At 42.0% G+C, this 126,910-nt stretch overlaps 2 protein-coding genes across 24 annotated transcripts; one reads left to right on the top strand and one right to left on the bottom strand.

The window, feature by feature from the left end:
• The first annotated feature begins 25,789 nt into the window (after nt 1-25,789).
• LBR (lamin B receptor) lies at nt 25,790-52,522 on the top strand. 5 transcript variants are annotated; one of them, XM_063613384.1, is made up of 15 exons: nt 25,805-25,946; nt 28,766-28,845; nt 29,809-29,987; nt 31,629-31,829; nt 34,055-34,138; nt 34,392-34,581; nt 35,625-35,821; nt 38,468-38,522; nt 41,153-41,344; nt 42,670-42,773; nt 43,696-43,821; nt 47,264-47,432; nt 49,388-49,468; nt 49,563-49,685; nt 50,568-52,522. In XM_063613384.1, exons 3-15 carry the CDS (start codon nt 29,823-29,825, stop codon nt 50,726-50,728), a joined length of 1,848 nt encoding a protein of 615 aa, XP_063469454.1. In that variant the 5' UTR covers nt 25,805-25,946; nt 28,766-28,845; nt 29,809-29,822; the 3' UTR covers nt 50,729-52,522. The 5 variants fall into 5 exon arrangements, with proteins under 5 accessions (XP_055089639.1, XP_063469457.1, XP_063469454.1 ...); XM_055233664.2 differs by lacking the exon at nt 28,766-28,845 and having other exon boundaries at nt 25,790-25,946; XM_063613386.1 differs by lacking the exon at nt 49,388-49,468 and having other exon boundaries at nt 25,837-25,946.
• On the bottom strand, nt 42,859-102,258 carry DNAH14 (dynein axonemal heavy chain 14). Of its 19 annotated transcripts, none has more exons than XR_010114601.1 (11): nt 102,026-102,258; nt 71,372-71,535; nt 70,091-70,287; nt 63,162-63,274; nt 61,747-61,886; nt 59,157-59,313; nt 57,295-57,592; nt 55,539-56,190; nt 53,267-53,412; nt 45,123-45,257; nt 42,859-44,631 (listed from the first exon to the last, which is right to left on the bottom strand). XR_010114601.1 is itself a non-coding variant. In XM_063613416.1 (8 exons), exons 2-7 carry the CDS (start codon nt 71,505-71,507, stop codon nt 53,298-53,300), a joined length of 858 nt encoding a protein of 285 aa, XP_063469486.1. In that variant the 5' UTR covers nt 71,508-71,535; nt 102,026-102,258; the 3' UTR covers nt 42,859-44,631; nt 53,267-53,297. The 19 variants fall into 19 exon arrangements, 5 of the variants coding, with proteins under 5 accessions (XP_063469486.1, XP_063469485.1, XP_063469487.1 ...); XR_010114603.1 differs by having other exon boundaries at nt 57,470-57,592; XR_010114593.1 differs by lacking the exon at nt 57,295-57,592.
• Between the last annotated feature and the right edge of the window lie 24,652 nt (nt 102,259-126,910).

Raw genomic sequence — 126,910 nt, 5'->3', positions numbered from 1 at the left:
TCTCATTTTATGGATGAGGACACTGTGGCAACTAGAAGCACTCACTTGCTCAAAGTCGCACTGCTGCCAGATGAGAATCTGGGATTCTCAATCCAGGAAATATGTCTCTGATATGGTTTGGCTGTGTCCCCACCCAAATCTCACCTGGAATTGCAATAATCCCCTCGTGTCAAGGGCAGGGCCAGGTGGAGATAATTGAATCATAGGGGCAATTTCCCCCATACTGTTCTCATGGTAGTGAACAAGGCTCATGAGATCTGATGGTTTTATAAATGGCAGTTCCCCTACACAAGATCTCTCTTGCCTGCCACCACGTAAGACGTGACTTTGCTCCTCATTCGCCTTCTGCCATGATTGTGAGGCCTCCTCAGCCATGTGGAACTGTGAGTCAATTAAACCTCTTTCCTTTATAAATTATCCAGTCTCTGGTATGTCTTTATGAGCAGCATGAGAACAGATTAATACAGTCTCCAAAACTGATGCTCTTGATCATGATGCTATGCCCCTTCCTCCAAATGAATATCTAGAAGTGTCCAGCCCAGTGGATTATTCTGCAGATAAGATGCACCCAAACACATATTTTCCTAAGCACCTGAAATGAGTTTTTTTCATTTTTATTGTGGTAAATATACAAAATTTATTATTTTAACAATTTTTAAGTGTACAGTTCAGTGGCATTAAGTACATTCACACTATTGTGTAACCATCACCACCATCCCTCTCCAGAACGTTTCCTTTTTTTCTTTTTTGAGACGGAGCCTTATTCTGTCGCCCAGGCTGGAGTGAGTGGCGCGATCTCCACTCACTACAAGCTCCGCCTCCCGGGTTCAAGTGATTCTCCTGCTTCCCGAGTAGCTGGGACTACAGGCGCTCGCCGCCACGCCTGGCTATTTTTTTGTATTTTTAGTAGAGACGGGGTTTCACTGTGTTAGACAGGATGGTCTCGATCTCCTGATCTCGTGATCCGCCTGCCTCGGCCTCCCAAAGTGCTGGGATTACAGGCGTGAGCCACCGCACCCAGCTCCAGAACGTTTTCATCTTCACAAACAGAAACTCTGTATCTGTTAAATAGTAACGCCCCATTCCCTTCCCCCAGGCCCTGGCAACTCCCATTTTACTTTCTGTCGTGATGATTTTGACCAGTCTAGGAACCTCGTTTAAGTGGAATTCTACAGTATTTGTCTTTTGTGTCTGGTTTCTTTTACTTAATTAAGCTCTCAAAGTTTGTGCATGTTGTGGCAGGTGGGGGCATGGTCTTCCTTTACTGGCTGAGTGATATTCCATTGCATGTAAATACAACGTTTTGTTCATCCATTCACCCACTGAGGGACACGTGGGTGGTTCCCCCTTTTGGCTATTGTGAATAATGCTGCTGTGAACTTGGGTGTAAGAAGCATGTTCTATGCATTAATGAAGGAAATCAAGGCCTCACCCAGAATGTGTCCTGGGGCTCGAAGGGCAGTTGGGGTCCTGAGGGTGACCTGTCTGCCGGTGGCCCCCGAGCTGGTTGGGGAGAAGGCGCCATAATTTTCATGTACTCTGCCATCCTCACCCACCACCGCCCTTAGCCATAGCTACGCCGCTGCCTTTCCCACCAGACGGTGAGGCCCCAGGACAGAGACTGGGGTTTTTTTGTTGCTGCTTCACCGCCCCCGCTGCTGGCCCCTGCAAGCTCCAGTTGTTGTGGTGCAGGAGTTCCCCAGGAGAGGGGCCTCCGCACTACTGCCGAACGGAGCCCGGCACAGGTAAATAGCGCCAAGATTTGGAGACAGCACCCCGAAGTGGGGTGGGCGCGGGTGCGGGCAGCGGGCAGACACTTGCAGCCCGCTTGGCACTGGGAAGCACCCACTCCCAGGCTGCTTTAGGGGGCGCTGCTGCTCTTGGAAGCCAGAATGGCTGGACCGAGCGTCCCTAACCCAGCTGGGTGCCACTCTCAGAAGGCGCTATGGCACTGACATGCAGGAATCCAGGCAGGCCCCCGCACTGCTCCCGCAGCCTGACCCTGTTTCCTTTCCCAGTGTCTTTTTTTGTCTTCTTCCCAAACCATCTCTGACAAGTGGGGACAAAGTGAAGGGCAGTCTGAAGTTTTCTGAAGGCCTGGTTCTTAGAAACTTTTTTTTTTTAATTTAAATAAAGATTCCAGGAGACACTGTTCTGTCCTAACAAAGGAGTCTCGCAAGGTGTGTCTCTAAAAGGCCACCACGTCAATGACTCAGCCCTCCAGAGCAGGGAGCTGAACCACAGGGGCCTGCAGATGGCTACCATTGCCCACAGGGAGATGCTTCTTTACCCACATTAGCTGTTCAGAGGGTATCTTACCAAACCACAACCGCCTCTGTCCATGTGGAGGAAGGACAGCAAGCTGCCCAGGGCCAGTCTGTGGCATAGCCTATGGAGTCAACTCAGCTCTCAGCCAGTGCATGAGCACCTAGCCAGCACCTGCTAGGCCCCACAAGCATTGCTCTAGGACTGGGAATGCAGCTTCGAACAAAACAGACACAAACCCCTGTCCCGCAGGAGCTATTCTTCCAGCCCAGACAGACTGATGGGCGTACAAGGAGTGACATACGTGTGTGGTGGAAAGTGCTCTGCAGGGAAGGAAAGGGACTGGGTCTGGTAATGGGTTGCAGTTTTCAGCAGAGCGGTCAGGAAAGGCCTCACTGCAAAGGCAAGACCTGAAGAAGAGAGGGAGAGAGCCTCAGGAGTGTTGGGGAAGTGGTCCAATCATGAGGGCAGCATGTGCAAAGGCCCTGAGGTGGAATCCAACAGCCCGGAGGCCACTGTGGCTAGAGCTGAGTGAGCAGAAGGAAGAGGGTCAGAGGAGGAGGCCAGTGAGGGGGAGGAGGATTCTGAAGGGCTGTGTGCACCTCGGTAAAAGATGGTGATATGGTTTGGCTGTGTCCTCGAGCTGCTGCCGCCTGACAATGAAACCAAACTTCCAGCAGAAGTGGAGGCAAGGGCTGGGAGACTGTGGCTCCAGTGATATCATATGAGTCCCTTGGTCAAGCTGAGCCAGAAGCACCAGATCTGTCCCTAGACTTTTTGGTTATGCTCTAGGAAAGCAATTGCCTTTTTTCCCTTTTCTCTTTGCAGTTTACTTACTGTCATATACATTGCAGTTTGGAGTGTGCCCCTGCTCACAACTGTGTGAGCAGAGTGAGGGATTACATGGGCCACTGTGACCTTCCCCTTGACAGGAAGCCCCAGGGCTGCGACAGCAGGACGATGAGCTGGCAGAGCTTTGCACAGGCTGCCTGGAAACTGGCACAGCTGCATTCATCAGAAGAAACAGTTGCAGCTGACTGCGGTGGTTCATGCCTGTAATCCCAACCCTTGGGGAGGCCGAGGCGGGTGGATCACTTGAAGTCAGGAGTTTAAGATAAGCCTGGCCAACATGGTGAAACCCCATCTTTACTAAAAATACAAAAAAATTAGCCAGGTATGGTGGTGCTTGCCTGTAGTCCCAGCTACTCGGGAGGCTGAGGCAGGAGGACTGCTTGAACCTGGGAGGTGGAGGTTGCAGTGAGCCAAGATCATGCAATTGCACTCCAGCCTGGGCAACAGAGCGAGATTCTGTCTCAAAAAAAAAAATAAAGAAGAAGAAGAAAGAGTGGCTATGCTTATACATATTTTATTTATCTCACAGTGTGGTACAATGTCATAGCCCTAGATAACTGGAAAAGACACCCCTCGGAATTCTGGAGAATCATGAGAAATGTGTCAAGAGCTTGTTCTGCCTTGGAGGGGCCTGGAGGTGTGAGGCATAGGGGCCGCCCCTGGGTAACCTGGATCATCAGCTGCTGTAGAGCATGGCCTGCACCTTCCTGCCTCCCCGACTTGGCTCTCTTTGTGCCCCCTGCCAGGTCAACCTTCCCATCTTTTCTACTGTCTTCTAAAATCCTGCCCATAGTCCAAGGCCCTTCTGGAATGCCACCTCCTCCTGTCACCCTTGCTTGCTAGTCCCCGACACGTGAGCTCTGTTGCTCCTTTGCCATCAAAGCTTGGCAGTGGTCGAGGGAGGCAGTGCTGCCCAATGAGCAGAACACAGGCTTCCCTTCCAGGCGGCAGAGAGCTGGCTCTGCCACCTTCCCACTGTGCGAGTGTGGGCATGTCACCTGACCTGTTTGAATCTGATTGTCCTCATCTGTAAAATGGGAATAACACTCTCTACCTCGACATTGCAGGGTCCAGAGAGAGGCAGGGGCTGGGCAGAGGAGACCAAATCAACCGCTTGCAGGCTCCTGTGCTCTATCATGGAGGGTTCCTAGGGGCTCCTCCTCTGCCTCAGGTGCTCCTCAGGGGCCAGGAGGACAGAGCAGAGGCAGGTCTGGGCGAGAAGGGCGTGACTGCGCGCTGAGATATGCAACTGTATGGTTGGCGGTCGGCGCCTGCCTTTCCTTATTCCCAACCCACTCTAGAGTTCAGGCTCTGGGAGAGCAAGGATGGGTTCTGACTCATCCTGTAAGCTCAACGGGTGAATGCCCAGCCTAGGAGGTGGCATAGATGATACAGGTGGCCCTATGATTGAACTGAGGTAATGAAGAGTGGGAATTTTTTTTTTAAATAACAAATTGTGGCTGGGTGCGGTGGCTCATGCCTGTAATCCCAGCACTTTGGGAGGCCGAGGTGGGTGGATCACTTGAGGTCAGGAGTTTGAGACCAGCCTGACCAACATGGCGAAACCCCATCTCTACTAAAAATACAAAAATTAGCCAGTTGCGGTGGCACACGTCTGTAGTCCCGGCTACTTGAGAGGCTGAGGCAGGAGAATCACTTGAACTTGGAAGGCGGAAGTTGCGGTGAGCTGAGATGGCGCCACTGACCTTCAGCCTGGGCGACAGAGCAAGACTCCATCTCAGAAAAACAAAACAACAACAACAACAAAAACCCCCAAAATTGTGTTGAGTTAAGCTGAGATCCAAGCAATAGAGAGGCTGAAAAGAACAAAGTTATGTGGAGTTTTCCCCAAGCACAGCTCCTCAATCTCAGCTTTCCACCTTTTGCTAGGTCCTTCCCTCATTCAGCTTTTTGGGAGTCTTTATAGAATTCCTACTCTGAAGGTGGCACCTGGGTCACTGAGTAAGACACAGAATTTGCCCTTGGGGTGCAGAAATAGTGGGCACCCAAGGCAGGATGCCCCAGGCACCATGAGGACATCCAGACAGGGGGTCGGGAGCCTGGGACTCAATGAGAGCGAGGCGCTGGAACCCAGAGGCCACCCCAAAGTTCAGACCCTGAGAGGGTTAACCTTTGCGTGCCCCCACCAAGCCTTACTCTTTTCTCACCAGAGTGGACACAACCTGAAAACCAACTAGACTGAGCATCCTTCTCCTAAAATCTCAGCCAGAAGCCAGGATGGAGGGTCCTGGGAAGGGAAGAGATGTGAAGATTTCTGTGATTCTAAAACCTTGGGTCTCCCTGCAAACTTCTCTCTGATCCTAGCCGAGAGCTGTGCACACACTAGCTAGCCCTGTCGGACAATAGCCCAGTGTTCCTGCCACAGTGCCTGGGAATGAGAGGCTTTTGAGGCCACAGAGCTATGACAGGTCCCCAGGTTGAATTTACTCTGGGGGGACAAATTTCTGAGAGACTCACAGGACCCTTATCCAGGACAACCTCACAAAGATCCCTGAAACTTAGCTTCCTCTGCTTTGTGCGTAGTTTGAGGTATAAACTTTCCTTGTGTCTCGGTCAGATGAAGTGAAGGATGAATATTATCCCAGGCTAAAGTAATGAAAAGTCCAGAAGCCAGCAATGACAGAGATGTGTGTGGAAGAAGGCTGTGAGCACTCCCATCAAACCCTGTGCGTTTCGGAAGATCTTATCCCAAAGATATGTGTTTGACCAATAAAACACTGAATAAAAATCCATCATGTTTCCAGAGCCAAGTCGAATTCTGCTGGGCTGGGGTGAGGCAGAGGCAGAATCAGACCTTATAAAGATGTTTTGAATAGCGGCTGTTCTGGGATTGCAGCCCGGTGACAGTGAATGCTTTTTCTGAGTCCTCGGATGAGAAGGAACAGAGGGACAGACTGACCATAACTGGCCACTGTGGTGTGTGCTCAGTTCCAAACCAGCACCTTATTTGGGGAGGAAGAGGGTTCAAGGTCCCAGTGAGACAGTGAGTCCTGGGAGGGAAGGAACTCTGGCCAAGCTGAAGGCTGTGCAGTGGAGTGGGTTAGGAGGGGCCCTCGGGGAGGGAAGAACAAGGAGAGAGGGAAATGAGAGGAAAGGTTTCTCCTTCGTCTAAATCCCAAGTATACATCCTTCTAAGGTCTGTTCTGGCCCTTCTCTAGGGAGTGCCTTCCCCTCTACCTGCCAGGTCCCATAGATAAGGATGTCCTCCCCTGCAGGCCCCTGGCCTCCATCACAGCACGCCCGCTCTGTGCCCGCTGCAACCTCCTCTGACTCTCCCACTAGACCAGTGCCTGGGCCTGGCACACATGCTCCTGAATGCATGAACATCGGTCAGCTATGGGTCCTCAAGATAACAAAACCCCCTGCTCCTGTGTCCTCACGGGGATCTGCACCAGCATTGGGCTGAACACTCTCCCTGCAATCCCTCAGTCACGTCTTCTGTAGCATTTTCTTTCTGGCAACAACATTTGGGGTCATTAAAAGTGTCTTTGAAATGCAACCTTTTAATTACAGGAGGAATACTGCCCCTGAGAAGGGTCCTTTCCTCAAATGCTCCAGGAATTCCTTGGCCAGATACACTCCAGGGGGAACACAGCCCAAAACGGGTCTGTGGCTGTGATCAGACCCAGGCATCCTGTCAAAACAGGAGCCTGGGAAGGGGAAGTTCGGGGAAGGAAGGGGGCTCCTCTTGGGAAGAGCAGGGGTGCTGGAGGAAGAAACCCGCCCAGTCCCCTTTGGGCCTAACTTAAGATATGCTCACCGGCTTTCTAGCACGCAGTTTTCCCCAGGAGGTCCCTTGGCCATGACCCAAAGTTAGGAACTAGGGGTCTGCGGACGCCTTCTCCTCCTCCCATACCAGAATATGCTCTCCACCGCATGCATGCACCATGGCATTGTCTTCCCGGAGCTTTAGGGCCAGCAGGCCAGCAACCATCTTCCCATGTGTCTCAGGCTGACTGCACACAGCTCCTCTCATTGTTTTCAGAAGCCAAAAAGAGCCAGGCAGGCCAAAGCGGGAAAAGGCGGGGGCTTCTAGGAAACACCTGGGGTGGCTGGGCAGAGGTGAGATGTGACCCTGGCTGGCCTAAGGGCTCCCTGTGGCCTTCGATGGCCAGCGTGTGATAAAGCCCTGAGAACTCCATCTCCTGTGATTTTCCTGGGGTACTGATTTCCCCCTCCCTGGGAGTCTAGGTGTTTATTTGTAATATCCAAGAATGCTAATTGAGATCAAAGTGACTCTGAAGTTCACCCTGGGGGTGCTGCAGTCTGAAAGGTGTTTTGCAAAGACACAATCTTGGTTAGCCCTTCCCTGGCGCTAGGCTGCAGGAAGCTTCTCACAGGGAAGAGTCCACACTGTACTCTACCTCGGGCAGGTGTGCTGCTGGGAAACTCAGTTAATGATGTCTAATCTTTAAGAGCCATGGGAAACTCAGGAAGACCTAGCTGGACAGATACTACTCAGATATTTTCTCAAATAAGTGTGGCAGAGCCACTCCTCTTCTTGTTCTTCCAGTCTTAGTTACCTGCCGAGCCAGGTGTGGCAGATGTCAGGTACAGGGATCTGGGAGCTCAGAGAGCTGTAGCAGGAGCTTTAGGCTTCAGTTTTTTCTCCCACTTGATGGCCCCAGACACCTTGGTGAAGTGAAATTCTCCCTGCCTGGGGCTCCAGGATGCCTTCGATGTGACTGTCTTAAGGTTATTGTGTCTTCTTGTGGCTACGCCAGGATGTTCTGCTTCACCAAGCATTTCTATCCTCAATCGTCATGTCCCTACTGAAACTCTGTGTTCTCTCCTCAAGCAATTTTCTGGTAAAAACATTTCCCTGGCTAGCCTGTAAGCATTGCTGTCTAGCTTTTGTGTTAGCACTGATTCAGATGGCCACTACCCACTCTGTGCAGCAGACTTTCAAGACCAAGCAGACTGATAGGCAGGCAGGATGGCAGAGTTCTCTACCTGCTGGAATGCCCTGAGGCCCAGAGAAGGGATGGATAGGGCATCAGTGTCTCTCCCGCGTCTCTCTTGCCTTCAACCACTGACTCACCCATGTTGTTCCTCACTTAAGTTAAAACACACAGAGGGCCTGTTCTTAGAGAAAGTCTAACTCGGCTGGGCGTAGTGGCTCACACTTATAATCCAGCACTTTGGGAGGCCGAGGCAGGCAGGTCATCTGAGGTCAGGAGTTTGAGACCAGCCTGGCCAACATGGTGAAACCCCGTCTCTACTAAAAATACAAAAATTAGCTGGGTATGGTGGCGCACATCCGTAGTTCCAGCTATTCAGGAGGCTGAGGCAGGGAATCGCTCGAACCTGGCAGGCAGAGGTTGCAGTGAGCAGAGATCGCCATTGTACTCTAGCCTGGGTAACAAGATCGAAACTCCGTCTTAAAAAAAAAAAAAAAGTCTAACTCTACTTTTGATCAAATTGTATTCTTGCAAACAATTTTGCAAGAAATTGATTGTCTCATTTTGATGCCATGATGACATTTTGGGAAATATTTCCAAGTTGTTAGAGTTTTCTAGCTGCCAGGACCTGGGTGCTTCCTGTGGCAGACAAAGGGTGACTCCCCACATAGGGTGCCAAGAGGGAGGGCTCCACTCCGTTCTGAACTTTTACACATCAACCTCCCGCAAGATAAGCTTCCTGGTTTTCATATTACAACATGAACCAAACCGCAGAGGTTATGACTTCTCTGTGTTTTAAGCCCTGCCCACTTCCTGCTCACGTGCCTGGTGTGCAACGACCATTTATTTCAGGATGTGAAGTCAAAAGCAAAGCCCAAACAATAGTGAGCGGCTCCTGAGCCAAGCTCGCCAGCCTGCTAACCCACTCAGAACTGCCCTGTCTTCAACACGAACAAGTGCTTCTGGAACAAATACCAGCCAATTTCACACAGTCCAGGCCTTTGAAATGAAATACGGATCAACCCTACATTTATCCACGACAATGTCAATTTGTTATCTGTTGGAGTGATTGTATACCTTCGGTGGTAGAACTGAGGTTCCCAGGGGAGCTATTAAAAAAAGGCTTTTCTGGCACGGGTGCAGTGGCTCACACCTGTAATCCCAGCACTTTGGGATGCCAAGGCTGGTAGATCACCTGAGGTCAGGAGTTCGAGGCCAGCCTGGCCAACATGGTGAAACCCCATCTCTATTAAAAATACAAAAATTAGTTGGGCGTGGTGGCGCATGACTGTAATCCCAGCTACTTGGGAGGCTGAGGCAGGAGAATCGCTTGAACCTGAGAGGCAGAGGTCGCAGTGAGCCAAGATAGAGCCACTGCACTCCAGCCTGGGTGACAGAGCAAGACTCCGTCTCAAAAAAAAAAAAAAAAGAAAGAAAGAAAAAGCTTTCCTGGCTGGGTGTTGTGGCTTATGCTTGTAGTCTCAGCTACTTGGGAGGCTGAGGTGGAGGATTGCTTGAGCTGGGGGAGTTTGAGGCTGCAGTGAGCTGAGATCACACCACTGTACTCCAGCATGGGTGACAGAGCAAGACCCTGTCTCAGAGGGGAGAAAAAAAAAAAAAAAAAACAGCAAATGCTTTCCTGATAGAACTAAGAGAGTTTGGAACTAAGGTTCTATAAAGTCAGCCCTGGTGTGGGACTTCTGTTATTACAGAGAGTACAGAAAGTGTCCTAAAAGGACAGCTGGGTGGCCAGGCATGGTGGCTCACACCTGTAATCCCAGCACTTTGGGAGGCAGAGGTGGGCAGATCACCTGAGGTCAGGAGTTCAAGACCAGCCTGGCCAACATGATGAAACCCTATCTCTACTAAAAATACAAAATTAGCCTGGCATGGTGTTGCATGCCTGTAATCCCAGCTACTTGGGAGGCTGAGGCAGGAGAATCATTTGAACCCAGGAGGCGGAGGTTGCAGTGAGCTGAGATAGCACCATGGCACTCCAACCTGGCCAAAAAGAACAAAACTCCGTCTCAAAAAAAAAAAAAGACAGCTGGCCAAACAGCAATAGGCTGATCATGTGTATTTAGCGCACATGGGCACAGCCCATGGCACCAGGGGGGACATCGAGGTCACAGATGACAAGACTTGCTCTCGTAGTGCTTACAGTTTATGAGCCAACAACCACGTTAAGCAACCACCATCACTGGATATATAATTAGGGGTGGGGTAGACACTTTCTACACCAAAGACAACTCTTTGGGCTCCAGATGGGATTCCAGCTGCTCCTGACTGGTCTCTCTTAGTCCTTCATACCTCACATGCCATGGGCTCTGAGTTACACGCCCTTGGTCTCTCTTCCCAGCTCAGCCACTCACTCCCTGTGTCAGCCGGAGCAGGTCATTCAACCATTCTTTCAGTTTCTTCACCTGTGGAATGGGAATGAATGGACCTACCTCACAGGGGCATTGAAAAGATTAATAGAGCGATTGCATGCAAAATGCTGTCACCTAGTGGAGTTGTAATCAGAGTAGAAAGGCACTATCGTGTGTCTCTGTATTCCCAGATACTGGCTGGCCTGCAGCGAGCTACAGTGTTACCATGGGTGGGCCGGGGGAAGGGGCAAACATTGACCTAACTCCTCACATTTCCTTATTTTTCTCTCGCCTCTGTTATATCCTTTCTAAATAGTCATTCCAGGATATACAACTCCCTGCCCCTGAACACTTCTGTGGGGTGGCCTGGCTGAGAACCCAGATTCCAAGGAGAGCCCTGCACTCAGCCAGCTCTCTGTCACTTCTCTCTCAGGAGAGGCAGGTGGGCAGACTCTGAAACCTGACAGTCCTGAAACGCGCTGAGCATGTCCATGTTACCACAGCAGCCAGGTCACCTCTCCAGGGTGGCATCTTTTCTGCCGCCATTCTTCTCCTTCTTCCTTACCATTTTTTTTTTTTTGGCCCTCCGTGTGTGTGTGTGTGTGTGTGTGTGTGTGTGTGTTTTGAGATAGAGTCTTGCTCTGTTGCCCAGGCTGGAGTGCAGTGGCGCGATCTCAGGTCACTGCAACATCTGCCTCCCGGGTTCACATGATTCTCCTGCCTCAGCCTCCTGAGTAGCTGGGATTACAGGTGCCTGCTACCATGTCCGCCTAATTTTTCGTATTTTTAATAGAGACGGGGTTTCACTATGTTGGCTAGACGGGTCTTGAACTCCTGATCTCGTGATCTGCCCACCTCGGCCTCCCAAAGTCCTGGAATTACAGGTGTGAGCCAGCTCATGTGTTTGTTTTATGCATCCAATAAATCATGAGAAGGACAAAAAGACCACTATGGGGGGGAAATAGTGCCTGTCTTCAGTTAGCAGTGAGAGGCCAGCAGGTAGGTCACACAGACATGTGGCACCAGTTTTGAAGGGGGACATGTAACACAAGTCTTCGTTAGCCAGGATAAGTCCTTCTGCTGGCTGTGCCAGGCCTCACCTGCACTGGGAAGCCCTCACAGGGCTCTGGCATTCAGCAGGGCGCTCTGTGCAGGTGTTTTGGAGAGCATCATGGTGGAGGGCGCTCCTCCTTCTCCAGAGGAGAAGCCACTCACTCCCTGTGTCAACCGGAGCAGGTCATTCAACCATTCTTTCAGTTTCTTCACCTGCAGAATGGCGATGAATGGCTCAGAGGAACCTCAGGATAAAGTGCCTCCTGATCCTGTCATGCCTGGAGTGATTCCCGTACAAATCAGTTTTTTATTGTTGTTGTTGTTCTGTTTAGAAACTTGAAACAGAAAAAAAAAATGGCCCAGATATTGTTTTATTCTCTCTGAACTCCTTCAGGTGCAGAACAAACGGAAAGGGTTCCAGCCCCTTTGCTTTCAGTTTTATCTGCACGCAGTAATGACATTCTAGAAGGGTTCCTGAGCTGTGCACCATCTGCCCAGGCCAAGAGCAGGACACGCAACCCAGACTTCTGCCTTGGAAGTGTAAAGCCTGCCCAGGAGTGTCCACCAACTTCCAACTACTTAAAAAATCCTCCATTTTTTATGTCTTTGCCTTATCATCCCTGCTTGTGGATTATAAATTACTCTTTTCTTGAAAGAAATATAAACAGAAATACCCACTGCTGTAGCTGGCTGAGGCAGAGCCAGCAGAGGGAGCTCAGGGACGTCATCAATTATTAATTCACGGTATTCAGAGTTACTAACGTTTGCAAACATTCAAAAATGACCCAGGTCTTACCAACACGGAGCGAAATTGTCATGAAACATGCCTGAGCCAATGGCCTGACAAAGCAAGTTGATTTCAACATGGGCATGGGTGGCAATGTGACCCTCAGGAGCCATAAGTCCAATTGCTGAACGTGGATGCACCCGTGTCCCATCCCCTCGCCATCTGAGGTGAGCACTTTCTTCCCATAGCCTCAGATCCATCCTTAGTTGTTACTGACCTGTGGGTGAGGTCTTAAAGGCCCTGGTATGAATTCAGTGAGTTCTTACTGCTAAGTGTATTTAAAAGGTGGGACGGAGAGGAGGCCAGGGTGTGTACATGGAGGGGCAAACAGCATGTTCAAGTAGTCTAAGAGCCTTCCTGCCAACTGGTCCCTTGTATTTTACAATAACATGTGGCTCAAGCACTACAAATAGATTTAGGGAAAATGGTGGTTTTGGTTTTGAGCTATTTCCAAACTCTAGGAAAGACATTTTTCCAATTTAGGGATGTCAAATAACTCATCCAGCTATAACTATATACTCAGTCCATTGCTCCAGGGATCAGGCATAGGGTGGTGATTTTCCAGCCAAAGTACTAACTCAGAGAACTGGGAAATGGTCTCCTGCTGTGGGAGGCCATGTTCTGAGCAACACCCAGCTGGCTTACTGGCCTTTCCAGGCATCTAAATGTCCTACAGCCACGTAGATCCTCTTGGAAGAGGCCTTTTAAATAATTCCTCAAGGACAGTGCACTTCATTTCTTCACTCTCCCTCATTAACCTGAATGCCATTTGACAGACATAAAAATCCCGGGCACTCCTCGAATTTGTTTTAAATTTCTTCCACTGTAAGAGTTTGACATATATTTGCTCAATGAATGAATGGTTAAAGCAATGAATCAGAACGATTTATTGATTGCTTATTGTTAAATTTAAGCCCCACAGTAGCCCTGTGAAAGGCAGGTATTATTAGTTTTCTCATTTTACAGATAAGGAAACAGTCTGAAAATAAAATGTAAGTACCTTGCCTAAGATCTCAAGTGCAGGCGCAGAAGCCAGGATTCAAAGGCGGGTGTTTCTGACTCCAAAGTCCATGTGCTTTCTGTTACTCAGTTCTGCTAGTTAGGATTCCTCTAACTCTTTCAATCATGGGCTGTCATTGGAAAAAAGCCATCTTCCACCTGAGTTATTTTCCTGGCAGATGTAGCATTATACTTTTTAAAAATGCAGTCCCAGCTACTCCGGAGGCTGAGGTGGGAGCATCCCCTGAGCCCAGGAGTTCAAGGCTGCAGTGAGCTATAATTGCCACTGCACCCCAGCCTGAGTAACATAGCAAGACCCCTAAAAAGAAAAAGCTTATATGTCTTATGTGTCCAAAATACTTGCCCCGAAAAACTGTGTACAGTAAACATGGTTTGAAACTTCACTTTCCTCCTTGGAAACCCAGATCACTTAATCATAGCTTCACTGGCATTTACTAACACATTCACCATTGGAAAAAGGTTTTCTTGCTTTGCAAAGGACAATCCATGGAAGAGAAAAGATTCTGAAGCTCAATTCTCTTCCACCTTGAATTATGCTGAGATGAAAGCAACTTGAGGTAACAGCTTGCTTCTATGTTAATTAACTCCTGTTAATATTTTATGTTTAAGCCATCCTCAAACTGTATTTTCCCTAGGAAATCGGAAGCGTTCTTCATTTGCTTGCATGTTCCTTGGCCTGAAGAAATTAACAACATTTTGAACTATATTATATATGAAGCCATTTTATGTTGTACTGGAAAAAACGCATGATTCAAATACCATTTAGACTCCTAGAGCAATAATTCTTAATCTAATGGACACATGCTAAATCAAAATTTCAATGGGGTTCTACATGCTTTGGCTAAGCATACCTGATATAACTCAGTTGATTAAAAAAGTTAGAAATCATAATATTTATTTTAGTAAAAGAAGATTGGTAGTATCAAAGATAAACAAGGCTGGATACTCGGTAAAGTGGAAGGACAGACTTTAATCAGTAATATACTATTATTACTGCAATAGGGAAAAAAGTTCAGTGTGCTCCAAACTCAACTTCAATGTGTACAGAGGTGACGGCATTTTAAAGGGAGGATGGGCTGGGCGCGGTGGCTCAAACCTGTAATCCCGGCACTTTGGGAGGCTGAGGCAGGCAGATCACGAGTTCAGGAGCTCGAGACCAGCCTGGCCAACATAGTGAAACCCTGTCTCTACTAAAAATACAAAAATTAGCCGGGTATGGCGGCACGCACCTGTAGTCCCAGCTACTTGGGAGGCTGAGGCAGGAGAATCGCTTGAACCTGGGAGGCAGAGGTTGCAGTAAGCTGAGATGGCACTATTGCACCCCAGCCTGGGTGACAGAGCAAGACTCTGTCTCAGAAAAAAAAGGGACGATGAGGGAATAGGGAGTGGGTGAGCAGGGGCTCAAGAGGGTCTGTGAAAAAAATTACAAAATGCAGGAAGTGGGGGTTGGTCCATGTGCAACCCATCTGTGTTTACTTACTGGTGCTTATGGAAGTTAGGCTCCTACCCTCCCACAGAGGCAGGGAGATGGGGGCTTTGTCTTCAGGTGTTCGCTGGAACCAACAGTAAATTCCCTGGGCAGCCTTGAGTTTTCTCAGGCAGGCACTCTAAGAGGGGCTAGGGCCATCCTAGGGAAGGGTCCTTGAGCTGTTAGAAACTATGCTAGCATTTGATCAAGTCTTTTTTTTGAGACAGAGGCTCGCTCTGGCAGTTGCCGAGGCTGGAGTGCGGTGGCATGATCTCAGCTCACTACAATCTCCACCTCCCAGGTTCAAGCAATTCTCATGCCTTAGCCTCCAAGTAGCTGGGAATATAGGCACGCTCCACCACGCCTGGCTAATTTTTGTATTTTTAGTAGAGATGGGGTTTTACCATGTTGGCCAGGCTGGTCTCGAACTCCTGACCTCAGGTGATCCACCTACCTTGGCCTCCCAAAGTGCTGGAATTAGGGAGTGAGCCACCACACCCGGCTTGATCAAGTCTTTGTAGACCAAGGATAGCACTTAGTTGAGAAGAGGGCTGAGAGGAGCCTGGGTGGAGTTTCGTTAAGGAGAGAATTTTTGTAAGTAGTATTTATCGTTGGGTTGTGTAGGTATTAATGAGCAAAGTATTTTCAAAGTAACTGACAGGAATTTATGTTGTCTTTTTGAGTGTAATGAAGAAGACTAATTATTAATGGGAATCCCTAATCTGACTTTATGATTTGAAAACCTTAAGAAGGGAGCGATATCCTGTTAAATTCATGTTCAGTGCTACAGAATTTTTTCCAGAAGCTCATACGTTATCCAGCAGGCACAAGGACAGCCGAAGTGTGTTTAAGGATATGGCACTTCTTTTTAAAAATGAACACAAAGGGATCTGAGTAGCCTGCCTTGGCCAGGGAGAGGAGCCCCCTTCTGGCAGTCCTAGCAAAGGAGATGTGGGAACTGGGCATCTTTCCTTCTGGTCAGGATGGGAGTTCTGGCCTTGACTTACAGAGCAATAGGAGTTCTCTATAGGACCAGGACGATGAATACACAAAATATCGGTAAAAGTAAAATAGAAAAAAGAAGTAGAACTTTTTTTTAAAAAGGGAGGAACTACATGTTTGCAGAAATGACATTTTTGAATAACAGAATAACACAGACCAGGTAATTTATAATGAACAGCACTAAACCGGCTCACGGTTCTGGAGGCTGGGAAGTTCAATATCTAGGTGCCTGCCTCTGGTGAGGACCTTCTTGCTGTGTCACCCCATGGCCAGAAGGTGGAAGGGCCAAGAGATGAAAAGGGGCTGCCCCTGCCTTTTTATAATGGCAGTAATGCCACCCATGAGGGTGCAGCCCTCATGGCCTGATCACCTCTTAAAGGTCCCACCTCTCAACATTGTTACGACACCAACTAAATTTCAAATGAATTTTGGTGAAGACAAACATTCAAACCATAGGACTAAGTAAATAAAAACCATATCTGTATAGTCAAATAGGATTAAAGTAGACCTAAAAATGGCATTGTGTTTGGCAATATGACTTACCCGGGAGAATGACTGGGAACTGCCAATTCAGAGTAACATGACTTGCTTTGCTACAGCAGTGAAATTTCTGGGATCCTAGCCTCTTGTATCTAAAGTAAGCAAGCAAAATATCTTCAGCAACTTAGTATGAATATGTAGTTTTTTTTCTGCTGAAATACTCATGCCAATTAATACTTACAGTTGTTGAATAACTATCAAGCCAACTCTGTGTAACTTTCAAATAAATCTACGTTGCAATTATATGTCATGTTTAAAAGGATATAATATTGATATTTTTAGTCATTTATGTAGGTGTGTGTTATGACTAAAATGATTCAATACACTACTGTGCTCCAAATAGGTTTTATGTTGTACCATCAGTTAGGATCCTCTTGCTCAAGTAAAATGAAAAAATTTAAAACAATTATGCAAATATGGTTTTAAATATTCATCTCAAATATTTTATATTTTATCCCCCTTAAATGAGTTTTAAACAGATTTAATTGCATTGGGTACTGTACTAAGTGTAGTACAAAGATTACAGTGATCCTGCCCTTGATATAATACCTACAAGTGAATATTCTAAGACGGTCCCTGGAAAGGAAGACATATAGACAGTCCTACAGAATCCAGAATAGGTATCAGAATTAAAATAGACCGGCCATGGAAGAAAGAATCAAAGAGTGAGAGACAAGGACAAGTTCACATGCATGGTGCTCTTTGAGAGAGCAGGGATGGGTGTTCTTTGCCCCAGAAATGTAAACAAAACGTCCACAAGCTATATTCTCATTAGCCTGGGATGTCTCCAGCTGACAATGACAGTGGGATCATGTAATATGAATTGTGTGTGGCGACCGGAAGTCAATGGCTAAGGGAACCAAGAGGCTGCTTGGGGACCCTAATGGGTTTGGAGGGTAGAAAGAACATATGCTTTGGAATCCAGAGACGTAGGTTAGAATTTCTGTTCCAGCCCCTATTTGGTGGGTGTGCCGTAATGCAAATTTGCTGACCTGAGTCAGTTTCCTCGTCCTGAAAGACGGGGTGATGCCTATTTCGTTGAGTTGATTTGAGCCATAAATAAGGTAAGGAATGGTAAGTGACACACAACAGGGCCTCATTAGAAATAAGTCCCCTTCCCTCTCCTTCTCCTTCTCCACTGCTCTGATGCCAACCGTAGTTGCTACACACTTTTCCTAAAGGGTAGGGTGTAGTTTTGTTGATAGAGTGGGAGCAATTGCTGAACAGACATGAAGTGCTAAACATTAACGCTGATGGGCTGAGCCTTATCTTGTCCAGAAGGGAAGGAACATGGTAATTACATATTACCTAGACGGTACTTTCTGTTCCACAATTGAGCCCTCGTCTGCCTCTGAATGTAGACTTTGGGTGGGAGGTGGGGAAGAAGGCTGCCCTCTGGGACTCGCAGTTTTAGCAACCATGCCAAAACAAGCCATGCACCTGTATTCCCTGTAGGTTTTAAAAAGAAACATTTAGTTACATATTCTGAATTAAGAGAGATGGTGGCAACCCAGGTGGAGGGAAGGGTATTTAAGCACAGCAGAGTCCCCACCATGGGGCTGTGAGCCTGTGGCAGACAGCAAGAGAGACACAGAAGATAGGCTTCTGCACCCCTCCAGCCGGTGGGAACAATCAGTGCCAGCGGAGGCTTTATCTCTTCTTGCCTCAGTCCGGCCTGTGGCAGCTCAGTAACTGGAACAAGAGAGTTTACTACCTTCTGACCTTTAGGAGAACATGTACGACACAGTTTCATGATTAACACATTCATTTACTTAATGGGGAGAGATACAAGGAGAAATTAAATATACTTCCTGCCTTCGAGGAGTGCAGATGCCCATAACATGGGAAAGCAATGACAGATGTATGTGGGGACTGCCCTAGGAAGTTTTGCTGGGGGTGAGCAAGAACAGGCCACTCTCAAAAGAAGGGGGAGGCATTCCAAGCAACAGAAGGAAAAGGCTTATCTGAGGACTCATCAGAAATTTAGTAGAACTGAGGGTGGAGGGGGTGGGAAAGAGAAGGCAGGTGTAGGAAAGAGAAAATGTTGTTCAGCCTACCAGAAATCCATTAGGGTGAGTTTTTGAAGGCCTTGTCTGTGTCATGTTACTAAGTTTGATTTTTTTTTCCTGCAGATAAATATTTCAGGACTCCCTACATATCCAAATGCATTTTAGGCTAATTTTTAAAAACAGTTATTAATTAGCAAACATTAAAATAAATGTGAATAATAATCACTTCCTGAACAGTCCAAGGACCTTTAAGTTTTAAGATTAATCCAGTGGGTTAGATTTTTCAGTTAGAATTGCATGGAAGAAAAGACGAAGTTACGTCTTTTATGTTTAAGTGTGCACTACAGGATGATTCAAAGGATTTAGGCGGTTACAGAAAAAACAACAAACGCATTAAAAAATTATTGACACATCTACTATTGAAAACACTCTTTCATCTATTTATAGTTGACTAAAAATGGTGACTTAATGAACTTGAAATAAAATGATTACACTAAGGGTTATGATTGCCTGATATGTTCTAACATGTACATAGCATTTAATCCTCACAATTACCTAGTGTACCTTGTGCAGAATGGGTACACTTTTTTTTTTTTTTGAGACAGAGTTTCACTCTTGTTGTCCAGGCTGCAGGGCAGTGGAGGGATCTTGGCTCTCTGCAACCTCTGCTTCCCGGGTTCAAGCAATTCTCCTGCTTCAGTCTCCCGAGTAGCTGGGATTACAGGCATGTACCACCACACCTGGCTAATTTTTGTATTCTTAGTAGAGACGGGGTTTCGCCATGTTAGCCAGGCTGGCCAAACTCCTGACCTCAAGTGATCTGCCCGCTTTGGCCTCCCAAAGTGCTGGGATTACAGGTGTGAGCCACCGCACCTGGCCAGAATGGGTACTTTTTATCCCCATTTTACAGATGAGGAAATCAGGACCTAGACAACTTGCTGGATAAGGGTTGAGTGGCAGCCCTGGAGCTTCAGACACTGCATTCCTGGCACAGTGTCACTTCCACGGTCACTCTATGCCCTTTAGTTAAGGCAGGAGGATCTTTTGATAGATCTAATGATATTGACATCATTCTCATAGTTTTTTCCTATTATGAGTTGTTACTCCACCCTAGCCAGGCTGGTCTTCACTAATTTCTCCTTGTACTGAGTGTTGGAACAATCTTAGAATTGTCTCCCTCCTTCTCTCCACCTAATCAATCGATCACCAAATCAATCAACTAATTCAACAGTCACCTATTATGTGCCAAGAACTATCAACAAAAGCAACATAGACCTGGTTTCACTAGAATTATAATCTAGTAAATTCTGGTACGGAATTCTGTTCCTCCCTCTGGCTGGCAATAAGTAACGTAAATCAAGGTTACCTGTGCTTATGCATCTGACCTTCTTGCTAAGGCAGGTGCCTGCTCTAGAACCTATGATGAGAACATATGCTTTGGAGTCTGGAAAAACTTGGTTGAAGCATAGCTTGCCACACACTGTGTGATCTTTCTGATTCTCAGTGTCCTCATTCAGTTTAAATGTCCTTTACCCTTAGTTTTAATTCTTTATTATTATTTTTTAAAAAGTAAATTTCCTTAGAAGTTTTCAGAATACGTTAATTCTACAGCCAGTAAAGGAATAGTTTTCCAAAACAAGAGAGCACACTTTGCCAGAACAGTTAATCTCATCATGCTCTGGCCAGAGTGGAAGAGAGGGCTGTACGGTGGCAGCCACTCCCATCCCTGACAGCCCCCTCTCCCTACCCCCCTACCTCTTGGCCAGTCTCTTCAGCCTGGCCAGCAGGTACGGACCCTTAATCTAAGGCTCAACGTATCATCAGTCCTTTGGGAAGACACTCGGGTGCTGCACAAGCTTCAGAACAGCTTTCTAGTATTTCTTTCTACAAATCAAGTAAGTGGTTTAAAGCCTCAGATAGGAAACCATGAAGGAAAATAAATCATTAAGGTCACCATGACCTATCTTTTCGCCAGAGGTTCTCCAACTGGAGCCTGCTTCTATCAGAATCCTCTGGATAGCTGGATGGCTGAGCCCACCCCAAGCTTCAAGCTTCAGGAGCGGACCTGAGAAGCTGCATTTTTTTTCTTTCTTTTTCTTCCTTTCTTTCAGACGGAGTTTTGCTCTATCGCCTAGGCTGGAGTGCAGTGGCACAATCTCGGCTCACTGCAACCTCCGCCTCCTGGGTTTAAGTGATTCTTCTGCCTCAGCCTCCTGAGTAGCTGGGATTACAGGCGTGCACCACCATGCCCGGCTAATTTTTGTACTTTTATTAGAAATGGGGTTTTGTCATGTTGGCCAGGCTGGTCTCGAACTTCTGACCTTAAGTGATCCGCCCACTTCGGCCTCCCAAAGTGCTGGGATTACAGGCATGAGCCACCGCACCCAGCCAGAAGCTGCATTTCTAACAAGCCCCCAGGGGAAGCTGTGCTGCTGAGCAGGGACCATACCTTGAGAACTCCTGCACTTTGCTAATTGGTTTGGGAGACAATGGAACCAGACTGCCTTGGATAAGTTTGGGGAAGTATTAACCTCCCTGTACCTCCTCAGTTTCTTCAGCTATAAGATCACCTACCTGGGACAGCTTTTATGAGGGTAACTCAAAACACAGGGAGCACTTTGAGCAACAGCTAGGGGCAAGGTAAAAACTGAATAAAGGTTATTTGTCATTATTATTACATCGTATCCTGTTGCTGTTTCCCCTCTATCACCAAGTCATTAAACCACACATATCCCACATCTTCTAAGTTCCTCCACTGAAGCAGTATACTTAGCTCCATCTATTCAAATAGAAATTTCCCCTTCTAATTTATGTATTAACAAACAAATATTTGAGAATGTTTAAATAGGCTTGGGCGTGGTGGCTCATGCCTGTAAGCCCAGTGTGTCCGAAATTGGTGGGTTCTTGGTGTCACTGACTTAATGAAGCCGCGGACCCTCGCGGTTAGTGTTACAGTTCTTAAATGTGGCACGTCTGGAATTCGTTCCTTTGGATGTTCGGATATGTTTCCAGTTTTCTTCCTTCTGGTGGGTTTGTAGACTCACTGGCTCAGGAGCGAAGCTGCAGACCTTCGCACTGTTACAGCTCATTGAGGCAGTGCAGACGCAGAGTGAGCAGCAGCAAGATTTATTGCAAAGAGCAAAAGAACAAAGTTTCCACACAGCCGAAAAGGACCGCAACAGGATGCCACTGCTGGCTCAGGCAGCCTGCTTTTATTCCCTTATCTGGCCCCACCCACATCCTGCTGATTGGTCCATTTTACAGAGAGCTGATTGATCTGTTTTACAGAGAGCTGATTGGTCTGTTTTGACAGGGTGCTGATTGGTGTGTTTACAATCCCTGAGCTAGACACAAAAGTTCTCCAAGTCCCTGCTAGATTAGCTAGACACAGAGCACTGACTGGTGCATTCACAAACCCTGAGCTAGACACAGGGTGCTGATTGGTGCATTTACAAACCTTGAGCTAGACACAGAGTGCTGATTGGTGTATTTACAATCTCTTAGCTAGACATAAAGGTTCTCCAAGTCCCCACTAGATTAGCTAGACACAGAGCACTGATTGGTGCATTTACAAACCTTGAGCTAGACACAGGGTGCTGATTGGTGTGTTCACAAACCCTGAGCTAGACACAGAGTGCTGATTGGTGTATTTACAATCCGTTAGCTAGACATAAAGGTTCTCCAAGTTGCCACCAGATTAGCTAGATACAGAGTGCCAATTGGTGCATTTACAAACCTTGAGCTAGACACAGAGTGCTGATTGGTGTATTTACAATCCCTTAGCTAGACATAAAGGTTCTCCAAGTCCCCCCTAGACTCAGGAGCCCAGCTGGCTTCACCTAGTGGATCCCGCATCAGAGAGCCCACCAGTTCCTGCCCTGTGCCCACACTCCTCAGCCCTTGGGCGGTCAATGGGACCGGGCGCTGCAGAGCAGGGGGTGGCACTCGTCTGGGAGGCTCGGGCGGCTCAGGAGCCCACGGTGTAGGGGAGGCTCAGGCATGGCAGGCTGCAGGTCCCAAGCCCTGCCTGGCGGAGAGGCAGCTGAGGTCCTACGAGAATTCGAGCATAGCGCCGGTGGGCTGCACCGGCACTGCTGGGGAACCCAGCGCATCCTCTGCAGCTACTGGTCCGGGTGTTAAGTCCCCCACTGCCCAGGGCCCGAGGCACTGGCCAGCCGCTCTGAGTGCGGGGCCTGCCGAGCCCACGCCCACCCCGAACTTGCGCTGGCCTGCGAGCCACACGCGCAGCCCCGGTTCCTGTCCGTGCCTCTCTCTCCACACCTCCCCGCAAGCTGAGGGAGCCGGCTCCAGGCCCGGCCAGCCCAGAGAGGGGCTCCCACAGTGCAGCAGCAGGCTGAAGGGCTCCTCAAGCGTGGCCAGAATGGGCACCAAGGCCGAGGAGGCGCCGAGAGTGAGCGAGGGCTGCTAGGGCTGCCAGCACACTGTCACCTCTCACCAGCAATTTGGGAGGCTGAGGTGGGTAGATCACTTGTGGTCAGGAGTTAGAGACTAGCCTGGCCAACACGGCCAAACCCCGTCTCTTCTAAAAATACAAAAATTAGCTGGGCATGGTGGCGCGTGCCTGTAATCCCAGCTACTCGGGCTGAGGTGAGAGGATTGCTTGAACCCAGGTGGCACAGGCAGTAGTGACCCAAGATCGTGTCATTGTGCTCCAGCCTGGGTGACAGAGGGAGACACCATCTCAAAAAAAAAAAAAAAAAGAGGTTAAGTGCTGCAAATATACATATAGTAAGTAGAAGAAGTTTCAAATAATTTTTAAATTGCTATTGAGATGGACATAATGCATCATGTTAATTGTGAGCTCCATTTCTGTGTGAATAGAAACCATATCAAACATCATCAATAGAAATGTGTTTTTATTGGACAGCTTTTGAGGTACCTCTACCTTATGAATAAAGGCTTTCTGCAGTTTGCAGCATACAGAAGTTTGTTCCTTATGTAACAGTACCAAAAGAATCCAACTGGATCTCATGCCACGTGAAATTTTACCTACACCGCTTTCCTGAAAGAGATGTTTCAATCTTGGGAGCCAAAATCCTCTGGAGACCAGAGCCAAATAATTGCCACATTGGAATGCATTCCACTGGGGGTTCCTGTATTTCATATATGAAAGCTTCCTGGCCGCATGTGTGTTTTGGTTGGCTTTAGTGGCAGGACTGAAGGGTTTTGCTTTGCTTTTGCTATGTAAATGGGGAAAGGGGCTTCGCCACTCATGGCCTCATTAACAACAATGGTGCCAAGATGTGGACCTTTAAGTGACTTTTACTTTATAGATTCTGAAAACCCACAACTTGCTAGTTGTGAGTGACAAGCATCTTTCTGAGAACTTTCTGAAAATTCCCCACTTCCAAGTTTACACAGCCTTTAGTAGTCTTAAAAAAGAAGAGAAAAATACCAAACAGTTCCTTTGTTGAGAAAGCAGCCTACATATAGATCTGATTGTTCATGGTATGTTTGAGTCCACGAAGTAGAAATGAACAAAAATTATTGCTTAGTTTCCCTGATGTCAAATCAGTTTTGTTTTAAAAATGTCTTTAGTAATTTATTAGGTAAAATGTTAGCTAAGCTAACTCTAGTTAATTTACAAAGTTTTGGCTTCATTTTGTTATGATGAGACTTTATAAACCTGATCTTTAAAATAAGATTTTTAAAATTTTTAAAATTTATTTTATTTATTTTTCGAGACAGAGTTTCACTCTTCTTGCCCAGGCTGGGTGGCAGTGGCGCAGTCTCAGCTCATTGCAGCCTTCACCTCCCGGGTTCAAGTGATTCTTCTGCTTCAGCCTCCCGAGTAGCTGGAACTACAGGTGCTCGCCACCATGCCCAGCTAATTTTTGTATTTTTAGTAGAGATGGGGTTTCACCATGTTGGCCAAGTTGGTCTCGAACTCCTGACCACAGGTGATCCAACCGCCTCGGCCTCCCAAAGTGCTGGAATTATAGGCGTGAGCCACACCGCCTGGCCAGGTTTTTTTTGAAACGAATCTTCTTTTATTTCACAAGTGGAAATCATCCAAGAAATGTGCACCTCAAGGGAAATCCAATGAAATCTTGATTCTGGGTAGAATATACGATAAAAGAATAGTGTAGCACTGCTTGGCTATTTGGGATAGGATCTGTCTTAGGTCCCCATAAGCGCTTTTATTTCTGTGTAATTTACTGCAAAACTCTATGAGGTAGGACTAATATCTTATGTTAAGGGTTAAGACAATTGAGACTTGGGGGTTTGTCAAAAATAAAAGATTTTCTGACTTTGGAGTGCAATGTGCATTTCTGTTGAACAGATCTCCACCAAGGGCAAATTCGATGGCAATGACAGTTCGATGTCAGAACTTGTTCTCAGGAAAGGCTCTGATGAACTCATTCACACTGCATGTGAATGACTGAGAAAACTCGATGTATTTTCATTTTTTTTTTTTTTTAAAGAAGTAAACCTGGGTGTTTTGTAGTTCTATGAGAAAATGAAAGCTGAAGCTAGGCTATAGATAAAAAGTTCTATTCATTATTACAATTTAACAGATAGTGCTTCCAAAATAGCAATTCACTTAAATACACCTAGTTAGGGTGTTAAGAAATACTTTGATTAAAACCACACTACAAAATAGGGAACTTCAATGGACTGCTTTAAACTCTCGACCTCAAAGGAAGGAAATCAACTAACCGATAATGAAAACTAGCAGAAAAAAAAAAAAAGTTTAGGATCCGTAACAGATTCGGAGTCAACAATGACATGATTCAGCATTTTGGGGTTCAATTAAAACCAGGCTTGTAGGTTGCAGGTCAAGTTGTGTTTCAGTGTGTAACGCATAAAACTTCTTGTTCCACGCTCCGCGGTGTTGGGGATTTTCTACTGCATCTCGACAGCACCTCGGGTAACAACCGAGCCCCTCCTCGCAGCGTGAGTCGTAGGAGCCCTCGGCCATTCTTCCCCCTCCCTCCCGCCGCCGGTCCCATCATCGGTCCGGGTTCGCTTCTACGCAGGTTCAGCGGCCGCGGAGACAAAAGCACCCCTGCTCGCCTTCGATGCCGCTGCTTGGTCCAGGGGCTTCTGTGGGATTTTAACACGCTAAGGAGGGCACTCATAGTGTTTTACCGAGAAACGCTTTCGAGCTCGGATCTTTGGTGATCAGTTTAAGAATGTATTAGTTTTCTTTGTAGCTTAAAAAAATCTCGTTCGCCAAGCCACCTGGCGCCCCGAACACTCTGCTGCGAAAGCCGGGAGGGAAAGGGCGGAAGCGCGCGGGCTCCGTGTGCTGCGAGGGCGCCTGGGCAGCTGAGATAAGGCGGTGGCAAACGTCGAGCTCCGGGCCGCCCCGCCAGACTCGGTTTCCCCCCACTCACCGGCCTCCCCGGCGGCAGGGTGGGGCGGGGCGGACGCGCCACGGCGTGCGACCAATCGACAGCGCCAGGGATGATTCAAAAGGCCGAGGAGCCAATGGGAGCCCCGGGCAGCCTCGCCGGAGGGGAGGGGAGGCGAGGGGAGGGGAGAAGCGCCGCGAGGCGGGGCAGGGGAGGCGCGCGCCCGGCTTGCGGGGCGCGAGAGCGCGGCCGGGTAGCGTCGCGCGCGCGGAGCTGCCGCCGGGTTGCTGTGCGACTGTTATCCGGGAGCCGTCCGTGTCACCGCCGGAGCCTGGCGCAGGTGAGCGCTTCCACCCCCGCCCTGCTCCCAGCTCCCTGCGGCGCGTTCTTCGAGGGGCCGCTGAGGGAGGAGGCCCGAGGCCGGCGCAGCGGCCGGGCCGGGGTCCCTGGGCGCGGGGCTTGGCGCGGCGGCCTTCCCTTCCTCTCCTCGCCTCCTCGTCTGCTCCCCTCCTCGCCCCCTCGCCTTTCCTGGCCCAGTCGGGTGGTCGGGGCGGCGGCAGGCGAGGCTGGAGCTCGCCCGAGCCGGGCCCGCTGCGGAAATGGAGCTGGGGGTTTTAAACTGCGGACGTTTCCCTCCATGTTGGCGGCGCGGCGCGGCTGTGGCGCGGCGGCGGCAGGGAGGGTTCGTGGGCGTCTTTGTCCTGCCCCGCCGCAGTCTGGCTCCCGGCCCCTCGGAGCGCCCGTCTGACAGATGAGCAGACGGCCCCGCGGTCCTGCAGTAGGAGGCGGACAGGGCGCGGCGACCTGGCGGGACGGGGAAGGGGCTGCGGCCGAGGTGGGCTTAGATTCGCGCTGCTTGTCACTGGCTTTGAGGGTCGTGGTCGTCGCGGTGTGGTGATTCTCCAGGCACACTGTAGGGCTGCCTGCTCCGATGCGTTGAATTCCTTCGCCCGGACAGTCTCAAAAATCGGGTATTTAGGCGGGTGTGCGTGTTCCTGCTAAAGCACGGTCCTGTGCTTTTTCACCTTTTTGAGGGTTCATAAAAATGTTCTAATGACAGCCAGCCTCGCACTGCCAGTAGCCTCAAGGGGCACTTAGTAAGCACTTGCTTGCGGAGGGCTTTGTTGAAGGCGCTTTCCGCGAGTGATTACGGGGCCCGGTCGGGTGTTCGCACGAGGGCGCGGTAGATACCATGATCTGCGCGTGGACACCTGCAGCGCGAGGCGCGGCGCCTGGGCAGTGCCAGGGTGAACAGGCCTCCGGGGACCTTGCACGTAAACACGTGTAGATCTGTAGTTACGCATTGTAGTAACTGCTGTGTAGGAGAAGGTGGAGCTACGGAGAACAGCAGAGGGATCCTAATTTAGACTAGGCAACAAGTCCAGTTTAAGTTTTGTTTCTCAGGCTGCCTGGGAAGAGGGAGAAGAACGAGCAGGAGGGGAATGATGAGCTGCCTAAGGATGTTTATGGGGAAGAAGGCGCTTCTGCGTTTACAGCCAGGAAGGTGGCCTTTCTGTTGCTTCATGAAGCGAAGGGCGCGGAGCAAGGCCCGGGGTTCCTGTTTGCATTTTGCCTAGTAGGGCTACCGGGGCTCAGGTGTGAAAAGGAAGCTGTCGAACTTCATTCGAGCGTCGTGCTCTATGCCACATTTAGATGAATTTGGAGAAGTGAAGGAAAGATGGCTGGAGATCCCTGTAATGCTAATGAGCAGAGAATTGTTGTGTTCATAAACAGTAACATACCGGAGCTGGAATGTTTGAGGATTGCAGTTTCAGTTAACTGTGAAGTTAGCGGGCATCTGGCTTAATAGAGAAAAGCCTGAGGGTCTCCGTGTTTTTCCTGTTTATGGCGAATGAGGCCATTGTGTGCAGTGAACAAAATTTTTCTTTACAAACACACTTGCCTAAAACATCTCTTGTAAGAAAAGCCCGTGTGTATCTTGACTCCTGTAGGTGAGTGCATAGTGACATGAACAAATGTGGGGCTTTTGTGTGCCATCCTGGCTATTTCACTCCTGTGGGGGAGTGTATTAGGATGTGATTGCACTGTATCCTCACGTTTGACAATTGTGTGTGGATCTTGTGTAAAGTGGGGGTGCACATCATGTTGCTGGCTTCATCTTTTGGAACATTTGTGTATAAGATAATGGTCTTCTAAGAAGAATGCCGGTTCATTTTGTTTGTTTTTCAAGCAAATCTTAATTCTTCTTTTAAAAAGTAAGCTTTAGAGACCTAATATCCACCATATGCGTTAACTTGTTTAACCCCGAATAATTGATAAGAATCTTTTTGGCACTGGCCTGCGTTTATATTACACAGATACTGTGTATGTGGTGTGTAAGTGCAATGGAAAGATGCCAGTAAATAAGTTTTTAAGAACACGCAGAAACTGTTCAAGGGTCTTTTAAAACCTCAAGTAGCCCCTGCGTCCTGAAGGGCTTGTATTTCAAAAGTTGATAGTTTTTTGCAACTTGAGCATCTTCCTGTAGGAAGACATAATTGCCTTCTTTTAACTCTGGCTGACCAGTGCAGGAGAGCTAGTACTAGTAAGAGTGGTTTGATTTTGGGGGGCCTAGGGAGGAGGAGGGGGCTCAAGAGAAGAGAGAAGGAGGGTACATTTCCTTCCTCTTTCTTTGTACTTGGAGGCTCTGAGCTAAATGTTGAAATAGGCAAAGCTGGATGTTGTCACCTTCCGTTTTTATGCCCTTCCTCATGCAGAGGTGTTCACTGCCCCCCTGCTCCCTAAGCGCCCCTCAGGTGACTCAGCCAGGCCTGACTTCATCCCGAAAACTTGTGGGCTCCTCCCCACTACTCCAAGCCCAAACCCATTCATTACCCCAGTGATGCCAATCTCAGGTAGGTGTAGGGAAGAAAGCTGGCTCTCTTACCTAATGTGTTAATTGACTGACATCCTCTAATCACCAGATAAGTACTTGTGTTTTCTTTCATCTACCAACCTAGCTGCCATCTCTGTAAACTAGTAGAGCTTAAGTTTTTTCTCAGACGATTAACAGTGAAAAAATGTGGTGGTTAAGAAAGGCCTCCCTCACCCTGCCTCCCCTCCACCCTCCCACTACTCCCTTGGGGTAGGTAATTCAACTTTCTCCTTAATTCCACAGTCTTCAAAGGTTCCTAAATGTTGCTTTTATTGTATCATCAGCTCTTAACAGGAGCCAGTGAGGAATGTACGTTGATATGCTTGGACAACACATCAAGAAGTGCTTAGTTGGTGAAATGAAGGTGATTTGGGGGACAGCTCATATCTGTCCTACTGGCTGCCCCTTGGACGTGGCCCCAGCTAGTTCATGTGGTCCTGGGGAAGGTCGGTAGCCCTGGTTTTGTTGTGTGGAAATGTGATTCCGCTGGTCAGCTGATGGAGCGGCATTACTGTCTGGCAGCTGGAAGTACCCAGCTATCAATTGATATTTCAAAAAGGGTGGCAGACAGGCCTCACGTAAGTGGCCGTTCTTGCAGATTGCTTATGGATTCTTGGAGTATTGTGGGGCTTTGTGGGCCATGTTTTAAATCAGAGGAAAAGAATGTTATAATTGGGGGTCGATGTCTGCTGTAGGCTTGAGAGAGGTGAGCTTGGATGAAGGCAACCACCCTGGCTTAGGTGGGTGGTTGGCAGAGTTACTTGGTATGCATTTGTACTTTAGCTGTAAGAGTTGAAAGCTAAATAACCCCCAAATTTATTCATTACAGACTTGGAATTATTTTTCTTCCTGTTGTTGGGTTATGGTCATGTTAATTGTACATCCTTGATTTTCCCAGTCTGGTTTATAGTTTGCTGTTTTTAATAAAGGCAATTTGTTAAAAATGCAATTAAATACATTTTTAAAGCCATTGTAAGTTGATACGCAAATTTACAAATGAGAAAATGTGTCCTTTGTGACATTGTGCCTCATTTTCTGATTAGCAAGAACTATGATCACGGTAGGTGGGTAACATTTTACATAGTGTAAACTTATGGCGCCTATATACATTGTTATAATTAATCTTTAGTGTCACTTACATAGATACCGCAGTGGCTAAATCATCCTCTAAAATGATTCCAAATGAGATTGAATGTAGCCATTGTGGCCCTAAAAACCTGACCAGTCAATTCTGGAAAGTTGTATTTTAGTGATCAGCCTGTGGAAAAAGAGAAATACATAAATTGTGTATGTATCAACTCAAATTTTTTTCTTTAAAACTATTCAGGTTAATTATAGAAAATGCCAAGTAGGAAATTTGCCGATGGTGAAGTGGTAAGAGGTCGATGGCCTGGGAGTTCACTTTATTATGAAGTAGAAATTCTGAGCCACGACAGCACCTCCCAGCTTTACACTGTAAAGTATAAAGATGGAACAGAGCTTGAATTGAAAGAGAATGATATTAAGGTAAGAGCTCCTTTGGTTTATCAGAGTGTGTTTACAGTAAGTGGGAAATAACTCTAAGTATGGTTTCTAAGCTCAGGATAGTCAGTTCAGCTCGGTTTGAAGGCAGAGGATTGAGCTCTTGCTTTGGGTCACATACTGTTTTTGGCTCTGGGAATGTATGAATGAGGCATAGTGCCTTGTTCCCAAGAAGCTCACACTTACTGGGAAAGACAGCCATTTGCATCTGTTGGTCCCCTGGGTTTACTACGTTCTGTGTCTGGAGTTTGCTGTGGGTGGTGTTGAGTGTATCAAGGGTAGAGAAGAGCCCTGGGCTTCAGGGGAGGCTTTCAGAGGCAGTGACACCTAGCCAAGTGCTGAGAACAAACAGGAAAAACAGCAGTTGATGGGGCTGCTTCTGCAGAGAGGGCAGTATGCCAAAGTCGGGGGTCTGGGGGACACAGTCAGCCAAGTGCTGGAAGCGGGAAGTGGTAGTGGAGGGCTAAGCAGGAGCCAGGCTGGAGGGGCTTTTGTATTCCACGCCCAAGGGTTTGGGTTTCATCCTGAACACCAAGGATTTAATCAGGATAGTGACATTAATTAGATTCAAGTCTAGCCCAGGGCTTTTCAACCTGTCTGGTGAGGGCCTGGGTTTTAAGATATCTGATCCGTAGTATACAAACATTTATATAAAATGCCATAAAAATGAGTTACTAGAAAAATAAAGACATACAAAATAAACGACTCACAGTTTTACTATCAGATTCGATGGATATGAGATTACTTTGTCAAAATGCTAGAAACATTTCCATACACCTATTTCTCAATTTTGGTACTTGCACAGATTAGTAACGAGCATTTCTAGGACCCACGGCTGAGGATGACACTTTGAGTGCTCTAGACCAGGAATAAAGCGACAGATAGTCGATATTTTAGACTTCATGGGAGCAGCTCCAGGCAGTATGGAAGGGAGCAGGCATGGCAGTGTTCCAATACAACTTTATGGACAGTGAAATTTGAATTGTGGATAATTTTCACACTTCAGGAAATACTATTTTTTTGATTTCGTTTGTAATCCTTTAAGAATGTAAAAGCCATTCTTAGTAGGAAGGCCACACAAAAATTGGGGTGAGGGACTTAGCCTGGGGCATAATTTGTCTACATCCCTAGAAGCAACGTAAGGAGATTCGGAGTAGGTGGGGACACGGTGAAACAGTTCCCAGTCATCCAAGCTCATGTTTTATTTTCAAGATTGCTTATGTGTTTTGTTCAGAGTGAAACAGTGGTACTGTTTTTTGTTTTTTTTTTGGTTTGTGTGCTAATTTATTTTGTCCTATTGTCTCAGTTTTAATCCATGTTAATTATTACCCTTCTTGCATATGGTGTTGGAAATAAGTACAGCTAATTGGTTTAGATACATTCATTTCATGGAAATACCTTCAAAGAACAGGAATGGAAAGGCTGCATTTGTCTCATGAAAGATGGATCATTATGAAAGCATTTTCTGTTGGCTTCATCTGATCCATTCTCAGATCCTAAGATTTCCCGTGATGATTTTAGAGTTAATGGTAGCAGTTCCTGCCTTTGTTATCCTCTTCTAGTTTGGGTCTGTCTGTATGTGTTATGATTTGTGGTAAAGCTCTTTGCCTTCTTCCCCCTTTCTAGCCTTTAACTTCCTTTAGGCAAAGGAAAGGTGGCTCAACTTCCAGTTCCCCTTCCAGACGCCGAGGGAGTCGATCAAGGTCACGCTCCCGATCCCCTGGTCGACCACCTAAAAGTGCCCGCCGATCTGCTTCTGCTTCCCACCAGGCCGACATTAAGGAAGCAAGGAGGGAAGTGGAAGTTAAATTGACTCCGCTGATTCTGGTACTTGTGTTTATCCTTATACAGCCTTTTGTCTTCCCCTTTGTGTATATGTTTACTCAAGTTACTTGCAGTTAATAATATTAAAATGTCAGTGAAACATCAAATCTAAGGTGATGACTTTGGAAGTTTTCATAAAAAACAAATGTTTGGAATAGAAAGTTTTAAATATCAATGGAAAAGAATGTCCTTCAGTTACCAGAAATGCTATTTAATATTTTAGTTTTTAAAAAAGCAGTGTTCAAATTTGAAATAGATGTAGCTTGTAGATTGAACTGAGTAAGGTTTTTACAGTGTATGAGAGTTCATATCATGTATGAATTGGTAACACAAACCTGTATTACAGAAACATTCTTACTCTTAGCATCATTATACTTGATCACTTTACCTATTCAAATATGATGATTTCAGTGAAATTACTTTCAAGATGTAAGCTTTGAAATAACGGTGCATGAAGCCTGTAGATCTTGTACAAAGAATATTTTAGGTAGTAGACCAAAGATAAAGTATGTTAAGTAAAAGGAATAAAAGTAATCTTCTGTTCACTTAATGTTAACCTCTTTTCTGGGTAGAATGCACACAGACTTTGAGACAGAGTCTCTCTCTGTCGCCCAGGCTGGGGTGCTGTGGCGCAATCTCAGCTCACTGCAAGCTCCGCCTCCTGGGTTCACGCCATGCTCCTTCCTCAGCCTCCGGAGTAGCCGGGACTACAGGCGCCTGCCGCCATGCCTGGCTAATTTTTTGTATTTTTAGTAGAGACGGGGTTTCACCGTGTTAGCCAGGATGGTCTCGATCTCCTGACCTTGTGATCCACTCGCCTCGGCCTCCCAAAGTGCTGGGATTACAGGCATGAGTCACCGCGCCTGGCAACAGACTTTTAATAAACTTTAAAAACTGGATTATATACGTACTGCTCTGTAGTCAGCTTTTAAGAGATTTTAAAATATTGGGATAACCTTTCAGAGTGTATTTTTCTACATCGTTTTTGTTGTATTCTATGGTATAGATATATGGTAAATTGTATAGCTGTAACTTAATTGTTAAAGTCAGCTCCCTCAGTGATAGACATTTAGTGTTTTTCCTTCCATATTTTCACTCTGACAAACAAGTATTTTTATATAACATCTGATTATTTCCTTAGGATGGATTCTTACAAGTGGAACTGCTAGGTCAGCTGTATGGTGCACATTTGAGGCTTTTAATACATATTGCCAGATTACATCAAGAAAGTTTATAGTAGTATCAGTGTATGAATGCCCAGTTTCTCATTCTGAGTATTATAATTTTTTTTTTTTTTTTTTTGAGAATGTGGCTGTCAACCATTTTCAACTTACTGTTCTAACTTACATTTTGGATTTGAACATTGTAACTATTAGTGGCTCTCTTTACCACGCAGGGACTCCAGGAACAGATGCTGTGTGATAGTTTGTTAGCCTTTCATTTTTAATATTTAGAGACTGCTATATTTTTACAGTGTAAAGCCTTGGGCCTACTGTGTATTGCCTAAATATCCACTATTTCTTAATTTTCCATTATTGGCTATTTTGGAGCAGTGAATGTCTTTTTGAATGTCTTTTCTTTTGTTTTTTATCCAGTTAATGAACTAATTTACCAATTTTTGCTTTCTCTGCCTTTCATAGTAAATACCCCTAAAGTCTATCAATGAAATTATAACGTTCAGTCTAATTACAGGAAAGATGAAAGTTTTTTTTTTTTTGAGGCGGAGTTTCATTCTTGTTGCCCAGGCTGGAGTGCAATGGCGTGGTCTTGGCTCAATGCAACCTCCATCTCCGGGTTCAAGAGATTTTCCTGCCTCAGCCTCCCAAGTAGCTGGAATTACAGTCGCCCGCTACCACGCGTGGCTAAATTTTTTGTATTTTTAGTAGAGACAGGGTTTCACCATGTTGGCCAGGCTGGTCTTGAACTCCTGACCTCAGGTGATCCACCTGCCTTGGCCTCCCAAAGTGCTGGGATTACAGATGTGAGCCACCGTGCCTGGCCAGATGAAAGATTTTATGTAGAAATCTATCCAATATTTCAGAGACTGGGAAATTCTAGTCAGTTTTATTCCTTTTCATTTTTAACAAAATGAGGGTTAAATTCTTCAGAATTAAGGCTGTGAAAAATCTGTTTTATTGCTTGATTCCAAAATAGTAAGTTTTTACCATCATGTTTCTTTATAATAAGTTACAGTTCTTTTGATTAAATGTTTATATTCTTCAATTTAGAAGCCATTTGGAAATAGCATCAGCAGATATAATGGGGAGCCTGAGCACATTGAGAGAAATGACGTACCTCATAAAAATACACAGGTGGGAAAGTGTTCACTTTCATCTTGGTTGGTTTTTTTTCTTTTTTTTTGGTTAAAAGTGACTCTCCCTTGAGAAGCACACTGAAAATTGTAATATTTTATAACCTGTTCTAAAATTCTGTCCTTAAGACTGAATATAATTTCACAAATTTATTCTTAGTGTACAGCTGTATCGAGATGCTAAAATAGTTAATGCAGTAGCATTAGTGGTAGTTGTTCACTGCAGATATTTAATTTTTAAATTTTTCATTTAGGAAAAATTCAGTTTGTCACAAGAAAGCAGTTACATAGCTACACAGTATAGCCTTCGTCCAAGAAGAGAAGAAGTCAAATTAAAAGAAATAGATTCTAAGGAAGAAAAATTCGTTGCAAAAGAACTGGCAGTGAGAACCTTTGAAGTGACCCCCATCCGGGCAAAGGACTTGGAGTTTGGAGGAGTACCTGGTAGGCCTCAGAGCTGGGCCCAGAGAGGGCAGGTGGGGTGGGCTAGGGGTGGTTGCCACAAGGTGAACTGGAAAGGCCTCTCTGAAGACATCTGAGGCAGGCAAGGTAATGAGCCTGGTGGGAACCTGTGGAAGAGCCTTCCAGAGAAGGAACAGTGGGTGCAAAGGCCTGAGGTGGGAGCATTTTGGGGGATTATGGAGTAGAAAGAATGCCATTGTAGCTGTGTTTAAAACTGTCTGTTCAGAGGTTTTGAGCACAGAAGTACAAAGAAGTGATAAAGGAAGGTTGATCTGGGAGTTTGAATCAGACCTGAGGCGGCAGGGCCTAGCAGCAGGCCTCAGCTACCTGCATAAAATGGGATCCCGGAGGCTGCCCTACCTGCTAGGCAGGTTGATTGTGAGGGTCAAAGATCTGAAGTGTGCAGTTTTGGAGTTATTAAGTGGGTGGAACTGATGAAATTTTATGAGCTAGTGAAAGAAAAAACTTCCTGTCTAAATGGCTCAAAATCCTGCATGGCTTAATTGCTTTGTATTTTGTTACAATCTTTGGCTAGCTGGTCTGTTACAGATGCTGTCCAGCATCACTTAAAATCTGCACACATTACATGAACGTGACACTATTTTAATTGTTAGAAACTGAGGAATATAAAGTTTTTTGTTAAGATTAGGCTGATAATTTTTAGATGTTCTGATCTTCAGTTTGCTGGAGTTTCAACACGTTTGCTCCTTAGTGGTTGGAGGTCAAATGTTTTAGAGCTTGGTTGCTGAGGTGGGTGTAGCTATTCAAGTGTTGGACCTCTTTCTTTTTTTTTTTTTTTTAATTATTTATTTATTTATTTGTTTATTTATTTTACTACTTTGATGCCCATGGTTGCCAGGCCACCAGAGGTGACAGGTAGAGATGGGAGTTTTTGATGGTACATTAGAAATTGGTTTCAGCCAGCTAGCCAGATATGAGTTCTGATCTTAAAAAATCTAACATGATTCTTAAATAAATAAACCAGATTGAAATTTGAGCCTCGAATGTTCATGAATTGTTTGCAGGTGTGTTTCTCATCATGTTTGGCCTGCCTGTGTTCCTCTTCCTGTTGCTGTTGATGTGTAAACAGAAAGATCCCAGTCTTCTGAATTTCCCTCCGCCTTTGCCAGCTTTGTATGAGTTATGGGAAACCAGAGTATTTGGGGTCTACCTCCTGTGGTTTTTGATTCAAGTCCTGTTCTACCTACTGCCAATTGGAAAGGTACGTTTATGGTAATTCTGTTTTGTTTTAATAAGATGAGGTCTCACTATATTGCCCAGGCGCGTCTCCAACTTCTGGGCTCAAGTGATCCTCTTGCCGCAGCCTCCTGAGTCGCTGGGACCACAGGCCTGTGCCATGCTGCCCAGCCTTACAGTAGTTTAAAGGTTAGAGGCTGTTGTTGGTCATAACTCCCAAAACTTAGTTCATGAAGCCATTTCTCTTGTGTTGTTTATATAACACTTGCTTATTAAGAGGAACTTAAAAAAAAATCTGATTGAGATTTCTTGTGTAACTTTTCAAACCAAATAGAAAAGAATAGGCTATTTTGCAAAGTAGCCGACTCTTAGTGGAGGTTGCTGTGGAAAAAAAATTCACTCTTAGTCTGTGTCATTTCAGATGCAGCATTTTAAATGATTAATTGATAGGCTACTGGGCTCGATGGACTTTAGTCTACATCTTTTACTTTAAAAATATGAAAAGTTTCTAATTTTCATCTCTTTCAGAAGCTTGTTGTCAAGAACATTTTATGTTGTTTTAAGATTCCTGCAATATCTTTAAAGTTTGTCTCTCCGTTGCTAGGTGTAGTTTTTTCTTCTTTCAGTAGAATCCTTTGCTTGGATATATTTAAAGAAACGTGAGATTCCTTAAGTAATAAATAATTTATTTAAAGATCTTATTCTTAGGGCTTTGCAAGTTTGCCAACTGTCTGTAAACCACAGGATCAGTTTTACTGGTGAATGCCAGTGACAGGAGTGTAGAGCTGCAGGCTTAATACTGTGGAGTGAGACCATAACTTTAGTGGCTCTAGCAAGGATTTTTGTGATAAAGACCTTCAGTCATTTTTACGGTAAGGTTCTACAGTTAAATTCAGATTCATTTAGGGTAAGGTGATTTCAGAGTATCAAGGAAAGCAGTTTTGGTGTTTAAAGTCATATATGTATATACTCATAGACTAAAGTGACTAAAAGCATATATATTAAAATATATATTAATATTATACAGTCATTCCTTGATATCCTTGAGGAGTGGTTCCAGGACCTCCTGTACATACCAAAATCTGAGGATGCTCAAGTCCCCGATAAGAAATAGTGCAGTATTTGCATGTAACCTGTGTACATCCTCCTTGTATACTTTGTTACCTTTAGGTTACTTATAATACCTAATACAACGTAAGTGCCATGTAAATAGTTATTATACTGTATTAGGGAATAATGGCAAGAAAAAGAAGTCTGTACATATTCAGAGCAGATGCAATTTTTTCCGAAATATTTTGGATCTGGTTGGTTGAATCCATGGATGTGGATCCAATGGATACAGAGGGCTGACTGTGTATTTGGATCTATATATTCACAGATTAAAGCCCAACACAGCATTTACTAGACTCCTTTAATAGATGAGGATCATCTGAAATTAGCATGTGGGATTTTACTAATCCTGTGATCTCAAACAGCTTTTACATTTCTCCTGGGAGAGGAGGAATGCTAGCTAATGAAATCTGTAGCTAATGATAGGATAAAGTAGTTTAGCCCAGAGCAAATGATACTATATTTATATTTTACAGTTTGAAATGAATTGCTACACTTCTGAATAGTTATTTTGTGGGGTAAAATGTGGCTGCATTAGGCAAGTGGACTTTTTACTCAGCCAGTTTAGTTGGGTACCACACCTGTGGGTGTCTCTGTGCTGAATGCTGTGGGTGATGCCGAATGAAGAGAGGAGGTGGTTCTGATGCATGATGCGTGCTCACAGTCTCTCTCTCTGTCTCTCTTTTTTTTTTTTGTCGAGACAGGGTCTTGGTCTGTCGCCCAGGCTGGAGTGCAGTGGCACAATCTGCAACCTCCTCCTCCTGGGCTGAAGTCACCTTCCCACCTCAGCCTCCCGAGTAGCTGGGACCACAGGCGCATGCCACCAGGCTTGGCTAATTTTTGTATTTTGTATTTTTGTAGAGAGGGGATTTCACCATGTTGCCCAGGCTGGTCTCCAACTCCTGGACTCAAGTGATCCTCCCACCTTGACCTCTCAAAGTGCTGGGATTACAGGCATGAGTCACCACACCTGGTTTCTCACAGTCTCTTATTGCAGATAAAAGAATCACATGAAATGGTTAAATAACTGGATGGGCAATGTATATATAATATATAGCAGACCAAGTAAGCATATGAGTATGCGTCATCAAATAGCACTTGGGTCATAGTAGAGTGGATAAACAGGGTAGAGCCCAATTGAAAAGGACCCCACAAATGGAAGACAATGGAATCGTACTGTTACTTTGTAAGCAGTGGGCAGCCATTGGTAGATGTTTGAGCTAGGGATCCGCTAGATATAAAGGCATTTAAGCACATTTAGTCTTGAGGGGGTACACAGGAGTGTTGCAGGGAGCGTGGCTGTTGCAGTTGCTTGATCCTACACTAGGAAGTCATTACTGAATTGGTATTTAAGATAAATTCCTGAAGGTGGAATCGCATCATTAAAGGGCTTGCCACTAGGTTTTTTGAAACATATTACTAAATTTCCCTATTACAAGATATCTTCCTTCTTGGGCGTGTTGAAAATTAAGTGATATTAGACTATATATATGTGTGTGTGTATATATGTATATATGATGGTGATGTGCTTTGTAAATTTGTAAATTTTTTTTCTTTTAAGGTTGTAGAAGGAACGCCTCTTATTGATGGAAGAAGACTCAAGTATAGATTAAATGGTGATTTTCTTTTTTTAAGACTCAAATTGATGATTTGATAGCTTAAACTTCTAAGTGTCAAACTCTTTGTTAAAGCTGGTTAGACCAGAGTAGTAAGTGGTAAATTATCTTTTAGTAGTCGGAAGGGAAACTGTTTATACCTGTAGCCAACTTGTATAAATTATGCCATGTAAAGTAACATAGCCTCTTAGTCACTCTTGTCTACTTTCCAGTTTTATTTTCTTAATAGTGTTCATCACTGTTAGAAATCATTGCGCTTGTCTAGGATTTTATCACCTGAGGTGTTACACGGATGTGGGCATCCAGGTCACTCCTGCTGCATGAGCTGCTCTTGTCCTTGCTCATGTCCTCTGGCCTGTCCCTTGAATATTCGTCACACACTCTTCCTGGGCCTTTGCCTGGAGAACTTACCCCCAAATGTCTGACACCTGCATCTTCACCTCTATCTCGTCTCTGCTGAGAGAAGCCTTCAGGTTCCTTTCTCTCCCCTGCTCTGTTTTATTTTTCTGTCTGACATTTGTGCCTCCACACATCAGTATATTTGTCTCTTCATTAGGGTCTCTCCACTAGAATGTGGCTTCATGGGCTAGGACTTGGCTGTGTTCATTGTGACACCCTTGGTGCCAGGAAAATGGGCATGTAGTGGGTACTCATTCATATGTGAGTGCTAGATGGATGAGTTGTGAGCTTGCTGGGCAGCTCAATAAATGGGTAGACCTTGCTCCCTCTGGGTCCGGCACTATAAAGGCATGTGCTGAGTGCATCAGTCCAGCTTTGCCATTTGAAGACTTTGGCAAAGTACAGATCTATTTGGTAGTCTTCCTTGAATGACTTTCCATTTGACGAGATGGAGTAGAGTGTTTTCCTTTTCTTGAGAATTACATTATATATTTTAATGGTTGAACTTTTTATCCTTTCAATTCTTCATTTTCTAACTTTGGATACTTTGTTTAGAGACTTACCCAGCATCTACTCTGTCTGCAATCACTCTGCTGGGTTCCAACGGGGAAGCCAAAGATAGTTTAGACACCTTCTGCCTTTTATTGCCAGTCATGTGATAAGGCGTCTCCCCAGCTCCAGCGTCTGACCGCTGGTGGGTGCTTAATACTTGTCGTTGGTATTGTCAGACTTTTTGTTGCTTTTACCAAATTCTTTGCTGATGGAGCAAGTTTTAGAACCTTTGGCACCCTCCCTCCCTCTGGTGGTTCACTTGCCATACCAGGGAAGGTGAGTCTGGGGCGAGGTGGGTTGTTGACTTTGCTGCCAGGTCCTTTGATATTTCAGTGTTTTGTGTGTTTCTCTGTAGGCACCGATTCTTTTCTAAGTAGCCTTGTGTTATATTTTCACTTCCCTCTGAGGGGTGTGGTACATTCAGAGACTGAGCACAGTACTTGGACATGGAGCTCTTGGAGCCACTGGGGGAGTGGCTGGCCAAGTTGCTTGATCCTTTTTAAAAATTTCCTCATCTAATTACTCTGGTTCAAGTATTGAGATTTGTTTTTGAGATTTTACGATTATTAACTAAGGAGGTTCCTAAGACATGTTGGATGATTATTTTTAATCCACATAGGCTTGAGAGCAAAAGACTGCTTTGTCTAACCATTCTTTTTTAAAATGTACATTTTATGAAAGGTAAATGAATATTTTTAAAAGTCAGAATTTAAAATTAGAAGTTATTGTTTGGAGTATTTGTGGAAAATGTGGATTCAGATAATTTGAGACAACTATTTTACTTTACAAAAGGTTTGGTTTTAGAATTCTCATATAAATAACAGCTACCCCTTTTTTGCTTTTGACCGTTTATCCAAATGTGATTTGATGACTTTTTAGGAGCACAGCTCTTTGAGGCACTCAGCTCCCTTGAAAGCAAAACTATTTCTTTAGCCAAAAGAAAAAATTGGATCTTCCAGTGAGCCTTTCTGTGTGGCAGCAGGACTAGCCCGGAACGAGAGTTCTGTGGAGCCTCACAGGGCGGGTGCTTTTTAACTTGGCATTGCACTTGAATGTCCCTACCTGCTGTCCCTACCACCCCAGGTACTCGCAGTCCCCTGCCTGGCCTCGGGCATTTGTGTTGTGGCATCTTTCTGCGGGTGGCGTGTTAAGATCTCTGTTCTGGATAATAGAGTTTTACTAGAATCTTTTGAAACCATTATTGACAACTTGGTTAAGTATAAATATTTATAATTTTGTAACTACCAACCTAGCTCGGTGCTTGACCCCTGGTGGATGCATAATACCCTCCCCTTAGGTAATGGCATTCGACTTTAAAATGTGTGTTTGGCCCAGCTCTGTTAATAATTAGCCATTTGACTTTGTGCCTGAGAGTTTGGATTGTGGGAATTTTCAGGTTGCACTTCTTGTCTGTTTTCCTTTAATTAAAAGCAAATAATGACCATTTGAACTGAAAAAGAATCAATATGTTAAACTATTTGGAAAGTTCTACAAGAGATAATGGTATGTATATTGAAAATTATACGTCAGGACATTGCTTATTTGCATATTTGTGTGTATTTAGTCTGAATAATGAAATTAAGACTTTAAAAATGAACATTGCATTGTTTCATAGTGGCATAAGTTTCATGTGAGCCTTGGGTTAACATTAATTTTCCCCTTCCTTTTTTTTTTTAAAGGATTCTATGCTTTTATCCTGACATCTGCAGTCATCGGAACATCTCTCTTCCAGGGCGTAGAGTTGCATTATGTGTACAGTCATTTTCTTCAGTTTGCACTTGCGGCCACTGTTTTTTGTGTGGTCTTGAGTGTGTATCTCTACATGCACTCTTTGAAAGCGCCCCGGAACGACCTGTCGCCTGCCAGCTCTGGTGAGCAGTGATGAATCGCGTGTTGGATGAATGCGTCCCAGAGCCCTCCAGCAGCCATTTCCAGATTTGAGTAGATTGCTTTTTTTCTAACTTCTTTTTTGGGAAATGAAGTAAGAAAAAATGAAAAGATGAAGAAAAAAGTTAAAGAGATATGAATTTAAAGAAAGGAAATGTTTTTGCTTTTCCTTCATACTTTCTTATTCATTTCTTTTTTTTGCAGTTGCTTGATGACAGTAAGACGTTTAGTAAACTTACAGGCATTTTGACTTATGACAAATATTATTTCTTTGTCCAAAATAGTAAACACTCTTTAAAAAAACAAAAAACAACAGAGGTTACTGGCCGGGCGAGGTGGCTCACGCCTGTAATCTCAGCACTTTGGGAGGCCAAGGCGGGCAGATAACCTGAGGTCAGGAGCTTGAGACCAGCCTGGCCAATATGGTGAAACCCCGTCTGTACTAAAAATACAAAAATCAGCTGGGCATGGTGGCGCACACCTACGATCCCAGCTACTTGGGAGGCTGAGGCAAGAGAATCGCTTGGGCGTGGGAGACAGAGGTTGCAGTGAGCCAAGACTGTGCCAGTGCACTCCAGCCTGGGCCACAGCGCGAGGCTCCATCTCAAAACAAAACAAACAAAAAACAAAAGAAACGAGAGGTTACAAATTGGTTGATGCTGACCTAAAGTATTTAAATATAAAAGAAAGTCGCCTATCTAAAAAAATGGAGTGTAAAGTCCTTTGGGGGGCCCCCATGATTTTGGTTAACTTTTTTTTTTTTTTTTTTTTTGAGACGGAGTCTCGCTCTTTCACCCAGGCTGGAGTGCAGTGGCGCGATCTCGGCTCACTGCCGGCTCCGCCCCCTGGGGTTCACGCCATTCTCCTGCCTCAGCCTCCCGCGTAGCTGGGACTACAGGCGCCTGCCACCTCGCCCGGCTAATTTTTTGTATTTTTAGTAGAGACGGGGTTTCACCGTGTTAGCCAGGATGGTCTCGATCTCCTGACCTTGTGATCCGCCCACCTCGGCCTCCCAAAGTGCTGGGATTACAGGCGTGAGCCACCGCGCCCGGCTTTGGTTAACTTTTTAAAGAAACCTGGGGTATTTGGGCCCCCGGCTCCCCCAAAGGCTGTAGCAACTGCCCTTTGAGTTGGGCAGGCATCTCCTGGCTCCCCTCGTCTGTACCGTCCTGTCTGCCTCTCACCAGAGCTTTGCTCAGGCTCTGGCAGGCAGTTGAATTGTGAGCCTGGGTAGTGGGCAGCAGGGCCGTTTTAAAGCCTCCTGACTGGGTTTGGGACACTGTTTGGTTAAACACTTTTCCTTTCTCAGGAAATGCTGTCTATGATTTCTTCATTGGCCGTGAATTAAACCCTCGAATTGGTACTTTTGATCTCAAATACTTTTGTGAATTGCGCCCCGGATTGATTGGATGGGTATGTCTGTTTTTTTTTTCTTTCTAAATTTCAATTCAATAGGTCTAATTAGTTGCTAGAAAGAAATGTAGACCATTCAAAAATAAGCAGTGGATGGTATATTTTTAGGGATAATTGTGGCTTTCCATAAATCTATCAAAATATTTTCTCGTAAGTATTTTCCAGAGGTTTAAGATGCCCTGTTACAGGTTATGACAAATTAAGTAACTTTTCTTTGCTTTATTTTTATTATATCAGTTTATATTTATGTAGGAAAGTGATAGTGTGGATGAATTAATGTAAGAAAAAAGGCATTTTCCTCCTTTTTAAATTTTACCTAGTTTTAGGCTTGGAGTTGCAGATATAGAGCAAAGAGTTCCCTTCCACCCTTCATTCTGTTTCTCACAATGTTAACCTTGGAGGAAACCACAGTGTAATGATGAAGAACAGCAGATTAACATAGCGACAGCATTAGTTCCCAGGTCCACAGGCCTCAGTCAAGTTCACCAGTTTTTCCGCTGTTGTCCTTTTTCTGTTCCAGAAAGCTCGACAGGACTCCACAATGCATTTAGTTGTTATTTCTTCTTAGTCTTCTCTAGTCTAATAGTTGTTTAGGCTTTCCTTGTCTCTCATGACCTTGATACTTTTTGGAAAGTACTGGTTGGTTATTTTTTAAGAGTGTCCCTCAGTTTGGGTCATTCTAGTGTTCTCTTTGATTGGGGTGAAGTTACCCACTGTGACAGGAACACAAATGATAGCTGCGTCCTTCTCAGTGCATTGGGTCCAGGGGCCCGTGGTGCTGGGATGTCTTATTCCTGGTGGCGGGCAGGAGTTAAGGTGGCGTCTGCCAGGTGTCTCAGCTGTGAAGCTCACTCATGCCTGTGTAGTGCTAAGGTCTCTGGGGAGGTGCTTTGAGGCTATATACTTTCCCCTTTTATTTCAGGTGGTTATTAACTTGGTGATGCTTTTGGCTGAAATGAAAATACAGGACCGCGCTGTTCCATCCTTGGCCATGATTTTAGTTAATAGTTTCCAGCTTCTCTATGTGGTGGATGCTCTCTGGAATGAGGTAATTAATTTTAAGAGCCGAGGCCTTGGAGTCAGATGGCTTTGAGTGGGTGAGTGACCTGTCAGAGCCTCGGCTTCTTGCACACAAAGTGAGGGGAGCACGGCCTGCCTCCAAGGCTGCTTGTGAGGAGGATGACGCCATCCATGCGAAGCTGACGAGGGAGCGCTGACAGGTGGGAAGTTTCTAGGCGTTTGGGAGTGCTTCGGTGTTTATCAGCTGTTCTTGTGTTTAAAAGTAATATTCTAAATATTTAAGATTGGTGGATCTTGATTTTGTTTTTGTGGGTGGTGGTAATTGTGGTATCACATGAAAATGGATGGATTATTACTAAATTAGAATGGTGTTTCTTGGATTGTCAAGAGTCACCTAGTTTTTAAATAATGGGGGAGATGTCTTATTGTTAATGTTTTAAAATACAAAGACTAGCTCTAATTAGATGAATGTAAAATGAGAAATCAAGATGCATTGAGGAAACCAGTTGAAATAAGGCTAAGTTTCCATCTCGTGTGTTTTTTCATACATTGATTAGTCTTTCTACTAGTTGAAGACTGGTAAATGTTTTGTTTGTTTTCTCTGTCTCAGCCAGCATATTCCTTTTAAAAATTTTGTCTTCTTCAGGCTTATTTTACAAGTATTTTGATCATATTTACTGTTATCTTTGTAATTATCTCCAAATTCCAAGTCTAGTTTTCTTTCCATATTAAAAACAAATCTGGCAGCTGTACATCACAATGTTCCAAAACAAGTTTTAATGACAGTCTGTTGGGACAATCTGCTGACATTTTGAGAGAAGACCTTTTCTCTTTGAGCCTGAAACATTTAAAAAAATTGTATTATTTGGTCATCAATACTATATATCTCCCCAACCCCTGCCGGCTGGTCTTTAATTTTGGCCTTCTATGCAAAATCGCAGAGAATATTTAGTCAGAGCAACTTCGCAAGTTTGATAGTGGTGTTTCGATGATCTTCTTGTTATGTAGGAAGATTAGGGCCAGTTTGAGGTAAACCTCAATTACAAGTGGTGGGATTAGTGCTATCCGCTAATTATGGGTTCCTGTTGCACTCCTACCACTTCACAGACCCTGGCTCAGAGCTTGGGAAGCTGTGAAGGTGGTGATAGCACTACAAATTGACTTTAAAAATTCCAAGTCGACCCAAAATTAAACATGTTTTTGAAATTAAAAAACAGCTGTTTTGTAAATGCACTATTACCAGTGTAGCTTTGTTTGCTGTTTTAGAATGAATCGCCAAAAGAGCATATACAGTTTGCAAATCAAATGATATTTCACAGTTTTGCTCACCTCAGAGGCTTCTTTAAACCTTCCTTTCTAGTAGGTTTCCATTGATCAGTGATTATTTCTTCTGGTTTCTTCTATTAATAGCTTTCTGCCATGTTGTGGTCATCACTTTTTAATTGGCTTAGAAGTTCATATTTTCTATAGATTTAGCCAAACATTGACTTCTGTTAAAATTTTTTGCATCTTAAGGCAAAACGCTTAAGGCAATATTAACATAGCCCCAGGGGTAGAGAACTAGAGTTGGGAAATTGTTTTCTGTCTGTTCTCAGTATCTCAGCCAGATGATGATAAACTTCTTGAGGAAAGATTGTATTTTATGGTTTCTTTAGCATTCTGGCATGCCACTGGGCAATTAGCAGAGCTTAATAACTTTTGTCAGGTCACTTGATAGAAATCCCTCTGTATTCAAGAATGTGCTATACCTTAAGAAAACTGAGACTACCAGTTTAAATATGTATGACCCTTCCTCTGAGCCGTCCTTTGAAAGCCTTGGGGCTCAGGAGCTGGTGGGGCTAAGGTCCTCCCCTGACCTGGCACTGGGTGCTTACCCTTTGCCCTCTCACTGCCACTCACCACACCTGTTTTTATCTGCTCCCACCAATTTGTCATTTTTATCCTCTTTTGGACCAGGAATCAGATCACAGGCCTTGAGAGATAAGAATAAGACACTCTTGGGGACAGAAAGTTAAAACGCCGTGTGTCCTCACTTACATGTGGGCACTAAAAAAGTTGATGTCATAGAAGTATAAAGTAGAACAGAGGATATGGGAAGGTGGGAAGGGTAGGGGGAAGGGAAGGATAGGGAGAGGTTTGTTAAAGGATACAAAATCACCACTCGATAGGAGGAGTAAGTTCTAAGTTGTAGTATTCTGTACCACTGTAGGATGACTATAGTTAACAGTGATACATAGTTTGAAATAGCTAGAAAGATATTGAATATTCCTAACACAAAGAAATAATGTGTTTGAGATGATGGATATGCTAATTACCGATTGGATTTCTATATATTACATGTATTGCAACATCACTGTGTACCCCATAAATATGTATAGTTATTACTTGTCAATTTTTTTTTTTTAAAGAGAATAAAGTACTCTGGTAACTAAAGAGTGTAAGCCTAAGGAGCTAGATTTTGTGAGATTGGTTTTTCTGTTCCATGTGACATCTGTTTTTCTGTTCTGTGGCCTATTTGCTTTCTTTTCTGGAAAAAAATGCTATTTGGAGGTACCACTCTTTTTCTTTAACCTAGAACTTTGATTCTCCAACAGAGCTTATACTGGCTAATATTTCTACATCAGTGGTCTGTATTGAGGTTCCGGGTAGTTTAGAGATTCCCTCAGGCCAGACCTTCAGAGTGTTGATCTTGGTGGTGTCTCCGTATTCTAGAGTCTGGCCTGCCTGTGTCCTGGTCCAGAGGCGATCTGGCTCGTGCTAACCAAATCAATAGGGAGTACTGCACTTTTATTAATTTACATGAGAAGCGAAGCTGTCAGTTCACCATGTTGCCAGGCAGCTTAATTTCTTCTGTGGAAAATCTACATGAAATGCCAGATTATAAACAGAAATTAGATTGGTCCATGTGGAATTGAAACAAAAAGAGTTGGTGATCTTATTCCTTCAGCAAACAGATTTTGAACACGTCTCTCCATGGCGGGCAGTGTGCTAGGTACTGGGGTGGCAAAGGTGAAAACACACAGCCTCTGTCTTTTAGAGGCTTTTAGTGTAGTGGAGAGTGACTAGACAAGTACAGTAACCCAATTACTGCAGCTTACTGGTGGGTGGTGACATCTTAGAAGTTCCCAGGTCTGAGCAGCAGGTCGGGGGGCAGCACAGGGTGTAGGGCCTATGTGGAGGTTGGAGGAGGGGTTGCCAGCAGAGGGGAGGGCCTGGGCATGGGGGCATGGGAAACGCTTTAGAGATCTGTTATCTCGGGAGCATGAGCGAGAGGCTGGCGTGACAGGAGAATGTGATGGCAGAAAGACCTAGCAGGCCAGGGGAACCAGATCTCTCCTCCCCTTTAACAAAAAAATGTTGGTTGTGGACCCGCCCGTAGCACTTTATACATTTGCCTGTAAACTAATACTTTATTTGAATACTTTAAATGTAGAAGCTCCTTCTCCCTTTCCCCATCTGTATCCTTATAGGAAGCGTTGTTGACTACCATGGACATCATCCACGATGGATTTGGATTCATGCTGGCTTTTGGAGACTTGGTGTGGGTTCCTTTTATTTACAGCTTCCAAGCCTTTTACTTAGTCGGTCATCCAAATGAAGTGTCTTGGCCAATGGCTTATCTAATTATTGTTCTGAAACGTGAGTATTAATTTTAGTCTCAGTTTAATTTATTAAATATTATGTACTGAGGCTTTTATGCTCTGCTGTCTACATACTTGAAACATGCCATTTTGAATGGTCAGCATTAGCTCAATTTGAAGCCATTTATGATGAGTAATAAAAAATCTGCCTTTTGCAAAGAGAATGGATGGTTCGTACTTGGGTTCTCAGTAGTACTTGAAACAGATTATTTTAAACCATCTTGCTTTTAAATTTTATAAATTTAAGTTGTTTTAATTTGGTAACCATACGTCTTTTCTCTTGAGTGCCTGCTTTTTCTGGTAGGCATTTTATAAAGTAGGAAGATTTGTCTTGCCTTCATAGAGCTCACATTCTAACAGGAGAAATAAGACATTCCTACCTTGCTGTGAGGTGTGTGAGTGAGCGCTAAGAGGGGCTTAGATGATGGGTGTTAAAGGTAGAGAGAGAGAACTTCTTTCTGGGGAGCGTTAGTTTGAACTTATCGGAGGATATGGTGTTCGATTTGAGTTTTAGAGGGTAAAATGGGATGGGGAGATCGAAAAGTCAAGCACTGGGAACAGCTCAGCAAGAGCGTGTGGTGGGGAAGTGTGAGATGAGGGTGGGGAAGACTGAGAAGTCCAGTTTGGCTGCAGCTGCGGTCCACCAGGGCCAGTCATGGATTTTACTTCAGGATGAATTTTCGTTGTCCTTACGCTGTTCAGTAAACACTTCTACTAGAGGCTGGGCAGGGAAAATTAGCAGTGAACTTCAAATACAGATAGTTTTGCTACACTAGTTAGTATCAGTGGTAGAAGAAGAAATTCAAACCATTGGTTAAAATTAAGATTTAGTTTCACCAGTGGTTTGGTTGTCCATGTCATCCATTTTATTATTCAAGACAGTGTATTTTATAGCTCAGCTAAAAATGGGGAATGTCTTAGTCTGTTTTGTGTTGCTCAAACAGAATAGCTGAGACTGGGTAATTTGTCATGAAATTTATTTGGCTCATGGTTCTGGAGGCCAGGAAGTGAAAGAGCATGGTGCAGGAATCTGGCAAGACCCCGTCTGCTGCAGCATCCCAGGGTGGAAGGTGGAAGGACAGGAGAGAGTGAGGGAGGGCAAGAGAGTGAGGAAGAGCAAGAGGGGCTGAACATACTTTTATAACAAACCCACTCGAGATACTGAGCCCACTCCTGTGATAGCCACATTAATCTGTCCATGAGGGCAGAACCCTCATGACCTAATCATCTCTTAAAGGTGCTATCTCTCAACACTCGCATTGAGGATTAAGTTTCCAACACATGAACTTTGGAGGACACATTCAAACCAAAACAGGAAGTAAAGTTATTCTCTTACTAGTGTATTGAGGATCGACTATATAATAGTTAAATGTCAGTGATAAATTGATTTTTGACATTCTGAAATTCGGATAAAATTAGGAACTTGTAGACTTACAGTGGGATTCAGCATGTATTTAAAGTGCAGTATGTTCTGGTGCTGATTCTAAGCTAGTGTTTGATAATAAAATGTTTGTGCCATGGCCAGTAGGTATAACTAACAGATGATATAGCTTGTAATTTTGATTATACTGAACTCTAGTATTGATTTTATTGTAATGTAGGCTGTCTTAGAGTTTATCTCTTTCATGGATATAACTATATTTGTTTTGCCTTCAGAGTGTTTCCTAGGTGGATGATTAAGGTAGTGTGATAGATTTCGGAAGGGTTACCATCTTTTTACATAGTGGGATTTAGAGTTTTTGAGTTGTTCTTAAGAATCAGGCCAGGTGCGGTGGCTCATGCCTATAATCCCAGTACTTTGGGAGGCTGAAGCAGGAGGATCTCTTGAGCCTAGGAGTCTGCTTTGGAAATTTCCTCAGAGCATAGAAATCATTTTTAAGAGAAATTACAGATGCTATTAAGCATTAGAGTATAACTAAGGTATTAACATAGGAAAATATTTTAAAATTGCAGTTTGTGGTTATGTAATCTTCCGAGGTGCAAATTCTCAGAAAAATGCATTCCGGAAAAATCCCAGTGATCCAAAGCTTGCACGTAAGTATTGATTTATGTTTATATTGTATATATTACATGAAGGTTTTTTCTTTTTGTCTCGACATCATTAAAAATGTACTTTTATTTTAAATAGATTTAAAAACCATTCATACTTCAACGGGAAAAAATCTTCTAGTTTCTGGATGGTGGGGCTTTGTTCGCCACCCCAATTACTTGGGTGATCTCATCATGGCCTTGGCGTGGTCCCTCCCATGTGGTAAGCATTTCAGAAGAGTGCTAGTTTGACCGTTTAGCCGCCAGAAAGATGTGTGTGTGTGTGTCCTTTGTGTGGGACAGTGTGGCCAAGGTGGGTGAGTCTTTTTGTCCCCCTTTTCTACTGTGAGGTTGGCCTTTGTAGAAGCTCCTCTGGCTTCTGAGGGGAATTGGGAATTCACAGAGCCTGAAGTTTTACTTTAAGCCTAAAAGCAGTATTTTAAGTTTTCAACTGTGCCTGATAGCTTTTTTCTAAGTAGAATATATAGAAATTAATTCAGCTTCTTAATTCATGATTCAGTGTACCTAGATTGGGAAAAACTTTGGTTTTTAAGAAGAGAAGGAGATTCTGTTTTTCTGTGTGTCTGGCCTCATGGGGAGCTGGGGAAGCAGGGGAACGGGGAGCTATGGGAACCGGAGGTGCTTGGGGAGCTGGGGTATCAGGGGGAGCTGGAGGTACCGGTGGAGCCGGGGGAGCTGGGGGAACTGGGGAGCAGGGGGATCCAGGGGAGCTGGTGGAGGTCGGGGAGCTGGCCCGTGCCTGCTGCCTGTTTGGTGGCCCGGCCTGTGGTGGAGGACAGCAGTTTTTCTTCTTCGCTGGGGGAAGAAGGGCGAGAAATAGATGTGTATTAACTATGAGGACAGATGTTTTGATTGTGATGGATTGTTAGAATGGTTTCATCAGTCTTTGAGTAGCTTCTAATTTAGATATGACCTTCTGCCACTTCCCAGTGGGATTTTACAGTCTGATTTAATCTCCTCATTATTAGAGAAAATGAAGTACCTTGTGGTTCATTTTTAGAGAATTTGGGGGAAAGCAGGAAAAAATACATCGTAGTGATAATAAAAATATCTAATACTATGTACTATTAATTATTAACCACAGGTTTTAACCACATTCTGCCTTATTTCTACGTAATTTATTTCACCATGTTGCTTGTCCACCGAGAAGCTCGTGACGAGTACCACTGTAAGAAGAAATACGGCGTGGCTTGGGAAAAGTACTGTCAGCGTGTGCCCTACCGTATATTTCCATACATCTACTAATGCTCTTCTGGCTTATCTACAAAATACTCCTGCAATTCCAGCTGCCATTTGCGAAAACAAGGAAAAAAATCCAAAACTTCCTTTTGTTGCACTGACAGGATCTGTAAATTTTTTTTTTTCTTTTTGAGTCAGGACTATAGAGCCCAGTAGTTGATCTTTTAATATAGCCGTGTTTACTTTTATTAAATTATAGTTAACATAGGAAAAATACCAGTAAGGATGTGAGAATTTGCATTTTAATGGGAAATTTTCAACCCTTAAAACACTGAAAACAGGACAGTCTTAATATAAATGTACTGTGAAGAATACTATTGATGTTTATGGTTTCTGATTACTTTTCAAATTTTGATTTTTTTTTTTGCCAGTTGGCTTTTCTTAAATGAAAACACTGTTCCATTTAAAGTACATTTATGTTTTATTCAGTAAGAGAATAGAATTTTCATGTTTTTCTTTAAATCCTTTACTAATTATATAATTTGAAAGCAAAAAGAAGGGCCTATTATTAAATGCTGAAAGTGAAGAGCAATGAGATTATTAGCAGACACTGCTTAAGGGAGACAATTTGTAGCAGTTGGCTTAACCTCAACTTCTAAAACTACATTTGAAAATGTAAATACATAGCTTAGTTTTTTGTAATATATGGTGACTTCAGATTTTTTTGTACAGTATTTTGAATGTGAGATGATTGTCAGGACTGTCTTTTTAACAAAACATTTTCAGTATTTTAAAGTTTTGTAAAGTAATGTGAATTAAAAATTTTGGAACAATTAGAATTCATTCACTATTGTATAGAAGATGCCGTTAAAACATAGGAAGGGTATTTTTCTTGATCCAAAGTTTGTGAATTTGGCTTTGCTACCTCAATTGCAGGTGTTTGTTTGCCTTTATAAACTGTTGCAAATAGAAAAAAGATAGAATAAGTATATATTTTTGGAGTAACATCAATATTTAAAACATTTTTACACAGATCGGTGTTTGAAAATTTGCCATTTCAGGCTAATATTTTTATATATTTTTGACTTTTTAAAAGTTCAGTGTTTTTGCTACTGTTAAGCTTATGCAGTTTATACTGTATTTTTTATATATCCTTTATATTTACAAAACTTTACTCCCTGTAAAGGAGTGCTATCTTAAAAACAACTTAAGGGGTTAAAGTCGTTTCTTTAATAGATGTGCATAAGGTAGCTTTAGGAATTAAATTCTAGTGAAGTTGATATAGTCTCATTTTTAATTGTCCTGTAATGGAACAGTAGCAAATTCACTAAACTTTTGTGTTCAGAGTTAAATTGTTCTCAGTACTTTAAATGTAGGGGAATGTAATAAACATAGTGTATATGTTTGGGTTTTAATTACACATTTTATATATGAGCCATTTAGGTATGCAGTGTTAATTCTGTACTGCATTTGAAGTGTATGTAACTTAGCTTATGTTAATGCAATCATGAAGTTGGTTTGCTCTAGCGTCTTGTAGTCTTTAAACATTCTTTTAGTGAAATTGTCATTGTTTTATCAGTGCTAATGTGTGCAAGCAGTTTTTTTATTTTGCTTTTCTCCTGGCATCAGAAAGTGGTGTCCCAGCGTTTTCTGTACTGGATTGCACCAAGGAAGCTTTTGGGGAGGAAGGAAGGACATTAAATTCTTTCCCTGGTAATGAAAAGAGCCCGTTATCAATACAGTGCTGCAGTTTCTGGATATCAGCTACACTTTGTTTTTAATTTTGTTTTTGACATGTTTACTTGGCAAATTTTATAATGAAGTTTTAAGTTGAAAATAAATGTAGCAACAGTTTGATCACTTTGGAGCCTTTTTTTTTTTCCCTTTCTTGCTTCAAACTCTGGGATTTTTGAGACCAAGACAGGAGCCCTTAGATTCCTACCCCTACCCAGCCTCCTGTTTTCCTAGGATCATCTGTTTGGGACCCCTGGCCAACTGCTGTTTAAGACTCTCAGAATGTTGGAACTCAAAGGGGTTAGTTGGGAATCCTAACTCCCAGAAAATGGTCATGTGTTTAGTATTTGCTGTTTGAAAAAATACAGAAATGCTAAAACTAGGCCAGGCGCGGTGGCTCACGCCTGTAATCCCAGCACTTTGGGAGGCCGAGGCGGGCGGATCACGAGGTCAGGAGATCGAGATCATCCTGGCTAACACAGTGAAACCCCGTCTCTACTAAAAATACAAAAAATTAGCCAGGCGAGGTGGTGGGCGCCTGTAGTCCCAGCTACTCGGGAGGCTGAGGCAGGAGAATTAGATACATTTAAGGTTAAATGGTTAATGTAACGGCATGTGGAAATTAATTATACCTGGAGAATTTAAAGAGTATTATGGCTTTATAGTACATATTATTTGAGAACATGGGATGTAAGTATAGCATCTACTTTAGATTTTAGCAATATTTTGGGAGATATAAAATCTTTGTTGTCTGAGTATATTATCACATCTCCCTTGTGAAATTGTAGGGAATGGGAGTAAGAGTGGTTTGTATATTACTGAAGGAACGCTCAGAGGTTTAGGACTTCAGGATAATAGCAGGGTGGTTACCTTTGTTGGCAAAAAGTATATGTCGGGAAAATCACAGCACATCTCCAGAGGCAGCGAGTCTTCCAGTATGTTTTGTTCGTGATTCATCTTGCCCCCTCGATGAATAAACCAAAAATGTAAACTCCAGTGTGAGAGGAAGCTGAGCCCTAAGATGGAAGAGAGATGGTGTCAGGGGTCCCCAGGAGAAGCAGCAACCAACTGGAGGCTCCGTCCGTAACTGAGCCGACCCATCCAGAGGGGCTCATCCTGCCTAGGGCATGTTGCCCCAAGTTCTAAGGTGAATACTTATTTTTTTTTCCTATTCTGAGTGCTTTAAAAACGTCATAGGCTTAGGTGTATCTATATAATCATCCTGAACTGAAATATATGTATTTTTTCCGTGACACCCTTCCTCAGCATGAAGACAAAGACCTTCAAACACAATAAATATGCAAATTTCTACAACTGTAATCGTGTAGCTGAGCTTTTTAGGACAGAACAAGAACCGTTACAAAAGATGACAGAGTACACTCTGCTCAAACATTGTCACCTACCTTTACCATAGTGGCCGTAACTACTGTTTTAGGCTCTAGAAATGTAAAAAAGGCAGAGGAGGGTTGTTTGTTTTTTTTTTTTGACATGGAGTCTCGCCCTGTTGCCCAGGCTGGAGTGCAGTGGCGTGATGTTGGCTCACTGCAACCTCCACCTCCTGGGTTCCAGCGGTTCTCCCACCTCAGCCTCCCGAGTAGCTGGGATTACAGGAGCACACCACCATGCCCGCCTAATTTTTTGTATTTTTAGTAGAGATGGGGTTTCACCATGTTGGCCAGGCTGGTCTCGAACTCCTAACCTCAAGTGATCTGTCTCCCTTCGCCTCCCAAAGTGCTGGGATTACAGGTGTGAGCCACCATGCCCGGCCGGGTTCCATATATTTTTGAATGATACAGGTTAAATAGATGATTACATTTTAATGATAAAGGGTTAAGTAAAATGAGTTTCTGATGAGGTCTATGAAGTAGAAAATTTAGTTGCCTGCAGCTCCAATTCCAGGTGACTCCAGGTGTGCCTGAGGTAGGCCTGTGAAGCCACATGCTCTCCTGCAGGTGTGCTGGAGGGATGCCCAGCCTGGAGGAGCTGGTGGCCAAGTACCAGGCCACCCTGGAGGGCTCTGCCATCTCCTCTGATGGGGCAGGTCTCTGAAGAGAAGAGGTGGGCACCGCTGTCCTGAGCACTCCCTTGATGCAGCCTGGGCCAGCTTGTTGACACAGGGGTGGCAGTGTGGAACAGCCTGTGCTGTGCCTGGTGACGCCTTCTGTGTTGTCCACTCTGGAATGTGACTACCTGGAGGCGCAAGCTGAACTCATATTAAGCACTTCCTATTTGGGCTTATTCTATAAAAGAATTTTGGCCGGGTGTGGTGGCTCACGCCTGTAATCCCAGCACTTTGGGAGGCTGAGGCAGGCGGATCACGAGGTCAGGAGATCGAGATCATCCTGGCTAACATGGTGAAACCCCGTCTCTACTAAAAATACAAAAAATTAGCTGGGCTCGGGAGGCTGAGGCAGGAGAATGGCGTGAACCCAGGAGGCAGAGGTTCCAGTGAGCTGAGATCACGCCACTGCACTCCAGCCTGGGCGACAGAGCAAGACTCCGTTTCAAAAAAAAAAAAAAAAAATTTTACTGGGAATTGCTTTGTATAATGATTTTTACTTCTCTTCCCCTTAACTTATATAAATGCAAATTTTCCTGTACTGCATTTGTTCTAGTGTTGTCCTTTCCCAACAATCTTGAAAGAAGTTAATCTAACGCATTTGACAATGTCACTTCCATTTATACTTGTGTAACTTGGTCATAGCTTACATGGGTTTTTCCTCTGAAAAATCTAAACTGTAGGTAATTTGTAAACAGCCCCTTTTGGAGTGATTTAACTCTTCAAAGAGCCACTCAGAATAAATGGAAGTAATCTTACTTCAACTCAGTGGAAGCTGGTTGTTTGTATAAAGCAGAAATAAGTGAGAACATCTGATTAGATGGATAGAGGCAAAAAGCAAACTTAGGCGGGCAGTCCATATACCCCTGTGCTCCCTCTGTGAGTCATAAGAAAAGGCCCTGGTGCACATCTGCCTCTCAGTAGCCTTTTCATGTCTAATGGGATATGTAGGAAGAGGTCAGCTAGACTTGGGTTCAAAGCTTATGATCTGCCTCTTTGAACCTTAGTTTCCTGACCTACAGAATGAGGCTGATTTGTGAGGATTAAATAAGGCAGGTAAAGAGCTTAGCACATAGTACTCACTCAGTGTTGGCTAGTAAGCATCAGTGCCATCATTATCAGGTAGATTGGGATCTTCTAGAGGGCAGGAGCCTTACTTTGTTCATCTCGATATTTCCAACAGCCAGAGCGGTCTTGGACCCATATTTTTAATTAACAGTTGGATAAACCTCCAGTCGAAAACACATCTGAACCTGAGCTTTCTTCCACGTCAATACTCTTGCCAAGCGGTCACCTGATTTCTCCTAAAGCTCCAGTGACAGAGTACTCCCTGTCTATAAAAGGACACGCCACCATCATCATCAGTTTAGATCAACTGCATGTGTCTTCCCCTTGGAGGTCCCCCTGGTTGGAGTTCTAGCAGAATTAGAGTCTAGTTCTTCATGTATCACCCTTTTCAATATTTCTTTTTCTCCTCAGAGTCTTTTGCCTCGTAGGACAAACTCTCCCAGTTCCATCCTTCTTCTGACATGTTCCTAACAAACATTCACTAATTCTGGGTAATCTTGGAATCATCTTAGTGCAGTCTGATGAGTGCTGAGGAGAGGAAGACCAGGACCCAGAGGCCAAACAGCATGAGTGTCCACCACCTCCTCCCACTCCAAATCCCAGAATGCAACTATAAAAGCACTGGAAAACAAGAAGTATCCCCAGTGGACCAGAAACTGTGCAATCCCTAAAGACAGAAGGCAGACAGGATTAGAATAAGGAAACCACCGTCAATAATATGCACAATAAAAACCAAAAACATCACCCTCTCCAAGCCCCCCCCGCCCCAATCCTACAGAAGAATATTAGATAAAATATTGATACAAAAATCTTGAATAAAATATTACAATTAAGATGATTCAACCTTAGGATCTTTTAATAAATCATATTGATAAAAGTGATAAATTATGTGATAATCTCCATAAACCCTGAAAAGCTCTCTCATCACATTTAGCTTCCACTCTTCATTAAAAAATTCCTAATATAGGAATCATACCTTATAACAAACTACACTCCAGATAGTTCTATGTAATCCACCATGTTAATGAGTAAAGGATAAAAAGTATCTGATTATTTCAATAGAAACAGGCCCAGGCATGTAGAATTATTTGATCTATGACAAAGTTGAAGTAGGGAAAGGGCCATTTCAGTGAAAAAGAAATGATGCTGAGTCCACTGGGTACCCATATGGAACCAAAAGAACTTTGATCTCACCTCACACCATACACAACTCAATTCTCCTTTTTTTTCCTTTTTCTTTTTTAGACAGAGTCTCTCTCTGTCACCCAGGCTGGAGTGCAGTGGCGCGATATCTGCTCACGGCAACCTCCGCTTCCCAAGTTCAAGCAAGACTCCTGCCTCAGCCTCCCAAGTAGCTGGGATTACACATGTGCACCACCCAACCCGGCTAATTTTTTGTATTTTTAGTAGAGACGGGGTTTCGCCATGTTGGCCAGGCTGGTCTCAAACTCCTAATCTCAGGTGATCCACCCACCTCGGCCTCCCAAAGTGCTGGGATTACAGGTGTGAGCCACCGTGCCTGGCCTTCAATTATATGAAAATGAAAGGTAAAGCAATATAGTTTCTAGAAGACAACAGGAGAATATTTTCATGAACAGTTTAGGGTAGGCAAAGATTTCTTAAACAGAACATAAAAAAGCATTAACCCTAAATAAAAGATGGACACACTGGACTTTGTTACAACAAAAAATTTTTTGTTCATCAAAAGACACCATTAAGAAAGTGATTTGGAAAGTCACACACTGGGAGAAGATGCTTTCAATACACGTACCTGACAGCTTATATTCAGAATACACAAGAACTTCTATGAATCAATAAGACAAAAACAGTCCACAGTCTTGAACAGAAACTTCACAAAAGAGGAAATCCAAATATCAATAATCATTTTAAAAGGTTCCCAACTTCATTAATCATCAAGGAAATGCAAATTAAAATCATAAAGATACATCACTGCGGCCGGGGCGGTGGCTCACGCCTGTAATCCCAGCACTTTGGGAGGCTGAGGCAGGCAAATCACGAGGTCAGAAGATCGAGACCATCCTGGCTAACACGGTGAAACCCCGTCTCTACTAAAAATACAAAAAAAATTAGCCAGGCATGATGGTGGGCGCCTGTAGTCCCAGCTACTTGGGAGGCTGACGCAGGAGAATGGCGTGAACCCGGGAGGCGGAGCTTGCAGTAAGCCGAGATCGCACCACTGCACTCCAGCCTGGGTGACAGAGCGAGACTCTGTCTCAAAAAAAAAAAAAAAAAAAAAAAAAAAAAAAAAAAAAAAAAGATACATCACTGCACGTCCACTAGAATGACTACAATTAAAACACTAAAAATACCGAGTGTTGGCAGGGATGTGGAGCAATCTTCTACATTACTGGTGGGCCTGTGGATTGGTACAACCACATTGAAAAACCATTTGGCAGTATCTACACCAAAGCTAAACATATGGCCATGTATGACCCTCAATGTATTTAATCATGAGCTCCATAACAACATTTGTGCCAATGACAGACCACATACACCAAGCTGGTCCTGTAAGATTATGATGGAGCTGAAAAATTCCTATCGCCTAGTGATGATGTAGAGGAATGCATCTATGCATTTCTATGTATAGATGTGTTTGGGTACACAAATTACCATTGTGTTACACTGCCTGCAGTGTTCAATACAGTAACATGCTGTACAGATCTGTAGCCTGGCAGCAATAGGCTATCCCATCTAGCCTAGGTAAGCAGTAGGTTATGCCATGTAGGTTTGTGGAAGTACACTCTTAACAATGCATTTCTCAGAATGTATCCCCATCGTTAAGTGGTACATGATTGTATTTACTTATTTACTACTATTTTTTCAATTCTTTTGGTTATAGCCAACCTACTGGGTGTAAAATGGTATTTCATTATCATTTTGATTTGCATTTCTCTGACTACAGATATTGAGCATCCTTTCGCATTCTTTTTTTTTTTTAATCTTTAAACTAATGTCTCCCAACCCTGTCTCGCCTTCCTCGCCAGCATTAGTCCTGGAACAGAAAAATAGATTCCCAGAACAAATTGGAATTTATAAAATGACAACTGTGGCCCTTCAAATCAGTGGGGACAGTGGCGTGGGAGTGGCAGGGCTGGGGTGCGCGGTGCATCTGGCTGGCTGGTGCTCTGTGCTCTGCTCCAGCCCAAGCCGCCTCCATGGGTCCCCCTCACTGCACTGCTGAGGGCCGGGTAGGTGTAGGTTTCCACTTAGCACCTGGCTGAGCTCTGGAATAAGCTGGTTGCTGGGGGCAGGAATTTCAGCCAAGAGCAGCTAGGACAGGTTTGCCCACTGATTTAAAATATCACCTTTTGATGCTGACCTCAGCAGCATTGTCTTCATTTGTAATAGGGGATACTTAGAAAGTCTGTTGATTATATTGACTTAAATCTTTTTTTCATGATTTATAATCTTTTTTTTCCCCCCGGAAAGAGAGTGGGAGACATGAAGTCTGAGGGCATTTGGACTTGAAGCAGGGCTTGTTGATCTGCCTCTCTAGTGCCTGGTATGTGGTAAGTGCTGAATAAAGGTTTGTAGAGGGCATAATTGATTGAATAAATGAATGAACAAATGAATGAATGATCACCCTTTCTAATCCCTGTAGTATTCCAGTACCTTAAACGCTCTCCTATGTTGAGTTTCTTTGGCATAAATACGGAGAACTTCTCATCCTTGTCAGTGGTGTCGGAAATCACATGGTGGGTGAAGGTGAGGGCATCCACAGAGATTCCTTGGGACCTCCCATAGTCTTGAAGCACAGCAGCAAGAAAGGCTTTGGAGAAGAACAGACACCATCAAGTTCCTTGTGAGTCTCAGGGCCTCCCGCTGGGGTTAGCAACAATGATGTCTCATGGAGAAGAAAGGGAAGAGTGGAGGAAAAAGAGAGAACAAAAGAGATGGGCTGGGCGGGAGCAGAGGACCAGTTCGCCCACCCTCTCAGGCCTTGGTGACTTTGGTCTGGCCAGCTGCAGGAGCCTCCTGGTGAACGTGGGTTGTTTTTCAAGGCCAGCACCCTCCTGTATTCATTGTGGGGATAGAGGGGCTGTAAATTCTGAGACCCTCTCCATTTCTGAGCCAATCTTGGCCGATGATCATACCTCATCCTCTCAGCAACAAAGATGGGACCCAGGGGCAAGTACAAGACCAAGTGTGTCAGAGTCTTCCTCAAGAAATGACATTTGGACACTGGGAAAAGGAAGGCTCTGTTGCCTCTAGGGTTGCTGAGGTGCTTGTGGCCATGTTTCCCCTTGGGTGCATGGAGGAAAGCTACGTGCAGTAGGAAAAAAATGAGAACATCTCAAACTCACCATGCCTGTCACTATGATCTCCATCAGCCTGCTCCTCTCCCTGTGCTCCATATTTCAGTGAATGACGCCAGCAGCCACCCAGCTTTCCAAGCCAGAGACCCAGGAGTCATGCTTAACCTCCTTCTCCCACAACCCCTGTCCTTCCAAACATGGAGTCCAGTTGGTTCTGCTTCCTAAATGCCCCCTACTCCCTGCTTCTGCCCACTACCACTGCCCTACTGTGATCACCACCAGCTCTTGCCTGGAGAATAAAGCAGACTCCTTATTTTATTTATTTATTGATAAGATAGGGTCTTGCTCTGTTGCCCAGGCTGGAGTACAGTGGCACGATCATGGCTCATTGCAGCCTCGACCTCCTGGGCTCGAGCAATCCTCCTGCCTCAGCCTCCTGAGTAGCTGGGACTACAGCTGTGCACCACCACACCTGGCTAATTTGCAGACTCCTTAAATGACCAGGACCCAGTCTTGTTCTTCTCCAATGTACCCCTGCCCTTCTTCCTTCCTATAGCTGCTGGATCATGACCTCTCTGGCCTGGAACACTTCAGTGGTTTGTGCTGCCACAGGATGGAGTCAACTCCCTCAATGTGTCTTACACAGCCCCGGGGGCCAGCCGTGCCCAAATTTGCAGCTGCACCATTCTCCCTTTTGGGGTCTTTTGTTTTGGCCATAATGAACATTTGGTTCCTCCTAGTGTGAATGGTGTTTTCTCTAGTAAGAATGCTGTCCCCGCTTAGTCCAGTCATTGAAACACTCAACTTTTTAAGTCAGGCTGAGTTCAAATCTTGACTCAGTCGCCTATTAGTTTTTTTCACCGCCCCCCCCCCCCCGCCAAAGAATCATTCCACTTAGTAGTAGAGTGACCTTGGATGAGACTCTCAACTTTTTGCTAGTGATATGACTTGGGGCAAATTTCTTAACTTCTCTGTGCTAAGGTTTTCTCTCTGAAAACAGGGATAGTTACAGTAAAAACCTCATAAGATTGTCATCAGAATTAAATGACTTAATTTATACAAAATCCTCAGAACAGTGCATGACACCCAGTAAGTACCATGTAAGCTCCACCAATTATTCTCTTCTTCCTCTGTCTGCACCTGGATAATGCTTCACTGGTAGCAAGCTTCCAGACTCATCCTAGGCGTTATTTCCTTAGTGGGCTTGCCTGGTTCTTAGTGAAGGTCCCTCTGTTTTATGCTCCACAAGTACTGATCCATTCATATATTCTATTCAGAATGCCATTCATTCATTCTTCAAATATTTATTGAGAGCTTTTTGTGTGTGTGTGCTGGGGCCTGTATCAGGTGCTAGGGGCACCACAGAAGTTAAAACAGACCTAGTTCTTGCCTTTATGGAGCTCACAGCCCAGTGTTGCCCCTTTACAACTCTCTTTCCACCCCACAACCACACATCGTTGGAATGCACTCCGGTTCATGTCTGCCTTCCCTGCTGGACATTTGTGCTGAGCAGGTAGGGCCTAGGTCCCAGCATTCAGTCATCAAGTCTTGTTACAGAAATAAATGAATGAATGGCTGAAGTTCAGAGTCAATCTTGTGAAGTTGCCCATCTCCACCCCTTTGTCACGGCCTTTGGAGGGGCTGGGTGCTAGTGTTGACCTTTGACATCATAGAAGCAATGGTAGAGAGATGATACAGTGACCTGCCAAGGCGCAGGTGAAATCTGATATGGGTGGGTGGATTTGGCATGTGAGGAAGTTGGGGTGAGAGAAGGAAGTGGGTGGGGAGGGAGAAGAGACTGCTCTAGTGCACACTAGAGACCCAGGCACCTGTGGAGGCGCAGGTGTTGTCATCCTGAAGGGGAGGAGGAAAGGGTGAGTGACGGAGGGACTGAGTGCAAACTTGCCTGGGCCAGGGCTGGAGCTGACCTTGGTTCTAATGCTCACCTTGTGGAAAGAAGAAAGCTGGGAGCCAGTATCTTGAAGGAAACCCTTCAAAGAAATTGTTCTCTGAATCCTCAGGGTGTTTGCACTTTTGGCTAGATGATGGAATAGACTGCTTCCAAACTGTGAAAAATCTCATATACCTGGTGGAAGGCAGACCACAGGTTGGGGGGTTAAGGGCATAATAATTGCACACCTTTGGGTGACGTGGGCCATTTCCTCCAGTCCCTCCCCTCCCAGCGCCCTTCTTTTACTTTTCATTTCAATTCCCCCAACGCAGGACTTTTATCAGGCCCTTGAATGGGAGCCAGCTATGGTTTTAAGCTCATGAAGGAAAAGGGGGACCACAAAGGCTGGAAGGTAACAGATTTGGGTAACAAGAGATGTCATTATTATAGTGGGAATCCTGCCTGCACCTCACAGAATCTTGTCTGTTGTTTTTGAGGCACAGACTTCTCCCAAAGGATATAAAGAAATGTGGGTCAGATGTCTGCAGTGCTGTTGCTACACTTATAGTTAAATGGAATAGGAGGCAGCCTGGCACAGACTTTGGAATCAGTTCTGGGTTTGAATCTCAATATTTCCATGTTCTAGTTGTGAAGCCTTGGGCACTTCATGTCCTTGGACTCAGTTTCCTCATCTCTAAAATGGGGATGATGATAATGATAGCACCTACTTCACATCACAGGGCTGCTGTGAGAACTGAGTGGGCTGCTGTGAGTAAAGCTCCTAGAGAAATGCTCCACATCCTGTGAGGCACTTGCTAGATGTCGCTACTCTAACACTTCTCCAGCTATTTTTATTATAACTAAAAACACATTTAAAAATTACATGTGGCTGGGCACAGTGGCTCACGCCTGTAATCCCTGCACTTTGGGAGGCCAAGGCAGATGGATCACTTGAGGTTAGGAGTTCAAAACCAGCCTGGCCAATATGGTGAAACCCCTTCTCTACTAAAAATACAAAATATGAGCTGGGTATGGTGGCAGGTGCCTGTAATCCCAGCTACTAGGGAGGCTGAGGCAGGAGAATTGCTTGAACCCAGGAGGCAGAGGTTGCAGTGAGCCAAGATCATGCCACTGCACTCCAGCCTGGGTGATAGAGCGAGACTCTTGTCTCAAAAAAAAAATTACATGTAACTAATTATTTCCTTTCACATTTCACCCTGTGCATTTCTTAGGAAAAAGAAATGTACTATGTTGTAGTCATAACTGTCTCTTGGAGTGGAGGGAGCTTACTCAGGACTCAACATCTTAGGTCCTCACTTTCTCAGCTCAAACAGAAGATAAGAATCCCTCCCTTGCTTAATTCACACGTTACCGTGAGAACCTAAGGAGACCAAGCATGGGAAATGATGTCATAAACTTTGGGCTTTAAGCAAAAATGAGGGAGAAACGTAAAGCAGCTTTCATCCATACCGACGCTGTATTACAGTGTAAGCCACTTTGGCCCAAGTTTTGAAGAGATTCAGTCGCTGGATGAGATCATCAATCCAGGAACTCAGTGGCTTACGCGATCTGTAGGCGTGTTTCTGTTGGGATTTAAAGACAGTCACATCATTTGTTTCCTTGTCTTTGGGGTCATTAGGAACATTTCCGCAAACCTTGGTAATAGACTCACTTGCCAGGGAGAAATAACTTGGCAGGAGGATGTCATTTTCCAACTGAAAGCACATAATGAAAAGTCTAAACCTTATTACCAGGGCAAAACAACATTATCTTAACAGTGCTTTGGATAAAACGCTTGGAAGCTTCCATCCTTTCTGAAGGCTTTTATCACTCTTCTCAAATCTTTTCATTTCCTCACCTCCTTTCCTCCTCTCTGGGGAGATTACCTTCACGTGCTATTAGGTATGAGCAGTTTCAGCTTCCTGGTCTTCCCCTATACAAAGTTCTATAAATCCCACCCACTGTCTACTCCCTTACCTACCTTTGCCTTCCAGTTCTGAGCCCAGCTGCCCCTGCCCCTGCCCCTGTGGATTCAGCTTTCCATTCTCCAGCCCTGTTTATTAATGCTCCCTTCCATCTTAACTACACAAACCACCCAACACTCAATCCTACCTGTTTGTTGCAAGTGGGGAGAAGGGGACCCTTGCAGCCCTCTAGCTCCTTTCTCCTTTTGTTTACTGTCCCCTCTTCTGGAGTCTTCATTAGAAATCACAAGCGACCTTCTGTTTTCCATATTCAAGCCTCACTCCCTGCACCTGTATCCTCTGCAGCTTTTGACGGAGCTCATTGCTTCCTCCTGCTTTCTTCCCTAGGCTTCTGTGACTAGACTCCATCCTGGCTTTCTCTTGAATTCTCCAACTACTCCTTTTTAGGTCTCATTCATTGGCACCTCTTCTTCCCTCCCTCAAGGCTGGTGTTGCCTGGAATCCCTTCAGCCCTCTTCTCTTGCTACTTTATATTCCCTCTCCCAGATTTAATCCATGGCTCTGTCCAGGCTGATGACACGAAGCGCTCGCTTTGCAGCCCGTGCTCTTGTCCCATTGCTTTTCTTATTTATTTATTTATTTATTTATTATTATACTTTAAGTTCTAGGGTACATGTGCACAACGTACAGGTTTGTTACATATGTATACATGTGCCATGTTGGTGAGCTGCACCCGTTAACTCGTCATTTACATTACGTATATCTCCTAATGCTATCCCTCCCTCCTCCCCACTGCCCACGACAGGCCCCAGTGTGTGATGTTCCTCACCCTGTGTCCAAGTGTTCTCATTGCTCAGTTCCCACCTATGAGTGAGAACATGTGGTGTTTGGTTTTCTATCCTTGCAATAGTTTGCTCAGAATGATGGTTTCCAGCTTCATCCATGTCCCTACAAAGGACATGAACTCATCCTTTTTTATGGCTGCATAGTATTCCATGGTATATATGCGCCACATTTTCTTAATCCAGTCTATCATTGATGGACATTTGGGTTGGTTCCAAGTCTTTGCCATTGTGAATAGTGCTGCAATAAACATACATGTGCATGTGTCTTTATATTATAGCAGCATGCTTTATAGTCCTTTGGATATATGCCCAGTAATGGGATGGCTGGGTCAAATGGTATTTCTAGTTCTAGTGCTTGAGGAATCGCCACACTGTCTTCCACAATGATTGAACTAATTTACAGTCCCACCAACAGTGTAAAAGCGTTCCTATTTCTCCAACATCCTCTCCGGCACCTGTTGTTTCCTGACTTTTTAATGATCGCCATTCTAACTGGTGTGAGATGGTATCTCATTGTGGTTTTGATTTGCATTTCTCTGATGGCCAGTGATGATGAGCATTTTTTCATGTGTCTGTTGGCTGCATAAATGTCTTCTTTTGAGAAGTGTCTGTTCATATCCTTTGCTCACTTTTTAATAGGGTTGTTTGATTTTTTCTTGTAAATTTGTTTATGTTCTTTGTAGATTCTGGATATTAGCCCTTTGTCAGATGGGTAGATTGTAAAAATTTTCTCCCAGCCTGTAGGTTGCTGTTCACTCTGATGTAGTTTCTTTTGCTGTGCAGAAGCTCTTTCATTTAATTAGATCCCATTTGTCAATTTTGGCTTTTGTTGTCATTGCTTTTGGTGTTTTAGTCATGAAGTCCTTGCCCATGCCTATGGCCTGAATGGTATTGCCTAGGTTTTCTTCTAGGGTTTTTATGGTTTTAGGTCTAACATTTAAGTCTTTAATCCATCTTGAATTAATTTTTATATAAGGTGTAAGGAAGGGATACAGTTTCAGCTTTCTACATATGGCTAGCCACTTTTCCCAGCACCATTTATTAAATAGGGAATCGTTTCCCCATTTCTTCTTTCTGTCAGGTTTCTCAAAGATCAGATGGTTGTAGATACGTGGCATTATTTCTGAGGGCTCTGTTCTGTTCCATTGGTCTATATCTCTGTTTTGGTACCAGTACCATGCTGTTTTGGTTACTGCAGCCTTGTAGTTTAGTTTGAAGTCAGGTAGCATGATGCCTCCAGCTTTGTTCTTTTGGCTTAGGATTGACTTGGCACTGCGGGCTCTTTTTTGGTTCCATATGAACTTTAAAGTAGTTTTTTCCAATTCTGTGAAGAAAGTCATTGGTAGCTTGATGGGGATGGTATTTGAATCTATAAATTACCTTGGGCAGTATGGCCATTTTCACAATATTGATTCTTCCTATCCATGAGCATGGAATGTTCTTGCATTTGTTTGTGTCCTCTTTCATGTTATTGAGCAGTGGTTTGTAGTTCTCCTTGAAGAGGTCCTTCACATCCCTTGTAAGTTGGATTCCTAAGTATTTTATTCTCTTTGAAGCAATTGTGAATGGTAGTTCACTCATGATTTGGCTCTCTGTTTGTCTGTGATTGGTGTATAGGAACGCTTGTGATTTTTGCACATTGATTTTGTATCCTGAGACTTTGCTGAAGTTGCTTATCAGCTTAAGGAGATTTTGGGCTGAGATGATGGGGTTTTCTAAATATACAATCATGTCATCTGCAAACAGGGACAATTTGACTTCCTCTTTTCCTAATTGAATACCCTTTATTTCTTTCTCTTTCCTGATTGCCCTGGCCAGAACTTCCAACACTATGTTGAATAGGGGTGGTGAGACAGGGCATCCCTGTCTTGTGCCAGTTTTCAAAGGGAATGCTTCCAGTTTTTGCCCATTCAGTATGATACTGGCTGTGGGTTTGTCATAAATAGCTCTTATTATTTTGAGATACGTCCTATCAATACCTAGTTTATTGAGAGTTTTTAGCATGAAGCGTTGTTGAATTTTGTCAATGGCCTTTTCTGCATCTATTGAGATAATCATGTGGTTTTTGTCTTTGGTTCTGTTTACATGATGGATTACGTTTATTGATTTGCGTATGTTGAACTACCCTTGCATCCCAGGGGGGAAGCCAACTTGATCATAGTGGATAAGCTTTTTGATGTGTTGCTGGATTTGGTATGCCAGTATTTTATTGAGGATTTTTGCATCTATGTTCATCAGGGATATTGGTCTAAAATTCTCTTTTTTTGTTGTGTCTCTGCCAGGCTTTGGTATCAGGATGATGTTGGCCTCATAAAGTGAGTTAGGGAGGATTTTCTCTTTTTCTATTGATTGGAATAGTTTCAAAAGGAATGGTACCAGCTCCTCTTTGTACCTCTGGTAGAATTCAGCTGTGAATCCATCTGGTCCTGGACTTTTTTTGGTTGGTAAGCTATTAATTATTGCCTCAATTTCAGAACCTGTTATTGGTCTATTGAGGGATTCAACTTCTTCCTGGTTTAGTCTTGGGAGGGTGTATCTGTCCAGGAATTTATCCATTTCTTCTAGATTTTTTAGTTTATTTGCATAGGGGTGTTTATAGTATTCTCTGATGGTAGTTTGTATTTCTGTGGGATCGATGGTGATATCCCTTTTATCTTTTTTATTGTGTCCATTTGATTCTTATCTCTTTTATTCTTTATTAGTCTTGCTAGCTGTCTATCAATTTTGTTGATCTTTTCGAAAAACCAGCTCCTGGATTCATTGATTTTTTGAAGGCTTTTTTGTGTCTCTATCTCCTTCAGTTCTGCTCTGATCTTAGTTCCCACGCAATAATAATGGGAGACTTTAACACCCCACTGTCAACATTAGACAGATCAACAAGACAGAAAGTTAACAAGGATATCCAGGAATTGAACTCAGCTCTGCACCAAGCAGACCTAATAGACATCTACAGAACTCTCCACCCCAAATCAACAGAATATACATTCTTCTCAGCACCACATCGCACTTATTCCAAAATTGACCACATAGTTGGAAGTAAAGCACTCCTCAGCAAATGTAAAAGAACAGAAATTATAACAAACTGTCTCTCAGACCACAGTGCAATCAAACTAGAACTCAGGATTAAGAAACTCACTCAAAACTGCTCAACTACATGGAAACTGAACAACCTGCTCCTGAATGACTACTGGATACATAACGAAATGAAGGCAGAAATAAAGATGTTCTTTGAAACCAACGAGGACAAAGACACAACATACCAGAATCTCTGGGACACATTCAAAGCAGTGTGTAGAGGGAAATTTATAGCACTAAATGCCCACAAGAGAAAGCAGGAAAGATCCAAAATTGACACCCTAACATCACAATTAAAAGAACTAGAAAAGCAAGAGCAAACACATTCAAAAGCTAGCAGAAGGCAAGAAATAACTAAGATCAGTCCCATTGCCTTTCAATAGATCCACTTGAGAGCCCTTCTAGCTCCTCACACTTTCCATGTCCGAAACAAGATGTCTTCATCTGTTTCTCATACAGCACGTCTTTCTGCTCACCCTGTCTCTGAATGCACTAGTTCCTACCCATTTGTCCAAGCCGGACATTTCTACTTGATTCATCTCACCTCTTGTCACTCTGTCAGGTGAGCAATGGTCTCAGCCACATGTGACTGTACTTAGAGTGTACCAACTCGGCCGTGTTCTTTCAGCCTAACTTTGCACTTGTAGAGTCCTAGCTGTTTCACCATGGGGCTTGCTAAGAATGTAATAAGGCCTCTCTGCTTTTTACGTTTCCATATCTGTAAAATAAGGTCATTGGAGTGGGGGTTCCTTAAGATCCTTTCAAGCTCTGAAGTCCTATGATTCTGGATGTGTCTCCACATCTCAATTTTTCATCACAGCTTGTATTCAATTTTAAAGAATTATAATTGTTATTATTTCCTCTCATCTGTCTTCATGTTTTCTACATAGGTTTTAAAAATAACTTCATTGAGATGTAACTCATATGCCATACAACTTACTTATTTAAAGTGTACAAATTAATGTTTTTCGTATAATCACTAGTTGTGCAACTACCACTGTAGTCCATTGTAGAACGTTTTCATGACTCCAAAAGAAAACACTCTCAGCATCCATTCTCTAATTCTCTGTCACCCACAAACTGAGGCAACCAATAATCTATTTTCTGTCACTATGGATTTGTCTATTCTGGGCATTTCCTGTAAATGAAATCATATAGTATATGGTCTTTTGTGATGGCCTTCCTACACTTAGCACAGAAGAACTACTGTTTTCAAGGTTTATCCATGTGGTAGCCTGTATCAGTACTTCATTCATTTTGCTGGCTGAATAATATTTCATTACAGGGACATACCATATTTTATCCATTCATCAGTCAATGGACATTTGAATTGTTTTCACCTTTTGGGTATTATAAATAATGCTGCCATGAACATTCATGTGCAAGTTTTTGTGTGGACTTTTTTTTTTTTTTCTTTTTTGAGACGGAGTCTCCCTCTGTTGCCCAGGCTGGAGTGCAATAGCATGATCTCGGTTCACTGCAACCTCTCCCTTCTGGGTTCAAGCAATTCTCCTCCCTTAGCCTCACAAGTAGCTGGGATTATAGGCACCCACCACCATGCCTGGCCATTTTATTATTATTGTTATTTTTAGTAAAGACAGGGTTTCACCATGTTGGCCAGGCTGGTCTCAAACTCCTGACATCAGGTGATCCACCACCTTGGCCTCCCAAAGTGCTGGGATTACAAGCATGAGGCCCCGTGCCCGGCCTGGATTTATGCTTTAATTTCTCTTGGATATATTCCTAGGAGTGAAATTGCTGGGTCAAATGGTAAATCTGTTTAACTTTTTGAGGAACTACTGGACTATTTCCAAAGTAGCTGCACCATTTTACATTCCCATGAGTGGTGCATGAGGGTTCAAATTTCTCCCAATGCTTGTTTTTATGTATTTTTAATTCTCTCCATCTTAGTAGGTGTGAAGTTGTATCTCATTGTGGTTTTGATTTGCATTTCCCCCAAAGCAAATGCTGTTGAACATCTTTTCACATGTCTACACAGGTTTTCAATCTGGTATAGGATTCAGGGTTCTGGAAAAGGCCAGTGCTAATCCTAAGGGGAGAAGTTCATTTCTGGAGAAATAGTGTTTGTGTCCAACATCAAGCTTGTTAATTTCCTACTCTGTGCTGCCAGATCTTCCATGGCTTATTTTATTCCTGGTCTAATAAATATTGTGTTTTTACAATTTGGTCTTCTGTTTAAGACCATGACCCAGCAATTTCTTCATCATCTTATTTAGCTTTATTTTTATTTTAAAAGCAATTAAACTCAACACTTATAGTAATACCAAGAGTGCACCTACTTCAACATGAACTGCCATGATACATAGTTCACACACACAGATAGTGAGAACTAAGTGACGGTGCCGCCTGGCGAACAGTGACTGTTAAGAGGCATTCCAACTTCAGAGATGTGAAAATGTGAAAAAGTATGTCAGCATCTTTTAAGAGTTACAGATTTCATCACACAGATGCACTATTTAACTTCACCATTCCCTTGAACTTGGACATTTATTTCAAGCAAGCAAGAAAATAGGAAATAATAATAATTGCTTACCTGCCACAATGTAGGCACTCTCATATTAAGAAAAGAGCTAAATATTTCCTCCAATTCTTGGGTGAGGATGATCTCTCCTTTTATAGCAAGTTGAAGATCTTTTAAGGATTTATGTATGACAAATAATAACTTATCAAATCGTTTAATTTCTTGCTTCAAAAAGGTTAGCAAGACACAATGGATAAGGGGGTCGTGATCTGGATTTTAAAAAGAGATAAAATTTTGATATTTTACAGATTAAAAAGAGGTTTTACATAGAGGGACTTAGGCTTTGAAAGTTAAGGGAATTTTGTGTGTCTTGACCAGGGGTTGATAAACATTTTCTGTAGAAGGTCAGATAGCAAACATTTTAGGGTATGGGGACCATACCACCTCTGTGAAAGCTACTCAGCTCTCCCCTTGTAGTGTGGGTGCGGCCACACTATATACTGGTATAGCCACACTATCTACTATGTGTGGATGCATAGACAATATGTCATGAGTAAGTGTGTCTGTGTTCCAATAAAGCTTTATTTATGGCACTCAAATTGGAATTTCATATAACATTTATGTGTCATAAACTATACTCCTTCTTTTGATTTTTTTCAACCATTAAAAAATGCAAAAGCCATTTTTTAGTTCACAGGCTGTACAAAAACAAATGGTGGGCTGGATTTGGCCTGTGAGCCCTAATTTGCTGACCTTTGATTGAGACTCAACAATAATACTGTTTTGATAGACTATTGCTCAATATTTGGTTCCCAAATAAACTTCTGCAAAGGGATAAAATATGGGTATTAAAATTTAACTGGGAAAAGTATCATAGTCCAGCAATCTAGCCCCTTAGAGCTGGGTTTGGAGCCATCTCTGGGCAACCGGGCTTCCTCTGTCTTCCTGGGCCTGCCCTGATTCCCCTTAGCTTCTCGGAGTAAAGTGGTCTTTTAGCAGAAGGTCCCTCTAAACTTCCGCTGTTCCAGAAGGCAGAGAGGCAGAGAGAACAGGCATCTAGGAGCTCTTGAGAATCTCCAAAGCAGAGTTGCTGCTTTCTGGTTTGCTACACTTGTTATTTCTTCACTTTTGGTTTCAGTGCCACTCGCTACCCACCCCCAAACTAAAGCGTGATGTTCTTCTGTGCTCTTTGTCTTTCAACTTGGAGAGAGGAGGCAGAGACTGAGTTTTCCATCTTATCTCAGTCTTTTCACCTCTGGAGAATTTTTGTCCTATCTTTACCTTACTCCTGATGCCAGAGCCCTTTCTTGAGGAGAGTGAGGTAAGGGGAAAAAGCTCCTGTCCCATGCTCACCTTTGAGATTTTTAGAAAGAGACTCCCAAATGGAGCTTGACATCATGCTCTTCAATGTGCTTGGAGTTCCAACAGCACTTTCTTCTTTCTCCACTGTCAGTGGCAGCCGCTTTAGCAAGTCGGATAGAATTTCCATCACCAGTTCATCCTTACTCTGCTCAGGTCTGCAAAAGAAACCAAGAGAAGAATGAGACACAGAACAGGAAGGGGGAGATGGGGAGAGATTTGTTAAAGGATTCAAGAATACTGGTAGACAGGAGGAATATGTTTAGTGTTCTATACCACTGTAGGATGAGTATAGTTAACAAAAATAGATTTATACATCTTCAAACAGCTAGAAGGGAGGATACTGAAAGTTCCCAACACAAAGGATAAATGTTTGAGATGATGGACATATGAATTGCCCTGATCTGATCACTATACATTGTATGTATTGAAACATTACTATGTGCCCCAGAAATATGTACAATTATTATTATTATTTTTTTATTTCCTTAATAGGTTTATTTATTTATTTTATTTTTATTTTTATTATTATACTTTAGGTTTTAGGGTACATGTGCACAATGTGCAGGTTTGTTACATATGTATCCATGTGCGATGTTGATTTCCTGCACCCATTAACTTGTCATTTAGCATTAGGTATATCTCCTAATGCTATCCCTCTCCACTCCCCCAACCCCACAACAGTCCCCGGAGTGTGATGTTCCCCTTCCTGTGTCCATGAGTTCTCATTGTTCAATTCCCACCTATGAGTGACAACATGCGGTGTTTGGTTTTTTGTCCTTGCGATAGTTTACTGAGAATGATGTTTTCCAGTTTCATCCATGTCCCTACAAAGGACATGAACTCATCATTTTTTATGGCTGCATAGTATTCCATGGTGTATATGTGCCACATTTTCTTAATCCAGTCTATCGTTGTTGGACATTTGGGTTGGTTCCAAGTCTTTGCTATTGTGAACAGTGCTGCAATAAACATACGTGTGCATGTGTCTTTATAGCAGCATGATTTATAATCCTTTGGGTATATACCCAGTAATGGGATGGCTGGGTCAAATGGTATTTCTAGTTCTAGATCCCTGAGGAATCACCACACTGACTTCCACAATGGTTGAACTAGTTTACAGTCCCACCAACAGTGTAAAAGTGTTCCTATTCCTCCACATCCTCTCCAGCACCTGTTGTTTCCTGATTTTTTAATGATGGCCATTCTAACTGGTGTGAGATGGTTATCTCACTGTGGTTTTGATTTGCATTTCTCTGATGGCCAGTGATGATGAGCATTTCTTCATGTGTTTTTTGGCTGCATAAATGTCTTCTTTTGAGAAGTGTCTGTTCATGTCCTTTGCCCACTTTTTGATGGGGTTGTTTGTTTTTTTCTTGTAAATTTGTTTGAGTACATTGTAGATTCTGGATATTAGCCCTTTGTCAGATGAATAGGTTGCAAAAATTTTCTCCCATTCTGTAGGTTGCCTGTTCACTCTGATGGTAGTTTCTTTTGCTGTGCAGAAGCTGTTTAGTTTAATTAGATCCCATTTGTCAATTTTGGCTTTTGTTGCCATTGCTTTTGGTGTTTTAGACATGAAGTCCTTGCCCACGCCTATGTCCTGAATGGTATTGTCTAGGCTTTCTTGTAGGATTTTAATGGTTTTAGGTCTAACATTTAAGTCTTTAATCCATGTTGAATTAATTTTGTATAAGGTGTAAGGAAGGGATCCAGTTTCAGCTTTCTACATATGGCTAGCCAGTTTTCCCAGCACCATTTAATAAATAGGGAATCCTTTCCCCATTTCTTGTTTTTGTCAGGTTTGTCAAAGATCAGATAGTTGTAGATATGCGGCATCATTTCTGAGGGCTCTGTACTGTTCCATTGATCTATGTCTCTGTTGTGGTACCAGTACCATGCTGTTTTGATTACTGTAGCCTTGTAGTATAGTTTGAAGTCAGGTAGCGTGATGCCTCCAGCTTTGTTCTTTTGGCTTAGGATTGACTTGGTGATGCGGGCTCTTTTTTGGTTCCATATGAACTTTAAAGTAGTTTTTTCCAATTCTGTGAAGAAAGTCATTGGTAGCTTGATGGGGATGGCATTGAATCTATAAATTACCTTGGGCAGTATGGCCATTTTCACGATATTGATTCTTCCAACCCATGAGCATGGAATGTTCTTCCATTTGTTTGTATCCTCTTTTATTTCATTGAGCAGTGGTTTGTAGTTCTCCTTGAAGAGGTCCTTCACATCCCTTGTAAGTTGGATTCCTAGGTATTTTATTCTCTTTGAAGCAATTGTGAATGGGAGTTCACTCATGATTTGGCTCTCTGTTTGTCTGTGATTGGTGTACAAGAATGCTTGTGATTTTTGTACATTGATTTTGTATCCTGAGACTTTGCTGAAGTTGCTTATCAGCTTAAGGAGATTTTGGGCTGAGACGATGGGGTTTTCTAGATATACAATCATGTCATCCGCAAACAGAGACAATTTGACTTCCTCTTTTCCTAATTGAATACCCTTTATTTCCTTCTCCTGCCTGATTGCCCTGGCCAGAACTTCCAACACTATGTTGAATAGGAGCGGTGAGAGAGGGCATCCCTGTCTTGTGCCAGTTTTCAAAGGGAATGCTTCCAGTTTTTGCCCATTCAGTATGATAGTGGCTGTGTGTTTGTTATAGATAGCTTGTATTATTTTGAGATACGTCCCATCAATATCTAATTTATTGAGAGTTTTTAGCATGAAGGGTTGTTGAATTTTGTCAAAGGCCTTTTCTGCATCTATTGAGATAATCATGTGGTTCCTGTTGTTGGTTCTGTTTATATGCTGGATTACATTTATTGGTTTGCATATGTTGAACCAGCCTTGCATCCCAGGGATGAAGCCCACTTGATCATGGTGGATAAGCTTTTTCATGTGCTGCTGGATTCGGTTTGCCAGTATTTTATTGAGGATTTTTGCATCAATGTTCATCAAGGATATTGGTCTAAAATTCTCTTTTTTGGTTGTGTCTCTGCCAGGCTTTGGTATCAGGATGATGCTGGCCTCATAAAATGTGTTAGGGAGGATTCCCTCTTTTTCTACCAATTGGAATAGTTTCAGAAGGAATGGTACCAGTTCCTCCTTGTACCTCTGGTAGAATTCGGCTGTGAATCCATCAGGTCCTGGACTCTTTTTGGTTGGTAAGCTATTGATTATTGCCTCAATTTCAGAGCCTGTTATTGGTCTATTCGGAGATTCAACTTCTTCTTGGTTTAGTCTTGGGAGGGTGTATTTGTCGAGGAATTTATCCATTTCTTCTAGATTTTCTAGTTTATTTGCATAGAAGTGTTTGTAGTATTCTCTGATGGTAGATTGTATTTCTGTGGGATCGGTGGTGATATCCCCTTTATCATTTTTTATTGCATCTATTTGATTCTTCTCTCTTTTCTTCTTTATTAGTCTTGCTAGCAGTCTATCAATTTTGTTGATCTTTTCGAAAAACCAGCTCCTGGATTCATTAATTTTTTTAAAGGGTTTTTTGTGTCTCTATTTCCTTCAGTTCTGCTCTGATTTTAGTTATTTCTTGCCTTCTGCTAGCTTTTGAATGTGTTTGCTCTTGCTTTTCTAGTTCTTTTAATTGTGATGTTAGGGTGTCAATTTTGGATCTTTCCTGCTTTCTCTTGTGGGCATTTAGTGCTATAAATTTCCCTCTACACACTGCTTTGAATGTGTCCCAGAGATTCTGGTATGTTGTGTCTTTGTCCTCGTTGGTTTCAAAGAACATCTTTATTTCTGCCTTCATTTCGTTATGTATCCAGTAGTCATTCAGGAGCAGGTTGTTCAGTTTCCATGTAGTTGAGCAGTTTTGAGTGAGTTTCTTAATCCTGAGTTCTAGTTTGATTGCACTGTGGTCTGAGAGACAGTTTGTTATAATTTCTGTTCTTTTACATTTGCTGAGGAGAGCTTTACTTCCAACTATGTGGTCAATTTTGGAATAGGTGTGGTGTGGTGCTGAAAAAAATGTATATTCTGTTGATTTGGGGTGGAGAGTTCTGTAGATGTCTATTAGGTCCACTTGGTGCAGAGCTGAGTTCGATTCCTGGGTATCCTTGTTAACTTTCTGTCTCATTGATCTGTCTAATGTTGACAGTGGGGTGTTAAAATCTCCCATTATTATTGTGTGGGAGTTTAAGTCTCTTTGTAGGTCACTGAGGACTTGCTTTATGAATCTGGGTGCTCCTGTGTTGGGTGCATATATATTTAGGATAGTTAGCTCTTCTTGTTGAATTGATCCCTTTACCATTGTGTAATGGCCTTCTTTGTCTCTTTTCATCTTTGTTGGTTTAAAGTCTATTTTATCAGAGACTAGGATTGCAACCCCTGCCTTTTTTTGTTTTCCATTTGCTTGGTAGATCTTCCTCCATCCCTTTATTTTGAGTCTATGTGTGTCTCTGCACGTGAGATGGGTTTCCTGAATACAGCACACTGATGGATCTTGACTCCTTATCCAATTTGCCAGTCTGTGTCTTTTAATTGGAGCATTTAGTCCATTTACATTTAAAGTTAATATTGTTATGTGTGAATTTGATCCTGTCATTATGATGTTAGTTGGTTATTTTGCTTGTTAGTTGATGCAGTTTCTTCCTAGCCTCAATGGTCTTTACAATTTGGCATGTTTTTGCAGTGGCTGGTACCGGTTGTTCCTTTCCATGTTTAGTGCTTCCTTCAGGAGCTCTTTTAGCGCAGGTCTGGTGGTTGCAAAATCACTCAGCATTTGCTTGTCTGTAAAGTATTTTATTTCTCCTTCACTTATAAAGCTTAGTTTGGCTGGATATGAAATTCTGGGTTGAAAATTCTTTTCTTTAAGAATGTTGAATATTGGCCCCCACTCTCTTCTGGCTTGTAGAGTTTCTGCCAAGGGATCCACTGTTAGTCTGATGGGCTTCCCTTTGTGGGTAACCCGACCTTTCTCTCTGGCCACCTTTAACATTTTTTCCTTCATTTCAACTTTGGTGAATCTGACAATTATGTGTCTTGGAGTTGCTCTTCTCAAGGAGTATCTTTGTGGCGTTCTCTGTATTTCCTGAATCTGAATGTTGGCCTGCCTTGCTAGATTGGGGAAGTTCTCCTGGATAATATCTTGCAGAGTGTCTTCCAACTTGGTTCCATTCTCCCCGTCACTTTCAGGTACACCAATCAGACGTAGGTTTGGTCTTTTCACATAGTCCCATATTTCTTGGAGGCTTTGTTCCTTAAACTTCCCTTCTCGCTTCATTTCATTCATTTCGTCTTCCATCACTGATACCCTTTCTTCCGGTTGATCGCATTGGCTACCGAGGCTTCTGCAATCTTCATGTAGCTCTCAAAACTTGGCTTTCAGCTCCATCAGCTCCTTTAAGCCCTTCTCTGCATTGGTTATCTTAGTTATACGTTCATCTATTTTTTTTCAATGTTTTTAACTTCTTTGCCATTGGTTTGAATTTCCTCCCGTAGCTTGGAGTAGTTTGATCGTCTGAAGCCTTCTTCTCTCAACTCATCAAAGTCATTCTCCATCCAGCTTTGTTCCGTAGCTGTTGAGGAACTGCGTTCCTTTGGAGGAGGAGAGGTGCTCTGCTTTTTAGAGTTTCCAGTTTTTCTGCTCTGTTTTCTCCCCATTTTTGTAGGTTTTTCTACTTTTGGTCTTTGATGATGGTGATGTACAGATGGGTTTTTGGTGTGGGTGACCTGTTTGTTAGTTTTCCTTCTAACAGATAGGACCCTCAGCTGCAGGTCTATTGGAGTTTGCTAGAGGTCCACTCCAGACCCTGTTTTGCTGGGTGTCAGCAGCGGTGGCTGCAGAACAGCAGATTTTCGTGAGACCGCAAATTCAGCTGTCTGATCGTTCCTCTGGAAGTTTTGTCTCAGAGGAGTACCTGGCCGAGTGATGTGTCAGTCTGTCCCTACTGGGGGGTGCCTCCCAGTTAGGCTGCTCGGGGGTCAGGGACCCACTTTAGGAGGCAGTCTGCCCATTCTCAGATCTCCAGCTGCATGCTGGGAGAACCAGTACTCTCTTCAAAGCTGGCAGACAGGGACATTTAGGTCTGCAGAGGTTCCTGCTGTCTTTTTCTTTGTCTGTGCCCTGCCCCCAGAGGTGGAGCCTACAGAGGCAGGCAGGCTTCCTTGAGCTGTGGTGGGCTCCACCCAGTTCGAGCTTCCTGGCTGCTTTATTTACCTAAGCAAGCCTGGTTATGTGCCACATTTTCTTAATCCTGCCTATCGTTGGACATTTAGGTTGGTTCCAAGTCTTTGCTATTGTGAATAGTGCCGCTATAAACATACATGTGGACAGCATTAGGAGATATACCTAATGCTAAATGACGAGTTAATGGGTGGAGCACACCAACATGGCACATGTATACATATATAACAAACCTGCACGTTGTGCACATATACCCTAAAACTTAAAGTATAATAATAATAAAATAAAAAAAATTTAATGGAAAAAAAACTCTCTGGATGCTTTAGTATTCTGATAGCTCTGGTTGTTTGCTGTCAAAAGCTCTTGCAACCAACTCTGAAATTCTTTTATGAGAGAAATCTGACTTCAAAGCAATTTGATTTGTATTTATTAAATTTCTAATATTTGCAGGAACTCTAAAGAAGCTTGATTATTAGATTCCTGCCTCTGCCTCAAAAAAAAAAAAGCCAGAAATCTACACAGCAGGTATGAAGCTGACAACTATAACATCAATGTAGGACAGTCTACCTATTGACGAGACTCAGGGTGCAGAAAGAGTCCTAGTCATGACCCAAAGAATACCAAGAAAGGCCACAGAAGGATCATTCACTGCAGCCAATAACTGAAGGATACAACTTTGACCATAACTGGAGATAAGACGAAGAAACAGACCCTAAGCGAAGTAGATTGCACTGGATTAAAAAAAAAAATCCCTAAATCAAATCCATTCTGGATTTGCAATAAAGCAAGAAAAAGAGCCAACAAGGCCGGGTGCAGTGGCTCACGTCTGTAATCCCAGCGCTTTGGGAGGCCAAGGTGGGTGGATCACTTGATGCCAGGAGTTCGAGACCAGCTTGGGCAAGATGGCAAAACCCCGCCTCTACTAAAAATACAAAAATTAGCCAGGAGTGGCTGTAATCCCAGCTACTTAAGAGGCTGAGGCAGGCGAATCGCTGGAACCCAGGAGGCAGAGGTTGCAGTGAGCTGAGATCATGCCACTGCACTCCAGCCTGGGCAATAGAGTGAGACTCCATCTCAAAAAATAAAATACAATAAAATAAAAAGAGCCAAAGAGTAAATATTTCAGACTTTGTGAGTCAAAAGGCAAAACTGAGGCTATTACATAGGCACCATATAACAAAAGACAAAACAAATTGCCACAAATGTTTTATTGATGAAAGTCAATAAGTGGTAATAATAATTAAGTATGTTTTTTTGTAATACAGGCCTATGAGAAAAATAGTGTTCTTTTGGGGAAGATAACATCTCACTTAACTGGGATTCAAAGTTGGTGTTACCTATCACTAAAGTGGTTGTGAATTTTCATGTATAAAAACCATTCTTAGCTTGTAGACGTACAAAAACAGGTGGCAGGCCAGATTTGGCCGATAGGCCATCATTTGCCAACTCCTTCAAGAGAGTATATGCTAACCCCAACCTCAGCATTGACTTTGGAGTGACTTACATATTCATGCTCTCATCATTACCAACAAACATCCAATAAACAAGAAAGGGTGCTCAAACTCATTACTAATCAAACCGTAAAAAAAAATTAAATGAGCTACTTTTTTCATATCAGACAAGTAAAAAACATCAAGTTAACCTCACACTTCTCCACAGCAACATTCAAATGCCAGAACATTTCCTAAGGGAAATAAAAAGAATAGCTTAAGAATTTTATATAGAGTCAAGTTTTCATTTAAGCATAAAGATAACAAACATTTCAAAACATGCAAAATTCAAGAAAAATATCACCCATAATACTTTCTTATAAAAGGCACATGACAATAAATCCCACCAACAGACATAAAATAAAGACAACTTATAAATAAAGAAAATAATAATAACAGCATTAAACTCATTTAAATACAGAACTAAGTCAAAACAATGAAGGGACTTATGAACACAGAACAAAATTTTATTTCTACACTTATATTTAGGTAGCAAATAAAATCTAAATATGAGTATCAAAGTAATAGTGCAAGTACTAAAAAAAAATCAAGATGGGAGGAAAGGGAGGTAGATGGAATGTAGGTAGCATAAGTGATTTGCTTTCCTCATCTTTCAGATACAGAGGTCAACAGACACTGGTTAAGGCTGATAAATATAAAATAACAGAAGTGTAAATACATTATTAAAAAGTATAAAATTATCCGTAAGAAGAACAAAAATTATAACATAAACAATGGAAATCTGGGAGTAGGAGACATCAGATAAAAGGTAAATTCATGAATTATATTCTAATATCTTCATTTTGCAATGGGGAGTCAATAGATGCTATCTAAAACGCACAGTTCACAAAATACAGGTTGAAATATAATGTATTAAGTCTTGAAGAAATATAATAATGCATGAATCTTCCAAAGTATCAGAGGCCAAACAAACTATGTGTTTACACGAGAGGGATTAAAAACATGAGAAAAAGTTTAAAATAAAGGATAGTTGTGGTTGATTTTAATAGGTTGCCCATACAATATTCATTTCCTCTTTCACTTTCCCAAACAGTAATCTTATTTTTATTCAGGTAGATCTGAAAAAATAAAAGACAGGTTAACTATTACAAAGAATAAAGTAATAAATCAGACAAAACAAATCAAGAGTCTGGAAGAAGAGAGAAATGGGGACCATAATGACTGAGAATAATTTTCCAGACATAAATCTTCAGTTTCATAAAGTTCAACAAATTCTAAGCAGAATGAACATATGTTCATATATATATACATATGAGCACCCACATGTGGATACACACACACACACACACACACACAAACACCCAACATAGTGAAACTGCAGAATGCCAAAGACAAGGAGGAGATCCTAATGATACTAGAGATAGATTACTTAAGCTGGAAAACCATTGAACTAAGAATGGGCTTCTTGACGATAAAATCTAAACCAAGAAAATGATACAATATTTTCAATGTGCTAAGGAAAAATAAGCATCAACTTGGAATTCTATATCTGGTAAAAATATGTTTCAAGAATAAAGGCAACATAAAGACATTGCTAGGCAAATAAAATCAATAAACACAAATAAAAATTATCCTAAAGGACTTCAAAAAAGAAGTACTATGATCCCAAGTGAAAGGTCTCAGATGAGAGAAAAAATTATGAGCAAAAAAAGTAATATGTGAGTAAAGCTAAACAAACACTGCATAAAACAATAATTATTTCTTATGGGATTAAAAGTGAGATGGAACTAAATTACCCAACAATAACAGCGTAGAGGTCAGGAGAGGGAATGACCAGAACGAAAGTGTTTTAAGATACTTGCATTTTCTGGGGGAAGAAAAATAGATGGATTAAACTTATGCTTTGATAAATATGCATCTTAAAATTTTTATGCTAATGACTAAAGGATATATAGAATGCATAAATTTCAAGCTAACAGTTGGGAGTGGGGGTGAAATAAAAATAAATATATAAGCAACCCATCTAAGAGGAGACAGAAAGATAAATAGAAAAGTCAGAACAAAAGAGAAAGTACAAAATAAAGTGGCAGAAATAAATAGAAACATATTACTAATTATAATCAATATAAATGAACTAAATTATCTAAAAGGACAATGACAGCAAAATTAGGAAGAAATTTCAGTTATACCGTATTCAAAAGACAAATTTCTGAAACATAAGGATACAACAAGGATGCAAGTACAGGAAAGAGATATACCAGGCAACTATTAAAGAAAACAAAAATATTATAGCTATATTTATATCAGAAAAAAGATATTCAAGCAGAAAGAGTCACTGGACAGAAAGACAATCACTACATAGTGACTAAATTTTCATTTCGCCAGGAAAATAAGACAGAAGAGTTTGGAATTTGGACTTAACAACATGGTTTCTAAATATAGAATGCAAATGTGTAAACATACAATATATATTTCAAAAACTGAAAGAACCATAGGGAGAAAAAATAAATCTAGTATGATAATAAGGCATTTTAACAAACTTATTTCAGTTAATCAGGCCAACCTTTTCCTACCAAAACTAGCAAACAAACAAACAAAAACATTAAGGATACAGATTTTAACAACACAATTTAAAAGTTTGATTTAACATATTATATAAAACTCAAGAAGTGGAGAATACATATAATTTTAAGCACATATGGCATAGTTTGAAAATCAACCACCTACTGGATCATAATGTAAGTCAACAAATTTGAAATGATTTATCATCATATAGCCCAAATTCTATGATCACAATACAATTAGAGTAGAAATAGATGAATCATGAAACCCCATAAATTTGGAAATTAAGAAATACATGTCTAAATAACTCATATTTCAAAAAAAGAAATGATAGAAAATTTAAAATATTAAGAAATAAATGTTAAGATATTAAAATTAAAACCTGTGAGATGCAGCTAAAGAGGTACTCATACATCCTCTTTATACAGCCATAAAATACTTATACTAGAAAACAAGAAATATTATCTAAATTAAGTATCCAAATTAAGAAGTTAGAAAAAGTAAAACTTTATAAATCCAAAGTAGAATAATACTAAAGATTAGAGCAGAAATGTTTAAAAATAGAAAACAAACCTACAATCAAGGGATCAATAGAGCAAAATATTACTGAGTAGAAAAAACAAAGACATCAATTCTTTACACTCAAAATAACTTCAATCAGAATCTCAACAGTTTTTTTGTTTGTTTGTTTGACAGACTTTGTCAAGGTGATTAAAAATTTATATAGAAGAATAAAAGGTCAGGAACAGCCAAGACATTTCTGGGAAAAAAATACCATGAAAGACAGTCTAATAGTAGAATTAATAATAAAGCTTTAGTAACTGAGGCAGCATAGTACTGGAACATAGAAATTTACAGATAACATTATGGAAATCACAGAAACAGTACCAAATGTAGACGAGGCTGGGCGTGGTGGTTCACGCCTGTAATCCCAGCACTTTGGGAGGCCAAGGTGAGCAGATCACCTGACGTCAGGAGTTCCAGACCAGCCTGACTAACATGGTAAAACCCCGTCTCTACTCAAAATACAAAAATTAGCTGAGCGTGGTGGTGCATGCCTGTAATCCCAGCTACCTGGGAGGCTGAGGCAGAAGAATCACTTGAACCTGGGAGGCAGAGGTTGCAGTGAGCCAAGATCAGGCCACTGCACTCCAGCCTGGGCAACAGAGCAAGACTCTGTCTCAAAAAAAAAAAAAAAAAAAGTAGATGAAATGTTGATATACAAAAAGTAACCTATCAAATCAGTTAGAAAAATAATCTAGCTAGGAAAAAAAAAAAGCCATAAGGGGAAAAACATGAGATTAGATTAATTTCCTGACTCACACCAAATATACAAACAAAACAAGGACAAAAAAAGTTTTCAAAGTGACTGAAATGTGAGAAGTAAAACTTGAAAACTGAACAATTTTCTGATCTAGAGATAGTGAATAACTTACAAATAAGAATATAAAATTCCAACAACTAAATTGTATTAAAATTAGGAATTTAGGATAGGTGGAGCCAAGATGGCTGAATAGGAACATCTCCAGTCTACAGCTCCCAGCGTGAGCAATGCAGAAGACGGGTGATTTCTGCATTTCCAACTGAGGTACCAGGTTCATCTCACTGGGGAGTGTCAGAAAGTGGGTGCAGGACAGTGAGTACAGCGCACCAAGCATGAGCTGAAGCAAGGGAAGCGCAAGGGGTCAGGGAATTCCCTTTCTTAGTCAAAGAAAGGGGTGACAGATGGTACCTGGAAAATCAGGTCACTCCCACCCTAATACTGTGCTTTTCCAACAGTCTTAGCAAACGGCACACCAGGAGATTATATCCCATGCCTGGCTTGGAGGATCCTACGCCCACGGAGCCTCACTCATTGCTAGCACAGCAGTCTGAGATCAAAGGGTAAGGCAGCAGCGAGGCTGGGGGAGGGGCCCCCACCATTGCCTAGGCTTCAGTAGGTAAACAAGGCGGCCAGGAAGCTCGCACTGGGTGGAGCCCACCACAGCTCAAGGAGACCTGCCTTCCTGCATCTGTAGACTCCACCTCTGGGGGCAGGGCATAGCTAAACAAAAGGCAGCAGAAACCTCTGCAGACGTAAACGTCCCTGTCCGACAGCTTTGAAGAGACTAGTGGTTCTCCCAGCATGCAGCTGGAGATCTGAGAACAGACAGACTGCCTCCTCAAGTGGGTCCCTGACCCCCAAATAGCCTAACTGGGAGGCATCCCCCAGTAGGGGTAGACTGACACCTCACACGGCCGGGTACACCTCTGAGACAAACCTTCCAGCAGAACGATCAGGCAGCAACATTTGCTGTTCACCAATATCTGCTGTTCTGCAGCCTCTGCTGCTGATACCCAGGCAAACAGGGTCTGGAGTGGACCTCCGGCAAACTCCAACAGACCTGCAGCTGAGGGTCCTGACTGTTAGAAGGAAAACTAACAAACAGAAAGGAGATCCACACCAAAAACCCATCTGTACGTCACCATCATCAAAGATCAAAGGTAGATAATGTTCATCAATATCTGCTGTTCTGCAGACTCTGCTGCTGATACTCAGGCAAACAGGGCCTGGAGTGGACCTCCAGTAAACTCCAACAGACCTGCAGCTGAGGGTCCTGACTGTTAGAAGGAAAACTAACAAACAGAAAGGAGATCCACACCAAAAACTCATCTGTACGTCACCATCATCAAAGACCAAAGGTAGATAAAACCACAAAGATGAGGAAAAAACAGAGCAGAAAAACTGGAAACTCTAAAAATCAGAGCGCCTCTCCTCCTCCAAAGGAACACAGCTCCTCACCAGCAATGGAACAAACCCGGACGGAGAATGACTTTGACAAGCTGAGAGAAGGCTTCAGACGATCAAACTACTCCAAGCTAAAGGAAGAAGTTCAAACCCATGGCAAAGAAGTTAAAAACCTTCAAAAAAAATTAGATGAATGGCTAACTAGAATAACCAATGCAGAGAAGTCCTTAAAGGACCTGATGGAGCTGAAAACCAAGACATGAGAACTATGTGATGAATGCACAAGCCTCAGTAGCCGATTCGATCAACTGGAAGAAAGGGTATCAGTGATGGAAGATCAAATGAATGAAATGAAGTGAGAAGAGAAGTTTAGAGAAATAAAATAAAAAGAAACAAAGCCTCCAAGAAATATGGGACTATGTGAAAAGACCAAATCTACGTCTGAAAGTGACGGGGAGAATGGAAGCAAGTTGGAAAACACTCTGTAGGAGATTATCCAGGAGAATTTCCCCAATCTAGCAAGGCAGGCCAACATTCAAATTCAGGAAATACAGAGAACATCACAAAGATACTCCTCGAGAAGAGCAACTCCAAGACACATAATTGATTCACCAAAGTTGAAATGAAGGAAAAAATGTTAAGGGCAGCCAGAGAGAAAGGACGGGTTACCCACAAAGGGAAGCCCATCAGACTAACAGCTGATCTCTAGCCAGAAACTCTACAAGCCAGAAGAGTGGGGGCCATTATTGAACATTCTTAAAGAAAAGAATTTTCAACCCAGAATTTCATATCCAGCCAAAAAAAGCTTCATAAGTGAAGGAGAAATAAAATCCTTTACAGATAAGCAAATGCAGAGAGATTTTGTCACCACCAGGCCTGCCCTAAAAGAGCTCCTGAAGGAAGCACTAAACATGGAAAGGAACAACTGATACCAGCCACTGCAAAAACATGCCAAATTGTAAAGACCATCAAGGCTACAAAGAAACTGCATCAACTAACGAGCAAAATAACCAGCTACCATCATAATGACAGGATCAAATTCACACATAACAATATTAACTTTAAATGTAAATGGGCTAAATGCTCCAATTAAAAGACACAGACTGGCAAATTGGATAAAGAGTCAAGACCCATCAGTGTGCTGTATTCAGGAAACCCATCTCATGTGCAGAGACACACATAGGCTCAAAATTAAGGGACGGAGGAAGATCTACCAAGCAAATGGAAAACAAAAAAAGGCAAGGGTTGCAATCCTAGTCTCTGATAAAACAGACTTTAAACCAACAAAGATCAAAAGAGACAAAGAAGGCCATTACATAATGGTAAAGGGATCAATTCAACAAGAAGAAATAACTATCCTAAATACATATGCACCCAATACAGGAGCACCCAGATTCATAAAGCAAGTCCTTAGAGACCTAAAAAGAGACTTAGACTCCCACACAATAATAATGGGAGACTATAACACCCCACTGTCAACATAAGACAAATCAACAAGACAGAAAGTTAATAAGGATATCCAGGAATTGAACTCAGCTCTGCACCAAGCAGACCTAATAGACATCTACAGAACTCTCCACCCCAAATCAACAGAATATACATTCTTCTCAGTACCACACCGCACTTATTCCAAAATTGACCACACAGTTGGAAGTAAAGCACTCCTCAGCAAATGTAAAAGAACAGAAATTATAACAAACTGTCTCTCAGACCACAGTGCAATCACACTAGAACTCAGGATTAAGAAACTCACTCAAAACCACTCAACTACATGGAAACAGAACAACCTGCTCCTGAATGACTACTGGGTACATAACGAAATGAAGGTGGAAATAAAGATGTTCTTTGAAACCAATGAGAACAAAGACACAACATACCAGAATCTCTGGGACACATTGAAGCAGTGTGTAGAGGGAAATTTATAGCACTAAATGCCCACAGGAGAAAGCAGGAAAGATCTAAAATTGACACCCTAACATCACAATTAAAAGAACTAGAAAAGCAAGAGCAAACACATTCAAAAGCTAGCGGAAGGCAAGAAATAACTAAAATCAGAGCAGAACTGAAGGAACTAGAGACACAAAAAACCCTTCAAAAAATCAATGAATCCAGGAGCTGGTTTTTCGAAAAGATCAACAAAATTGATAGACTGCTAGCAAGACTAATAAAGAAGAAAAGAGAGAAGAATCAAATAGACGCAATAAAAAATGATAAAAGGGATATCACCACCAATCCCACAGAAATACAAACTATCATCAGAGAATACTATAAACACCTCTATGCAAATAAACTAGAAAATCTAGAAGAAATGGATAAATTCCTGGACACATACACCCTCCCAAGACTAAACCAGGAAGAAGTTGAATCTCTGAATAGACCAATAACACGCTCTGAAATTGGGGCAATAATTAATAGCTTACCAACCAAAAACAGTCCAGGACCAGATGGATTCACAGCCGAATTCTACCAGAGGTACAAGGAGGAGCTGGTACCATTCCTTCTGAAACTATTCCAATCAACAGAAAAAGAGGGAATCCTCCCTAACTCATTTTATGAGGCCAGCATCATCCTGATACCAAAGCCTGGCAGAGACACAACCAAAAAAGAGAATTTCAGACCAATAACCCCGATGAACATTGATGCAAAAATCCTCAATAAAATACTGGCAAACCGAATCCAGCAGCACATCAAAAGGCTTATCCACCATGATCAAGTGGGCATCATCCCTGGGATGCAAGGCTGGTCAACATATGCAAATCAATAAACGTAATCCAGCATATAAACAGAACCAACGACAAAAACCACATGATTATCTCAATAGATGCAGAAAAGGCCTTTGACAAAATTCAACAACCCTTCATGCTAAAAACTCTCAATAAATTAGGTATTGATGGGCTGTACCTCAAAATAATGAGCTATCTATAACAAAACCACAGCCAATATCATACTGAATGGGCAAAAACTGGAAGCATTCCCTTTGAAAACTGGCACAAGAGAGGGATGCCCTCTCTCACCACTCCTATTCAACATAGTGCTGGAAGTTCTGGCCAGGGCCATAAGGCAGGAGAAGGAAATAAAGGGTATTCAATTAGAAAAAGAGAAAGTCAAATTGTCCCTGTTTGCAGATGACATGATTGTGTATCTAGAAAATCCCATCGTCTCAGCCCAAAATCTCCTTAAGCTGATAGGCAACTTCAGCAAAGTCTCAGGATACAAAATCAATGTACAAAAATCACAAGCATTCTTATATGCCAATAACAGACAGACAGAGAGCCAAATCATGAGTGAACTCCCATTCACAATTGCTTCAAAGAGAATAAAATACCTAGGAATCCAACTTACAAGGGATGTGAAGGACCTCTTCAAGGAGAACTACAAACCACTGCTCAATGAAATAAAAGAGGATACAAACAAATGGAAGAACATTCCACGCTCATGGGTTGGAAGAATCAATATCGTGAAAATGGCCATACTGCCCAAGGTAATTTATAGATTCAATGCCATCCCCATCAAGCTACGAATGACTTTCTTCACAGAGTGGAAAAAACTACTTTAAAGTTCATATGGAACCAAAAAAGAGCCTGCATGGCCAAGTCAATCCTAAGCCAAAAGAACAAAGCTGGAGGCATCACGCTACCTGGCTTCAAACTATACTACAAGGCTACAGTAACCAGAACAGGATGGTACTGGTACCAAAACAGAGATATAGACCAATGGAACAGAGCAGAGCCCTCAGAAATGATGCCGCATATCTACAACTATCTGATCTTTGACAAACCTGACAAAAACAAGAAATGAGGAAAGGATTCCCTATTTAATAAATGGTGCTGGGAAAACTGGCTAGCCATATGTAGAAAGCTGAAACTGGATCCCTTCCTTACACCTTATACAAAATTAATTCAACATGGATTAAAGACTTAAATGTTAGACCTAAAACCATTAAAATCCTACAAGAAAGCCTAGACAATACCATTCAGGACATAGGCGTGGGCAAGGACTTCATGTCTAAACTCCAAAAGCAATGGCAACAAAAGCCAAAATTGACAAATGGGATCTAACTAAACTAAACAGCTTCTGCACAGCAAAAGAAACTACCATCAGAGTGAACAGGCAACCTACAGAATGACAGAAAATTTTTGCAATCTACTCATCTGACAAAGGGCTAATATCCAGAATCTACAATGAATTCAAACAAATTTACAAGAAAAAACCAGACAACCCCATCAAAAAGTGGGCAAAGTATATGAATAGACACTTCTCAAAAGAAGACATTTATGCAGCCAAAAGACACATGAAAAAATGCTCATCATCACTGACCATCAGAGAAATGCAAATCAAAACCACAATGAGATACCATCTCACACCAGTTAGAATGGCCATCATCAAAAAGGAAACAACAGGTGCTGGAGAGGATGTGGAGAAATAGGAACACTTTTACACTGTTGGTGGGACTGTAAACTAGTTCAACCATTGTGGAAGTCAGTGTGGCGATTCCTCAGGGATCTAGAACTAGAAATACCATTTGACGCAGCCATCCCATTACCGGGTATACACCCAAAGGATTATAAAACATGCTGCTATAAAGACACATGCACATGTATGTTTATTGTGGCACTATTCATAATAGCAAAGAGTTGGAACCAACCCAAATGTCCAACAACGATAGACTGGATTAAGAAAACGTGGCACATATACATGATGGAATACTATGCAGCCATAAAAAATGATGAGTTCATGTCCTTTGTAGGGACACAGATGAAACTAGAAACCATCATTCTCAGCAAACTATCGCAAGGACAAAAAACCAAACACCGCATGTTCTCACTCATAGGGGGGAATTAAACAGTGAGAACACATGGACACAGGAAGGGGAACATCACACACTGGGGCCTGTTGTGGGGTGCGGGGAGAGGGGAGGGATAGCATTAGGAGATATACCTACTGTTAAATGACGAGTTAATGGGTGCAGCACACCAACATGGCACATGTATACATATGTAACTAACCTGCACATAGTGCACACGTCCCCTAAAACTTAAAGTATAATAATAAATAAATAAAATAAAATAAAATAAAATTAGGAATTTATTTAACCTCACTCTAAACAAAATAAAAAGACAGCTGCATACTGTGAAATATTTACAAAAGATATGTAATACACAGTATCCAAAGATAACTACCATTAATTAATTGATATACATGGATGCTACTCCACTCATCCAAAAGTGGGGTCTATTTCTCCTCTTTTTGAATCTGGTCTGGTCTTAGTGAATTCCTTTGACCAACAGAATACTGTGAAAATAATATTAGCCAGTTCCAGGCCCAGCCCTTAAGAGACCTTCCAGGTTTCACTTTCCTTTTTAAAGCTATCCACTATGTGGGAAATCTGACTACCCTGAGATGACCATGACCAACCAAGTCAGCCACATGAAACAGTATGTGGGAAAGCACTAAAGCACTACGCATGTAAGTGAAGCGTTCTTCACTTCAGCCCAGCTCAGCCATCAATGAATGCAGCCAGCTGAATGAATGACCCAATGCCACACAGAGCAGCAAAACTACTCAGCTCAGTCTAGAATCAAGAGAGAGTAAATTGTTGTTGATTGAAGCTACTAGAGTTTAAGGTGGTTTGTCATACAGCAATAGATAACTGAAATAACACTGAACATATATGTGACAAAGGATTCATCTGCATCCATGATTCAGTCACCTCCCACCAGGACCCTCCTCCAACACTGGGAATTACAATTCAACAAGAGATGTAGGTGGGGACACTGAGCCAAACCATATCAAAGAGGTTCACAGATAAAAACTATTGTTCAATATTCTAAGTCTTGTCTTATACAGTGGGTTTGCAGATGTTTATTGCTTGAATATGTTTTTTGATTAGTTTTTTTTTTTTTTTTGAGATGGAGTGTTGCTCTGTTGCCCAGGTTAGAGGGCAGTGGCACGATCTCTGCTCACTGCAAGCTCCACCTCCCAGGTTCACGCCATTCTCCTGCCTCAGCCTCCCGAATAGCTGGGAAAACAGGTGCCCACCACCACACCCAGCTAATTTTTTTTTTTTTTGTATTTTTAGTAGAAATGGGGTTTCACCATGTTAGCCAGGATGGTCTTGATCTCCTGACCTTGTGATCCACCCGCCTGAGCCTCCCAAAGTGCTGGGATTACAGGCGTGAGCCACCATGCCTGGCCGTTTTTTGATTAGTTTTAAAAGGGCCATGCCAAGATCAATGATGACCGGGTATAGGGGAAAAGTACTAGAGTACAATTCAGTGCATCTGAGGGTTCTACTTACTCTGTCAAAATAAAAAGACTAAAAGTGTATTGTTTAACTGGTTTGTTAGACAACAGAAGCCAGAAGACAATAAATTAATACCCTCAAAATGCTGAGAAGTAACTGTCAATCAAGTATTATATTTTTAAAACTGTTATTTCTCTTTTTAAATGAGGTAAAATATACATATATAATTTGCCATCTTTTGCATTTTTACACGTATAGTTCAGTGGTAATAAATATATTTATTCTTCTTTTTCCATTCATCCCCCTCCCCTTCCTGGCCTCTGGTAACTACCATTCTATTCTATTTACATGAGAGCTACCATTCTATTCTATTTACATGAGAGCCACTTTTTTTGCTCCCACATATGAGTGAGAACATGTGTTATCTGTCTTTCTGTGCTTGGCTTATTTCACTTAGCATAACAGCCTCTAGTTCCATTCACATTGCTGTAAACAACAGGATTCTTTTTTTATGGCTGAATAGTATTCCATTTTGTATATATACCACATTTTCTTTATCCATTGATGGGAACTTAGGTTGATTCCATATTTTGGCTACTATGAATAGTGCTGCAATAACATGCAAGTGCAGATATCTCTTTGATATAGTAATTTCCTGTCTTTTGGATATATAATCAGTAGTGGAATTGCTGGATCACATGGTAGATCTATTTTTAGGTTTTTAAGGAACCTCCATATTGTTCTCCATAGTAGTTTTACTAACTTACATTCCCACCAACAGTGTATGAGGATTCTCCTTACTCCACATTCTCACTAGCATCTCTTATTGCCTGTCTTTTTGATACAAGTCATTTTAACTGAAGAGAGATGATGTTGCACTATGGTTCTGATTTGCATTTATTTGATTATTAGCAATGTCAAACATGTTTTCATATGCCTTTTGGCCATTTGGATGACTTCTTTTGAGAAATGTCTGTTCATATCTTTTGTCTATTTTTAATCCTTTTGTTTTTTTGCTATTGAGTTGTTTGAGCTCCTTATATATTCTGGTTATTAATCCCTTGTCATATGGATAGGTTGCAAATACATTCTCCCTTTCTGTAGATTGTCTACGCACTTTGTTGATTGTTTCTTTTGCTGTGTGGAAGCTTATGGCTTGATGTAATCCAATTATCTCTTTTTGCTTTGGTTGTCAGTGCTTTTGAAGTCTTACACAAAAAAACCTTTGCCAATACCTGGATCATTTTCCCAACATTTTCTTTTAGTAGTTTCATAGTTTCAGTTCTTAGATTTAGGTCTTTAATCCATTTTGATTTCATTTTTGTGTATGGTGAGAGATAGGGGTCCAGTTTTATTATCCTGCATAGAGTTATCCAGCTTTCCCAACACCATGTATTGAAAAGACTTTCCTTTCCCCATTGAATGTTCTTGGTGACTTTGTCAAAGATCAGTTGGTTGTAAATGTGTGAATTTATACCAGGGTTCTCTCTTCTGTTCCATTGGTCTATGGATCTGTTTTTATGCCAGTATCATACTGTTTTGGTTACTATAGTTTGGGAGTACATTTTAAAGTCTGGTAGTGTGATGCCTCTGGCTTTGTTCTTTTTGCTCAGGAGGGCTTTGGCTATTCAGTCTTTTGTGGTTCCATACAAATTTTAGAGTTGTTTTTTCTATTTCTGTGCAGGATGTCATTGGTATTTAGCTAGGGACTGCACTGAATATGTAAATTGCTTTGTGTAGTATTGTCATTTTAATAATATTAATTCTTCTGATCCATGAGCATGGAATATATTTCATTGTGTCCTCTTCAATTACTTGCATCAAATTTTCATAGTTTTCTTGTATAGAACTTTCATTTCTTTGATTAGATTGATTTCTAGGTATTTTATATTTTTGTAGCTACTGTAAATAAGATTCCTTTCTTGATTTCTTTTTCAGATTGTTTGCTTTTGGTGTATATAAATGCTACTGATTTTCGTATGTTGATTTTGTAACTTGCAACTTTACTGAATTCATTTATCAGTTCTAACAGTTTTTTTGGTAGAGCCCTTATATTTTTCTAGATATAAGATCATGACATTTGCAAACAAGGTTAATCCGATTTCTTCCTTTCCAATTTGGATGACCTTTCTTTCTCTTGCTTAGTTGCTCTGGCCAAGACTTCCAGAAGCATGTTAAATAAAAGTGGCAAAAATGGGTATATTTGTCTTGTTCTACTTCTTAGTGGAAAAGCCTTCAATTTTTCCCTGATGTCAGCTGTAGGTTTGTCATACATGGCCTTTATTATTTTGTGATATGTTCCTTCTATACCCATTTTGGTGAGGATGTTTATCATAAAAGGATGTTTAATTTTATAAAATGCTTTTCGATAACTAATCAAATAATCATATGATTTTTGTTCCTGGTTCTGTTAATGTGATGTATCACATTTACTGATTTGTGTATGTTGAACCATCTTTACATCTCTGAGAAGAATCTCAATTGATCATGGAGAATAATTTTTTTAATGTGTTGTTGAATTCATTTTACTAGGATTTTGTTGAGAATTTCTGCATCTATCTTCATCAGTGATACTTGTGTATAGTTTTCCTTCTTTGTGTGTTCTTCTCTGATTTGGGCTTCAGGGTAATGCCAGCCTTGTAGTATGGGATTGGAAGTACTCCCTCCTCTTCACTTTTCTTGAAGGATTTGAGTAGGATTAGTATTAGTTATTCTTTAAATGTTTAGTAGAATTCAGCAGTGAAGGCATCAGGTCCCAGGCTTTTTTTGATGGGAGACTTTTTATTACAGCTTTGAACTTGTTACTACCTATTGGTTCGTTGATGTTCTCTGTTTCTTCATGGTTTAATCTTCATGGGTTGTATATATCCAGGGATTTATCCGTTTCTTCTAGGTTTTCCTATTTTTTTTGGCATACAGTTGTTCATAATAATTTCTAATGATTCTTTACATTTCTTTGGTATCAGTTGTAGTGTCTCCTTTTCATTTCTGATTTTGTTTCTTTAGGTCTTCTCTCTCCTTTTCTGGTTTGTCTTGCTGGTGGTTGTGGTTTATCAACTATCAATTTTGGTTCTTTTCAAATGATCAATTTTTCATTTCATTGATCCTCTATGTTTTTTAGTCACTATTTCATTTAGATCTGATCTTTATTATTTATTCTCTTCTACTAATTTGGGGTTTGGTTTGTTCTTGCTTTTCTAGTTCCTTGAGGTACATTATTAAATTGTTAATTAGTAATCTTTCTACTTTTTTTCATGTAGGTATTCATTGCTATAAAATTCCCCATTAGCACTTACTTTGATATATTCCACAGGTTTTGATATGTTATGTTTCCATTTTCATTTGTTTCAAAATTTTTTTTTTGTTTCTGTCTTAATTTCTTCATTGACTCACTGGTCATTCAAGAGCATGCTGTTACATTTCCATGTATTTTTATGGTTCCCAGAGTTGTTCTTATTACTTTCTAGTTTTATTCCAATGTGGCCAAAAAAGATACTTGATTTTGATTTTTAAAAATGTGTTGAGACTTGTTTTGTGGCCTAATATCTAGTCTGTCCTAGAGAATATTCCATGTGCTAATGAGAACATATATTCTGCAGTTGTTGGACAGAACGTTCTGTAAATGTTTGTTAAGTTCATTTGGTCTCAAGTCCAGTTCAAATCTAATGTTTCTTTTTTGATTTTCTGTCTAGATAATCTGTCTAATACTGAGAGTGGGGTATTGAAGTCCCCTACTATTATTGTATAGCAGTCTTTATAGCTAGTAATATTTGCTTTATTAATATGGGTGCTCCAGTGTTGGTTGCATATATTTAGAACTGTTATATCTTCCTGCTGGATTAATTCCTTTATCATTACATAACGACCTTGTTTTTTTTACTATTCTTGACTTAAAGTCTGTTTTATCTAAGTAGGCTACTCCTACTCCCTTTTGGCTTCCATTTGCGTGGAGTATCTTTTTCTATCCCTTTACTTTCAATCTATATGTGTCGTTAGTGATAAGGTGAGTTTCTTGTAAGTAGCATATAGCTGAATCTTTTTAAAATCTATTCAGCTATTCTATATATTTTAAGTGAATAATTTAATCCATTTATGTTGAAGGTTATTGACATGTGAGGCTTTGTTCCTGTCATATTGTGAATTGGTTTTTGGTTGTTTTATATATTCTTTGTTCCTTTATTTTTCTCTTTTTGTTGTTGTGGTTTGGTGAATTTCTGCAGTGGTATCATTTGAGTCCTTTCCCTTCCTCCTTTGTGTGATTGCTTTACCACTGAGTTTTGTACTTTCATGTGTGTTCATGACGATAAATGTCATCCTTTTACTTCCAGGTTTAAGACTCCCTTGAGCACTTCTTAGTGGACCAATTTTGTGATCCTGAATTCCTTCAGCATTTGTCTAGGAATGACTTCATTTCTCCTTCACTTCACTTTAGCTGATATTATATTCTCGGTTGGCATTTTTTTTTCTTTTGGCATTTTGAATATATCATTCATTCTTTTCTAGCCTGTAAGGTTTCTGCAGAGAAATCCATAGTAGTCTAATGGGGTTTCCTTTATAGGTGACAAGGCTCTTTTCTCTCGGTGTTTTTAAGATTCTCTCTTTATCTTTGACTTTAGACAGTCTGATCATAATGTGCCGTGGGGATCTTTTCACATTGTTTCTGCCTGAGGATCACTGAGCCTCTAGTGTCTGAATGTCTAAATCTCTTGCTAGACTTGGGAAATTTTTATCTAGTATTTTGTAAAACAGTTTTCTAATCCTTTCTCTCTTTGCCCTTGGGGATATCAATAATTCATAACTTCCATCACTTTTTGTTGTCCCACGTCATGAAGACTTTGCTCATTCTTTTTTTATACTTTTTTCTTTATTTTTTCTGACTGAATTATCTCAAAACACTTATCTTTAAGGTCTGAGATCCTTTTTTCTACCTGATTTAATCAATTGTTGAAGCTTTCAAATGTATTTTATATTTCCTTCAATAAATTCTTCAGTTCCAGAATTTTTTTTTGTTAATCCTTTTTTTTATTAATTTTTTTTGCACACAAAAACAATAAACATTTTCTAAAAATACATACAAACAAAAAGATGCGTATCAAACATATTAGGAAGGTTGTACATGGGAAGACGGGGAATAGAAATGGGGAGTGGGAATCAAAATAAATGAGAGAGGGACTTTATATGGATCAGTGATAATAACTCAATCCTCTATTTGACGAAGAAGGAGAAGGAAAAGGAAGAAAATGAAAGTGGGATAAAGGATCAGAAAGGGAGGAAAATAGAAAAAATTAGAGTATGACTCCAGGATAGACCTGTTTTGTTGTCACTGAGTTGGTTGGTTGGTTTGTCTGTTGTATTTTTCATATGTTTCGCCATGTTGGCCAGACTGGTCTCGAACTCCTAGCCCAAAGTGATCAACCCGCCTCGGCCCCCCAGAGTGCTGAGACCACAGGCGTGAGCCACCACGTCCAGCCCCCAGATTGCTTCTGGCCTCCATGGTATACCTCCCAGATGGGGCGGTCGGGCAGAGGTGCTCCCCACATCCCAGACGGGGCGGCCGGGCAGAGGTGCTCCTCACTTCTTCCCAGATGGGGCGACCGGGCAGAGGTGCTCCTCATTTCTTCCCAGACGGGACGGCCGGGCAGAGGTGCTCCTCACTTCCCAGACGGGGCGACTGGGTAGACGCGTTGCTCATTTCTTCCCGGACGGGACGGCCGGGCAGAGACGCTCCTCACTTCTTCCCAGACGGGGCGGCCGGGCAGAGGTGCTCCTCATTTCCCAGATGATGGGTGGCCGGGCAGAGGCGCGCCTCACTTCCCAGACGATGGGTGGCCGGGCAGAGGCGCTCCTCACTTCCCAGACGATGGGTGGCCGGGCAGAGGCGCTCCTCACTTCCCAGACGATGGGTGACCGGGCAGAGGCGCTCCTCACTTCCCAGACGATGGGTGGCCGGGCAGAGGCGCTCCTCACTTCCCAGACGATGGGTGGCCGGGCAGAGGCGCTCCTCACTTCTTCCCGGACGGGGCGGCCGGGCAGAGGCGCTCCTCACTTCTTCCCGGACGGGGCGGCCGGGCAGAGGCGCTCCTCACTTCTTCCCGGACGGGGCGGCCGGGCAGAGGCGCTCCTCACTTCTTCCCGGACGGGGCGGCCGGGCAGAGGCGCTCCTCACTTCCCAGACGATGGGTGGCCGGGCAGAGGCGCTCCTCACTTCCCAGACGATGGGTGGCCGGGCAGAGGCGCTCCTCACTTCCCAGACGATGGGTGGCCGGGCAGAGGCGCTCCTCACTTCCCAGACGATGGGTGGCGGGCAGAGGCGCTCCTCACTTCTTCCCGGACGGGGCGGCCGGGCAGAGGCGCTCCTCACTTCTTCCCGGACGGGGCGGCCAGGCAGAGGCGCTCCTCACTTCTTCCCGGACGGGGCGGCCGGGCAGAGGCGCTCCTCACTTCTTCCCGGACGGGGCGGCCGGGCAGAGGCGCTCCTCACTTCTTCCTGGACGGGGCGGCCGGGCAGAGGCGCTCCTCACCTCCCAGACGGGGCGGCGGCCAGGCAGGGGCTGCAATCCCAGCACCCTGGTAGGCCAAGGCAGGCGGCTGGGAGGCGGAGGCTGCCGCGAGCCAAGACCACGCCACCGCACTCCAGCCCGGGCCACACGGAGCACCGAGTGAGCGAGACTCCGCCCGCAGTCCCAGCACTTCGGGAGGCCGAGGCGGGCAGAGCACTCGGGGTCAGGAGCCGGAGAGCAGCGTGGCCAAGATGGCGAAACCGTGGCTGCAGGGAAAGGAGAAAAAGGAGGCTGGCGAGCGCTGGCGGTCCCAGGCAGTCCGCGGTGCGGGGCAGCAGCGAGCCGCGTAGATTACATGCAGCCTGGGTCACAGAGGGAGGGAAAGAAAGAAAGAAAGAAAGAAAGAAAGAAAGAAAGCAAGCCAGTTCCAGAATTTTTATTTGGTTCTTTTCAAAAGAATCTTATCTCCTTAGGGAATTTCTCATTCATGTCCTAAATTATTACTCTGATTTATTTTTATGTTTTAACAATCCTCTTGTATGTCACTGAGATTCTTTAAAATCAATATTTTGAGTTCTATATCTGAGATTTTGAAAATTTTTTTATTAAGAGCTACTGATGGAGGATTACTGTGTTCCTTTGGAGGTGTCATATTTCCTTGCTTTTTCATGTTTTTTATGTTGTTATGCTGATATCTGTGCATCTGGTATAACAGTCACTTCTTCCTATTTTTGAATTTACTTTCATAGGGAAGGACTTTTCCCTGAAGATGTATCTACGGTACTGGCTGGTACAGTACTTTGGCTTTGAGTCTGCGTGTGTGTATTAGTGTGGTCTCCACATGATTTCTTTGGCTGTAAACAATGTTCGTGGCATCTGTAATACACAAGAACACAATAACAACAAAAAAGAACATGGCAGGTCAATATCCCTCATGAACATAGATGCAAAACTCCTCAGCAAAATACTAGGAAACCAAATCCAACAGCACATCAAAAAAATAATACACCATGATCAAGTGGGATTTATACCAGGAGTGCAAGGATGGTTCAATATGTGCAAATCAATAAGCATGATACATCACATCAACAGAATGAAGGACAAAAGCCATTTGATAATCTCAATAAATGCAGAACAAGCATTTGACAAAATTCATCATTGCTTCATGATAAAAACTCCCAACAAACCAGGCATAAAAGGAACATACCTCAAAGTAACAAAGGCCACATAGGATAGACCCACAGCTAACATCATACTGAATGGATTAAAGTTGAAAGCCTTTCCTATAACAACTGAAACAAGATAAGGATGTCCCCTTTCACCACACTCAGTCAGCCTCATACTGGGAGTCCTAGCCAGAACGTTCAGGCCAAAGCAAGAAATAAAAGGCATCCAAGTTGGAAAAAAAGAAAATCAAATGGTCCCTCTCTGTTGATCATATGATTTTATATCTAGAAATACCTAAAAACTCCGCCAAACAATTCTTAGATTTTATAGATGAATTTGGTAAAGCTGCAGGATACAAAATCAATGTACAAAAATCAGTAGCATTTCTATACACTAATAATGACCTAGCCAAGAAATAAATCAAACAGGCAATCTAATTTACAATAGCCACAAAAGAAAAATACCTAAAAATAAATTTAACCAAAGAGGTAAAAGATCTCTACATAGAAAACTATAAAACACTAATGAAAGAAATTGAATATGACACAAACTAATCAAAAAGCATCCCATGCTCATGGATAGGAAGAATTCATATCATTTAAATGAACATATTGCCAAAAGCAATTTACAGATTCAATGCAATTCCTATCAAAATACCAATATCATTCTTCACAGAATTAGAAAAAAAAAAATCCCCCAAATTCATATGGAATAAAAAAAGAGGCTGGATAGCCAAAGAAATCCTGAACAAAAAGAACAAACCTGGACGCATCACATTACCTGACTTCAAAATATATTACAAAGCTATAATAACCCAAACTGCATGGCAATGGTATAAAGAGAGACACACAGACCAATTGTACCAAATAAAGAACCAAGAATTAAAGCCACATATTTATAGCCAACTGACTTGCAACAAAACTGACAAGAACCTACACTGGAGAAAGCATACCCTTTTCAATAAATGATGCCTGGAAAACTGGACAGTCACATGCAGAAGAATGAAACTGGACCACTATCTCACCATATACAAAAATCATCTCAAAATGGATTAAAGACTTAAATGTAAGATCCAAAACTAGGGAAAACTCTCCTGGACATTGGTCTAGGCAAATCATTTCTGACTAAGACCTCAAAAGCACAGGCAATAAAAATAAAAATAGACAAACAGGACTTAAACTAGAAAGTTTCTGCACAGCAAAACCAATAATCAACAGAGTGAAAAAACAGCCTGTTGAATGGGAGAAAAAAATTGCAAACTATTCATTTGACAGGGAGCTAAGATCCATAATATACAAGGAACTGAAACAACTCAACAGGAAAAGCACAAACAATCCCATTAAAAAGTATGCAAAGGACATGCATAGACATTTCTCAAAAGAAGACATGTAACCAGCCAATAGGTATTTGAAAAAAATGCTCAACACCACCAACCAGAGAAATGCAAATCAAAAACCAGAATGAGATATCATCCTACCCCAGTCAGAATGGCTATTAATAAAAAGTCAAAGTCAAAAAATAACAGATGTTGGTAAGGATGTGGAGAAAAGGGAACTCTTATACACTGTTAGTGGGTATGTAATCTAGTACAGCCACTATGGAAAGCAGTAGGGAGATTTCTCAAAAAACTAAAAATACAATTACCATTCAATTCAGCAATTCACTACTGAATATCTACCCAAAGTAAAAGAAATCAATATATAAAAGGAATACCTGCACTCACACATTTATTGCAGCAGTATTCACAAAAGCAAAGATACAGAATTAACCTAAGTGCCCATCGATGGATGAATGGATAAAAAATGTGGTACATATATACAAAATGAAATATTATTAAGCCATAAAAAAGAATGAAATCATATCATTTGCAGTAACATAGATGGAACTGGAAGTTATTATCTTAAGTGAAATAAGCCAGGCACAAAAAGATAAATATCATGTTCTCACTTATATGTGGGAGCTACAAAATTTGAATAAAATTTAAGTTTAAAATTTGAATAATATATGGAGGTAGAGAGTGGACAAATAGATAACAGAGACGGAGAAGGATGAATGGCAAGAAGTGGGAGGATGAACAGAAGTGGGCTTAAGGGTACAAAGACTCAGTAAGATATAAGGAATAAATTCAGTGTTTGATAGTGGAGTAAAATGTACTTAACAAAAATATATTGTACTCAGGTCATGGACAACCTAAGTACCGTAATTTGGTCACTACTCATTAGACACATGTACCAAAATTTCTCATGTACCTCATAATCTGGTACAAATAAAAACATTTAAATGCAAAAATAAATTTTTTCAATAATAAATCATAGCTTCTTGTAACTTTTTTACTTTATAAACTTTCTTACTCTTTTGTAATACTCAGCTTAAAACACACATTGTACAGCTGTACAGAAATATTTCCTTTCTTTAAATCCTTATTCTATTAAGCATTTTTCTATTTTAAAATTTTATTTTACTTTTTAAACTTTTTAATTATAAACTAAGATACAAACACACACATTAGCCTAGGCATAGACAGGATCAGTATCACCAATATCACTCTTTCAACTCCGCATCTTGTCCCACTAGGTCTCTGGGGTAGTAACACATGGAGCTGTCATCTCCTATGATAACAATGCCTTCTTCTGGAATATCTCCTAAAGGACCAGCCTAAGGCTGTTTTACAGGTAACATTTTTTTAATAAAGAGGAGTACACTAAAATAATCATTAAAAAGTATGGTACAGAGGCTGGGCGTGGTGGCTCACGCCTGTAATCCCAGCACTTTGGGACGCCGAGGTGGGCAGATCATGAGGTCAGGAAATCCAGATCATCCAGGCTAACACGGTGAAGCCCCGTCTCTACTAAAAATACAAAAAAAATTAGCCTGGCATGGTGGAGGACGCCTGTAGTCCCAGCTACTCCGGAGGCTGAGGCAGGAGAATGGTGTGAACCCAGGAGGCGGAGCTTGCAGTGAGCCGAGATCGCGCCACTGCACTCCAGCCTGGGCGACAGAGCGAGGCTCCATCTCAAAAAAAAAAAGTATGGTATAGTAAATACATAAGCAAGTAACATACTCATCTATTATTATCAAGTACTATGTACTGTACATAATTGTATGTGCTACTCTTTTATGACTGGCAGCACAGTTTACAACAGCATCACCACAAACACATAAGGCCTTGACTATGACATCACTAGGCGACAGGAATTTTTCAGCTCCATTATAATCTTATGGGACTACCGCTGTTATGAGGCACATGACTGTATATGTACATATATTTCCTAGCGTAGTCTATCCCACAAATGCAAGTAAAATACCCGTTAGTGTCCTCAATGTAATTCATCAACTTCTTAGAAAAGTTATATCTCTACATACAAAATCACTTATAATCATCCATATATATTTGTGTTAAGTGTATATATGTATATATTATACAATAAGTGATGGCAAGGTTTTTCAAAGAGCTCATTATTCGTTTATAAATGGAAAATTAAAAAAAAACTTCAGAAATATAGGCATAGAAGGGAACGCGGCCTGCCTGAGGGAGAGCAACTAACGAGACCCTCGCGTTGAGAGCAACTAACGAGACCCTCGCGTTGAGAGCAACTAAGAAGACCCTCGCGTTGCGAGCTCCTGCGTTCGCGGCTCCCAGCATGGCGGCGGCGGCGCCGGCGCCTGGTGGATGCGCCAGCATCTGCCTGGTGAGGGTTCCGCGCGGGGACTGGGAGGCGCTCCCACAGCAGCTGAAGGGGAGCGCAGGCACTCCGCGCCCACGCAACCCTCCCAGTGCAACACCGGCGGCCCCACGCGCCGCCCGCCCGCCGAGGCTCCGCCGACCGCTGGCAGGAAGACGCAGACGACCTTACCCGCCGCGCCATGGTCCGACGGCCGTTGTGGCCCTTCCTGGAAGCGGCGAAGGTCCGGCCCGCCCACGCCGGAGAACGCCAGACGAGGGTGAATGGGAGGGACCGCGCAGCAGAGCCCTACCACGCTAGGCTCCGACGCCTCCTACCCGTAACCCCCTGACCAAGCACCACGCCTGCGCCCCGGCGAAGAGGCCAGAATGGGGGAGGGGTCCTGAACGCGGCGCAAGGGATCCTGGGTGCCGAGCAGGTGAGGAGGGGCCTCGGCTCAGGCGAGTTTCCACCGCGGGTACGCGGCGGCCCCTGACGTGACACCGACGGTACTGGGGATAAGGGGGGTGTTGAGGGTGCAGAGTGTGGCCCAGAAGTGTGCCCTAAAGGCAGATCAGATATAGTGCCCAAGTTAAAGACTCTAGTATGACCTTTCTACCGCCTGCATGCCTACCTAGGTATGGCCTAAAGACGGGAGAAATGTGTGCCTTTGCAGAACAGGTTGCTCTGAGACCTCTGAAAGAGGTGACTTACACTTAAGATTTTCACAACTCGTGGGCGTCAACTTTCATTAAAAAGCCTCACTTACTAGTGAAGGATCGTATATATGCAATAAAACAGGTCTAAGAGGTATAAAATTATAAGGTAAAAATAATTACATATATATTAAAATACCCCATTTCTTTTTAAACGTCTTATAAAAATTTAGTAAGTTAATGTTCTATATTTCACTCACGCAACAACTACAATATTTATTGAGCACTTACTATGTGCCAGGCACTGAGCTAGGCACAAAAAATACCTGGATGATTTCATATTTCTTGGTGGGATCCACAGAAAAAAAAAAAATGTAGAGATTTGTTGGGGCCTATTATATCTAAGGCTGTGATTAATATTTTAAAAATCAGCTTCCCATTTTTATTACAGTATTTAATAAGTTTAAATACATAACCATTAGGCATATTACAATAAAATCTATGTATGAATTTGAGTCTTTGAGACGCTGTTTGGTAAGAGGGTTTAGGTATTGGGGGTAAGGAAATATGTCACTTTAAAAAGGAAAAACATTTTGGAAATAATGTTTTTATATGCCAATAATCATTTCCATTTGAATAAAATCGGCCAAAAAGTTGAGAGTCGTAACTTATTAAAATATCAGTCAATAGACTGTCTAAAACAAAATAAGATCAACAAAAAAGACAGACTATGAAGGGCCACCCGAGGCCACCTTCACATCCAGTGTTCCTTATCTCAGTAAATAGCAATTCTATTTGCCTAAACCAAAAATCACTGGCGCCATCCTTGACATTTCCCGCTCCCTTACCTACCCCAATTCAATCTCTTGCCAAGTCCTGTGGATTCCATCCACAAGCTATATGTTTAGTCTGCCACTTTGTTCCATTTCTACTGTTTCCACTGTAGGCAAAGCAGTGGTCTTCAAACCAGGGTGCAGTACCCAGTACCTCTGGGCAGAGCCCAGACTTTCATGGATTTGAGGGTACTGATGGTTTTAAAGGAATCAGAATCCTATTACAGATCCAGGTCTTCATGTATATTCTTTCCTAACATCATGAAGATTTGCCTTTCCTAACCCCCTTTCAAAATCTCCCTTCACTCACTTTACAAGAGAAAGACAAGCTCTCACCCCTCTGGAATCCTACTATTGTGCTTTGCCCAGGTATAAAAACCTGCAAAAATGCCAAAGAGCCAATACAAAAATAATTATAACCAGGAGATAAGGCACCTCTTATAATAATTAACTAAAGCATCTATAGCACATTGTAGGGCTCTATCTTTGTCTTTATTTCTGTGAAGAGTGGTGCTAGAAAAAGCAGCTATTGAAACGTCATGGAATCAGATATATTGTACAGTGTGGGCAGTGGAGTTAATGACGACTTTCTTTTAATGGGCTTGTCTTTTCTGTACCCTGACTAGTGTCAAAAAATTATTTGCTCTTAATGGAGTGTTTAATGAATGCAAAACAGAGAAGATCAGTAAGAAATATTAATCACTAAATAAAGCTTCTTTCATGCCTTAAAATGCAAGTGATGTTTTTCAGCTGTTCATAATACTCATTTCTACCAGATTTCATTAGCTAGAAATAAAAGCACCTTCAACGAATAAAGCAGTACTGGTTAGTGACACTAATTATTTTAAATGTAACCAGACCACTAGGTTCTTGAAAACACACTGGATAAGACCTGAAGGACTAAAATGTTATGTGACTTATTTAAAATTCATTCATTATATGAATATGAAGTTGGTTAAAATATATTTATCTAATTATATTATCAACTGTATATCCAACCTTCATCTTATTTCATTTCATACATTGTGTTATATTTTCCATCTACTGTTAACAAAATTTATTTCCTGTGCTGTATCAAATAGGGGTTTTTTGCCTTCATAAACTTTTCTTTTCAGTAAGTGCGTATGCATATTTTCATCATGATGCATATGACATTCATGGAGTATTTCTGAGATAGACACTATGATTCTCACTTTTAACAAGGGCCAATGATCAGTATTCAATGCACACCTGGCACACATTTACCAAAGAAATACCATACTTTTAATCACACCCCTGCTTTTATCAATAATTTATATTTTATCTACATACTGCATTGCACTATTATAATTTAAGTAATGAGAATTGTTATATAGGCTTATTCTTTTTTATATAACTTACTATGAAAGTGAATAAAGTATATCTATAGTATTTCATCTTAACTTGATTGGTTTTAGTAATCTATTTTTTAAATGCATTTATAAGTTCTTTCCCAGTGCTTTCTGTAATCATTTTTAAAATATTTTTTTAATGAAATTATTTCAATGGAAAAATGAAGTCAGATTTTATGATAAAAAGTCAGCCTGATTTGGCTAATTGATTTGACAATGCTGATTATACAGCTGACATTTTCCATAAATTAAATGAGCTAAATCCACAGATTACAGCTTTGGCAAAAAAAATTGAAAAACATAAAAATGTTGTCTTTAAAATTGTATTGGCAAAAGTGTACTAAACTTCTTTTTTAAATTTTACTTTAAGTTCTGGGATACAAGTGCAGAACGTGTAGGTTTGTTACATAGGTATACATGTGCCGTGGTGGTTTGCTGCACCTATCAACCCATCATCTAAGTTTTAAGTCCCGCATGCATTAGCTATCTGTCCTAATGTTCTCCCTCCCCTTACTCCCCAATCCCTGACAGGTGCTGTTGTGTGTTGTTCCCCTCCCTGTGTCCATGTGTTCTCACTGTTCAACTCCCACTTATGAGTGAGAACGTGCAGTGTTTGGCTTTCTATTCTTGTGTTAGTTTGCTGATGATGATGGCTTCCAGCTTCATCCATGTCCCTGCAAAGGACATGATCTTGTTCCTTTTTATGGCTGCATAGTATTCCATGGTGTATACGTACTACATTTTCTTTATCCAGTCTGTCATTGATGGGCATTTGGGTTGGTTCCATGTCTTCACTATTGTAAATAGTGCTGCAATAAACATATGTGTGCATGCGTCTTTATAGTAGAATGATTTACAGTCCTTTGGGTATATACCCAGTAATGGGATTGCTGGGTCAAATGGTATTTCTGGCTCTAGATCCTTGAGGAATTGCCACACTGTCTTCCACAATGGTTGAACTAATTTACATTCTCACCAATAGTGTTAACATGTTTCTGTTTCTCCACAGCCTTGCCAGCATCTGTTGTTTCTTGACTTTTTAATAATCGCCATTCTGACTGGCGTGAGATGGTATCTCATTGTGGTTTGGCTGACTGGGAACAGTGTTGCAGTGAAGACTGGAATTGTTGAACCTCTCAAACACTCATCTTCATTATACTCAGATTAGTTTATTTTCTACCCAATGCTTCGGGGCTTTTTTTTTTTTTTTTTTTTTTTTTTTTTTGAGATGGAGTCGTGCTCTGTCTGTCGCCCAGGCTGGAGTGCAGTGGCACAATCGCAGCTCACTGCAAGCTCTGCCTACCAGGTTCAAGCTATTCTCCTGCCTCAGCCTCCCGAGTAGCTGGGACTACAGGTGCCCGCCACCACGCCCGGCTAATTTTTGTATTTTTAGCAGAGACGGGGTTTCACCATGTTAGCCAGGATGGTCTCAATCTCCTGACCTTGTGATCCACCTGTCTCGGCCTCCCAAAGTGCTGGGATTACAGGCGTGAGCCACCACACCCGGCAATGGGGCTTTTTTCTATAAACTTTTGTGTAGCCCTTTTGTAGTCATAAATATCACTGAAAAATATTACTCTTTTTTCTACTTCAAGAAAACTACCAGATATTTTAATTCTATAACAAAAAGTGAACTGAGAATTTGTTCATGCATTTTCTTTCTTTTTTGGCAAGCTTATTAGGCCACTGGATTCCTTGAATAAGTATAAAGGGACTTAAATTTTATAAAGCAACTTGATATATGAACAAATTCAAATAGGACTTTAAAGTATGAACTGCATAAATGGATAAAAAGTATAACATTGATATGGTATTATTTGGATTTTTAGCAAGACATTTGGTAAAGATTCTCATGATATCCTTATGGATACAAAAGTGATATTGTGCTTAGGAATTTTGTAATTCATGGGAAAAGGTTTCTAAGGTTATATTGCTAGGCTCTCCTTGGCCTAATTCCTTTCAAAGTTTTTATTAAAGAGTTCGATATTGGCATCATGGCATGCTGGTTTAGGTGCATACAACATGAAACTGGGATGGGTAAATAAATGAGCCAGGATCAAAGAGAATCTTTATAAACTGAAACAATGCACCAAGTCCAACATGGTCCAGTTTCATAGGGGTATGTGTAGAATATAGTTGGGTCCAAAAAACTAACTTTGCCAAAACATATGAGGGTAGATGTGGTTTAACAGTAGTAATCATGAACAAAATCTTAAGGGTTTTAGTTGATTATGAATTTCTTGAGTTCACAGTATGATTTGGCTGGAGGTAAAGTTCATCAATTATCCTGAGGAAGTGGGAATAGACATAGTCTTTGATGCTCCAGGGTATATAACCAGAGTCCGTGCATGAAAACTATAAGAGGGCAGATTGACGTTAAATATCAGGGAAAAAATGTCTGATTAGTCAAGCTGTCTAAGTATGGATCCCACATCTTGAAAAGTAGCGAAATCTCTGCCAGTGGGAGGACTTGTTTGAAGCAGAATCGGGGGACTTGTCTAAGTTGTGTAAGCAGAGGCCTGACAATCATTTGAAGGAATGTTGAAGGGGAAGTTGATACATTGGATGAGATACATTCAATGAGTTATAAGATCCCTTCTGACAAGTATTAATAGATGGAATACTGTGGAGCTAATGAACCACGCCCACAGCAGATACTCCACCACCTCCTCTACCACTGAGCTAGTGTGTATACTTTGGAAACCACCAACAGTTTGGAGTTGACACTCTAGAAACCAGTTAGCATTCTCTGTGGCTATTGTAATAAATTTGTTTTTTTTTTTTTTTTTGAGATGGAGTTTCACTCTTGTCACCTGGGCTGGAATGCAATGGCATGATCTCAGCTCACTGCAACCTCCACTTCCCAGGTTCAAGCAATTCTCCTGCCTCACCCTCTCAAGTAGCTGGGATTACAGGTGCCCGCCACCACGCCCAGCTAATTTTTGTATTTTTAGTAGAGACGGAGTTTCACCCTGTTGGCCAGGCTGGTTTCCAATTCCTGACTTCTGGTGTTCCACCCGCCTCGGCCTCCCATAGTGCTGGGATTATAGGCGTGAGCCATGGCACCTGGCCACAAATTTGTTGTTAAAACAAGAAAATGTTACGTTCGCAGTTCTGTAAACCAGAATTCTAAAACTAGTTCCACTAAGCTGAAATCAGACATCTGCAGGGCTGCACTGCCTGCAGAGGCTCCAAGGGAGAATCTATTCCTTGCCTCTTCCTGCTTTTGGTGGCTGCTGGCATTCTTTGGCTTGTGGCTGTTTCACTCCAGTCCCTGCATCTGTGGTCACATTACCTTATCCTCCCCTACATGCCAGATCTCTTCCGCTTCCCTCTTATAAGGAAGTGTGATTACATTTAGGGCTTACCCAGACAATCCAGGATAATCCCCTAATTCAAGAGCCTTAACTCAATCACACCTACAAAGCTCCCACCCCCGCCCCACCCTTTTTTTTTTTTTTTTTTTTTTTGGTCATGTAAAGTAACAGTCACAGGTTTCAGGGATTATGTATATCTTTTGGGGTGGTGATTATTCTGCCTATCACAAAGCCCATACACTTTTCCTAGGAAAAAATAAAGTAAAAATATATGGAATGAAAATGTAAAATAGAGGTTGGGTCTGTAATAGATTATAGGTGGTGGCTCACGCCTATGTAATCCCAGCACTTTGGGAGGCTGAGGTGGGTGGATCGCTCGAGGCCAGGAGTTTGAGGCCAGCTTGGCCAACATGGTGAAACCCGGTCTCTACTAAAAATACAAAAATTATCTGGGAGTGGTGGTGGGCGCCTGTAATCCCAGCTACGCAGGAGGCTGAGGCAGGAGAATCCTTTGCACCCGGGAGGCAGAGGTTGCAGTGAGCCAGGATGGTGCGGCTGCACTCCAGCCTGGGCGACTGAGCGAGACTCTGTCTCCAAAAAAAAAAGAAAAGAAAATGTAAAATAGTATAGCTGTACAGTATAACATAGAACATGGACTTTGTAGTTACGGTTACCTGAATTTGAATTCCAACATGGTATCACATTAAAGGTAAATGAGAAAAGGTGGCAGCTGCTGCATGGCAAGCACTTATTAAATGGTAGCTATTATTATTATTTATACTTTGAAAAATTCATGATGTAACAGAAGATGTTATTGGAAAGGGGTCCCGATCCAGACTCCAAGAGAGGGTTCTTGGGTTTCGTGCAAGAAAGAATTCAGGGCAAGTTCACAGTGCAAAGCAAAAGCAAGTTTACTAAGAAAATAAGGGAATGAAAGAATGGCTACTCCATAGACAGAGCAGCTCCAAAGGCTGCTGGTTGCCCATTTTTGTGGTCGTTTATTGATTATATGCTAAACAAAGGATGGATTATTCAAACCTCCCCCTTTTTTAGACCATATGGAGTAACTTCCTGACATTTCCATGACATTTGTAAACAGTCATGGAGCTGGTGGGAGTGTAGCAGGGAGGACAACCAGAGGTCACTCTTGTCACCATCTTGTTTTTGATGGGTTTTGGCTGGCTTCTTTACTGCAAGCTGTTTTGTCAGCAAGGTCTTTGTGACCTGTATCTTGTGCTGACCTCCTATGTCATTCTGTGACCTAGAATGCCTAACCGTCTGGGAATGCAGCCCAGTAAGTCTTAGCCTTATTTTACCCAACCCCTATTTAAGTTGGAGTTGCTCTGGTTCAAACTCCTCTGACAAAATGGTATGGGAGGCTGCGGCAGGAGGATCACTTGAGCCCAGGAGTTCAAGGTCAGCCTGAGCAACATAGTGAGTGAGACCTCATCTCTAAAAGAAAAGAAAAAAAAGGCATGCTAATGTTCCCTAGTATCCTTTTTCTCACCTTCTCAAAAAAATCTTTGAAATGATACATAAAATGGCAAACAGTGGCTGCAACTCTGGAAACCAGAGTCTATTGGGATGGTCTATCAATAGTGGAATGTATGGCAGTTGGCTGAGATATACGTTCCTGAACTCTGCTACCCATCTTCTAAAACAGGAGAGCAAATATAATGCTGCAAGGAAGGTAGGTAAAGGTTTGGTCTTTAGAATGGCCTGACTAGAAAATCGTACAGTTATATCTTTACTGCACCAGAATAATTTAATGCTTCAGGCAGACTGATGACTTCTTTCCCTGTCCCCACATACCCAGTCAGAGACTGCAACTCCTGTGATGCCACAGAACCAGCAGCATCCAGCAGAGGAAAGGGGGCATTACATCTTATGAGGTATTCTATCTCGGAAGCACTGTGGGCAGGGCCAAAAAACAGGCCCTGGGAGCTGGGCATGGAAGGAGTTTTATCTTTGACCTACATTTGTACAAAGAAAAACTACAAACTACATGAGCCTCTGATAATCAGGAAAATCAGCTAGAAGGGTAGGGAAGAGCTCATCAGATCAATGCCTATAAGGGTGACGAAAGGTTGTTTACATCAACCTTAAGGCTCATTCTAGATAAGAGAGAATCTACTAGCTCTCAAATTAGTACCGAGAAGAATTAAAGGCACTCAGTATACCTGGCGTCTTGACCCACACCAAGCTGGATAGATGTCTCTTTATTCAAAGATTATTAAACAAAGAAAAGAATGCAATAATAATAGCAAAATGTTATCTCTAGAAATGTGATATTTACCATGTGCCAGGCACAATTTTAAGTTCTGTGTCAGTTATCAATATAGGATTGCTCAGCTTTGAATACACATTTCAGTTTATAGCTCTGTGATAATGAAATTCCCGAGCTCTTTAAAGTGAATGCAGTATTATATTTTTTCCAGTAGATGGCAGTAGAGGAACATTGTCAAAGGAAGAGGATCTCCTGTCCTTTCCAGCATGACCTGGAGTTAGCAGTATAGGTGCGAGGCCATTTTGGCAGAGCCTGCTCCAGGTACAGACCTCGAACTGGTCTGTCTGTGACCTTGAAGACTTGGCCTGGCAATAGCCTTTCTGCAGCCCTTGGGACACAGTCACCACAGACCCACACAGCCCATGTACTCTGAAGGGCTCCTATCCCTGAAGATGACCCGACTCTCACTGCAGGCCCACACCCCTGGCTGCTGGTTGCAAGCCTGCAGTCCAGAGGGTGGCCTGTTGCTTGCCCAGCAGCCCCAGGTCAGGTCCAGCCTGGCCAAGCCAACAAAATTCTCTGCTATCCAGTGGGCCGAATCACATCTTCTCCAACAAAGTCTGAGCCCCTTCCAAGTTTGTTTTTTCCTGCCTCCCTCAACCGTAGGGTACCATGTAGTTTCCTTATATTCTATAGTTACCCTTTTGTTGATACATTTATGCATCAGCCTTTCCCAGTTTAGCCTACTCTCTGGTTTCTGTATCATGACTGGACCCAGACTACTGCAAATACTTTACATGTATTAATTCATTTACTTCCCATACCAATTGTATGAGGTGAGTACCATTACTGACATCATTTTTCTAATGAAGAAGTTGTGTGAGGTTAGGTAACTCATAAAACCTTGTCTTTATTTCGAAAATTATTTAAAGACTCAGAAGAAAAACATCCTCTAAACAAATATTTTTTGTAAGATATAGAAGAAAATTTTAGAAAACATGTTTGGTTTTCCCAAGGAAGCAAGAAAATACAGCCTTCCTGTAGGAACAGAGACATAAGAAGAGAATAGACTTGGATGCAGGCAGAATTTTAAAAAGAAGCTAGCAAAATAAAATTTAAGAGAAACCAAAAATGTTGTGGAAGAATTTGAATCTGTACTAGAGGCAGTACAGATGAAAATTATTACTGCAGAAAAGTGAATAAGTGATGTGGCAGTTTAACCACAACAGTTCTCCCAGAATACAGAGGAAAAAGAGGTGAAAAGAATGAGAGACCATAAGAGAGAAGCAGGTCAAAGAAGTGAAGGCATACCTACCAAAGTTACCTCTTCTCAGAGAAATAACTAGAATAATGGGGTCAAAAGTCCTCAGCTGGGAGGCTATTAAGAGGAAAGTAAAGCCCACATGGGGAAATTATTATCACTTATGGGGAAATTTTTAGAAGTTTCTGTGTGACCTCGCCCAAACTCCCATAGCATTTTCTTTGCACTGTGTCACTCACCCTGTCCTGCCTTGAATTTTGCTGAAAATGTAAGACTAGCACTGAAAAGAACATATTTCAGATCCCAGTCTTTTCACTTACTGTGTGACATTAACAAGTCAACTGCTAGGCCTTGGTTTTCTATCTACCTTATAAAATATATCTACCTAAAGTAGTTTATCTACGTTGAAAGGTTGTCTGGTGACACAAATGAAGATATATGGAAATCTCTAGACAATAGTTTCTGAACCTGAATCTTTATGTCTCTATGTGAGTCTCAATATTTAAGGACAAAAAAGCAGATCTATTTCCTTTGTGTCCCCTGCAGTACCTAGCAAATGTAGGCACTGTATAAATATTTATCAAGCATGTTTAATTTAAGATAAAAGTTAGCAAAATAGTCTAAACCTATCCCACTATCACAAAAGGAACAATGGGTTTCATAAAGACCAGAAAAGTATAGATCAATAGAATTGTGTTTGTAAACAGATATAAATTCATTTATTATTGCTATTTGTTTTGGGGTTTTTTTGTTTTTGTTTTTGTTTTTTTGAGATGGAGTCTCACTCTGTTGCCCAGGCTGGAGGGTAGTGGCACAATCTCAGCTCACTGAAACCTCTGCCTCCCGGGTTCAAGCAATTCTCCTGCCTCAGCCTCCTAAGTAGCTGGGATTACAGGCATGCGCCAACACACCTGGCTAATTTTGTATTTTTAGTAGAGGCAGGCCTTCTCTATGTTGGTCAGGTTGGTCTTAAACGCCCAACCTCAGGTGATCCGCCCACCTGGGCTTCCCAAAGTGTGGGGGATTACAGGTGTGAGACACCACGCCCAGCTATTTGTTTTAATTTCAGTGTTTACAAAAGACAATAAGCATTGAGCTATTTTAGTATAGATGTAAATTTTGATAATTTTCTCCATCCTTTGTTACAACTGAAACATTTTAGTTCAATACACTGTAATTTACAGCTAAATAGTACAAAATGGTGATTTGTAACATTTTGTTTTCACAAAGAAAAAATTGATTTAAAATGACAGAAGAAAATTATAGCAATTAACATAGCCATCCAAAGGAATATTTTCTAAGCATATAAGATGACTACTATCATCAATAGAACTATGCAATAATTTGGATTCACAAATATGTCAACCTTCATTAAGAACCTTAAATTCCTAAATGTAAATCAAGTTACAAAAATCATTATCCATCTGGAGAGAAACCTAATGATTTCCCTAAGCCAGCTGTGGAAATAACAGATTTGAGCCATGTTAAAAATCAGTGTTACCCAAATAAAGAGTTTTCTCAGATTCCTCTCTGGTAACATGCTGTTGATGTTGGTAACAGAGGCCACTGTCAGAGCATTTGCTCAAGTCCAGAATACTTCCCAAAGATAGGAGGATATAGGATATCTCTACACAGGTAGGGGCTAATTCAAACCACTGTGTAGAGATATCCTCTATCCTACTATCCCTGAGGATTGAGAGAGAGAATACCTGTGTAGAGGTATCCTATTATCTAGCGAATTTGAGGCAGGAGAATAGGGTGTGGAGGCAAGGAACCTAAGGCCAGTTCACGCTGACTTGCTAGAACTAAATCAAAAGGAAAACCCCAGCTTTCCGCACCTAAGTAACAAAAGGACCAGAGGCTACTCCCTTTGCAAACCCCCCTCCCCCAATACTTTCTACATGGCAGATGGAAAATTGAAAGTACCTCTGATTAGTTGCGGAAAGCAACCAAGCAGATGTTTGCATAGGAGTGTAACTTTGTAACTTCACTTTGGCCTCTGATTGTGGGCCACTGCTTCATTTGCACTGGGTGTACATGAAGTGGCCAATGGGGTATTTGGACCCCAGAAGATTGTGTAACCAGGGCCTTTGAGCCGCTGCTCGGGCCACTCCCACCCTGTGAAATGTACTTTCATTTTCAATAAATCTCTGCTTTCGTTGCTTCATTCTTTCCTTGCTTTATTGTGCATTTTGTCCAATTCTTTGTTCAAAACGGCAAGAACCTGGACAAATTGCAGTCAAGACCCTTTACCGGTAACATATATATAGAGAGGGTATCTCTATATATATCTCTCAATTCACTAGTTAGAGTCTACTATGCTATTTAATATTAGTGTCTTAGATGTGGCAGTCTTTTGGAAACTATCGGATTTCTTACTGAATTCATGGACAGTTCCCAGATTAACCTACTCAAACATGAATCCTACAGACTTGGAGATTAAGTCTGGAGAAAGACTTTTGGCAAACCAAACCCTGGGAGCCATCCTGGGGTTTGCATCTCATAGTGCACGAGAAAGCTGATCTCTATTCAGTTTTACAACTTCTGTATTGTTTTTACACAGGATTAAATGTTAAAACTCTTGCAGAGCTCAAATCCATCTAGATTAGTTCTTTCTCTACTTCCATACAATTCACTTATGCAGTTTAGTTTCATTGGGAACTAAACTCTTGACAGTACACAAATAGGAAGTATACTCGAAATTCAGAAGAAGCCAGGAAAAGGGATAGAGTTTGAACAAGTCCCTTCTCAGAGACTCATTACACCAAATTTACCTTACAGAATTGTTGATTTAAATGGTTTCTCTCTCTCTGATCTATTCTTTATGTTTCAGCTAAAATAATCAGTTTACCACTCCCCTAGAAAAAGGTAGGCAGGAATCTACGTGACTTGAGTTTGTGAAAAACCCTACAGCAATCTATTTCCAATTAGAGAGAATTTCCTCTCCACCTGATTCATTTATGCTGCTTAATTTTCTATTCCTTAAACTCAGCTTTGTTCATTTGCATCAAATTGTTTAAAAAAACAGATTAATCTTCTTGCTTTCTATAACTTTCGCAGCTTGGTCCCTGCTTGTAACTTTGAATTCTTACTTTGACTGTCTTTTGTGGATAGAACAGAAGTGGAATTTCAAAGAACATATACAATTTAACTTGGATATGCGTTAGTTTATCTGATTACAATTCTCCCTGGAAACTAAGTGATTTTGATTATGGGTGTGGGTTCGTGTGAATGGAGCAGGTTGTAGAAAATGAAGAGCAATCTTCCTGGGGTTTGGACCACTGCCTTGGGAAGGTAGCTGTGAGGACCTAAGATAATATGTGAATAAAGAAAACAATATAGAAAAGGAATGTGGGAGAATCTAGAAGGTTAAATTCACTTACTCCAAAGGATTTGGAACCTGTCCCAGTCAACAGAACCATCTATTCCCCTTTATACCTTTCAGAACCATCTATTGCCCTGTATACCTTTAGCATCCCAAGTACTACCACCTTGTTCAGCCACCATGGATTTCAGAACCATCTATTGCCTTGTATACCTTTAGTGTGCCAAGTACTACCCCCCTGTTCAGCCATCATGGACTACTGACTACCACAAATCCCACTGTGAGCTGCTGCTAGAATCTCTCTCCTATGTCAGTTAAAGATAGTGTCCACCACCAGGCCTCTGACTCTATTCTTTATAATCATCACGGAGCAGAAAACACGAGCTTTACGTCAAGATTAAAGCCAACCTTACCTTGCTTTTCTTGTTAAGATCATGAAAACAGAATAGTGGCTGTATTTGCTGCTGTGTAGTAAGAAATTTGGCCACATACAGAGAGATCTGGCTTTTGTCTTCAGCTCCTGAGAGGAAATCTCTAAACACTTGGAATTTCCTCATAAGAGTGTTTTTTTGTTGTTGATGGTGGTCCCCCTCTGCCTACAGCGAATAGTTTATACTAGCAAGATGACTCAGGGTGGGGTGGGTCACACCCAGTAGTTTTAGGGTGCCATGCCAGAAAGACCAACTGTGTGTGCTTAGAAGGTTGGGGTTTGGGGCCACTGATATTAGCCTGACCTTGGGGGAAGGGAGCTGGAGATTGAGTTCAAACATGTGAGCAATCAATTAGATATGCCTAGGTAATGAAACTTCAATGAAATCTTTGGACACGGAAACTGGAGTGAGCTTCTCAGCTTGGCAATATTCTATGCGTATTGCCACTCACTCATGTCAGGAAGGTAACCTGTAAGGATGACAGAAGCTTCCATTTGGAACCTTCCCTAGATTCTGCCCTGTGTCATCCTTTGGCTAGTTCTAAGTCATGTCCTTTCCCTGTAATAAATGTGACTATGAGTATAATATCTTTCAGTGAGTTCTGTGAGTCTTTTTAGTGAATTATCAAACCTGAGGGTAATCTGGGGAAACCTGTGAACTTGAAATTTGTGTCAGAAGTTTTGGATAGACTTGGCAGCCTGGAGGACTCTGCCTTCAAACTCAAATTTGGCTAACTTCAGGTAGCTGCCTTTTCTGGACTTGAACTTGAACATGCCCAGACTTAGTGTTGTTGCCCTTTTAAATCTCTCAGGGATTATTCTTTCTTTAAGAATGGCCAATTCATACGTCATGCTCTTGCCTTCCTAACCATAGTTGGCTGGATGCTTGACCCAAACTGGCCAATCAGATTCTCCCCCACCCGGTGCAGAATTTGGAATTGGGATTGAGAGACAGCCAATATGTGTGTGGGGCCGTATGCTACAATGTAGACTGAATTGACAAGAAAGCCAGTCTGCAGATAAAGAATAAAACAGACACACAGAAACAGATGTCTTTCCAGTTCTTATTTTCCATTTCCTTTCATGAATTCCAGATGCTACTTGATAGCTTGAGTTGGTTTCTTTTATACACAAATGTCCTATCTGACACCTGATAGTTCCCCTTCATCTAGTCTAATTCTTGGAACTAGCTCCCCTTCTCCTGTTCTGTCCATGGTCATCTTGGTCTGGCCATGACATACACTATGAAAAGGACCTTTGGAGCAGTAATATTTTTGATGCAGATCAATTTTTAGTATATAAAATAATTACTCTAGAAGGGCAAGAGTTTTTAAGGATAAGATGACTTTAAAGTGTTGACCAAAAGAAAAAAAAAAAAGCTGAGGCAGTGTTGATACAGAGAATTTATTTGGGCCAAGGTTGAGGATAGCTCATAAATTGGTTGAATTCCTATCTTCCAAAGGTCCCAAAATATCCTGTCTTCCAAAGATCCCCAAATATCTTGAGGTTTCTGTACCTATCAGAAAGTGACATTATTTACCTCAAGGTCAGGATCCTGCAAAGGAACCATATAGACAAGGTACCACGCCATTTTTTCCAAGTCTTGGTTTTATAAAGTCAACATTAATCCCTCAAAGCAGTCTGCTCAAACTTGAAAATATGACATTCCAGTCAAAGCTTTAGTAAAATAACCAGTGTTTCCAATGTGTCCTGTTACAAAGGGAAAGAGATTCTTATTGAACTTGTACAAATAGCCACATTGCAATAAAATGAGAATACAATTTTCAAATTCTAGAGAAATCAGGCAGAGAGAAAAGTAAATGTTTCAATTTTTCTCACAAAAGTATACTTTACTCAATTGCTGTAAACTATAAATAGCTTAAAAGAAAAAAAGTATTGACTCTAGAAAGCAAAATATAAAAACAATCAGCAGTATTTCAAACAAAATGAAGTCATAACAAATTATTTCAGTCCTCTATCAGTTCAGTCCTATGTAATTAACTTTTGATCTGTTTGAAATTGGATTAGCAATGTTTATAAACCCATCAGTTTTTTATTAGCGTTCTGAATGTTTTTATATAATCCAATGGTATAATCTCCAAAGTTATCAGAAATCTGTATTCAAGAGTACTTGTCATAGTCCTTTCCATTAATTTCCTTGAAGACACAATGCTTTAGAATTTGCAAAAAGGTTTTAGGATAAAAAGTGATTTACTGCATATATCAAGACATATCAGATTTTTATAAAACCTCATACAATTTTGGAGCATACATTAATAACATCCACATAAAGATAATTCAAAGAAAGTCAAACACCATTTCTTGTTTGATAATACTTCCCATATGATTTTAACATCCCTTTAACATCCCAATAAGCCTAATATGTCCCTCTTGGATTTTCAAGAGCCCTCCATTTTTTTTAATGTCCAAGAGTTAGTTTGAGGTCAAAAAGACTCAATTTTAGAATTTGAAATTTGTTTTTGGGAGGTATGTCAAATATAAAAGGTTTAAGACACTTGATATTAAAATAAATCACAGGTCACTCTAAAATAATAGTCATCTATTTAGCTAAAGTGACAATTCAAAGATTTCAGAAAGCAAAAACTTTTACTCAATAGAGCAGCAACTCAGTTTTCCAATCAAAAGACCTAATAAAGGCAGCATCAGATTATCTCTCCCATTCTCCTCTCCTTTTAAAAACTTTGCAATTTACTGAAAAGGTGAACGAAAATCTTTTACTATATCTTATTAATACCATATGAAAATACTGTTCAGAAGAAAAAAATGTAACCCTTGTATCAATGTATTATTATTAAATCTAATTTTAATAAAACCTTATATACAGATCCATTGAATCTTGATCAGCTTTGATCACACAGCATAAGATTTTCATAAGCCTTTTATAACCTACTACAATTTTTCCCATTTTCTTTTTCCCCAGTGTTTTATATCTGTTTAGTTTATCTGTTTTAATTTAAATAACTTTTAAATCACCTTTAAGCCAGGCAAACTTACTTATCTGTTAAACATTTTAACACCTTTTTAAAAAAACTTTCTTTACCAAAATACTTCCTATTTTTCTTTTATACTTTATATACAGAATTGTTTCTCTTATATCTAGTAGTTTTAATCACATATATTAATTACAATGTTAACTCTTAGTAACCCTAATTCTTACTGAAAAACCTAGGAAGTAAGCAATTTTAATTGTTATGTACCAGGTGTAGAACCTAGGACAGAGAAGGCTGTGAAGACAAGTCCTGGAGGATCTGATCCCTCCCAGCATGGCTAGGAGGCACAATTGAGTCAGGGAGGACATCCTGGGCTTGGCTCTGCACCAGAGCTGGGGTGGCCTAAGTCACCAGACCTCACTATGGGCACTTGTCTAGACCTTACAATCTGAAGGCTCAAAACCAAACACATAAGATCATAGATAAACCAAACAGCTATCAAAAATATCACAGAAAACAACAGTTTTATGACCTGAAAACTTCTATCAGAGACAGTCTAAACCTTTCTGACCAGTAGTCCAAGGCAAAATGTCCGAATTGTATTTAATACTGACTGTTCTGAAGACATTCAAGTTTTATTTTATCAGCAATTTTAAAACTAGCTTTATTTATCAAAGATTACTAAAGTCATGTGAACTTGAAAAGCTTTTGCATGTATTTACTTAATTTATGAGTACTCATTTATTTACAAGTCAGTTTGGTACCAGGTAGGCAATATACAAACACAGACATGCACATATGTATAGTAAAAATACAAAATAAATATTTTATAGTATAGATTTTATAATTTCTACCATAAGACAAGTAAACCTCACTCATTTAAAAGAACACTTGGATTAAATTGTACCTCTGTAAATGGAACAAGTTATGTCCAAAGCTCTTACTGAATTTTAGAGAAAACAGGATAGCAAATTTACATTTCATAGAGGGAGAATTTAAGCTTTCCAAAAGGTCAAGAAGTTTTACATTATCATTGGCAAAAATTATGTCATCAAAAGAGAAGCAGAACAAAGGAGTGCCTATAATTAAAGGTTTAAGAAGAAATGAATTCAGTTGACTGATAAGCTTCTATAGAGACAACAGAGGTCTACACACACACATACACACACACACACACGCACACACACACACATATATCTACTAAATGCCAGCTTTTAATTAAGTCAACTTTTTTTTTGAGTCAGGGTCTTATTCTGTCACCCAGGCTGGAGTGCAGTGGTGTGATCATGGCTCAGCCCCAACTTTCCAGGCTCAAGCAATCCTCTTACCTCAGCCTCCCAAGCAGCTGGGACTACAGGCATGCACCACCACAACCACCTAATTAAAAAAAAATTTTTTTAGAGATGGTGTCTCACTATGTTGCCCAGTCTGATCTCAAACTTCTGGCCTCAAGTGATCCTCCAGCCTCAGATTCCCAAAGTTCTGGGATTATAGGCATGAGCCACTGCACCCAGACTAAATAACCTTTGGCTATAGAGCTCTTTAAAAAAATTTTCAAAACTCTTATCAGATTTCAGCCAGAACAAACATCCTTATTCCTACTTCTTTTTTTCTCCTTTTTAAACCAAAGATACCTTTTCAAGTGAGTCATCCAAACCAATATGCCTTAGCTGAGGTTATGACTTAATTAAGGACTCACCAGGCATCTCCAAAGATGTGCAATGCAATCCTCAAAAGATCCAGAACCACCCCAAAGACAGCTCAAAGAAAAGAAAGTTTCACTAGCTGCAAGTGAGGTACAACCCACATCTGCCTGACTATACTCTTTGGGGTCTCAGCTTCTCAGGTGACCATCTACACACAAAGTCCAATTGGAATATTTACAGAGAGAGTTGGTAAAGTAGCAGGGAAATGGTGTCCATGGGGTAGTGCCAAAAGGCAGGGAAATATGGGATGGTACATTTGTGGGAAGAGTTAAGTCTGCTCCTAAATTCCCTGGCATTGCTGTCTCCTAGCTAATGAGCAAGCATTGTAAAGGGGTCCATCTTTATGTGGGAATAAGCAGGCAGGAAACCCTTTCTCTTTGTAAATTGCTATCCTGCCATCAGACAAGCAGAGTAAGAAATAGTGTTTCTCCCAGCATTTTAACTTTCTTCAGCCCAACAATCCTCAGTATTTTAGAAAGAAATATTTTAGTTTCCTTCAGTGGAAAGGATTACAAACATATGCCTTGAAAGGTCAAGATTCATACAAGTAAATTAAAACAAATTAATTTTTATATGTTTGTCTCCTGAACTAAAGATATCCTTTAGGAAAAGGAATTTCCTGATGGATTTTAAGAACTTTAACTCTGTTTCAAATCTGATCTCAGCTGGAACATTGCTTAGCTTATTCTCTGGATGTTAATATTTCAATGACATGGCAAGATTTACATCTCCAACGGACTAAGAAAAGCCTGCAGGCAGGTTGGGAATTTAAAGGGTTTTTCTGGGGAGTTAAAGGAGAGCTCTCTAAAACAATTTTTTTCAAATTCTTTAACGTCAGGGAAAAAGAACTCATCTTTATTCACCTTTCAGTTTAAAACTAAGGAATTGGTCATAAATGAATATCCAAGTCTATATTTTAAAGAACAGGAAACATCTTCAATTTTAAGTGTGCCATGTAAAGGAAAAAAAATCTATGCTAAACTTCCAGTACCTTCATCCAGACCTTCAGGCCCTAAGGCAGAGGTGGAAAAGGAAGTTTTCCTTTTTGTTTTCCCTGAAATCCTAATCTTTTGTCCACAAGACAAAGATGGAACCTTCATTCTAGAAAAGGAAGATTGGAAAGATCAGCCCAAATAAAATCTAGACCTCACCTGAAAAGAAAGGGAGGTTCCAGATTCAGGAGGTCTCACCCTTTCCACCCAATGATCCTCTGGAATTAGAGGAACTCAATGGGTTCATGCTAGTGTCAAGTACTAAGTCCAAGAGGAAATGCTGAGTGGTCATGAGTGGAAGGATCACTGAATCCTGCTGACTTACAACAGATGTGTCAACCTAAAGAAAGAAACTTAGGCAAAATTAATATAGACAGTTTATGTGAGCCAAGATTGAGGACTCGGATACACTTCCAAATTGTGTTAGGGAGTGAGTTCTCCCTTTGGCCTTTGATACAATAAATAGGATTTTAAAGGCACAGGGGACAAGGAATGGGCTTGTACAAAGTTGTTTGACAGGAATCCTCACTGATTTATAGAAATAACATTGGTTAGTGATATGATTTGGCTCTGTGTCCCCACCCAAATCTCATCTTGAATTGTAATCCCCACATGTGAAGGGAGAGACCTGGTGGGAAGTGATTGGATCATGGGGTGGTTTCCCCATGCTGTTCTCATGATAGTGAGTGAGTTCTTATGAGATCTGGTGGTTTAAAAGTGTTTGGCAGTGTCCCCTGTGCCCTCCTGCTGCCATGTAAGACATGCCTGACTTCCCCTTCACCTTCTGCCATGATTGTAAGTTTCCTAAGACCTCCCCAGCCACACAGAACTGTGAGTCAATTAAACCCCCTTTCTTTATAAATTACCCAGTCTCAGGTTGTATCTTTATAGCAGTGTGGGAATGGACTAATACAAAAAATTAGTACCAGGAGTGGGGTATTGCTATAAAGATAACCTGAAAATGTGGAAACAACTTTAGAACTGAATAACAGGCAGAAGTTGGAACAGTTTGGAAGGCTCTGAAGACAGGAAGATATTGGAAAGTTTGGGACTTCCTAAAGACTTGTTGAATAGTTTTGAACAAAATGCTGATAGTGATATGGACCATGAAGTCCAGGCTGAGGTGGTCTCAGATGGAGATTAGGAACTTATTGGGAACTGAAGCAAAGGTCACTCTTGCTATGCTTTAGCAAAGAGACTGGTGGCATTTTACCCTTGCCCTAAAGACTTATGGAACTTTGAACTTGAGAGAGATGATTTGAAATTAGAACTTATGATTACAATGGGAGCAGAGCATAAAGGTTTGGAAAATTTGCAGCCTGACCATGTGGTAGAAAAGAAAAATGCATTTTCTGAGGCAGAATTAAAGCTGGCTGCAGAAATTTGCATAAGTAACAAGGAGCCGAATGTTAATCACCAGGACAACAGGGAAAATGACTCCAGGGCATGTCAGAGATCTTGGCAACAGCCCCTTCCATCACAGCCTGGAGGGCTAGGAGGGAAAAATTATTTCATGGGCTGGGCTCTAGGCCCCAGTGCTCCTTGCATCCTTGGTACATGGTGTCCTGCATCCTGGCTGCTCAGCTCTAGCTGTGGCTAAAAGGGGCCAATGTACAGCTCAAGCCATTGCTTCAGAGGGTGCAAGCCCATACCTTGGTGACCTCCACATGGTGTTGGGTTTGCAAATGAGCAAAAGACAATAGTTGAGCTTTGGGAACCTCTGCCTGAATTTCAGAGGATGTATGAAAATGCCGGGATGCCCAGGCAAAAGTCTGCTGCAGGGGTGGAGCCCTCATAGAGAACCTCTGCTAGGGCAGTGGAGAAGGGAAATGTGGGATTGCAGCCCCAACACAGAGTCTCCACTGTGGCACTGCCTAGTGGAGCTGTGTGAAGAGGGCCACCATTCTCCAAACCCCCAAATGGTGGATCCAAAAACAGCTTGCACCATGAGCCTAGAAAAGCCATAGGCACTCAACACCAGTCTGTGAAACCAGCCAAAGGGGCTATACCCTGCAATTACTGCAAGGGCAGAGATTCCCAAGGGCTTGGAAGCCCACCTCTTACATCAGTGTGCCCTGGATGTGAGACATGGAGTCAAAGGAAATAATTTCGAAGCTTTAAGATTTAATGACTGCCCTTTTGGATTTCAGACTTGCATGGGGTCTGTGGTCCCTTTCTTTTAACCACTGTCTCCCATTTGGAATGGAATCATTTACCCAATGCCTGTAACCCCATTGTATCTTGGAAGTAACTAACTTGCTTTTGATTTTACAGGCTATAGGCAGAAGGGACCTGCCTTGTCTCAGATAAAACTTTGGACTTGGACTTTTTAGTTAATGCTAGAATGAGTTAAGACTTTGGGAGACTGTTGAAAAGGCATGATTGGTTTTGAAATGTGGAAAGGACATGAGATTTGGGAGGAGTCGGGGCAGAATGATATGGTTTGGCTCTGTGTCCCCATTCAAATCTCATCTCAAGTTGTAATCCCCATGCGTGGAGGGAGGGACCCAGTAGGAAGTGATCAGATCATGGGGGTGGTTTCCCCCATGCTGTTCTCATGACATTGAGTGAGTTCTCATGAGATCTGATGATTTAAAAGTGTTTGGCAGCCAGGCATGGTGGCTGACACCTGTAATCTCAGTACTTTGGGAGGCTGAGGCAGGTGGATCACTTGAGGTCAGGAGTTCCAGACCAGCCTGGCCAACATGGTGAAATTGCGTCTCTACTAAAAATACAAAAAATTAGCTGGGCATGGTGGCATCTGTAATCCCAGTTACTTGGGAGGCTGAGGCAGAAGAATCACTTGAACCGAGGAGGTGGAGGTTGCAGTGAGCCGAGATTATGTCACTGCACTCCAGCCTGGGTGACAGAGTGAGACTCCATCTCAAAAAAAAAAAAAAAAAAAGTGTTTGGCAGTGTCCTTCCCACCCCCCTGCCACCATGTAAGATGTACCTGAGTTTCCTTCGCCTTCCGCTGTGATTGTGAGTTTCCTGAGGCCTCCCCAGCCATGCAGAACTGTGAGTCAATTAAAACTCCTTCCTTTATGAATTACCCAGTCTCAGGTAGTATTTTTGTAGCAGTATGAGAATGGACTAATACAGTTAGTGATTAGTTATGCATTGCTGAACTATAAGATATGAGTTATGGTGTCCAGCATATGGCGTTCTATGACTACTTGGTGTCAGTTAATCTAGAGCACACATAGCAATGACCTGTTATTTAGCTCAAAGGGAGAAGTGAGATGCCTGCTATTGCATTTCAATGCCTCTTTAGGCCTAATCATTAAAGGGGGCTTTCATTCTTCAGATAGCAAGTTTCTTTTCTTTCTCAAAAGTGGAATACTTTATTCAGAAATGAAGAACAGATAGCTATCGAAAAGGGGAAAAGGAGGGGTAGCTAATAGGATTTAAAACAGGGAATAGTAAAAGGCAAGTTACTGAGAAGCAGGAGACTGACCTGAAAGAGTAGGAAAAAATGATACAGAGAAATCCATATGGCTGGCACATGATAATAACTATTTGTTAGATGAATTCATAAGGAGTAAAAAAAGATAGAAAAAGGGAACATCCTATTTACTCCAAATGATTAGAAAATAAAACCCACATTTAATTTGAAATTCAGATAGAGTAATATATTTCACCTCCTGTAACTAAACCTCCCAGGAGCTTTTGTTTCCCTAACCCACTCCCCAGGATAATATTTAAAAGGCATTTCTAAGGTTATCGACAAATTACCAGGGTTTGAATTTAGAAGTTTGAGACTGATTTAGCAATTCTGTGATAATACACAGAATTTCACTCACCTCTTCTCATTCCCTCCATTCAGTTTTCTATATTGTGTACATGTTTAAGTCTATGGTAGGTTTAAAGTTTTCTTGAGTGTAAAAGCATTTCAGATCCAACTTCATATACTCCATGTTACACTGGGAAGATGTTTTATACATAACATCATGTTCATGTGAACTAAATATTTGACAAACATATAATGAGAACTCATCTTCCTTTTAAGCTAAAAGAAAATACATGAATCACTAGTTGTGTTAGTCCATTTGTGCTGCTACAAACAAAATACCTGAGACTGGTAATCTACAAATAACAGAAATTTATTTCTCACAGTTCTGGAAGCTGGAAAGTCGAAGATTAAACCACCAGCAAATGTAGTGTCTGACAAGGGTTTTCTGCTTCAAAGACAGTGCCTTCTTGCTGTGTCCTTAATGGTGGAAGGGGAGAATAATCTCCCTTGAGCCCCTTTTACAAGGACACTAATCCCATTCATAAGGGTTATGCCCTGATAACCTAATCACCCCCTAAATGCCCCACTTCTTAATACTATTGCATTGTGCTCCTCATAGCTGCCTCTTCCTTTTCCTGGGATATAACTATGCACACTTCCAGGACATGAAAGCATTGTTTTTTAGAAGAAACAGAGAGGTTGATATATGAGAAATGTGTTATGGCAGGCCAAATAACGTCTTCCCAAAGATGTTCATGTCTAAATTCCTAGAAACTATGACTATGTTACATTATATGGCAAAGGGGAATTAAGGTAGTAAATGGAATTAAGGTTGCTAATCAGCTGATCTTAAAATATGGAGATAATTCTGGACTATCTTGGTGGGACCAAAGAAATCAAAGGGTCTTTAAATGTGGAAGAGGGAAGCAGAAAAATAGATCAGAAAGGTGTCGTGTAATGAAGACTCAACCAGCCATTGCTGGCTTTGAAAATGTAAGGGGCAATGAGGACAGCCTTTAGAAGCTAGAAAAGTCAAGAAAACACATTCTCTCCTAGAGCTTCCAGAAAGAAATGTAGCCCTACCAACCTCTCAGTTTCAGCCCAGTGAGAGTCACTTTGGCATTCTGATCTCCAGAACTATAAAGTAAGGTAGAGAATAGGGTTCCAGAGCCTAGAGTGTGGGGCTTTCCAACAGGAGCTAGATTTCTGACCAGGGCTGCCTGGCGGGAGCTGAGACTAGGAGAGTGGAGCTGTCCTGTGGGAGCAGGAATCACAGAGAAAATAGAGGAACTGCTGGAGACAGCCCTCAAAGAAGGGAAAAATGGGAAAAAATGCTCTGACATTCCCTTCCTCCTGCCCTTCAATCTTTGGCAACACCAAACCTATCTAGAAAGCCGGAAAGCAAATGTGCCTGGAAAATGTATTCCTTGACATACAGCACATAGGAAAGACAGGATCTGAGAGCAGACAGTCCAATAACAGAATGCCATCCATTATCTCCTACCTAGGACTAAGTGACACTTTCTATGGCTGTAGTGAAAGGAACTGTCTCTGTCTTGGTTCTCCCCTGTCTTCTCTTTCCTGCTGACCATGTCCCAAATCAGTCTGTACTGGCAGAATCACTTCTGTACACCTGGGCCTTTGAGATTAAACACCATACACCATATCCAGTTGGAAATGTCTCAAAATGAAGGCTTTAGATGTTGTCACAGATGTTAGACACCTGCCCCATATTCCCTCAGCCCACTCTGAAGTCACCTGCAACAGTGGTGGACAGTTTATGCACATGGACAATTTCCGCACTCAAGGACCCACATCTCTGCTTCTCTGCTCAAGGCTTCTTTGGGCACTCTAGGTACATGCCTAGTTCATGACAGGGCATCCCTCAAGAATAGGGGATTGGGATTTAATGCCCCCAGGGGCAATCATCAATCAGCCTGAGACTGCTGCTGTTGGATAAATACTCTAGCTTTCTCAGTTTCTGAGGGGGAACTCACGGGGTGCGGCAACAGTGTTCCCTGGAGATCCCCCAGCCAAGGTGACTGAGCCCCAGTTGCCTACAGAAGCAGCCTGCTTAATGATGCGCCTTTTATTGGCTTTTCTCCCTTCCCTGTCTCACTTTCCCTACTCTCACTCTTGCATCTAAGTCCTTGTCTTGGGATCTGAGGGAAACTGAGCTAAGAAAAATGTAAAATCAAACACAAAATCTTTCTGAAATGGAGGTTGCCTCTTTTACTAAGGGAATGGTATATTTTTCATTGTGTACAGCTGCCTCT

The sequence above is a fragment of the Symphalangus syndactylus genome, chromosome 19 (assembly GCF_028878055.3).
Source record: "Symphalangus syndactylus isolate Jambi chromosome 19, NHGRI_mSymSyn1-v2.1_pri, whole genome shotgun sequence".
Classification (NCBI taxonomy): Eukaryota; Metazoa; Chordata; class Mammalia; order Primates; family Hylobatidae; genus Symphalangus; species Symphalangus syndactylus.
Note: the sequence above shows the minus strand (reverse complement) of the source record. Positions and strands in the feature narration are given on the sequence as shown.

What these genes read in the sequence shown, in the direction of transcription:
- LBR (XM_055233664.2), top strand. Translation starts at nt 29,823, where the DNA reads ATGCCAAGTAGGAAATTTGCCGATGGTGAAGTGGTAAGAGGTCGATGG. An exon ending in TACCTCATAAAAATACACAG is followed by an intron (nt 34,139 to 34,391) that starts GTGGGAAAGTGT and finishes TTTTTCATTTAG; the next exon opens with GAAAAATTCAGTTTGTCACA. An exon ending in TGGATGCTCTCTGGAATGAG is followed by an intron (nt 43,822 to 47,263) that starts GTAATTAATTTT and finishes GTATCCTTATAG; the next exon opens with GAAGCGTTGTTGACTACCAT.
- DNAH14 (XM_063613416.1), bottom strand. Translation starts at nt 71,507, where the DNA reads ATGGAAATTCTATCCGACTTGCTAAAGCGGCTGCCACTGACAGTGGAG. An exon ending in TACACTGTAATACAGCGTCG is followed by an intron (nt 61,887 to 63,161) that starts GTATGGATGAAA and finishes GCCTTCCACCAG; the next exon opens with GTATATGAGATTTTTCACAG. An exon ending in AGCTTTCTTCTTTCCACAAG is followed by an intron (nt 59,314 to 61,746) that starts GTGAGCATTAGA and finishes TCTTCTCCAAAG; the next exon opens with CCTTTCTTGCTGCTGTGCTT.